Source organism: Hypomesus nipponensis, chromosome 1 (assembly GCF_054491055.1).
Source record: "Hypomesus nipponensis isolate SF chromosome 1, ASM5449105v1, whole genome shotgun sequence".
NCBI lineage: Eukaryota > Metazoa > Chordata > Actinopteri > Osmeriformes > Osmeridae > Hypomesus > Hypomesus nipponensis.
Genome location: NC_140361.1, coordinates 9,973,434 through 10,097,500, shown reverse-complemented (window position 1 = coordinate 10,097,500; position 124,067 = coordinate 9,973,434). Strand labels below are relative to the sequence as shown.

At 43.8% G+C, this 124,067-nt stretch overlaps 11 protein-coding genes, 1 long non-coding RNA gene and 1 other non-coding gene across 22 annotated transcripts; 10 read left to right on the top strand and 3 right to left on the bottom strand.

Moving 5' to 3' along the window:
• Window positions 1–2,787: 2,787 nt before the first annotated feature.
• Window positions 2,788–30,513, top strand: gpc4 (glypican 4). The gene is made up of 9 exons (XM_084687232.1): window positions 2,788–3,515; window positions 18,945–19,103; window positions 23,968–24,365; window positions 25,072–25,237; window positions 25,817–25,947; window positions 26,085–26,231; window positions 26,482–26,606; window positions 26,826–26,998; window positions 27,166–30,513. Exons 1-9 carry the CDS (start codon window positions 3,359–3,361, stop codon window positions 27,387–27,389), a joined length of 1,680 nt encoding a protein of 559 aa, XP_084543358.1. The 5' UTR covers window positions 2,788–3,358; the 3' UTR covers window positions 27,390–30,513.
• Window positions 30,514–30,747: 234 nt separating this feature from the next.
• On the bottom strand, window positions 30,748–30,820 carry trnaf-gaa (transfer RNA phenylalanine (anticodon GAA)). The gene has a single exon. It is a non-coding gene; the product is annotated as a tRNA-Phe (tRNA).
• A 207-nt stretch (window positions 30,821–31,027) lies between these two features.
• Window positions 31,028–33,614, top strand: hs6st2 (heparan sulfate 6-O-sulfotransferase 2). 2 transcript variants are annotated; one of them, XM_084687122.1, is made up of 2 exons: window positions 31,028–32,000; window positions 32,337–33,614. In XM_084687122.1, exons 1-2 carry the CDS (start codon window positions 31,420–31,422, stop codon window positions 33,178–33,180), a joined length of 1,425 nt encoding a protein of 474 aa, XP_084543248.1. In that variant the 5' UTR covers window positions 31,028–31,419; the 3' UTR covers window positions 33,181–33,614. The 2 variants fall into 2 exon arrangements, with proteins under 2 accessions (XP_084543248.1, XP_084543176.1); XM_084687050.1 differs by having other exon boundaries at window positions 32,334–33,614.
• A 4,451-nt stretch (window positions 33,615–38,065) lies between these two features.
• Window positions 38,066–41,102, bottom strand: LOC146302485 (uncharacterized). Its single transcript, XR_014740932.1, has 3 exons — window positions 41,073–41,102; window positions 38,902–39,242; window positions 38,066–38,330 (listed from the first exon to the last, which is right to left on the bottom strand). It is a non-coding gene; the product is annotated as an uncharacterized LOC146302485 (long non-coding RNA).
• Window positions 41,103–41,319: 217 nt separating this feature from the next.
• On the top strand, window positions 41,320–59,129 carry mbnl3 (muscleblind-like splicing regulator 3). Of its 4 annotated transcripts, none has more exons than XM_084686804.1 (8): window positions 41,320–42,167; window positions 46,731–46,895; window positions 47,036–47,239; window positions 47,376–47,615; window positions 49,102–49,252; window positions 50,542–50,577; window positions 51,181–51,291; window positions 53,233–59,129. In XM_084686804.1, exons 1-8 carry the CDS (start codon window positions 41,994–41,996, stop codon window positions 53,421–53,423), a joined length of 1,272 nt encoding a protein of 423 aa, XP_084542930.1. In that variant the 5' UTR covers window positions 41,320–41,993; the 3' UTR covers window positions 53,424–59,129. The 4 variants fall into 4 exon arrangements, with proteins under 4 accessions (XP_084542930.1, XP_084542778.1, XP_084543009.1 ...); XM_084686652.1 differs by lacking the exon at window positions 50,542–50,577 and adding an exon at window positions 52,567–52,661 and having other exon boundaries at window positions 53,233–53,413; XM_084686883.1 differs by lacking the exon at window positions 50,542–50,577 and having other exon boundaries at window positions 53,281–59,129.
• Window positions 59,130–59,706: 577 nt separating this feature from the next.
• rap2c (RAP2C, member of RAS oncogene family) lies at window positions 59,707–63,071 on the top strand. Its single transcript, XM_084686418.1, has 3 exons — window positions 59,707–60,883; window positions 61,182–61,510; window positions 62,195–63,071. The coding sequence occupies exons 1-2, from the start codon at window positions 60,611–60,613 to the stop codon at window positions 61,458–61,460; spliced, it is 552 nt and encodes a 183-aa protein (XP_084542544.1). The 5' UTR covers window positions 59,707–60,610; the 3' UTR covers window positions 61,461–61,510; window positions 62,195–63,071.
• A 365-nt stretch (window positions 63,072–63,436) lies between these two features.
• On the top strand, window positions 63,437–64,744 carry LOC146302482 (UDP-N-acetylglucosamine transferase subunit ALG13). The gene is made up of 4 exons (XM_084686536.1): window positions 63,437–63,629; window positions 63,757–63,919; window positions 64,099–64,237; window positions 64,349–64,744. The coding sequence occupies exons 1-4, from the start codon at window positions 63,519–63,521 to the stop codon at window positions 64,458–64,460; spliced, it is 525 nt and encodes a 174-aa protein (XP_084542662.1). The 5' UTR covers window positions 63,437–63,518; the 3' UTR covers window positions 64,461–64,744.
• Window positions 64,745–64,888: 144 nt separating this feature from the next.
• c1hxorf65 (chromosome 1 CXorf65 homolog) lies at window positions 64,889–67,054 on the top strand. 2 transcript variants are annotated; one of them, XM_084686239.1, is made up of 7 exons: window positions 64,889–65,187; window positions 65,515–65,601; window positions 65,987–66,043; window positions 66,246–66,368; window positions 66,454–66,522; window positions 66,641–66,753; window positions 66,885–67,054. In XM_084686239.1, exons 1-7 carry the CDS (start codon window positions 65,163–65,165, stop codon window positions 66,969–66,971), a joined length of 561 nt encoding a protein of 186 aa, XP_084542365.1. In that variant the 5' UTR covers window positions 64,889–65,162; the 3' UTR covers window positions 66,972–67,054. The 2 variants fall into 2 exon arrangements, with proteins under 2 accessions (XP_084542365.1, XP_084542435.1); XM_084686309.1 differs by lacking the exon at window positions 65,987–66,043 and having other exon boundaries at window positions 66,885–67,052.
• A 4,645-nt stretch (window positions 67,055–71,699) lies between these two features.
• sesn4 (sestrin 4) lies at window positions 71,700–82,592 on the top strand. Its single transcript, XM_084686014.1, has 9 exons — window positions 71,700–71,870; window positions 77,471–77,671; window positions 77,817–77,999; window positions 78,204–78,449; window positions 78,974–79,088; window positions 79,194–79,318; window positions 79,634–79,800; window positions 79,962–80,106; window positions 80,309–82,592. Exons 1-9 carry the CDS (start codon window positions 71,805–71,807, stop codon window positions 80,396–80,398), a joined length of 1,338 nt encoding a protein of 445 aa, XP_084542140.1. The 5' UTR covers window positions 71,700–71,804; the 3' UTR covers window positions 80,399–82,592.
• A 2,031-nt stretch (window positions 82,593–84,623) lies between these two features.
• foxo4 (forkhead box O4) lies at window positions 84,624–91,993 on the bottom strand. Its single transcript, XM_084685940.1, has 3 exons — window positions 89,782–91,993; window positions 88,147–89,640; window positions 84,624–87,953 (listed from the first exon to the last, which is right to left on the bottom strand). Exons 1-2 carry the CDS (start codon window positions 90,211–90,213, stop codon window positions 88,177–88,179), a joined length of 1,896 nt encoding a protein of 631 aa, XP_084542066.1. The 5' UTR covers window positions 90,214–91,993; the 3' UTR covers window positions 84,624–87,953; window positions 88,147–88,176.
• Window positions 91,994–92,406: 413 nt separating this feature from the next.
• LOC146302478 (sorting nexin-12) lies at window positions 92,407–95,842 on the top strand. 3 transcript variants are annotated; one of them, XM_084686191.1, is made up of 5 exons: window positions 92,407–92,835; window positions 93,317–93,412; window positions 93,527–93,651; window positions 93,881–94,451; window positions 95,084–95,842. In XM_084686191.1, the coding sequence occupies exons 1-4, from the start codon at window positions 92,671–92,673 to the stop codon at window positions 93,981–93,983; spliced, it is 489 nt and encodes a 162-aa protein (XP_084542317.1). In that variant the 5' UTR covers window positions 92,407–92,670; the 3' UTR covers window positions 93,984–94,451; window positions 95,084–95,842. The 3 variants fall into 3 exon arrangements, with proteins under 3 accessions (XP_084542317.1, XP_084542321.1, XP_084542249.1); XM_084686195.1 differs by having other exon boundaries at window positions 92,410–92,835; window positions 93,881–93,971; window positions 95,087–95,842; XM_084686123.1 differs by having other exon boundaries at window positions 92,425–92,835; window positions 93,881–93,971.
• A 483-nt stretch (window positions 95,843–96,325) lies between these two features.
• Window positions 96,326–105,288, top strand: slc7a3b (solute carrier family 7 member 3b). 2 transcript variants are annotated; one of them, XM_084685596.1, is made up of 13 exons: window positions 96,326–96,481; window positions 99,659–100,114; window positions 100,421–100,582; window positions 100,719–100,890; window positions 101,115–101,233; window positions 101,327–101,549; window positions 101,797–101,936; window positions 102,055–102,157; window positions 102,309–102,541; window positions 102,684–102,850; window positions 103,026–103,134; window positions 103,285–103,466; window positions 104,853–105,288. In XM_084685596.1, the coding sequence occupies exons 2-12, from the start codon at window positions 99,745–99,747 to the stop codon at window positions 103,425–103,427; spliced, it is 1,941 nt and encodes a 646-aa protein (XP_084541722.1). In that variant the 5' UTR covers window positions 96,326–96,481; window positions 99,659–99,744; the 3' UTR covers window positions 103,428–103,466; window positions 104,853–105,288. The 2 variants fall into 2 exon arrangements, with proteins under 2 accessions (XP_084541722.1, XP_084541791.1); XM_084685665.1 differs by lacking the exon at window positions 96,326–96,481 and adding an exon at window positions 98,366–98,435.
• A 231-nt stretch (window positions 105,289–105,519) lies between these two features.
• Window positions 105,520–111,592, top strand: ubl3b (ubiquitin-like 3b). Of its 2 annotated transcripts, XM_084685775.1 has the most exons (6): window positions 105,520–106,320; window positions 108,491–108,625; window positions 108,775–108,883; window positions 109,117–109,203; window positions 109,469–109,546; window positions 109,752–111,592. In XM_084685775.1, exons 2-6 carry the CDS (start codon window positions 108,578–108,580, stop codon window positions 109,802–109,804), a joined length of 375 nt encoding a protein of 124 aa, XP_084541901.1. In that variant the 5' UTR covers window positions 105,520–106,320; window positions 108,491–108,577; the 3' UTR covers window positions 109,805–111,592. The 2 variants fall into 2 exon arrangements, with proteins under 2 accessions (XP_084541901.1, XP_084541969.1); XM_084685843.1 differs by lacking the exon at window positions 108,491–108,625.
• The last annotated feature ends 12,475 nt before the right edge of the window (window positions 111,593–124,067 follow it).

Here is a 124,067-nt window from a genome sequence, read left to right as displayed (position 1 = left end):
CTGGAGTTTGGGGTCTAAAGTTGAGTTATATTAGATGTAGTTAATGTTTTGTGTTCCCAGGCAGTCTGTGGTTAATGTGTCTGTCTGTCTGTCTGCCTGTCTGTGTCTGTCTGCCTGTCTGTGTCGGTCTGCCTGTCTGTGTCTGTCTGTCTGTGTCGGTCTGCCTGTCTGTGTCGGTCTGCCTGTCTGTGTCTGTCTGTCTGCCTGTCTATGTCTGTCCGCCTGTCTGTGTCGGTCTGTGTCTGTCTGTCTGTCTGTGTCGGTCTGCCTGTCTGTGTCTGTCTGTCTGCCTGTCTATGTCTGTCTGCCTGTCTGTGTCGGTCTGCCTGTCTGTGTCGGTCTGCCTGTCTGTGGCCCTGCAGTTCTTCCTCCTACCAGAGGAGGGATCTGTCCTGAGTAGGCACCTGGCTGGGGCATCAGACTGGAAGTGGATCAACAAGTTTACTCAGCACAGCAGGAAAGTGTTTTCAATTACCCCAAAGCACATATTTAAATAAATTGTCCCTCGAGGACTAATATACACCTCCTTATATCATCACGTGACCAAGGAGACAGACAAACCATCCACGACTCACACATACGTCGATAGGTAAATGAGCTTCATTAGTGCTTTTGTTATCTCTCCTGGTGAAGCTGTTCAATCTCATCAACTCGTCTGTAGCCCCCTGCTAATGGAACCACCCAGCCACTGCACACACAAACGCCCGAGGCCAAACATCACGTCTAATAGCTCACATTCTGTGAGAGATCAACAGAGTTGTTCTGTATCTTTTCACCCCCACACCCTCATCTCCTTCTCAGAGACAGAGGAATAAAAGACACTGGATCCAGCTGTGTGCTTCTCAGTGCTGGCTTGCAAGGACAGAAGAAGCAGCTTATCAGGAGGTGAGCAAACGCAGAGGCCGAGCAGAGAGGCCGAGGAAAGAAGCGGCTGACCCTCACTGGAGGGCTGTACTGAATGCTAATGTGAGGCTAGAGAAAGGGCAAACAGGCCCATTGAAATGCAGAGCCCTCATGTTTTCTTAGGGTAATATTGGGGCAACGTAGGAAGGGCCCGCATTATCAGAGTAAAAGGTCAATTTGCTGTTAGCCAGTTGGAACAGCAGGAGCATTGGCCGACTAACAGGGAAGAGTTTGGTTTTCTGATTAAATGAGTGGCATTTGAATATGACTCTGAACATACTAAACCTCATGCACACATCCCTTCACTAGGGTTTTTTCTTTATTGTCGCAACTTTCTGTGCTCGTGGAATGATCAAACAAAGGAAAGCATATTGAAATGGCATCAAAAGTGTGAAGACAGCAGACTCTACAGTTCATGAATGATTAAGTCTGGTTCGTTCCCCATGCTGCAGAAGATGTGGACGAGGAGAGAAGCTTGAAACATGTCATGTCGCTCAAAGCTTTTTCACAGTTAATTGCCATGGCAGTGGACCATTTTCTTATCTTTTGTTGGCCTGTTGAGAGGAGCGACAGGCCCACACTCTCCCAGGCACCTCCAGCATCCTCCCTCCCTCCATCCATCCTCTTCCTTCTCAGCAAACCCTGGTTCCCCAGCAGCAGCAGCAGCAGCAGCACTCAGGCTGAATGAATGGAGCAGGCTGTGGAATGTGAACACACAAAAGGAGGAATGTCATTTTGCTGAGTGCTAGCTACCCCCAAAACGAATGTGCATACACACACCACACACACACACACACACACACACAGACAGACACACAGACAGACACACACACAGACACACACACAGACACATTCAACTCCACCACTAGTCCAGGCATGTTTAAACACAGGGGGCAAAGCTTTAAAGTCTTGATATTATGTTCATATTTAGCGTGATCATACACAGCAGGCACAGCTTGGAAACAGTAGTTTACTACTGGATTCACAGGAGTAGATTCACAGTTGTGTTCAAATATTTTTTTGGTCATAAGAAAATGTAGAGACAGAAAGTCTCTGTTTCTGGATGATGTATTATTGAACTTTTTTAGGAGAAGCAAAATACAGATGCCCACATTGATTTTAATAATCTGATTCTTAAAATGATAGTGGTGATTTTAACAACTTTGTGAAAACACATGTGATTGACATGTACATGTTGACCTTAAAGATGCATCACCCATAAGCAGACGTGTCCCATATGTGATTGTAAATACAAGTAGACACACACACACACACACACACCACTTTCATCCAGTGGTCTCACTATCCACCTTAATGTAACTCTCCTTTGATGTCCTGCAGACACACAAAGTATGCCGCACTTCAATTATTTTTGTTGACAAGCAGCCACACCAGACACATATGTTTCTCAACATATCTAGGCCTTTCCTATTTTCTATTGTAGTAGCTCCGGGCTGAAGACAAATACTACTCTACTCTTTTTTTTAGCTCCTATGGGATCCACTAGGCCTGCAGTATTAGTTGTTCGGGGCAAAATATCACTATGATTCCATAAAGTATAAATATAGGCTTACCTTGTTCCATGAATCAATTCATTTTAATTGGGTGTTTTGCCACCAGCTTATCTTCTTAAAATGGATATGGAATTGTCACTTTATACAAATTAGGATTAAAAAGTTTCACAATTAGATATGAATCACACATGAGCACGGCTACCTCTAAATCCACAAAAAAATCCTGTTTCCGACTGCTGAAAAGGTTTGACTCGTGTGAAAGACACTGGGGGCGAAGCCCTGTTCCGTGCTCCACCCCAGGTATTTGACGTCGCCAAGTCTTTGTCTACGGAACTTGCAATTCTGGCTATCCACCGGGAGTCGGGACTTTGCTAGGCGCTTTCTCTGGACTTCAGCACGCAGACAACACGGTCTATGTCTGTGTAGCACCCACAGCGCTCTGAAGATCGCAAAAAACTTTTCGGCAACTTTCTGATTGTCCCGTCAATGTTGGATTTTAAGTCAAAGTGGATGCAAGTTTTTTGAAAAGCATTTTTCATCGTATTGCTGTTGTTTTTAGTTGGTGTACTCATTTGTGAAACATTTTCTTTTAATCCAATGTTTAGTTGCTTGCTTTATGTTTTGGAAGAGTCTGGAACTCTTACACATTGAAGACTAGAAGAAAAGCTACTTTCTGAAGGCGACATTTTTTGAACTTTCCCCCTAACCATTTTTGGTACTTAAACACTTTTACCGGTGGCCAAAGAACTGTTGTGAATGAAGAAATTGTTGCGCGAACTTTTAGAACCAGCGAAGTGCAAGGAAATCAGCGCGTTTCTCCATGAGGACACTCAACGTGGGAGTTGAAACTCTGTACTAGCTTTACAACCGAGTGCCCATTTTATTTTAAATTTTAAAACTCGAGTTTAAAACAACTCTTTTTTTTTTTTTCAAACGCCGCAATGAAAACAATGTTAGTATTTTCTACGCTATGCACATTCGTCTTGCTTTTTGTTTCGGCGAAAGCAGAGTCGAAGTCGAAAAACTGCAATGAAGTGAAGGCTGCATACAGATCCAAGGGCTTCAACGCCAATGATGTTCCTAACAAAGGGGTACATGGTGAGTTCGCAAAATACTATTTCATGAATAACTGGAAGGTCGCCTTCTTATTTACAATAACCCCAAATGTGTTCAGGCACGTGTCACAGTGTAATTGTCGCTCCCCCTATTAGGCTGGTAAGTTCTTGAAGTAGACTTGATTGAAGCATCTTCTCAGTAGTTAACAGGAATCATACCTAATATAACAATGTAATAGGCTACCTTGCGCATGTGAGAAACCAGCTTGCAAGTCTCTTCTTTGTTAGTCAATGAAGTTACACTACACAATTGGAACTTGGCCAGTAGTAAAAAGATAAGGCCTAGGCCCATCTGTGGCATACCAAGTGACAGATTTAATTGGTATTAGAGACTTGTATGAATGATGAATGGTTTATTATGTATCCCATTCCTTTAACTTAATTCAGATCTACTTTGTATGTACGCTGGTGCGTAAACCTATACTTACCAATATAGGAAACAATTGTTGCTGAATTACAACAACAGGAACTAAAGCAATATACAAACTTCAACCGCTGTACAAGCAACAGGGCCTCTGTTTACCTCCAAGCTTCCGATGGCATTGCAGTCGTGACTTTAAGGAAGTATATTGATTAAATAAATGACAGCAGTTGGCTCAAACGTTGCCTGGTTTTACAGTGCCGTTTTCGACGGTCTTTTTTAAACATTGTAACATTAGTCTACTCTGAATGGGAGTCTAGCGCTAGTAACCCCCTGTCCCCCTCCCCTTCTACCCTAAAGTTTTAGGCAGGTTATTTGTGTTACCAGTGTAAGTTCAGCAACCAGTCTACCACCCCATAGTCTAGCAAAAATAGTCAATGTTTAGGAGTTCAGCGTTATGGTAACGGAAACTGTCTTTTTTTTTTGGGGGGGGGGGGGGGGGGGGGGGGGGGGGTCTTACATGGCCTTACAGTGAAGCATTGAAAGGAGTTGAGAAGGGGGGATGGGGGTTAAGAAATTCCTCCCTATGACTCGCATACTTAAATCCCTCCCTTCTCCCGTCTTCCCCCCCTTCGTTTATTTGGGGGTACATTTCATGTTTTGCAACGTGTTGTAACGTTTTGGTCACTGGTCGATAGTTCCAGGCAGCTTGCTCTTGACTTGTAGTTTTGTTTGCATAGACAAATAAGCAACCGTTCAAATTTGGCTTTAGAAAGTTTAGAAATGGATCCAATAGACAAAACTGTTGCCAGGTACTGTTATATTTACATATCAATTAATCCTCAAGATTATTTTGTTTCACCACTGTGTTTAAATCATAAAGAGTGGTATGAAAAAAAGTCTTCAGGCAAGGCCACATATGCCTCAGGTGTTTTTTTTTCCCTTCAGAACACCTTCCAATCATGGAAAATGCTCCCCATGTCTGAATTGGCTCATTAGAATCTCAGTTGTATGGCTCCCTCAGGGTAACCAAAGACTAGTTTTTCGCATTTCACACAAGCCTGTTGGCTCTTTGTCTTGTGGTTGTATGTCATTGTCATGGAAAGCACCATTGAGTGTACCCCAACATGTCTGCATTTATTGTGGTGGATCTCTGTGTTTTGTTGTGATGGTTCTGAATGAGGGCCATTATAGAGGGCAGTTGTGTTGAGCAGGTTTCAGTGTGCTGTACGCACGTGCCTCCCCACACAATGAAGACCGGGCCCACGCCTGTCTAGGCCTTGCACAGGGCCCACCTCAACGAGCAGCTCTTTGTCATCGATAGGAGAGAGACTGAGATAATTGATCCAGAGAAAGCGACCAGGCCGTCCTGTCGTCAAAGAGGATTGGGGCTCTCCAAGCGCAAAAGAGGGACACAAAGGTCCCTTGCTCCAGGATAACAATGTTTGGCGTTGCTAGGGAGAAAACGTCCTGGAGGCTGAAGCCTAATTGAGCTCCCTCCTCTGTCTCTGGCTTTCACAGTTGTAGCACTTCACCTTGCGGCGAGTCAAAACACTCTTTCTCCTCGTTCGCTGAATGAGTCTGAGTGCGTCAGCCAGGCACCAGCACCAGCCCAACAGACGCACGCAGGAAATTAGGTCTCATCCCTGCCCTCTCCTCCAACCTGTGTGCTTTTTTCCTCCGAGTTGAATCAGCAAGGGTATTATAATAATAATTATCGTCGTTTAACAACACTGACATTTGCTGTTAATCATTCCATTCCCCACAAACACTCCAACCCTGAATCACCTGATCATCAGTGTTTATTAAACTCCAAAATTATAACCATAAATCAAAGACTGGTGGAATGTGCTTCTTATTGCAGATGTATCCCTTTTCAAACCACAAGCATCTTTTGTTATGACTCGTGGCACAGCGATAACAATGTTTGTAACCATTCCAATTAGAGATTGCTCAGTGGAATCCAGGCTAAGCTTCCATAGAAATGTTTTAATGCAATAGAAACTGTAATGGACAAACTCAATGTCTGGACATGAAGTGATACTTGGAGTAACAGCAGACTTGATGGTTAAATGCAGTCTTGATCCCATGTTCTCAATCTTGTACTCGACTCACGTGGTGCTGGTTAAGGCCTCATTTCTGATCTCCACTCAGTTGTAACGGGGTTCCCGCTGTTATTGTATTTTGAGTTGCACTGAGAATAAAGGATAACTTCTACTGACTAGAGACTGCTCTTGCCGCTCTACTCTTGTTTCTAATCTCATATAGGGAAGCCTGCATGAACCCTACGGATGACAAGAAGAACAAGCGTGTTGTGTGCATGCATATGTGTGCATGTGAGTCACGGATAGCGAATATATGTGGGTCGGATAAAATCGCTGCCTCAGTGTGTGATCGCTGGCACACATGTTGAGCAAGTGTGTGTATGTGTCAAGTGCTTTAGTGCACAGTGGTGTTGGGGGACATACTCTTCAAAAGAGACAGAAAACAGAGCGCTTAACACTGACCAGATTGGTATCTACCATGTCAACAGCTCCTCATTCCAGGGCTGCCTTCTCTCCCTCTCTTTTACTTTCTCACTCTCTCTCTTTCTCTTTTTCTTTCTATATCTGTCTTTGCTCCTCAAGCAAAAATCTGCTTTGGTTTACTCTGGGAGTCTAAGCTGACGTCATGCGTCAGGTATGGGACAATGGCAAGATCAAAGTGGAGAGAGGGCTATGGGTACATTTCCCTCTCATCTGCACGAGGAACATCCAAGCTCATAATCAGTACGGCGCATTATGGCTGAAACTCAAAGCGACTATGACCTCAGCACATTGGCTTCTCAGAGAGCCAAAGACATTCTCTGGTGGTCTCTTTCCTCCCCCCAACAGGTCTCTGTAGGTGGCTGGGTTGAGCACCCCATGCATCTTTATGGCTTGGTAAATAACGGGTTGTGTTATTGCGATGACATTCAGACGATAAGATAAGATGAGGAAACTGGGACACAGTCTGTTGAGGCTTTTATTGCTGGAGGCCAGTCTTTGTGGGAGTGTGCTTTTGGGGTCAGTCTGAATGTGTCCCACTGTTCTGACGTCTTTAATGATTAACTAATAAACTACTGGGCTAGAATCTTGTTTTACCCCTCAAGGTCACCCCTGTTAAACGTTTAAAGACGCAACCAAGCAGTTCTTTCTCTTGAATTTATTTATATGAGTATATGTCTTGATGACTGTACGTATTACCGTTTTATTCGGTTATTGTATTTTATGTGTTTGTTTTCCTATCATGACTTGGAGCAGTCGTGTCATTAGGGTGTGCTCTGTTGGCAGCTTTCTCTGGCAGTTTAAACAATTTCTGTCTCCAACTGCCATCTCACCTACCACCTGCCAGCCAGAAAGTAACTGCTCATCTTTAGTTAGTAGATAGATCATGTTGTTATAGAAACAGAAGGAATCTTAATGAACAAAACACTAATTGAAACACGTGTCTCCCCTGATTATTGTTACCAGACCAGAAGTTAATAGTTGATAACGAGTCCGCCACTTTTCATTCTGTCTCAGTGTCATGCTGCTTATGTAGTCTAAGATGCTGTTCAATATCTGTGGTCTACTTCCTGATTAGCTTAAGAGCAAACGTCCAATAATCAGAGGCTTCAAAATGGCAGCTAGATAATGAGATGGTTCCTGTTGCTCTGCCTTGGTCTGTGTATGCGGTCGGTCTCCTTAGAAACAGTTGACAAGGCTCCTGTGTGTAATTGAGTTTGGGTGTCATGAGGAAGGAAGAGGTCTTGTGAACCTGGGGCTTGCTCGGCTGCTGGAGCTGTGAGAGACAGACATTTAGTCACTTAGCAGACGTTCTTATCCAGCGACTTACAGTTAGTCAGCATAAGACAGCTTGATAATGAGATGTAGGCTGCAAACAGGAAGTGAGGCACGTAGTTGAGTGTGGACATTCGTGGCGAGGTGTAAGGCCGTGAGGAACCAGTCTGGACCGGGGCATATGGGGGCTGAGTGAGTCGGTCAGGGAGTGTGGGAGTGAGGGACTGGGTGAGAGTGAGGGAGGCGGGAAGTGAGTAATGATTAACTGGGTTAGGGTGTCTGGTGAGGAGTTTGAGAGCACGGCTGGACTGTGGAGGCCCGGGGGTTATCTCAGGTAATGTACACTGACTAACCTTGAATCTCAAGGCTCAACTCCTGTTTTAACAGTTCAAGCATGAGCTCCTCCCAGGCCACATCTGATCTTAGAGGGAGCTACTCCTTCATGAAAAATGGTTTTGGTTTTCAAAGCACCGCCGCTACACACCTAAACAGTGTAACGGGGGGAGGTGGGGGGGACACGTGTCTGGCGGTGTGCTGGGGTGGCGGGCAGCTCTCTTATCGGTTTCCTGTAGCGTGGGGCTGGGGAGGCAGCTCCGCGACCTGTGTTTCTGATGGCGCCCAGCTCTGCTCTGACCTCCGTTGCGGCTTCCTTATCACTCTTCAGAGACAAACAGCCTTATCAATCCTCCACCGAGCAAGGTCTGCTGCAGGAAGGACCCAACCCAGCGTGCAGGGTTGTGCTCTCTCCTTCTCTGCAGCTTATTCCATGTTCCCAACCAATGGGATAAGCTGGATGGTCACAAAGTTTCTGCCGGCGCTGGACAGCATTTGTTCTGCTGCATCCACAACAGCAGCTGAATGGGATCTTCTGTAGAGCAAACGTCCACACTCTTTGCCATAGCTCGGGCTTGCCCTCTTGTCCTCCCCCGCCTGCCCTCCCTCCCTCCCTCACCCCCACCCCAATCCCATGGGCCCAGTGAACGACAGATCAGTGGGGGGTGGATGCAGTGTGTAGGAACAATAGGGCACCCCCCTTTTGGCCAGTCTGCCCCCCTCCCTGCAACATTCCTAACCGGACCACCAAGACCCACACACAGGGAGCCCCCAAACTGAGAACAACAACAACAGCAAAGAGAGGAAGAAAGAGAGAGAGAGATTAACAAGAGTTTTCAGTAAATTTTGACTGACTAAGAGTTGGTGATGGAGCTAGCGTGTGACACAGGCTCGGGGAATTCAAGGGAGTTGGAAGTAAAGTAACATGGCTCCAGGCTAGATGCATGGGCTGTGACTCCCCCTCACTTATACGCCCATAAGGACACGCAGGGACATATAGCCTGTTGCTCTCAATAGCCTCTGGCCTTTATTGAACACTCATGTGTCTCACTCTCTCTCTCCTAGTTTGGCACAGAGCATGTTTCCTCATTGGGGGGGGGGGGGGGGCTGTAGCTTTATGTAGGGGACTGTGTGTATCTGAGGCGAGCTGTGAGGAATCTGGATCTGGGTTTGTGGTTTTCCACACTTGGGCTTGATGGGAGCACCCCTTGAAACTCCTTGTTAACACGTCCTGTTTGCATGCTGTTAAGTCGGCAGTCTCTTTCCCTTTCTCTCTTCCTCCCCCCTTCTTTGTGACTGACATATCAGTTCCCTCTCTCTGCCTTTTCCTCTCGAAGGAGCTGCACTCTTAACAGCTCCTGAGAGGGCTCTGTCTTTCTCCTTCCTCCCTTTATTCCCCCATCCTTCCTTCCTCACGCCTTGGTGAATCCCTCTGTTTTCCAGTTCAACATAATGGTTTACAATCACTTTCCTGCTGCTTTTTTTCCCTTCTCCACACCCTGTTGCAGAGACTTATCCTCTTCAGCACTCCCTCGCTTCCCTCCCTCCCCCCACCCTCATTCCCTCCCTATCAATCTCCCTCGCCCTTGTTAGCTATCTCCCCCTCTCTCTCTCCCCCTCTTGGTCTGTGTCTATCTTCTCCTCCGGGTTTCTCTGTGTGGGAAACTGTCCAGATGATTTTCGTGCCAAAACCGACTGCTGCTGCTGTCGTTTTCACACACACACTCGTCTCCCCCAGGCTTTGCTGTCATGCCTCAGTATACCAGCGACTTGTCGTTGTCGCTATTGTCGCACACAGACATGCCGCGGCTCCCATGCCAATGCTGTTCCAGCGTGGCTCAGATACGTTTGCGTTGCTCCACGTTGCCGTTCCCCTTTGCTGGGGAAGTCCTTTGTACGGGAGGTGGTGGGTGGTGTATATCTTTTTTTTTCTTTTTTCACTGATATGTGAGCTGCTGTGTGTCTCTTTTGTGTCGATCCCCTTGGAGCTGGTGTCACTCGGCCAGCTGTGAGGAGTGTGGAGAGAGGCTGCAGGCACTGATCCCAAACTGCAGGGTGGAGGCCGGACCCCCTGACCCTCCTAGCTGGCTGGCCCACACTCAGCCCTTACAGGCCTTCACTTCCTCACTCACTCAAGTCATCCTATTAGCCTTTAGAAGAGGCACCAAGGACAGTATGGAACTCACCGTGTAATTCAGTCTCAATTTATTGAATGCAATGATGGGGAGTATGATGATGACCAGGATGATTATGGTGATGATTAAGTTGTGAGTGTTTCCAAAGGCCTCTATGGTTGGGGAGAGGCGTTAGGGCCAAAAGCCAAGGACTCGCCTGAATGTTTGGGCTGAAACCCCAGTGCTGGGTCCAGGCCAGGTGAGATGTAATCCCTGCTAATTACTCCCAAGGCCTACATCAAGACTCCCACCGATGAGGCTCCCACTAACACTTAGCTCAGTTTTCCAAAGTACAGTCGGCCTAATAGGTCACCTAATTACCTAATCCCTCTCTCTGGAGTCTGCTCTTGAAAATATATAATATAATAATTATTTGAGGCAGAGAAGCAAAGGTCTTCTGCCCTTCTTTTAAAAACGAAATGTTTAGGCCAAACTAGAAAGCTGTAGGAGGCATTCTGGCTTTTGTAGCTCTAGGAATTTGACTGACGAGGTGATGCCATGTCTTAAAACTGGTCGTCAAAACCAAATTTAAAACATGAGCCAACAGCCGGCAATAGTCCCACTGGCTAAGGTACAATTAGAAAAAATAGAAACGTTCACAAAGGATCAAATACTTTTTGAATAAAGGCTGCAAAGCTCCCAAATCACCCAGTTGGTGAGTTTGAGGTTGGTTCTCCCTGGAAGAAAACTAGGCTTTGTGAGGAAACCAGAGACAGACATTCTGGGAGAAAGAACTCATCTACATTATGGAAGCGGCACAACCAGGCTCATATCTGCCATGATTTATTGACATTCAGTCCACATCGGTGAGGAGAGGGCCGAGGAGTCCATGACTCAAGCTCAATAAACCATTCTACCTTTAGGTTTAGGTTTTCAAGCTTCCTTTGACAGTTGGCTATGAGTGGTTTTCTTCCCACCGCCTACGCTGGGTGTCCAATTTCCTGAAGCCCAACAGGTATATCAGAATCATTGTTGCCCTTTTGTAGCTTTGAGGGCCCAGAAACCTGATCTTGTACCTGACCTCATTCTGCCTGGGGGTCTTCGCCGGGCCTGTCCTGCTTGCCTTCAACATCTGGTGGATTTCAGCTGCTCTTGGATGTCTGTTATAAACATTGTCAAAGACTTCCCTGTCCTGATGAGGGGCCTTTTACTGACTGGAATGAAATGTATTGTTTGTGTGTTAGAACTTGAAAGGCACTCATATGGTGGATCTCGTAGACGTATTGTCTTTTTTTCATTTCTTTTCATCCTTTTGTGATGTCTCTTGAACTCTAGCCTATACGTGCTGACGGTTTGCTCTAAAAACGTGTATGTTTTCAACAAAAGAAAAAAAAGAAACAGTTTCAAAAATGAATCCAGAAAGGCACAAAACACTGATTTACTGTTCCTGTGAAGCATGTTTGAGTGAGGACACATTTGTAAGCTTGACAGAAGTCAGTAGTCCATTTCTCTTGACAGCCCAACATTGTTTGTGTAAGGCTCCCATGGTAAAGCACTTGGCCTTAAGTAAATAGTGTTTTTCAGGCCCTCTTTTAAAGTCTGTTTTCATTTGTGTGCTGTGAGTTAGTGGAAAAAGGGCGGGCTACTGAATGGACGACGGGAAGATCTTTTGTGCCTCGTTCCTTTTCCTCCTCTCATCCCTTGTGATAATCACGCTGTGCTGTAACTTGTCCTCTCCGTTTGTCTGCAAAACCTCAGCCTGTCTCTGCAAAGCTGGGCGATAACACGCTCACAAACACACACACACACACACTTGTGTGTGCACGCACGCACACCCAGCCCCAGACTGCCAAGCTGGAATCCACGGCAGAGGCCCTAGATCAAACGGAGAAACTCAACAACTCCTAAAAGGCACATACCTGGAAGAAGGACGCACGGAGATATGTTGGATTAACGGTCTTAGCTTAAATCACATCCTCTGTCTCGAATGGATTCACTAGATGTTTGTTGCACAGGTTGCTAGTGCTGGTGGTTTGAGTTCTTTCTTTCAGTGATGTCATGGGTGGTTTGGCCCACCCTTGTGTCTGTGAGTAGCTGTCTGTGGTGTGTAGCTGTCTGCCATAAGAGTCCCCAGAGATGTTTGATGTTCTTTCTGTTGTACTTTTCGGCAATGAGATCCACCATTGTAAATGAACACGACATTGACACTCACATTGCCCCATGCACACACACACACTCACACACACTCACATATTAATAGTGCTTTCCCTTCAAGACAGAGGGAGGGGGGAGCTACCACCGGACCCTGTTCTCTTCAGCTGTACCAACAACCTCATCTACATTCAGACGCTACATGGGAATGAAGTTCACACTGCATTGTAATTCACAAATCTGTCACCATGTTTACCTCACGCTGGCTCAAATGCAGAGACCCGACCGTCCAGAACCGTCCTCCTATAGCATTCAGATGAGACGGGAATACAGCTGCTTCTGGTGTGAGCAGCTCCGCTGGTGAGCGTAGGCCGGTTGGTGACTTTTTAAATGTATGTGGGGAAGTTAAAATCATTGACAAAGCAGTGACCTGGGAAGTGGTGTAGGCAGGGAGCTTTTGTGTGGGGAGACAAAGGTGGAGACGCAGGGCTGGGGAGGGAGACGGGAACAGACAGAGAGCGAGAGGCCAGGGCCATGTTGTGGAATCTCCCCAGGGGCTTCTGGGTAAATGTTCATGGATGACAGCATTTTGGAATGTTCACAAATGGAGAGTTTTAATTGGCCGGAGGCCCTGACTGGCTTAGCAATCAGAGATGGACTCTAGTGGCAGGGGGTTAGGATTTATGGGTCTCAGTGTGTGTGACTGTGCACCAGTTAGAATGCATTCCTTTCTCTTCTTTTTTTTTTCTTCTTTTACAACAGGGTGTTTTAGTTGGTTAGGAAAAGATTTCATGGTAAATTTCCAAATAAATGGGGAGGGGACCTGTTCTTAGTGCTACTTGGACATATTGCTGTCAGGTAGTGTTGGGCCATGAAGTGAAGGAGAGCATACAGCTCAGTGTTAGAATGCTTTTCACCCTGGCTTCTGCTCCTTCATGTTCAGTTTTATCAATGTCGTGCCATCCAAAAAAGCAAATCTTGGCAGTTTGGTGTTTTGACAGCTGTGTTTTGTGAGAGATTTTAATCCCTGATTTATTTAAGGAAACATAATTTTCTTGCACAGATGCTTTCCATGGTCTTGCGGCTGGCTGCCTAGTTATGCTAACTGTAAAATATCTCCCCCTCCAAATTGAATTCTTCTTAACCTAAGCTTCTGAACCCATAAGGGAATGTGGAGCATTCTTCTAAATTGATTAAAAGGGGCGAGTCAAAGCGCATGTTACAAGGCAGGCTACTATTTCTCTCGGCCTGTCTGCACCCACAACTATTGAAAGGACAGTGAAGGATGTCGGTGTCTTTCTCTGACCTGGTGGCTTGGTTTTAAAGTTAACTTCCTGTCTCTCTACCCCGGCAAAGAGCGGCAGTTCGGACGCTCATTACTCGCTCAGCCAGACGATACAAAACTAATCATTAACTTTGTGTGACTTCTCTAACGACCATGTATTGAGGTTAAAGTTGTTTTCAGCAGTATCTGTTGCATTCTTGATGTACCCTTCAAATAATTGGTCACGCCACACAAATGGGTACTCCCATGCAATAAACTCTGGTATTGTATTAACATTGAGTCATGCTTTTATGCAGTCATTTTATGGTTACATAGTAATCCAAGAGAACACCCGGGACTCAAAGGACGGTCCACATGTTCTGTTTCCACATGTTCTGTTTCGTCATCGAAACAGAATGGCAGATCCACATGGTTCTGATTGGCCACAACAGAGCCACAGAGGAAGTTCTCACGTCTTCGGCGATGGTGGCTGGGGCGACAGCAGCCCGGGGTTGGCTGTGGTGTCTGTGTGCTGAAAGCTGCTTCCTGCAGCCCGCCCGCGAGGGGCTGTATGTCTGCGCGGCGTGGGATATCCTGCTCGTTAGCACACTTCCTCGTTAACGCAGCACCTGCCCTCCCCCCAGGCCGGGGGGGGGGGGGGGGGGGTCTGCCCAAAAACTCGCCCGGCGTCGAGGGGGATCCATGTGACATGTGATGATAAGTAATCATTTGCTCGTAGGTTTCGAACTCACGTTACATTGACACCCTCTCATGAGGGTGTAGCTCCATCATTTGTAACACAATCCGACACTCTTCCATACTTATTCATAAGACGGACATGCATAGACGGAGCACTCTGTTGTGTCAGTGTACCAGTCATGCGGAGTAAGCGCATTCATAAAAGTGAGACGAGGTACTCCATTGTACAGCTGCGCTTTGCTGAGTTGCTGAGTCAGAAATGCCAGGCCCAGAAGAGGAATAGAACAAGCTGAAGCTACCGTATTAATGACTCGGCCACCGACTCGGCCGCCTCCATTTTGTTTCAAACTTCTTGGCTCGTTCAGACCTGCCTGTGTCAGTCCACCCAAGGATGGGAAGCGTTATGGGGTTGTCCAAACTGCTGTAAACTTGTTGTGCCAGTATTTTGAAGGGAGGTGAGGTGGATTGGGAGAGAAGGAGAAAGTAATTCCCTGCCCTGATGATCTCCATATGAGCAGTTTAGACTCTAATAATGGTTTCCGGTTACAGGAGAACGTTGTTTAACATTTTCCCCCTTGCGGTGGTAACCTCGCAATGAGGTTTGTGTGTGTGTGTGTGCTTTTTAACATTTGCTTTTACCTTAATGTTTGAAAATGTATTAATAGAGTTCCATCTGTTTTCCAGTTGAGTGGGACAGTGGTTGCGGTCTCCTGATCAAGCTTTAGAAAGGTCTCCCTGAATATCTTGAAACGCCGTCCAAAGACATAGAGGAACACTAAGACTTTTCAGCCGGGCCTCTGTTTAACCTTTGAATCACTGCAGAAACAGAGCTGCTGGTGGAGAAGGCTTGTGTTGAGATGTCGGGTGAACGTTCTAGTGTTCCACCTTCCATTTTCACACAGAGCTCAGTATGGAAAGCTTTGTGACAGTGACTTTGTCTAGTGTTGGCTGGATTTTAAAGTGTCTCCTAGGGAAATGATTATCCCTCGGCTTGACTTGAAGTAAATGTGTATAGACATTTACGGAGGCACCTCTGAGTAGTAGGAGAAGGAGGGAGGGAGGGAGGGAGGGAGGAAGAGGTGGGGGGACAGAAAGATGCAGGAATGGTGGAGAAGAGCAGTACCTGACAACATGCTCTGACATGACAAACTGGAGAAAGAACAACCCTCTGAAAAGTAATTGCTATCATTTTAGAAATGAAATATCTAGTGGTTAGCTGTCTTTTTATCTTCCCCCTCCATTCGACTTAATTTCCCTCCCCTGTAATTCGCCTCTGCAAGGCAGTCAAGAGGTATCATACTTGGAGCAATTGGGCAAAGATGGAATCACTTTGACAGTCGACGTCACAGTCCTGTTTCTGCAACCTTGTATCAGCAGCCATGGCAACCCTGAGTCCTCAACAGACCTCTATCTCAGTCAGAGCTATGTGGAGGAGGGACCGTTGGAGCAGTCAAGGAAAAAAACAAGTAGAAGAAAAAGTTACCCAACAAATGGTCCCACTCCTCCAGCCTGGGGATAATTACAGCTCTGGATGAGGTGAGGTTGGGGGTGGGCAGGGAGAGAGGGGGTGGAGAGGGTGTTATGACTGCAGGGCGTGTAGATTTACACCAGTTTCTGTGTGAGTAATGCTCCAGGCCATGTTTACCTCCTCCGCAACCACTGTAGGGAGCTATCAGAGTGACTGACTTAAGGAAGAGAGCTTCCAGAATGAAACCTTATATTTCAGAATCTCGGGGCTGGGGTACATGACACTTTGGCAGGCAAATGACAGCGATTTACTCATAATCATGCTATTTTCGTGACATCCGTATCCTCTTTGGGTGTGCTGCTTTCATGTGTTACCTCAGCACCATTTATTGCTGCTGTAATCTTAACAGGAATCTAGTTGGTGGCTTCAGTTGTGTGTGTGTGTGTGTGTGTGTGTGTGTGTGCGCCCTCAGCCAGACAGGGGTGTGGTGTGAAGAGCGGCTGGCGGACTGTTGCTGTGATACGTTAGTGACAGACGCCGGTCGTTGGTCAGGGGGCAGGCGGGACCCCAGGGCCTCCTTCGTGGCGCTCTTTTAGCGGTCTCTGTGGCGGCTGGAGTTCAGCAGGCTACGGACTGAAATAATCCCCTGGGGAATTTATGACTTCTGACTAAGAGTGTTTGTGTGTGTGTGTGTGTGTGTGCGTGTGTGAGTCATTTTGTATCTTCTAGCTGTGTGTATATCTGTGGTCTTCAGTGTGTGTTCATCTCTGGTTGTTTGTGTGGGCTGTAAGGCATGTGTGTATGTGTGTTTGTGTGTGTGGTGGGTGAACTTGCTGGTGGACAGAGGGGTCAGGGGACAGGACCTCTCTCAGAGGAGTGGCTGTTAACCTTTCACCCTGGCGGTTAAGCCTGCAGGGTGGTGAGGGTGAGGTGAGCGGGGGGGGGGGGTTCCGTCTGGGCCAGTCAGGGCCACATGATGGCAGGCAGAGGGGGCGGTGTGGTGTCTAATCTGGTTTTTGTCCACCATGCATTTTCACCTCCCCCACCATCCTTCCTGAGAACCCTGTTTAGAACGTCAAAGGGAAGTGACTTATTTTATGAGGCGTTTAAAAGAGAATGGTGGTCGCCCACAAAGGAGAAGCAGGGAGCACTGATGAATAACATGACACACAGTCACATGTTTGTTTACAAGCTTATGTTCTCTTGTTTTGACCACCATAAATACTCATTTCTCCTTTTGATTGACACTTGAACAATGCCACCCCTTGGATCCCCATGTAATGAGGGAGCGAGACAAACGAGGTCTTTGAAGAGTCTCACATCTGTGACAAAGTGTTTTACCCAGCTCCTTCCCCCCCCACACAAAGGCTCCTGGGATGTCCCTCCGTCACCCTTCACATCCACTGATAACGAGCAATAGATTCCTCATAAGGCATCATGAGAAGGATTGAGCGTTTCAAACCAAAGCCTTCTGTAGTCCCAAGTTATTGAATGGGCATTATGGGTCTTCCATTTCCCAATTGATTCGTGGGGATTTGAGTGGCAGGCTGCCTTTATGCCTGATGCACTTTACCTCATGAAAGGCATTTCAATTCAGAGACAGTCACATAAAATATATGTCGGGTTCTCATTTGTACACTGTGACTACTGCTGGTTTCCTCATGGATGAATCCCTTCAGAGTGTATATGCTGCTGTGGCAAGCAGGGGCCCTGGTGGAGTGCTGACTGAATAGCTGTGTGTGTAGATAGTGTGTGTGTGTATAGGTAGTTTGTGTAGTGTGCCCACTGCTTATTTTGGGTCGCTCTCCCCTCCAATCATGCTGGTACAAAGAGGTATGTGTTGGGCAGTGATGCGATGTGTGAATGTGTTTAGGTAGTGGTTGCCAAATCTGTGTGTGTTGACCTTGTCCCTGAAATATGGGGACTAGTTTGGTGGCGTCTTCCCTTCTATTTGGTGCAATCTGAAGAGATTCATATTTGAATATAGTCTAAGCTGCTCTCAAACTCGGCACGCTCAGTTTTTTTTCTGTCTTCCTATTTTGTATTGACAGTTGCTTCTGTGTCTTATGTATGAGGTGGTTATTTGTATTTTTGTATGTTAATTCTTGCGTAACTGATCAGGATGTTTGTGTGGCGTGTATCCACAGGAAACATGTTCATCTCACACTAGTCTAGCTGTTGGGGGGGCTGAATAGGAATTAAGAGATGTCAGTCTTTTATTAACATCCCACATTGGTTTCTTGTTCTGCGGCCAAGTGTCTGCTAGCTCCAGCCTTACGGCTCATAGACTTTCATTTAGTATGAAAAGGTGGGGACTTCAGTTGAAAATGTTCTCTGTGCAGGAAAGCAATGGGTTGCCCGTGACGACGGTGAGGAGGCTGCCTGTGCAGGCGCGTAGGCCCCGGGTCGCTTGGCGCAGGCGAGGAAAACCAAACAGGCTCATGGAGCCTGGGCAGAGTGAAAGGACCCCTGTGTTCTCCCCAAAGTCCAACAGCCGTGTTTAGAAAGAAAGAAAAACAAAACATTATTGCAGCTGCAATTTAGCATTGGGCCTCCTCTACCCATGGCCGACCTCACCCCCGTGTTAATGTGATGTTGAGCTCACGCCGACCACCCCTTTGTCAGACACTTGTTCTAATTCCAGAGGGCTGGGTTACATTTTGAACGGTCACTTTGTTCAGTTGGAGAAGGCAGAACGTCTTGTGACAGTGTCTGCCCGGAGCTTGTCAGCTTGTTCAATATCCTGGTTTCTACCTTTCTGCGTAGTTGAAGCCTAATGTCAGTCCAATCCCCAACCCCCCCCCCCCTCTCCCTCTCTCTCTGGGATACACACTGTCAGTCTCCTATGAGAAGCAGCTGTAGAGGTGCAGTGGAGAGCGTCTGAACTAACCGGGGCTCAGAGCCGCTCATGTGGGCAGAATCGAATGAATGAAACTGAAAAACACGTAAATCAGCATTTCTCCTCTGATGTGAAAACGAGATGCCACTGAAGAATTCTTGTACCATAGCCGGGATGGACAATATGTGCTTGCCGCACCTGAATGTGTGTTGGTATGCACTTGCTTGTGTAAGAAGGGTCATGATGGAGGTCTTGAAGTGTGTGTGTGTTATGTGTGTAGTGCGTGTAATGAAGCTATAGAAGTTTGTGTGTGTGTTTTACGTGCGTGTAATGGAGGTATAGAGGTCTGATGTGTGTGTAACCCTGTGCTCCGCCCCCTGCAGGAGCTCCGCTGAAGGTGTGTCCCCAGGGGGTGTCCTGCTGCACCCTGGAGATGGAGGAGAAGCTGAGTCAGCAGAGCCACTCGGACCTGAAGGCACCAGTCTCCCACCTCAGCAACAACCTCCAGACTACCTTCAAACAGAGACATAGCCACTTTGACCGTAAGGAACACACACACACACACGAGTCATGTTGTAGCTTTCACTCCTAGGCGAACTCAAACATTTCCCTGCCAACACGCATACACACACACACAGAGTATTGGGCTGTTGATCCCTTGCTTATCTCCTACTGCCAGTCAATGCTCAGTCTTCAGAGTTGCGGCCCTTGTGCAGCGAGGTTTTGACAGACACTCCCACCTGCCAGAGCAGAGACACCCAGTCTGTGTGTCTGTCGCTCGGCCCCTCCACCTGTCTCTCAACGTCTACGTCCTGGGTCCCCATCTCCCCCTCTCCAACCTCTCCACCCTCTCCACTCTCTCCCCCCTCTCCACCTTATCCCCCCTCTCCACCCTCTGCTGGCCTGCTGGGGGAGCCAGGCATGCTCCCAGATGGACCGCGCACACGCTCACAGGGCCCGTCTTGCACATACTTCCTGTTCTGTGTGTTGCGCTGGATCAGGTTTCTCCTGTAGGGAGGATACATGGGAACATGCAGCAGTGCTGAGTCACTGGGGAAGGGGACAGTCTTGTCACTGTGCTGAGTCACTGGGGAAGGGGACAGTCTTGTCACTGTGCTGAGTCACTGGGGAAGGGGACAGTCTTGTCACTGTGCTGAGTCACTGGGGAAGGGGACAGTCTGGTCACTGTGCTGAGTCACTGGGGAAGGGGACAGTCTGGTCACTGTGCTGAGTCACTGGGGAAGGGGACAGTCTGGTCACTGTGCTGAGTCACTGGGGAAGGGGACAGTCTGGTCACTGTGCTGAGTCACTGGGGAAGGGGACAGTCTGGTCACTGTGCTGAGTCACTGGGGAAGGGGACAGTCTGGTCACTGTGCTGAGTCACTGGGGAAGGGGACAGTCTTGTCACTGCTGGAGGGCTCCCAGGGCCGCCCCCCCCCCTAGGCAGTAGCTGAGGAGGAGGAGGGGGGGTAGATACTGGGGCAAGGAAGGGTGGAGAGAGTGATGGGATGATTGTGATCAGAAACACACACACTCCCGCCACACGAACACACAATGTCATGTGTTCTCAGCCCCAAGTCTTCAAATGTTTTGCTTGGGGTTTGGGACGTGTAGTGAAAGACCTTAACACGAGGGGGGTAGGGGGGTGAGAAAAGGATAGTCAGTTACATGGAGCATGTGTATTGCAGCCAGATGTGAACAGGAATTTGACGTGTTGGAATGCAGTGGCTGCTTGAGCTTTCTCTCCCTGCCTCCCTCCGTTTCTCTCTCACTGCCCTTTGTCCCATCACTCTTTTTCTTTCATTCCTCTTTCTCCACACTTTTCACTCTGTTCTCCCCCCGTCTCCCTCCAATGCTCTTTCTTTTCCATGTCACACAATTCACTTCATTTCTCTTTCCTTCTTCTTTCTGCTCATGATTTTATCTCCTGTTATTATGACTGCTAGCAACCACTTTTCTTCTTGTTATTTGACTGCCCATTTCTCTCTCTCTCTCTCTCTCTCTCTCTCTCTGTCTCTCTCTCTGTCTCTGTCTCTGTCTTTGTCTCTGTCTCTCTCTCTCTCTGTCTCTCTCTCTCTCTCTGTCTCTCTCTCTCTGTGTTAGCTGTTAGATGTGGGCTACCCTTACAAGCCCTGCTGTGCTCTCTCCTCCACCTGGAGTATGAGACCAAGATTAGGTGGCAGGCTCAGGTTTCTTTCCCAAAATTTCCTGTTCTCACGTTGAGCTGACTGGAGCAGGCACTTCCTCCTGACGGATCCACGACAGGAAGTGGGTTGCATTGTATTTACAGCGACTGGAGATGGTAATGATGATGACGCAACCTAATTGCTCATTTTCACCAGTATACATAGGAATAAACACAGCTGCATAGACATAGGAGTGCACACACACAAACAAACTCAGGAAGTGGTGTGTGTGTGGTTAAGCAGACTCCTCGTCATGCGCCTGGAGGTAGGAGTCATGGCCAATTAAGCGCTGGGCCAGAAATAGTTCCCACTCTCCATTGGTCAGGATTTGTCCCTGTCTGTCTGTCCAGTTGCACTGACCCTGTCCAGTGCTGCTATGTCTGGGAGTTAAGCACTGGGATTAAGCCTTCCCTGCCCCCCAGACACACACACACAAACACCCCCCCCCCCCCCCTTCCACCCACCCACACATCAAGACCCATCCATCCCCACCACTGCAGCCTGCTCACAGCAGGAGGGATGGAATCCCAGAAGAAAAGGGAGAAGCTCAAGGACTAATTGGCACAAATAGGATGCAATTACTGCCTGGGTTGGTACTGGGAGGAGCAGGGTTTATGGTAGCTGGAGGAGGAGTAGGGGGTGCGGGAGGGCAGGGGGAGGAGATTGGGGGGAGTGTAGGAGGAGAAGGGGGGGGGGGGGGTTGACAAGGTCCAACATGAAGGGAAGGGGGGGTGGGGCGGGAGGGGAGGGGAATGGTCAACTCTTTTCATGGAGTGATGGATTGTGACCACCATCAGGGCTCTTGAGTGTCATGTGGAAATGCAGAGAAATGTTGAGAAAGAGCGAGGGAAAAGGACAGGAGAGAATATAGAAAGTCTTGGCGGTCATCTGTCTCTTTGTCCAACATGATTCTTGGTTGTCAGGAGGACTTTACTCACGCACACTTCCACTAAGGCTCCTTCCTTCTCCCTGCAACCTTTCACCCACATTTTCTTAAACCAATGGCTGCAGCGGCACATTTTTTGATGGAAAAATCCAGAGGGAGCGAGCAGCTCTGCGGCCTGTTGGCAGATGGCTGGATGTCATAAACCGTTTTTAATGACGATGCAAGATGCTTGTGTAACGCTGGTCTCATACAGGCCCTTAACTTCAGCCAGAGAACCCCCCCCCCCCACCCAGTCTCCTAAATGAAAGTTAGTAACCTGAGGAAGGTTTGTGACACCTCATATGACACGTCTCATGATGCTACCGAGTGGGATGTGTTGGTTCATTAGGAGGGCTGAACAGACAGAAGACGGAAGTACAGTCTCTCCTCCTCCTCGTCCCATGTCTCCTTTCACTGACTTTAAACTTGTGGCTACTATGACATTCCATAGAGGTGGGGGGAGCTTTTGTTTTAATATCTGTGAATGGAGTGTGGAGCTGGCTGCCCTCTCGCCTGTCTTTGTGTGTGTGTGTGTGTGTGTGTGAGGGGTGGGGTGGGGCCTTGGGGGGAGGTAAATGGAAGGGCTGCAGTGTTTCCGGTATCCTTGGCGACACAGTGGGGATTTGGAGTTAAAAAAGCCCTCAACTTAACCCGCCCCAAACCACCCCCGCCTTGCCTTAGCCCCTCCCCAGGTTTTTTTTTTTTTTCTTTCTTTTTAGTGTGTCAGTCTGAAGTGGAAGTGACAGCACTGCTTCGGGACTGTGTGTGTGTGTGTCCTAGTCACAGATTCAGGAGCGTTTGGTGACTCCCTCAGAAAGAGCATGGGAACTTTACATTTCAAAGCGGAACAGAGGGCACCCAGAGAAACTGCAATGGGACAGAAGTTTTGTGTATACAAGGAGCAGAAGGAGGGAGAGTTCAGTCCACACAAAGACTGAAAGGGGTGTGTGTATGCGTGTGTGCATGCAAGAGTGAGGTGATTCTTTTTTTTTGGGGGGGGGGGGGTGGAATTTTCATTTTGTTCAGATTAAGAAAGTGGGGGTGGTGGGGTGGGGTAGGGGGGGTGATCGTGGGAGAGGGGGGCTGGATTATTTGGGGTGGAGGGGGGGGGGGGGTGATGGACATTCCTCAGGATGAAGTAGGTCATTGTTCCCTGTCTCTAGTGAAGAGAGCCCTCTGAAGGAACTGATGAAGAGAAAGCAGTAGAGGGAGAGAGAGATGTGGGGCTGGAGGGGGGTACAGGTCCCCCACTCGGGGAGGGGACGGGCTGCATTATTCAGTAATCCTATTGAAAGACCCTCTGAGGGACAGACCAAGAGAAGCTGGGAGAAAGGAAGGCCAATGGAATGTGACAACACAGAAATGCCATTGATGGTGCGGCTTGATGTGGAGAGACGTTTCTGTTGAATGGTGTAGTCTACAGGGACGAGGCAGCTCTGCTCCCATGCTCAGCCTTCAGCCACACTGCCTGAAAGAGACTCCCCCCCCCCCCCCAAACTCTTCTTCCATTTCCAACTGTTTCTCTTCCCAGGTTTTAGGACTTCTGCTGAAGTCAGGAATCCAGGATAGGTCAACTGGAATAAACATCAGCCTGTTTTGATTGTCTCCCGGGCAGGTTGTTCTGCCGTCCATGGCAGTGTTCCCTGCTGTCGTATATATGGTTGTTTGTGCTTCTTCAAATCTTCCTCTCCCTCTGTCATAGAAATGACAAGGTTGAAAACATCTCTAAAACAACCATCTTTAATGTTTTTCCGTTCTTTGTTTATGGAAGTGTGTACAATGTTTGTTTTGTATACAATCACAGTGTCTCTCAAAATCTTGTTATATTTACAAGCCCACAGATAGATATAATTAAATCTGTCTAATTTCAGATTTTTTACATGAAAAGTTGATTAATTTGTGTGTAGCAAGTGTAATGGAGGTATGTACATAGTTCAAACATGCCTTGTTCAAACAGGTCTAGTGAGTAGATGGTTTTGAGATAATCTGATCAAACCAGCCCTCTGTCCACATATATGGAGCAAAGTTTGTATTTATATATATATATATATATATATATATATATATATATATATTTATATATATATATATTTATATATATATAATTATTGTCAAGGGGACATTTTATAGTCCCAACATAAAATCACAGAACCCCCAAACCCCACAGTAAAAGTCTCTATTATCTAATTGGGTTTAAAAATGAAGCCAAGCCTATTCCATCTTAAATATTATTTATCTTGATAGCCAAAAGCCAATGTTAATACTTTACCACTTTTCTCTTGTTCTTCTTCTAAGAGTTTTTCCGGGAGTTGCTGGAGAATGCCGAGCGTTCTCTGAACGGCATGTTTGTCCGCACGTACGGCATGATGTACGTCCAGAACGCGGAGCTCTTCAAGAACTTCTTCCAGTCGCTGAAGCGCTACTACGTGACCGGTAGCAGCGCCGTCAACCTGGACGCAATGCTCTCGGACTTCTGGGCCGACCTCCTGGAGCGCATGTTCCGATTGGTCAACGTGCAGTACGAGTTCAGCGACTCATACATGGAGTGTGTCAGCCAGCACACCGACCAGCTGCAGCCTTTTGGAGACGTGCCACGCAAGCTCCGCCTCCAACTGACCCGGGCCTTTGTGGCGGCACGCACCTTCACGCGCGGCCTGTTGCTCATGCCCGAGGTGGTCAACAAAGTCTCCACGGTAAGAGAACGGGTGGGTGATGTGACGCGTGTGTGTGTGGGGGGGGGGGGGGGGCAGTGGTGAGTCAGCCTATAAGGACCTGAGGGAGTACACAGTACCACTAGCTGTGTATGGGCTGAGCAGGATCTGGGTGTTGGGGGATAACATGCAGCCAGTAAAGCTGCGACCACACAGACCCCCCCCCCCCCCCCCCCCCCTCATCCGCAGGGCCCTCTGTGCTGTCTCAGCAGGTGTGGTGACTGCAGGTGAAGTATGACAACATAATGCAGGGGGACAATAAATAGTGAACTCCATATCCCAGGGTTTTTCTGACCTCTGTCTCCGTTGGGGTGGAAACACTGTGTGTGTGTGTGTGTGTGTGTGTGTGTGTGCGTGTGAGAGAGAAAAGAGAGGGCTGAGCAAAACGTGTGGTCACTCAGGCATAACGGTTTTACAACAGTCCTGGCAGGATGGTGTGTGTGTGTGAGTCACTAATCATTAGCTGCTGCACATTGGACTCCTGCTATAACCCTTCAACCACCACTCTGCCATGGTCTGATTGATATTATAAGGAGCAGAGCTTGAGAACATTTGATTTATTAAGGCTCCAGTGTGTCAGTTTGTCTGTTTTTGGCAAGTAGGACCAAATAAAAGGAGCTGTGGATACATTCACTGTCTTTCTACATTCCATTGGTAACTGACCCCTCCCTCCCTCCCTCTCCTCCAGGTGAGTGCCTCCCCCAGCTGTGTGCGAGCAGCCATGAAGATGCTGTACTGTCCATACTGCTCTGGCCAGGTGGCCCTGAAGCCGTGTCAGAACTACTGTCTCAACGTGATGCGGGGGTGCCTGGCCAACCAGGCGGACCTCGACACCGAGTGGAACAACTTCCTGGGTAAGAGGAACAATGACTATACTTTATTACTAGAATGAGTCTTAAAGGTTCTTTGACTTGGCATACAGGTGGCTTACTGTTTGGGGGTTTTGCCTTTTGTCCTGTGAATTACTGTCCCAACTGCCATGGCTGGTATCTTATCATTAGTTTTATGGGAAGTGTGTGTGTGTGTGCGCGCGTGTGTGTGTGCGCGTGTGTATGTACTTGCATATGTACGCATGTTTCAGCCTGTATAGTCACAGTTTACTTTCTCCTGAACCTCTTTTCCTCACTAGGGGGGTGTCTGCTGCCTCCTTGTGTAGCAGCTTGAAGCCTTCATTTAGGTGCCTTGTTCAGCACCCCCAACCGTTTAACGACCCCCCTTTCAGCAACACACTGAGTAGCCTGCTGTGTGCTCCCCCCTGGTGGTAGAAGTGGGGATCATCAACACAGGGATCATTAGAATTTACATTTGAAAGAATTTGAAAATTTGAAGAAACAACATCCTTTACCCAAAGCAAAGTGATAACTATGTGGTTGTATATACATTTATGTTACAGAGCAGCAATTTCTAATCATGTGTTCGTGGCTGTGTTTCAGATGCCATGCTCAGCCTCGCTGACAGACTGGAGGGGCCCTTTAACTTTGAGTCTGTCATGGACCCCATCGACGTGAAGATCTCAGAGGCCATTATGAACATGCAAGAGAACAGCATGCAAGTTTCACAAAAGGTAGTTGTCTAATCTGTTTAGTAGAGACAGTGTGTGTCTTTGTGTGTGTGTGTGTGTGTGTGCGTGTGTGTGTGTGTGTTCGTACACATCTTTGCTTTGTGAGTTTGTGCATGTGACTCACTCCAACCTCTACACAGGTCTTCCAGGGGTGTGGCCAGCCCAAACCCAGCATGGCCTTCCGTAGCCGGCGCTCCGTCAAGGAAACAGGATTCACCGGGCGCTTCCGTCCCTACAGTCCCGACGCCAGACCTACCACTGCCGCAGGGACCAGCCTGGACAGACTGGTGAGGGACATAGTCCAGTTCTCTACTACTGAGCAACACCTGTCACAAACACCCATACTAATGCAGTAGAGCAGAGCTGCCCCTCCCTGTTCATGGACAGCTACGCTACTGTTGGTTTTTGCTACAGAACAGTAGCTCTCCAGGAACAATGTTGGGCAGCCATGGCGTTGGCAACATACTTCAAAGTCAAATATGGACACTGTGTAAATTGGGCACAATTGCTGATCCGTTTGCCGCCTACTCTTTCTAGGTAACGGACGTGAAGAAGAAGTTGAAGCATGCTAAGAAGTTCTGGTCCACGCTGCCAGACACAGTGTGTGTTGGGGAGAGGATCACCCTCGGAGACGACTGTTGGAACGGAACCGCTAAGAGCAGGTGAGGTGCCCCATGTTACCTTAGAGAGAGAGAGACATAGAGAGAGAGACATAGAGAGAGAGACAGAGAGAGTCAGAGATAAGGTAAGATAATCCTTTATTAGTCCCACAGTGGGGAAATTTGCTAGATCATAGAGAGAGACAAAGGGAGAGACGAGTTTTTATGCCACCCTCTGTCGACATGGAGATTATAAAATACATTTTTGCCTCTCTGTTTTAGATACGAGTCTGTCGTCATGGGTAATGGGTTGGCCAATCAGGTGTCTAACCCTGATGTGGAAGTGGACATCACAAAGCCAGACATTGTGATTCGCACCCAGATTGCTTTGTTGAAGGAAATGACCAGCTGGCTCAAGGCTGCTCACAGTGGCAATGACATCTCCATTGACAATGGTAAGGAATAAGTACCAACGGCCATTACCAGGCATGCTTTCCTGTGCTTATCCTGCAGTCTCTGCAGCATACTGACTCTGTCTCTCTCTGTCTCTCTGTCTCTCTCTCTCTGTCTCTCTGTCTCTGTCTCTCTCTCGCTCTGTCTCTCTCTGTGTGTGTGTGTTCAGATGAGGATGCGAGCGGAGGAGAGGAGAGCGGTAGTGGCTGTGACTCCCCGTCCTGCGAGGCTGACCGGGACATTTACTTCTCGACTCCTCCTAACCCAGTCAAGCCCCGCGTGGTCCCCGTAGTCCACAAGCAGCCAGAAGCCCCCGCCAGCGTCGCCACGGCACCCAGCAGCATGGCCCTTTTGGTGTTTGCCCTGGCCATGCTCGCCCCCCTCTGGAGATAAAACTGACCAGCGAGGGGGAAAAGAGAGAGTTAAAAAGAAAGAAAAGTGAGACAGACGGAGAGAAAGGGGAAAACTGTCAGAGAGACATTAAATAAGACTGCCTTCAGGACCTTGGTCTGTTTCCCATCGGGGGGGAAGACTCTTGAGTTATTAATATTATAATAACTTCACTTTAAAAATGTTTGTTTGTTTGTTTTTATAAAAATGGACATCAGTGTACAGTGATACAATATTCTTCCAAAATGTTTTTGCTCATATTATCCCGATTTTAAGTTCCACCCCCTTGTCACATCACCAACAGTGTTTGAGTTTGAGCATTATATCCCACTATTCATAGTTTAATTGTTACCCTTAAATGGGTGTTATTCTGATTTATTCGAAAAGGAAGCAGTGCGCGGTTCGTATGAATGTATTGAGTACCTGTGTTGGGGTCTGTGCGTCTCTCTGTGTAGTGTGTTCTTGCATGTGTGTGTGTGCTTTTCTGAATCTATTCACCAATGCGTTTCCCTTATGAGATCAACCAAGGAATGATGTAGCATGTACTCATGTTTTGGTGTGCATGTTTGTGTGTGTGCTTGTGCTTCCTTTTTAGTCATTGGCCATATGTTTGGGCTGGTCAGGGATGGGGAAACAAATACCTGACAGGAGCAAAACGACATGTCTTGAAGCTCTGGACCGGTTTTCAGAGCAAGACAGAACAGAAATCAGGTTGCTCTGTGAAAAATACAATGAATGAAGCACCAGTGCTAACATTGACATGGTTTGGAAGGAGGAGAGCCTGGTTGATGAGGGTTTAGTGCTCTCTGCATGCCCATGCTGTGCATACAATTCAGTATGTATGAGTAAGGAAGTGAGGAGTATCACATCCCAGGTGTCCGACCTGTATTTACACTCAACTGGTTCACTGAGTTCATACCTCATGTGTGTTTTTTAGTCCTTTTTAAACTAGCAGTGTTGAAATTGAAAGTGTCTGATGGAGTTGGAAAGGTGGGGGAGGAGTCCCAACGTAGCTTAAAACAGAGAACAGAGAGAGGAGGGACTCCCCTGTCATGACCCCTAAAGAAGGTGAAGTTAACACTTGCCAGGCCTGGAGCCCTGGGGCACAGTCAGTCTGATAGGTTGAGCTCAGAGCAGACTGTACAGTCTTGCGTGTTTGATAAAGGAGTGGCCTTGACAGGGAGGGGCTTACATGTCCAAAATGTTTGAGATGAATCAGAAAAGAGAGAAACAAAAGGCAACGCTGATTCAAATTGGAGAAGAGTGAAACGTGGATGGTATAAAATAAAATTGTAACAGGGTTTTATGTGGAGGATGTGGTCTAATTGTTAGTCATTGTTGGATATAAATATATATATTCGGTACTACAGTGAATTTTACAGCTAGTTTTAGGAACTGGTGGGAGGGGTCTGTGTACAGGACAGATGAGCTTTTGGGGCATTTCTTTGTCCTACATAGACATTTACCTCTTTACTCTGATTGATTGACATCTCTTTTTGAGATGTTTTAACTTACAAAGTTTGTCAACCAAGGTCCCTTCTTACATCCAATTGTTTCAAATTCTTTGTTTTTATGTGCATATCAATTTGATACCATCCTGTCTGATTTGTACAATGAAACATTGTTTTTGGCTACTTCTCATTGTATGAAAAGAACATAGTTAATAGTGGCAGGAAATCTCAGATCATCTCTAACGTCAGTTGAGATGTCTAGGTGTTCCAAGGTGGTGTCACTGAGTTTCTTTTATCGGATGACTTGACAAGCACAACAGTTTCTTGTGGTCCAGAAAGTCATGGATATTTTATTTTTCACATTACCCTCCAGTTGCTCTTGTACAGTAAATTATGTAATTGCATGTTTATTTTAAAGCATTTACAAACATGGTTCTAGAAATGACAAAAATATCTGAAAAACACAGTATTCAGAATGTATTGATATGCATATTTGTAGATGAAAAGATATTAATAATTTTTACAAATTAACAGAAATATTTGTATGGCTATCAGATTACCTGTTTTACATATGAATTCTGTAAAAGAAACAGATTTGCATGTCTGCAGGTTTTCGTAACCATATTGGCTGATTGTATGGTATGTATGGTGATGTCTGGACAGGGCTGATTTCTTTAGACATTTTGTGCCTCTTCTTTGGTTCATCCTTGTGCCAGAAGCATCTTTGACTTCATTTATATTGTACATTTAAAGACAGCTTTAACCCCTAATGACATATTGCCCCCTAGAGTTATGATTGGCCAGTCAAGAGGGCTCGAAAGTATCTAGGACATAAGAGAGTACGCCATGAAAGGGACCTCATACATACCTATGCCCACACAAAATATCTATGCTGTCAATTGACAACTCACATGGCTTTACTTCTTGTCCTACGTTGAGGTACTCAACCTATAACATCATCTTGTATACATGTTTTCAATCGGTTGTGCTTGTTTGTGTCATTAGGGGAACTTATGGGGTCTCTTATCAGACTCATTTTTCAAACCTAACCAATTTGTGTGTGTGTGTGGGGGGGGGGGGAGGGCAAGGATGGTAAATGTCAGTGCTTGAGGGTCTTTTCCAACCAACAGCTCTGCTGGCCAGGCAGGTTTTGCTTTTTATTTGATCTTTAACAGGACAGCCATATCGTGAGAGCTGCCATCCTGTAGGTTTTTGCTCCTTGCCCAGTACTACTAACCTGATCCATCTTATCAACCAGCTCCTTATTATAACTAGATATGTTACATTTAGGGTTGGAGCAGAAACCTAAAGCATGGTAGCTCTCCAGGAATGTGGTTGGGCAGGCCTGATCAATAATATGGAGCACCTTTAGTTCTGGGAGAGATAAATATGGATGAAGTTGGTGGGCAAGATACTCCTTCATCTGACTCTGGTCCTCAGAACGCCTCTTGCCAGAGGAAAAGAGACTGAAAAAAATAAAACAAAATGTGTAAATATTTGAGCTGCCGTTTTAGAAGTCTCTGAAAGAGGCCATAACAATCCATACAATTTTTACTCTGAGAATCTCCTAAATGTTATGATAAAAACAAGAATGACATAGAAGATCAATTGTAAAAGAAAGGTATATTAAACAACATTTCCTGGTCTTGTTCAAATAAAGACTGCCAATATTTAAATTGTTTTTGTATTTTTCACATCATAATACATTTTCCTGTCTTGAATTATTATGCGTTGTGCAGTCAGACATATCTGTATCCAATATTTTGTGTATATGTCACACAACTCATTGTGTGACATACCATTCGTATTACGAAGTACTATAAGGATATAGATGAATGTTTGATTTACATGAACTTTTCATAAATGTTTAAGAGCTTAAGTTTCTGTGAACTATTACAGCTAAGTCAAAATGCCGAAACCCGGGATCGAACCAGGGACCTTTAGATCTTCAGTCTAACGCTCTCCCAACTGAGCTATTTCGGCTTGTGGAAACATGCCGTAGGTCACAATATCATCACTTTATACAATTACTTGACATTTATACCTGCTTTGTAATATTACAGTATATAAATATTGTATGTATAAATCTTTCAAAACTCAAACCTACAACAAGTTGTTACAAATGCGTAGGCAGGCGGAGCCTCGCGCCCCCGCCTATGTATGTGACGTCATTATCTGGGAATCAAGGCAGCCAACGCAGGGACTGATGGGAGGAAAGGTTAGAGATCGGACGGGAGCAGATGAGGGAAACCTGATGCAAGCTGGAGTTAACTAGGTACACACAAAATGTTTAAAGCTGGATAGCTTACTATATGAATCCATACAAATCGCCTGCCGGAGAGAACGAGTCTCGAAAAACAAATGCGATAAGGCTGGTACCTCCATTGTTTATTTGGACTTGAGCCAGCCGACAATACGATAGCCAACGTTAGCTAGCTTACTAGCTAGCAATGTCGTGCATTGTTTTGTTAGTTAAATAGCTAGCTAACTGGTGCTAGCTAGAACAGATATAAGCAGTGTTTCCCCTAAGCCAAAGCTGGTAATACGACTGCCAGTTATGAGTATATGTTACTTTCTGGAAGATGGATGAAAAGTCCACCAACAACCACCGCCTCATAATTGCCCTATTGATGGTGTTCCTCTTTGGTGTGATAGTGCTTCAGTATGTTTGCCCTACCTCCGACTGTCAGCTGTTGCACCTAGGGTCATTGTTCTCAAAGTCCCGGGACAATACCGTTCGATCCCAGACAGAAGAACACGGAATTGGAAATGGACCCGGAGTAAAGGACCCGTACGTAGCCGAGGACGGTGCCCTGGCACGTTTTATTCCCAGGTTTAATTTCACAATTGCTGACCTTAACCGTGCAGTGGATTTTAACATTAAAGGTGACGATGTCATAGTGTTTCTTCACATCCAAAAGACTGGGGGTACAACGTTTGGACGTCACTTGGTGCGTAATATTCAACTAGAGAGGCCTTGTGAGTGTCATGCTGGCCAAAAGAAATGCACATGTTACCGTCCAGGTAAAAAGGAAACATGGCTTTTCTCACGGTTCTCCACTGGCTGGAGCTGTGGTCTTCATGCGGATTGGACAGAGTTGACCAATTGCGTTCCCTACCGTATGGACACCCGTGAGCCTTCCAAGACACCATCTGTTCCCAGGTGAGCAACATGGTAGCACTATGCCTAGAAGGTGTCCTAGAAAAAGACAAGGTAATGCTAATGAAGATTACAAATCTTTAGGATATACATGTGTGTATGAATGAAAATGGTTTGCATGATGCCTCTTGGCTTTATGGGGTTAGATACAGTACATTAATATCAAGCCCCTCTGTAGTTACACTCTTCCTTCTTGCTCCACAGAGCAGTTGAGTGGATCTCAACATCTCTTTCCTTCTTAAATTGACCACCAAGAGGAATATCACTTGGTGTCTACTGAGTGAAAAAGCTTGTGTGGTACACCTTAAAACATGTCTTTCCTTTCTTCTCCTTCAGTAGGAACTACTACTATATCACCATCCTGCGGGACCCGGTGTGGCGCTACCTGAGCGAGTGGCGTCATGTGCAGCGTGGAGCCACCTGGAAGGCTTCTCTGCACCGGTGTGACGGCCATGCGCCCACACACACCGAGCTGCCCAGCTGCTACTCTGGGGACGACTGGTCCGGCTGCTCCCTACAGGAGTTCATGGACTGTCCCTATAATCTGGCCAGCAACCGGCAGACACGCATGCTGGCCGACCTCAGCCTGGTGGGCTGCTACAATGTCTCGGCCATGAACGAGGACGAACGGTGGGCGGTGCTGCTGCGGAGCGCCAAACGAAACCTGCTGGACATGGCCTTCTTCGGGCTGACCGAGTACCAGCGCAAGACCCAGTACCTGTTTGAGCGTACGTTTCGCCTGGCGTTCATAGCGCCTTTCACCCAGCTGAACGGCACGAGGGCCGCCAGCGTGGAGGTCCCCACTGAGACGCAGCGTCGCATCCGCCAGCTGAACCAGTGGGACGTGGAGCTGTACGAGTACGCCCGTGACCTCTTCCTCCAGCGCTTCCAGGTAGCCAGGCAGCAGGAGCGCAGGCAGGCCAGGGAGAGGAGACAGCAGGAAAGGAGGCGGCTCAGAGGGAAGCTGGCAACCAGGCGGGGGAGGCCGGAAACGCCCAGTGAGAGACCCGGGTGGCCTGAGACCCGGCTCGGCCAGAGCCCCTTTTTAACCACCCCTGACGTTAGACACAAGGCAGGGGCTGATGGAGGGGAGGTGGACACCGAGGTGCAGCTGCCAGACTGGTGGGACTTGGAGGAGAACAGCACCATGGAAGACTACTTGGACAATGTAGAACAGTGGTAGTGATGGGACCAAGGCTGGAGAGACTGGGGTTTAACTTTGCTGAGTTTGCCAGGTTTGCCTTCATCCAACCGGATTCGAATGGTAACCGTGCATGCATCTTTTAATAAACAACCAGATCTTTAGTTCATTTGTGGCCAATGAAATACTACTGTATGTTTATACTGTACTAGTTCTCGATTGTATTTGTGTATTTTAACACATTTTTGTGTTCAGTACATTTCTTACGAAGTAAACCAAGGAGTAGTCCTTGCCAATCCAATACAGACCATAATCACCCAGGCCTTCTCGAATGTTTGTTTAATTACACCCCTTGCACTGAGAAGTATTTCAAATGTCGTGGGGGGAGGGGGCGAGATACATGCCAATCTTGTGTATATCTGTACATGTGAAAGAGGATGTTAATTAGAATTGCAATAAAGCTTTCAGATATGTCACTATACATGTATGTTTCAAGAAAAAGGCTTGAAGCAATGGTTCAGAGAGAAATTATCTAATTTTAAAAACCTCAATTAACCTTTTTACCTCAACATGTTGCAAATGTTGTTACTGTTATCCATTTCTTACATACTCATTGTGTCCTTTTCATGAAAATAAACATAAACTTGTGTCTTGTTACTTTTAATGGTCAAAGATTATCAATGGTGATTAACATCAGTGTCTAAGTTCATGTAGCACTACAACAACAAACAAGCCTCTGTTGAGTGTGCACAAATGGCTTATAATCGGTTCATTAACTATAGTGATATATTGCATTGAAGTATCGTAATTCTGGGCACTTCCAGACCTGATGGAAGAACTGTTTAACTTTAAACCTGCCCTCTTGACATAGCAGCACTTTACTTGCCATGTGCTCCAGCAGGTGGTGCCACAGTCATGTCACGACCTACGATGCTGGATTGAGCTATTACTGTACATCTTTTCTACTTTTGTCTACTATAAGGATTTACTAGGTACAATATATAGTTTTGAGTATAAATGTAATAAAAATAATTTCACCAGTCCAGTAGCTGCACAGCAGGACGACATTCTGGTAAGGTGTCAGTTTTGTCCAACAAATGTGTAGGCCTGTCATTGTAATCGATCATGAATCTCAGCTAATTTAGAATAATTATAATGAAGATGTTTTATGCATTAGATAAGTTATTGGGACACTGATATATTTAGTCTTCGAAGATGTTACCTGAAGACGCTGTCATGGTGAAACTCAGGTATGTCTAGCACAGATAGCATCCTCCTGCCCGGGACAAAGCCCGTAGCCAGTATTTAAATCTCTGAAATGGTAGTTAGTCTGTTGGGTGCTCTCCCTTGGTTGATACAGAGGGCATGGGATTCCCATAAAATGGAGGCAATAGTCGGCAATGCGTAATACCACCCAAGAGACGCAGACGAACAACACTTTTCAACTCCTCCCTTTCGCCTTCCCTCCCTCGATTTTACCTCGCCTTCTTGACTGTGCTTTTTATTTAGGCATGTAGCAAGTTGGGACATTTCACTTCGCGCGCTTCATAAATGTGGGTTCGTTTCCTCATTTTTCAACCCATGCACATATTTTGACACTGGCTGGCCTCTGTTCTACTGTCGTCTTTCAGCGAAAAACGACGTCTTTGCCAATTATTAGGCGACATTTGTAGGCTACCTTGGCTGTCACATGTATAATTTAGTACGCAGACTCTGATAAGAAGATTTTGGACCGAGGAACGGTGTGGATTTGGCTTTAGCTGTTCACAGCACAGGTAAGCACACGTCTGTCGCATTTGACTTTCACTTAGCCTCGTGCTTTATTTCATATTGCACACAGTATATCCAGCACATTGCATGCCCAAAAAGTGTTCATTTGGACATGTAATTACAGTAAACGTCTAAAGTAATGGGAAACGTAGGGTAGACAATCGTTCTCATCTCTGAGCTGTATTTGCCTGTTGCTGGGTAGCTTAGCCACACCACACCAATAGCCGCATGAAAATGAAACGAGCGTCATTTCACACCTGCTGTCATAACGTTCATTTTAGTAAAACCCAATAGCAGTTATACTGACGACTAGAGCTACTTTAATGCCAGCCAGTCCTTGATCATCCGATTTCCAGTTGGTGTAATCAAAGATGAATACGGAAGACATTATATTTTTGTCATTGTCTTTTACAAAAGGCGCACTTTTATGGCACATGTGCAGCAGCGCTGGATTATTTTAATCCTCCTGTGTTCCTTTTTATTAAAGTTTTAATTTTAGTTGCCTAAACCTCTGTAGTTGACCGACTGTGGACTGTAATACCAGTGCCTTCGTTAGCAAGGATACCATCTCTTTAGTATACTAGATTTTTTTTTTATATGCACAAAAACGGCTAGGCCTAATCGCCTTTCGGTGTAGACCTTCCTGTCTAGGCTTTTACTTGTCGTATTCTCAGGATATTAAATTAAAGGCATTTAATTACACTATGGGACTAATAATGTGTTTTCTTTCTTAGTGTGATTGGCTGATTAGCCAACATAAAAGCAAAGGATTTGTATATTAAAGTGAGTTTCCTTTTTTTCAGTGGGCCAGGGTTAAATAAGGTCACTTGTATCAGCAAAGTTACATTCCACTCAGTCCAGTGTTATTCCCTCATTTGTTTGGTCAGATTCACACATTGATATAACAGGACATTGGAGATCTACGCCAAAGTCACATAGGCTTATTCTCCTATGCACCATATCCTTGCATTTAAACACATAGTGCTCAGTCTTTGTATTGGTGAGTCTTTTTGAGTCCATGCCATTGTCTTGCCTCATTTAACAGCATGGCGAGTCTAGACTAGTTTATGTGCTCTCTTTCTCACTCACTCTCTCTCTCTCACTCACCCCCCCCCCCACACACACACACACACACACACACACACTTTCTCTCCCTTGCTTTCACCCTCACCATGGATCTGTGGACTCTGCACCCGTCTAGCTAGCTTTGTTTTACTCCGTATAAACACTGATAACTGACACACACACACAACCTCTTGTCCTCATTTCCCCCCACACAAGAAGGCCTGGGCTGCCCTAGATGATGTGGTTTTTTTTATGATGCAAATAAAACATTACACTGATAAAGCAGCTGCATTAACAAATCGCCAAATGTTATGCTTGCTATATGATATTGATTTAGCCATAATATCTGCTTATGCTCACTCAGTTCACCGGCACTAAATATCCATTATCTGACAATGGGTCTTAAGAAAGGGGTTTAGGTAAGAGGTAAGACCACTTGTATTTTTTTATAAGAAAAAATATATTGATCCCTAATATTCCATGTAGAGTTTAAGCTTGTTGAGGCATTGGAGTTTTGATTTGTTGTGTTGTTGATTGATTTCATTCCAATGTGGCATATAGGCTACACGCCTCAATCTATGAGGCACAGTGTATTGTTCTTATCCCCTGTTAATCAGTTATGGATTTATATATTAAATGGTTATGTCAGAGGAGTATATGTATAATGGTGTATTTGTCTGTTTTTGTGAATGGGTGCTGTGGTGCTTTAACAAGCTGTGGAGATAATAGATACTTAACCTAATTAGTTTGCTCTCTCCCTCTAGCAGTGGGCTTTAAATCTCATAGTGCCTCATAGCTCCCCTTGTCTTCTCTTACATCTTTTTCTCTCTACGCAACCACCTGATCTTTCCTCATGGACCAAAGCCCAAATTTGTCATTTCCAGATCTATCATCCTTTCAGTAAAATGTTTATAAAAAAAATAAAAAATAAACATAATACTTTTCATGATTCCACCCCTTTCTAGTTGGGTGACCAAGTTTTTCACTTTGCTGTGTGTTACTTGGAGTCAGCTGTGCCTCCCTCCACTCGAGGAAAGAGCAATGCAAGGGAGACTAACTGACAAACATTTAAAAAAACAGGGAGAATTCCACAGCTTCGATTGGCTGCTGATATCGTTTTTTCACTCCTTGTGTTTTTTGAGCAAGGTTATTCTTTCTGTCCTTCTGTTTTTTTTGTTTTGTTTTTTACTTCACAATGGCAACATTTACCTTTTATCTTTCATGCAGACAGTTAAATATGCTCTGTAATGGTGGCATTCCTGCTGGCCATACCTGCCTACCTCAGCTCTCTGGTGTGAAGGTTACACTGTCATGGAGTGCCGCTCTATCTTTGATGAGGGACGCAATGCGCTGAAGGCTGGAGCCCAAGGCAGAAGCCGGCATGCAAGCAGCCTCTCTTCTCCCAACCCCAGCTCCCACCTCCACCTTGACCTCTACCTGCTCCGATCCTGGAGCCCCCCACCCCCTCACTGCAGACATGGGGAGGGAATGCAGCAGCAGCAGCATGCTGCCCTATTTACTCTACTATGCTCTCCTCACCACTGGGCCAGTCAGTGCTCATGTGTCATAGAGAATCTGTCTATAGGCTAGGCTAGGAGGTGGTGTCATCAATCGTTTTCCGCTTCTCCAACTATTGATGTTCTTATTTATTGACCTATTGATTTGTTTCATGGAACTTTTGCAGGTTCAAAGGTCACCTATCTTACAGCAGCTACTTGTGTACGTGTGTGTTGGTTTTGCTCTGGAGTTGAGACTGATGCAAAGTGTTTGTCAGGTTAATGTTTATACAAAAAATTAACGCTGCGGCCAAAAACTTGAGATATCAGGTATCAGGAATAGCCTTTTTATAGCTCTTTTCTTTTTTACCCTGAAAGATTACTGTTCCATGTGTAACCTTACAGAACCAGGCTCACTTTCATGTTTATTTCATTAAATCCCAAAATTATGTTTCATAAAAAATATACAATTATATTTTTCTTAAGAACACTGTCACAGCAACTGTAAGTGTGTGTGTGTGTGTGTGTGGGTGTGTGGAGATTGTATGCGGAACAGCCTTGCTGACCTTCACTCCCCCATTTTCTCCTTCTCGCTCTCTCTCTCTCTCTCTCTCTGCTATCTAGATATTTACAAACATACAGCATTAGTTACAGACCCTTCTCTCACTTCTCTCTCATCTCATCTTCTGTTTGATCTGTTTGTCTCTTCTCCTTTCCTTCTTCTCTTGACCCCTCCTTCCTCTGACCTCTCCTACGCTCCATTCCTCACCTTAGTGTCCTTCCTCTGCAGCATCGTGAACACAGAGCCACTCCTATGCTCATGTACAGTCTTTACAGCACTTCCATACCATAGTGTTGCGCCTGAAAATATATGCAGATGGTTATTGCTTGGATATATTGCTTATGAACGTCTGTTCAATTATTCAAACACTAGCCCCATGGTGTGCTAAGAGAATGATCAGACGTGCTAGCCTAGCAGGCATGTGCCGTTTATTTGAGGTCAGTCTACTTTCCGTAGATCTGCCAGTACTTCTATTTGCACATCTTCACCTTATCTGAGAGTGTCATATTATTACAGATAAACCTATCACACGTAACAAAGAGTTGACATGTATGCATTTGGGACATGAATGGGCCAGTGTGGCTTTTAAATGTTTTGACTGTCTAACATCTGTTACTGCCTGCACTGGCTAGTTGAATCAATGTTTGATATTGGTTACAACGTCTAATGTTGGTTACTGCTGTTCTACTAATGTTGGTTTCCGAGAGAATGGGATGAATACTTATAGGTGTGATGACAGGGTTTCTCTATTTTTAATCGTCATGGCTGTCATACACCAGCTAAAGTGCTTCAGAAACAAAATTGAAGTATATCATATAAAGAAGTTCCATAGGTGCTCAATACGTATGCCAAAAACGGGAGGGTAATTACAATGAAGAGGAGGCTTCGTTAATGAATGTGTCGGCTCCTGAAAGGTCACATGGTTCTCTCTGTTAAGAAGACGGGACTGGGGCGTCATGCAGGAAGCAGTATGGATCCTGAGCGCCGTCATGGATCAGGGGGAAAGCCTGTGTCGGCCGCGTTAACTCCCCACCAGTGTTCGTGGGACTGGGTTGGAGGGGGAGACCCGGGGCAGCGGGGGTGCAGTGGGGGTGCTCCTGTGAGGTGGAGAGGGGTTTGATGATGATGGTGGCAGCAGCAGCTCTGAAGAGTGCTGAGCGGGGCTCGGAGGTGTGGGTTAGCGGGGGCTAGTGGCGCTGACCTGGGTCTGCCTGCAGGAACACAGTGTGGCCCCCTGAGGAAACTCTTCATCGATCTGTAGGTAGGATGAGGGGAAGAATAGGGAGAGGAGGAGGAGGAAGAGGAGGGAGGGACCTGTCTTGCTTAAGCAAGCAATCCTACACTCTCATCTCTCATCCCTTTTTTTATGCAAGTGTGTGCCTTTGTTCTTGAGTCTGAAGGTGGGTGTATTAATTCAATTCCCCACCTCTCCCCACCCCCACATCTCTCTCTCTCTGTCTCCCTTACTCCACCGCAGTACTCTCCTTCTGGCTGGCTGTCTGCGGACTCTCTCTCACGCACATCATCACACTCACACCCCCCACAGCTCCTCCCGTCTGTGTCTGTCGCTATGAGACACAGGGATAGATAGAATCTTCTCCCATCCCGTCTATACCTCATTTCTTTTCTTCTCCCTCTTTCCCTCTCTGTCTTTCTCTCTCAGTCCCTCTCTCGCTCTCCTCTCTCTCGCTTCACTTTTGCCTATTCACTCAATGAATGAATATACATTGAGGACCTCATGTTTTCTCTCCCTCGGGCTCTCTTTCAGACCTGTACCCCTTTTTCATGTGATATGTGATATGGCTATACTAAAACGTATCATCAGTTGCTGTCTTTCACGTCATCATTGACTGTTAACGGCCACTACCGTATTCTAGTCCTGTACGCACCCGACCACACCACACCTAGCTGTGGACAGTACAGTAAAACTCTTATCTTGCTCATCTATCTACCCGCACTGCAGAGGCTTGCTGTTTGAACAAGACACAGGTGTGTACACACTTCCGAGATAGAGAGAGAGAGAGTTAGAAGTCAGACCATTTTATTCTCTTGTTTGAATCTGGGCATGAGGCTCAGCCATGACAGACTGTGCGGGAGGAAAGAGATGGGAGGGAGGGAACAAGGACGGGTGGTGGAGGGAGGGAGGAAAGGAAGGAAGGGCTCTGTGTGGAAGCCGCTCCCTCATTGGTTTGAAAACGCACCCTGCCTCGCTGCAAAGCGCTTCCTGATTGGCTGTGGGCCTGCACTGTGCACAGCAGCTGCAGCTGTGGAGAAATGCCCCCTCTCTATCCTTTTTCCTTGTCACTCCTTTTTTTTCTTTGCCTCGTATTCAAAACTGTCTGCAAGAGACTGCTGGTGATCGCCAGTGCCAGCTTGTGCCAGTTCAAGGACACTGTATTTCAGCATACATACACAGCATGATTCATGTCAAGTTTGTCAATTGGCTTTGCCAGGTGACGTCTCTTTCCCCTTCCCCCTTTTTCTCTCCCTCCCTCTTTCTCTCTGTCCCTCCCTCTCTTTCTCTCCGTACCTCCCTTACTCTCTCTCTCTCTCTTAATCAAGACATAGCTTGCCCTTTCCTGTGCATTGCTGCCTCCCTTCTGTCCGCTGCGCTACTCTACCTCTGTTTTTCTCTCCCTTTCCATTCTCTCTCTGTCTGACTTCTGTCTCACTTTTTTGCTTCATGCTCCACCAACCTCTCCCCTCCTTTTTTTACTGAGTTTACTTGTTGACAAAGTAGGATTGATACTAACGATTCTACTTCCAGAATTTTCCTGACGTTGCTTTTTTAACATTGGATGTTTATCTTCCGGTTTTTCTTCAGCCAGCTACTTGCCAACGGCTTTTTGATAATCTGTCTTTTTTTATGTTCGCCCCACAGACAGGTTATTACGGCAAGGGCAGACACACCACGAGGACAGGGAAGAGGAGGATGACGGAAGGATAAACGACAAGAGGAGAGGACCAGGAAGGAACGCGGAGAGGGAGGGATGAGAAAGAGACTGAAATAAGAGGAGGAAGCGGAACTCCAAAGTGCCTACTGTGAGTGGCTGGCTGCAGGTCCAGTGCTTGGCTGCGTAAGTGTTCGGCTGCTGCTGCTGCTGCTGCTGTGTTGCTGTCGCTGTCCGCCTGGCGCTGCGTGGGAGCCCTCCTCCGAGCCGTCCAGGGTAGGTGAGAGAGGAGCGCTGTGTGTGTTTGGCCTTGAACGAGGATATATTTCACCCTGACAGCCAGAGAGTCATCCGTCCTCCTGCTGATCTGCAACCCCCTCCTCCCCCCTCCCCCCCACCCGCCACCTCGGCTCATCAATACAAGGACACTGGCCGATAAGGCTGTGTGCTCTTTCTATCTTTCCGTTTCCCTAACGACCTGAATCGGCCGTACTTATCGCTCCAGTCCCGAGTGCATCGCGAAACTCACCGTGCGGACGTGAGTATGACTGTGAGAGACTGTGGATATCTGAGGTGATTTGGGTGTGTAAAGACAAAGTCGAATATAGGGAGTGGCCTGAGGGGAGAAAGATATCGAAACTGACGGTGACAGACTCATCAGGACACTGAGGGTACAAGAAGACGTCATCTGAATGCCTCCTTGTAGGACAACGCCTGTCCAAACTACATTTCCCAGAATGCCACACTGAGGAACCCTCTCTTGTGATGAGACAGAGCTGGCCTCTGCTCACTGCCTAGGCCTGTTATCTCAACCTGAAACCCATAGATCTCTCACCTGGACTGGCCCTGGAAGAATCAAGACGAGTCCTACTCATCTAAAAACCCAAAAGGACCTGCTTTTGATTTGTGCCCGAGATAACTTTTGATTTTTACTCTCTTGCCAAGGAGTTTTTGTGTGTACATTTGAGTGTTCCATCACTTGCCCTTGTGTACACAGTCTTGTTTTTTCTTCACTTTGCTCCTCGCACCACACGTCTGCCCTCTGTGTGTGCCTGTGTGTGAGAGGCCGTGATGGCGGTCAGTATGGCCATGGGGCGGGACACTAAATGGTTGACCCTGGAAGTGTGTCGGGAGTTCCAGAGAGGCACCTGCTCGCGGTCGGATGCCGAGTGCAAGTTTGCCCACCCTTCCCGCAGCTGCCACGTGGAGAATGGCCGAGTCATCGCCTGCTTCGACTCACTCAAGGTAACGACCTCGCAGGCAACACACGCACACACACACACTCATTGATTGAACGGGTCAAACAAATACAATCACACACACACACAAATACGCATGCAACCTGCCTGAGTGGGCAGAGGCTTTCAAGGTTTTGGAAGTATTCCGGACCTAGCGACATCTCGACATACTGCCCCTCCCGGGCCTGCGTTTCATCCTCCTGTCCTCTAAAGCCATTTTGCTGACTAGCTGTCCCTGTGCTGCTGATGTGGCCCCGTCACTCAGACCCAGACAGTGCAGCTGCTTCCTGTCCCGTCCCCCCCCCATACATCTCACCTCCACATCAAGTCAGACTGTCACTGTGCAGAGGGTGACTCAGATACACCATCCAATGCAGTAGTGATGATGTTGCTGTATGTCAGAGTAGCTGGAACTGTGTTGACATTTGAGTCGTGTTCGAGCTGTATGTGTATGGGCCTGTGTGTGTCTACGTGTGTGTGTGTGTGTGTGTGTGTGTATAAATGTGTGTGACTGTGTTTGTTTCTGACCAGTGTCCCTGCAGTGAAAAAGAGAAGCCCAGACAAGGCACTCTCTGTCTGAGTGCAGCTGCTGTCTCCCCGTTTATTGAGTTAGAATTTATTATTCAGCCATTTTTCTGTGTTATGTCCTCCAGAGCAAAGCAGAGGGGGAGATGTCGAAAGAGAGAACAAGAGAGGAAGAGAGAGAGAGGGGCCTAGCAACAGCGCAGGAGTGCCCACCCATTGGATAGTTTGGTTTGATCTTTGTGAGTGGCACTGCTGTTTTTAGCACAGAGCAACAGCCTGGCTGTGTGTGGGTTATATTGACGTGTGGTAGATGGGAGCTGCTCTGTGTTGGAGGTACTCTTGTGTTGAAGGCCCTGTTGGGCTGTCAGGGGACTCAGGGTCACACAGTGCTGGCGCTTTGAAAAAATTACAAACAACTGAAGGTCATCACGGCTCGCTTTTTATCAGGAGCCAGCCGTGCTTTCTCACACACACACACACACACACACACACACACACACACACACACACACACACACACACACACACTCTGTCCATCTCCTTCTATGTTTATCCTCTATGTCACATTGATGAATAGTTCATCACAACTGTCACGTATACAGGTTGACTAAGAAGAAGGAAGCAAGTTTGGTTCCTGTAGCAGCTCATTCCACCTTTCCTATGCTCCCATACTCCCATACTCTCATCCTCCCCTTCTTGCTAATTTATGGATTTATCTCCTAATGGCCACTTCACTGTCCCCACATATCTGGCACATCTTGTGCAATGCTGTTCCTTCTGCTGCTCTTCCAGCCATCCTGTCCCTCTGTCTGTCTCTATGTCTGTCTCTCTGCCTCCCTGTCTAACTCACCTAATCAGTCTGTCTGCCCTTCTGTCTCTCTCTCTGTCTGCCCTGGTCGATCTGTCTGTCTTCCTGTCTTCCTGTCTGTCTGTCTGGTGACCTGCTGGGGGAAGGGCGGCAGGAAAGCATGGAGGTCCTTTACCTTATTAACCGGAGTGCTGGCGTTGTTTAAAAGGATGATAGGTGCAGCCACATTTGCCCCCAGACCCACTTTGTTCATAAACTCTGGACGACGTTCAACAGAATACTGCTCTTGCAGAGAGAGAGAGAGGGCTCTTTTGGATGATGTAATTGTCTAGCATGCAGAGGATCTTGTACAGCAGGGCAGGGTGAGATTCTGCACCGAACACAAAGAAACCATGCAGGGAATGCTTGTCTGTCTAGAGGAGGTAGTTATTATTAGTCAGATGACCGTGTGCAGTATTTGTCATAAATGCAAAGCATGCTGCTTTTATAATGCAAATCAGTTTGCTATTCCACCTTGTATTGGTGAATCCAAATCTGTCTCTCCCTCTCCATCTTTGTCTTTCTCTCTCTTGTACTCTCTCAACCTCTCTCCTGTCTTGTAGTTTAAACCTCTCTCTCTTCTCTCTGCATGGACAGCATAGAGACTACTGTACTAGAAGGGACTTCCTCTCTGTTGCTTAGCGTGTTGCCATGGTTACAAGGAGGAGATTCCTGACCCAATAGATTCTACTTGACATGACTTTTCATTTGCCTCTCCCTCTCTCTTTTGTTTTTCACTCCCCCCCCCCCACGGTTTTCTGTTCATGTCCTGTTCTCAATGCGGAGAATAGTAATGTGTAGCACACCCCGTTGGAGTATGATCGTCTGCCAAGCTATGTACAGCAGACTATGTACCAGAGACATCATTAGGTGTGTTATTCTTAGTGTCCTTAGAGTGTTCCACTGCTCTCCAGTATTGAGGTTGGTTTACCAAGCTGGCTCACGAGACCTGTCTTCTAATTACTCACACATCCCTTAACACACAGGCTGCTGATGCAAACCCCACTCCTCCCCTCCTCCATCTCTCTGGTGTCTGGCACCCTCTGTTTGTGTGAGGCTCCCGCATGCTTGCCTGCCTACACGCTGGACTGCGCCCTGGCTGTTCAATAATAATGCTAATCATGAATGTTATTAACAACACGCTTTTGACTGTGGTATGTGTGAGGCAGTGTGGGGGTTCTGCTGTGGGAGACACTGCAGCTGTCCACCTCTCTGCCTCCACCTTGGCTGCCATCCTGCTGCTGCTGACTGGCTGCTCAGCACTTCTGCAGCGAGGCGTCCTCCCTGTGTCCTCATCACAGCGCGACGCAATCCATCACCATTACCCTCGCCGTCTCCGTTCAGTGACATCACTGGCGCTAGAGTGTCTCCTCTGGCAGCGGGACCAGGATAGAACCTTCTGGCTCAGCCTTTCAGATCCTTTCACTCTATGTGACTAGTTTCAGACGCACATAAAGCCACACACGTGCATACTGTACATATACGCATGCAAACGCACAGAGGCCTGGTTCAGGGGGGTTGTGGGGCTTGGTGGGGCTCTTTAAGGGGGTTAACAGCTCCTCTGCAGAGGGACAGCTGCTAGGAGCCCAGGGGTTTAATGGGGACTGCAGTTCTCTTCCTCTGTGAGAGTCTCTGCTTTCACCTGCAGTGTTCCTGCACCACGTCTTCTACCTCACACCCACACACACACCCACACACACACACTACCAAATAGAACCTGACAGCCAGGCAGGGCAGAGGACACTGCCTTAGAGGGCATTTTGAAGAATGCAATTAGTCGAATGAAAAAAGTTTGATTTAAGTTGGTTTAAAACTGCCAACAATTTGAATGAAAATATTTAAGAGGGACTTGGGGAATTATGTCCCTGGCAGAGCTCTGGGGCAGAGGCTTCTGGTGACGAGCCAAACCCTGCTAGCTGAAGTACACCACATACCAGAGCAAAGGGGAGCTTTTATGGACAATAGACCCTAATGCATTTTGTGAATAAAAAAATATATATTTGAATGCCATTTCCATGAAAAGTGAGAGCTCATAAGGACATTATGTCAGGACATGTCAGGTGTGTGCTAAGGTTATGCATATGTTTTTGCATATAAATTATATATACAGTGGATTTTGTTTAGGGAAGTGTGACACAGCCAGTCTCTGTCTGTCTGTCTGTCTGTCTCTCTCTCTCTCTCTCTCTCTCTCTCTCTCTCTCTCTCTCTCTCTCTCTCTCTCTCTCTCTCTCTCTCTCTCTCTTTCCAGGTCTAATAAGGTCACTCAGTAGGTTAGCAAGCAGGTCTCACTGGTCTCTCTCCCCCCTCCGAATTCCGACTGTTACACATTATGTCACCAGCCATGTGCCTCAATCTGTCACATGCCCAGATATGTTTGTTTTCTCTGCTCTGTGGAAAGCTGCTTACTTGCTAGACTGATAACTGACTGGAGAGGTTGATACAGGCTGTGGTCTGAGAGAGATTGGAGCATGTGTTTTCTGAACCCTGGGTTTATCCTGTGTCAGCAGGGTCTCTGAGCCGGTACTGTGCTCGTGTGCTAAACCTGGCACAAGCCATATCTCTGTGTCTGCGCAATTTTTCGTAGACTCATTGTGCTTAACTAGGGTTATCTTTCAGTCAAAGGTTTTTTTCCATCCTTGAACTATCTAGGAACATTTTTATAATGATTGTAACAAGAATGGGGTAATTCAATCTGTGTCACTATGGCAATGAACAAGAACTTTAAATTATGCACCAATTAAAAGTATTCTCAGAGCTGCTAGACATTCCCAATGTGTCATATTTAGATAAATAATTATCTGATATTAGATTCTGAGTTTTCATAAAACACCATATATGCCTCCCATTAGAGTATTTAATTGTATTTTTGTAGCAGTTTTTATTTTGTTCTCCATTTCTGATGGTACTATCCTGTATTTGTCTCTGTTCGTTCATCGTCGATTCCTCATTTTGGAGATGGGGGTGATGGGGCCGCTTGTCCTATAGTCTTTCTGGCTGCCTGTCAAGGAAACCCCTGCTTGATTTATCTCTCTAATCCCATTACTCATCTCCCTGTCGCACTGGTTCATCTCTCCTGGATCTAATAACTAAGAGCCACTGCAATTTATCACTCTGCCTGCCCTACAGTAAAACTGAACCCCACCCTTCTCTCTCTTTTTTCTCTACAACCTTCTTTTCTCTCCTCCCTCCGTTCTGCAGGGCCGCTGCACGCGTGACAACTGTAAATATCTGCACCCCCCTCCACACCTCAAGACGCAGCTGGAGATCAACGGCAGGAACAACCTGATCCAGCAGAAGACAGCAGCCGCCATGTTGGCCCAACAGATGCAGTTCATGCTGCCAGGGGCCCAGCTGCAGCCAATAGTGAGGAGCTTCCACTAACACTAACTTAGCCACGGTGGTTTCTGCCAGTATATTGTGAACAGTGGGTTTTGAACAAGAACATTGGCTCCCAAAGTGATCTCTCTCGCTCTTTCTCTCCGTCTCCCTCCCTTCCTCCTCAGACCACGTTCCCGGTGAGTCCGTCCCTGGCTACCAGTCCCAGCATGGCATTCAGCCCCTATCTGAGCCACATGGGTCCAGGCATGGGCCTGATGCCTGAGCTGCTGCCCAGCGGGCCCCTGCTGGTCCCAGGGAGCCCCACCGGCCTGGCCAACATGGGCAACGGCAGCTCTGCACACAAACACATGCGTACAGACAAGCTGGAGGTGTGTGATGTTATGTCGACCCATTATACCACTGTGTGTGTGGTGTGTCTGGATGTCTGTGTGGTGTGTCTGGATTACATTAAAACAACCCCCCCCCCCTCCTCCTCCTCCTCCTCCTCCTCTCTGGGGCCTCCAGGTGTGTCGTGAGTTCCAGCGGGGTAACTGCACGCGGGGCGAGAGTGACTGCCGCTACGCCCATCCCCAGGAGGCGGCCATGGTAGACGGCAGTGAGAACTCGGTCATCGTCTGCATGGACTACATCAAGGGCCGCTGCAGCCGCGACAAGTGCAAGTACTTCCACCCCCCTGCTCACCTGCAGGCCAGGATCAAGGCTGCCCAGCACCAAGCCAGCCAGAACGCCGCCACTGGCACCATGGTGAGACCAGCACACCCACCACCTCAGCATTATCATCCTGGCTTCCACACCATAGCCTCAGCCACCACAGCCTCAGAACCATAGCCTCAGACCTCAGCCTCTCCAGAGCAGCCTCACAACACAGTAGTGTGGGATGGCACGTATTGCGTTATCGAAGCGTGTTCAAAAGGCTGTTCAAATGAAAGCTTAATAAAGTAAATGAACTTGAAATACTGTACGACGTTTTGGTGTTTGGCACGTGTAGCATTTACCACCACCAATCTCATAACAGCACATCTGACTTTATGCTGTTTTGTCGTATTGGAAATTTTTGTAAAGGTTAATAAGGAAATCAATTCTCACATAATCCTTCTGTTAACGCTAATAAATCCTATGATTTCTGTATTCTGTCGTTTTAACGATTTAATAATTGGAATTGATTCGTCATAAAAAGCCTGTCAAACTGAATTGACCCAATTGAGATTTCATAGAAGGTTCTGTGGTTTATCTTCCTTTTAAGTTTAGTACTGGAGTCTAGTGTTCTTTTGTGTGCTCTTGATATGAAATGGGCAATGTGTGTTCCTGGGTGGTTGCATGAGCCACTGTAAATAGACTGTCTGCATTGCAGATGCAAAGTAAGAGAGTATGAAGACAGGTTCAGAGATTCATTAAATGGATGGTTATAGCCAATATAAGTGTTCTAGTGCAGTACTTCCAGTTCTAGTGTAAGTTTTTATTTTGTCTGCTCCTGACATATTTTTACAAGCTTGCTTTTCATTGCATGGTTTCATCATGTTGGCTGTGCCAAACACCCTCTCATGAAGCTACTTTTTGTTATTTACTTTCTTACACTCTGCTGCTTAACATTTTCACCATCATGCGTTGTTCCTGACTATGACCTCACCCCTATCTCCACTGCCTTGCTGTCTGTCGTTTGCTTAATCCTCATTGGTTGGCTGTTGTCATGTGCTCACTGCCCGCCTTACCCCACCCCAGCCTGTTAGTGTTCCTCTGAAGCGAAACCTGCAGCCGCTCTATGACGTGGTATTTTGACATTTCACCTTTTTTTCCTATCTTTTTATCCTCCTTTCGTAAATGCAAATGCCCTTCAGATTTTCCTTCATTCAATAGATGGTGCAACATGGTTTTCGGTAGAAAATGGAACCTTGGCAGATCCATTTTGCTATTGGTTGGGCCAGTGGGATTGGCCTGCCTCTCGGTAGCTGGTTTAAGATGCTGCAGCAACCTCTACTGGCGGAGAAAAGAACCAGACAAAGCTGTTCAAAGTTGTTGTCCCTGAGTGTCTCAGTCCACTGGCACTGCATCAACTAGACTAGACGATGATGGAGTTATGTGTTGTGGGGTGGTTCTGTATTGTAATGTTATTATATGAAGCTGCTTCATCGAACCAGTAATTCTACCACTATTGTAATAATTGTAACACTAACTTTGTTTCTTTTTGTTTCTGTTCTCTTTCTCTGTATGTTTCTCTCCCTCCCATCTCCAGGCCCTGCCCCCTGGGGCCATGCAACCGCTACCAAAGAGGCCCTCTCTGGAGAAGAGCAACGGAGCGGCGGCTGTCTTCAACCCCAGCATGTTCCACTACCAGCAGGCCCTGGCTAACATGCAGCTGCAGCAGCAAGCCTTCATCCCCACTGGTGAGTCCACATGAAGAATTCAAGAACAACATTTTTGACATTGTAGTTGATTTTAGCATCTCACTGGGGAAATTTACATTTGGCATTGGTTTATGTCCAACCATGCACGACAGGGTCGGCCCAAACCTTTATGGGGAATTGATTTGGGGGCCCCTCTGAATTGCTTTTTATGTCAAATAAAAATAAATTACATTAAACTGTAATTTCATGTGCTCTAGGGGGCCCTAAGCAGCCGCTTAGTTGGCTTATGCCTTGGGCCGGCCATGATGCACTATCCCATAGTGTAGGCCTCGGAATCAGGCACACAGACTCCTAATGTTACTTACTATCATGTCAACACTGGTGTCTATGGGGTTAAGTTATGGGCAGTTTACATAGGTAACCAGCTCCAACATGAGACATGAATGTACATTAAAACTGGTTTATTAAATGGCCGATGTTAAATGGCTAGCATTATTTTGTTTCTCTAGAACTTGCACATGCTGTTTGATGATTGTCTGTTAGTAGGAGGTTGATAGAGTAGGTCGATGGAACAGATGTTGTATTAGAAGGTGGGTAGCAACCGGGGGGAGAGAAAGGGCAGTCTTTGATGAGGATGTTCAACGTTACCCCTGTGACCTGTCAGCAGTGTGAATGTGCTGTGTGGAATGTGGGGCAGATGACTATTCTCATCTCCCTCCTGCTCTTACTCTCTTTTTCTTTCTCTCTCTCTCTCTTTCTTCTTTTCTTTCTTCTTTCTATCTGTGCTCTGTGCATTTGCTCCCCTCTCGACTGACCCCTTCCTGTTGCACACAAACACTCACATGCCACCTCTCCAGGTGCTACCAAGTTGCGAGCACCTTCACGCTTGTGCTGCTGTAGTATAGAGAGAATGTACACATCCCAGTGTGACCCACGCTTCCATCTCCCCCAGCTCCTCCTCCACCAGGTGCACACACTCCTCGAGTGACTAGTAATACTGCACACACACGACAGCAACTAGCTTATCAGAGGCAGACCATCAGCGCTCTCAGTGTGTATCTGCATCCCGTGTGCTCCACCGCTCTTCCTCCCTTGTTGTGTGTGTGCGCGTGCGCGCGCGTGTGTGTATGTGCACCCCCTCAGGCCTCCATAGTGTCTCTGCTGTGTGTTGTACCTGTGACAGCCTCGACATGGGTCACCTTGTTCCTGTCGCTTGCACTAACCTGAATGTTGTTTTTGTCTTGTCGATCCCACAATCCCACCTCCTTCCTCCCCTCACCCTCCTTCTTTCCCCCTTACCGCCCCCTCACTTCTGCATGCTGTGGCAGGCTCAGTCCTGTGCATGGCACCCTCGGGAGGCATGGGTAGGTCTGCTCCTTCACTCACTGCTGCTGGGGGGCATGGGGTAGCTGGCAGTGCTAGGGCCGCTCTGAGGAGCGGACTGCAGGGAAGGGGAAGGGATGAAGGCAACAACAGGACAGACATATATGTTATCACCGTTTGAGGATTGCGATGCTGTAGGTCTGTCATGTGTGGGCTAGGAACTGTAGAAGATGTGAATGGTAGCTGACTGTAGAACTGAGTCCATCATAATGGTCAGCCTTGAGATGCTTTGGAGTTTTTTTGTCTGCCTGTCACCCTGTCTCTGTCTGTCCGTACGCCTCAGAACACCTGCTTGTCATCTTCACTGCTCTTACTGACATTCTTTTTAAACTCATTACCAATTCTGTGGCTATTTGTTTGTGTTCATATTTGCAAGTCCATGTGTATGTGTGTGTGTGTGTGTGTGTGTGTGTGTGTGTGAGGATGCTTGTTCATGTGGGCACAGCAGATAAGAGTAGGTGCGCCTATGTGCGAGTGTAAGAGAGACGTTTCAGCATAGCTTTGAGCGTGGGGCCAGTGCTGGGTCATGTTGGTCTTGCTGTAAGCCACCCCCCCCACCCCCCTCCCTCTCCTGTCTCCTATAGGGCTAATGAAACCCCCGGCCCCGCTGGCAGCGGAGGGCCGCTGGGAGAGGCGGGACTGGAGTAGCTGCAGGCACCCCCACAGCCGCCTCATGTCAGTGCCTGGATATGCTGGTGAGGGGAACGCTCAGCCCCCTCTCTGGCCCCCTGGCCATGTACTATTATCCTCCCCCTTTCCGGCCCCCATAACACACCTTTCTAGCCTCTGCTAGTTTCTAACAGTGTGTAGATGGTCGGATTCACAAATCCTCTTTTCTGCCAGTCTACAGCACAACAAAGACTAATCTGGACCTCACATTGAATTTAGGCCATTTTTATCTGATATAACCCCTCTGGATGTACTGTATATATTTGCACACATCCACATATTAATTTCCATTGATATTCATATTCCCAGCCAGAAAGGGATATCAAAGTAGAAAAGTCTAAAGAATGTACAGTATGTGCCTTGTTGTTTTGGAGAAAAGGTGTGGCTGTGTGTGAGTGCTTTAGCCATCAGCTGTTTATGCATTTCCTACCCTGTGTTTGTGTTTTGTCATCCATAGCTCAAACCCATATGATGATAATATGATGCTAATTCAAGATTTGTTAAGGGCAGCAATTCTTCAATCAGTCTCGAGATAGAAAACCGTAAACACGACCACTGTTTTTTATAACCCATGATGCAGGGTAGTTTGGAAGTGAGCTCTTGAATGCTGACCTTTCTCTGTCATTTAAACAATTCATAAAATCATATATTTTGTCTACTTGGGGAGTGGGTGAGACTTGAAAGAGATTTATATCAAATATCTCACCAAAGATAATGAGCTACTGTAGTATCGCATCAGGATTTCCAAACTGTTATATCCAATATTTAATCAAAATTAAGTATTATATTTTTGGAATTGTGTGATTAAAAATGACAAATGAGTGTCATATTATAGTCAGTTTCCCTATGTGAGTGTGTGAGTCTGCATTTTACAGAACTAGCTTTTGCTTCCTTTTTCTCTTACTCATTTGCTCCCCCCTCCCCACACATGCCTCCTTCCATTGGAATACAACTATCAGATGCCTTAGTCTGATTTGATTGTATGACTATAGAATAATGCCATATTTTGTCAACACTCAGTTGTGTATACACATTTCTTCATATTTCTTAGAACATGGTGTTTCTCTCAATAGAAATAGTAACTTGGTTTTCTTTTTCTCTTATTTCATTTGCATGTGTCTTGATTCTTGTTGAAACCCCTCACCCCGGCGGCAATGTCACATGACTTGTTGCCTCGATATTTACTCCTCCACATTTCGCCATGGTAACCATAACATCCCCTCCTCCTCCTATTCCTCCTCCTTCCCCTCCCCACCCATCCCCTCGTTCTCTGTCTCTCGTCTGACTCGCCTGAATAAAAGTTCCCATGATGCACGGTGCCACCACCTCCACTGTTTCGTCGGCCTCGACCCCAGTCACCAATGTTCCTTTCGCAGAATCCGCCGCCTCCAATCAGGTTTGCCCCTTCATTTTGGGTTTTCTCTTTTGTTTTAACCTTAGGTTTTTAGACCTCTGTCCACACAGAGACATACCCATAGTCCTTTTACTGTAAAGTCCACCCAGCTGTATCTCCATACATACTGTATGTGTTCACACATTTCACTCCTTTGTGTCACTTTTTAATGTAACAAAAGTGAGCAAGTGAAAAACAGCATCCAAGAACAGCTTTAACTTTATAAACAGGTGACAGATAAGTTCTGGATCATATCAAACGTTCCTGATGCACTTAGGATCTAGTGTCATCTTGTCTGTCTGTCTCTGTCTTCACTGTTGGGATCTGTGTAGACTCTATATTTGCAGTGTGGCACTAGAGAGCACCTCACAATACTCTATTAGTGAATTTCAATTTCTCACTCAATGCCCAAGATCCAACCACTGCCCTCACTCTCTTCTCTTATGTATACTGTGTATAACTTGTAATGAGAAATACTGTATTACTTTTATTCAAAATCTTGATGCTTTTGAACTGTCTGTCTTATACCAAAGTGATTAACTTTTCCTCATCACTTGTTTTCTATCCTTCTCAGTGGAAGGGTTTCATGTTTCCTCTTCCTGCTCCGCCCTCTCTCTTCCAGTAGACCCTTCGGAGGTTCTGAGTGCCGACCCAATGGATCTTCAGTGCATCCCCATGGAAACCCACTTCTGTCCTCTCCCCAAACTGCTGGTTGCAGCTCCTGTGGCGCTGAACCCAGTAAGCCTCTCTCGAAACCCCAGTTAAATGACCCCTAAACATAGTCACCGCCCCCACCCCCCCTCCCCCTATCAGTCAGTTCCTCTTTGCCAACTGACCCTATCCAAGAACACCACAGCCAATTATCTGAATGCATCTAACATGTGCCTAACCTACAGTGCACCCCAAGTGAGAGGTAGTGGTAACCTCATTTAGGAGGTATTCACGAAATCAATTTGTCAACAATGTTGATAAATACACAGGCAATACTTAAGCTTGGACCCATTACTGTTGATAGAAACCAGCCATCCTGATGCACACTAACTTTGAAGGAGCAGGCTGACTGAGGATATACAGCTCCTAATTCCTTACAGCCATACACGCTCACACCTTTAACACACACACACAACAGTAGAATCAGCAACCCCTCACAGAGACCATGCTGTGGATGTGAATGAGGCTTGAGGTCTAATGATCCTAAATATTTGACTTTTTTGGAAAGCAATTTTCCTGATTTTGGATGCACCTGCAGTGGGGTTTTAGAATTCTATGACATTTTAACTTTTTCCTTTTTTTTTTATTAATTTAAATAATTGTAGTGGGTCATATCATGTTTACGTTTTAAATGTAATGACAGTTGAAATGTGTTGTGTTATATATATGAACTCATTTGCATTTTGATTGTTTATTTGTCTGTGCCTTTAATTTATCCCTAAACTGAAGGGGAGTTGTTTTAAAAGCATTAACAATTTAAAGTGATTAAAACTAATTAAAAGACTCAGTTAGCCTAAGATAAAATGATAAAATATAAAAATTCTGAATAATATACTCTCCAGATGGGGTTTCTCTGAACACATAAAAAAGGCTATATCCCAAATACCAATGAATTTAGTTAAAATGTTTTACCCTTAAAACATTCATGTATGTTACAGATGACCATTGGATATTTTTAAACCTCACTAAGATATATTGTTTATCATGTAACCTCTAAAAGATTCCCGTCCCCTGAAAGACACCAGTGTTGCTTTGATTATTACAGAAAATGAGGCAGTGTTTTGGGGGTTATAGCTCTCAGTTGGTGTTGTTACACCCAAGACAGTAATGTTTGAGAGGTAACATTGAAAATATATTGTCAAATCAAATCAGTAGCCTGACACAAGGGATTGTGATATTTTTATTGTGATCGTGAGTGTGGGACTAAATTAAGAGAGACTCTTTCAAGAATGTGGTTCTTGACTCCTTGGTTCTAGAACAAGCTGCCTTATACAGCAGAGGTGAGGTACCTTATGTATTGTTTGTATTAATCTAACAAAGGATTAACTAGATTAGAGGGCTCAGATGGTTGGAGCTACAGCTGCATTAGTGGGTTAGTGCTATGACTTGATTTGCAATCCAGACTCTGTTAGCTCCCATTGTGCAATGTAAAGGAAAGACAATCTAAAGGAGCTCACTGTCCACCAGGTATGATTGACTGCTTATCTTGGTCTACGTGCCACACATGCTCTCTGCGCACTGCTGGACTGTCACCGGAAATCTCCTCATGACATGATATTCAAACCAAAAATTTATTGTGAAGATTAAGAATATTAGGCTTCTCATTTGTTCTTTCTGGAACTTTTCTTTACTGAGTGGCAGATGGTGGAACTACAGTGTTGTTTGCTGGTTTGAGTTTAACATCCTGCCTTTGTGCCAAGGTTTCTTTCACAAAGGTCTGTCTGTGCCAATCAGGTGGAGTGGGGTGTGTACACAGAGAGCAACCCTCCTTAACTAAATGCTGTCAGATTGATACCTGAAGGAATTGTCCCCACTCATTTAAGATGTTACTTCTCCAACTGATGTCAATGAGTTTGTGCTAAAGAATTAATGTCTGATGTAATCCCTTGCATTCTTCAGTCAAGAAGAAAGTGGTACATTCATTTGTATCTGTTTTACGGCTTTGCAGGGAGTACGTTTAGAGAGCTCAAAAAATGTCTGTGTTTAAAGATGTATTTGATTCTTGTCACTGATTGTGTCCTTACTTTCAAGTCGGCAGACTCTAAATGCCAGAACTACAGTGGTCAGGTGGTCTTGTACAGAGTTTAGTCAAGGAAAGACTTCATTGTAAAAGCGCGAGACACAATAACAACGTTTTGATGGACTAGATGATGGTTTGCTGTTTGAAATCATCTGTTTGCAGTAAAGAGAAAATATGGTCAATAATGTAATTGACATTACATCAAGATGAGTTTGAATGTTCCCTCTCACTTGTCTCAAGTCTCCTTTACCCAACCACAGTCCATACACTGTAATGACAGACAAATCCTTAAGAACAGGTGCGTTAATTAGCACTTTTATCTTCTATGTTGTGTCTCTGTAGTTTCTTCTTTGAAACAGCTGTGCTGTCTCATCTTTGATGATGTAAAAATTGTCACACTGAGTAGTCTATATAGATGTTTTGATGACTAGACACAGAGTCGCCTATTGAGGTAGTTTTGACATATTAAAATGTAAAAACATTTTCCTCGTTGGAAACATTATCAGACAGCCGTTCATGTTTTAGTCATGTCATTGTGTGGTGAATGTATCTAATAATGCAAAAATTCCGAACATGTCCATTTAAAAGACCGGCATGTTTAAATGTGTTGATTTACTACATAGGCTATTTCGAAAAGGTCAAATGAAAACCACATTAAGACAATATACTGTGTTAAAAAATGTTAAGTATGTGTATTGTTATATAGATTTATATTTAATGTTTGTGGGTGTGAAGACTACTTTCAGAAACAACTTTGGGCAAATGTGGTCCTTGCATTTTATAGCCATTCTTTGAAGCATTTAAATGCTTTTTTCAAGGCAGAAATGATCCTTTCTGAATCAATGAAATTGATTATTAGAATGTCCAGGCAAATTAATTTGTCTAAATCTTATAGCTTTGAAGTACTTGATTTGCCCAGCCAAGATGAAAATATCTCTCTCTCTCTTCTATCTCTCTCCCTTCTGTCTTTCTGTCACATCATTATGCCTTCTCCAACTGCTACCCAGCTGGAAATAACAAAATACTTGATGAAAAAGTTGTGCCTCTCTTGGGGGCTTTAGCAAAAGTGTTTCAGTACACTGACATTTTTAAGAAAGTGTGTATTCCTTGTACAAGAAAATAGTTAGCTAGAGTAATTGTAGTGTAAATGGTACAAATATATTGTTATTTTTCCTTGTACTGTTATGTTCCAAAGTTTCTCTCTCTCAATGGTAATTCATAGAATCTTCATCACAAACAATTTCTCAATTGTTGTAACAAAGGTGTGACTACTATCCACAGACAGAACTATTAGTGATAATTTAACAAATTTTGTTTCATAAAAAAAAACATAGCATGACTATAAAATAATCTTCATTTATACATAATTCATAGTTTCTGTAGATTGCCATTTAAGGAAAACAATAAAATACCATATATGAAAATATATACATTTGTATCTATACAATGATAGATTCATTGTTACTTAATAGTACGTTGTTGTTGCAATGGCAACAAAATGACAACATGGCTACCTTTGTATATCTTAATTGTGAATTTTTTCACATATGAATTGAAATAATGTACTACACTAACTTATTCAGAAAGGGAATGTCTAGTTAGATTGTCTTGGATTGCGAAATTATTATTTTAAGAAAAAAAGTTAAATCCTTAATGTCCAAAGGTCCTCTGGGGAGATCAGGTGTTTGTTTTGTTTATCTTTTGGGGTCTTAAAAGTTTTTGTTTTATTTTGGGTTTTTTTAAGTAAGAATGCATCTAAGATCTTTAAAGCGACCACCAACAGTATGTCTATCTAGGTGGAAAAGAGACTTCTGGACTTGATACAAGATTTAAATGACTCGGCTTAAAGACGTCATTGTATACTTCGTGTTTGGTCTTATCACCATGTTATATTCAATTTAAAAAGGCACTCAAAATGACATTTGCCTATGCAGAGATATCTGTTTTCAGTATTGAAAAATTAATCTCATATTCCTGGGATAGACTCTTTCACCAGAAAGAGCTGATCTAACAGATGTCTTGGATTGGTCCTTAAGTATAGTCTCTTTGCCCCCTCTGGCCTGTCCAGCTGTGCTGGGAAATGTCGATGCTCGCTTGAGCTTAGTTTGTTCAACCAGTGTACGAATGTGTGATATTCACCTTGTTTGCACTTATGTACATAACGAAGTCAAAATATTCCAAATTTATTTTGAATAAATATAGAGAAAAGAACTGATAAAAATAAAATACCTGTATTGTTAAAAATAACAACAATTATAATTTTAATACAGTGTAAAAAGATAGTTGTTTTTGAGGGATTTGTCTTTTTTGTTTTCTTTGCTAGTGCCCTACTCTTCTCAAAGCATGACATTGCCCGCTGTAAAAGACAAACAGTAAACAATATGCGTCAAAAGAAGCTTCATGTTTTGCTATACCTTATAGAGGCACAGTTTGGAAGTCCAACTATATTTGAACCTGACAGTCAGATGTGTAATGGGTATATTCATGGGTTGAATTGATATGAAGATCAAATAATAAGATCATCTTTTCTACATTGATGTTGTGGTGTCAAAATTTACGTTTTATCCCAGAAATAATCTATGGTCAGCCTACACATCATAAATACTGACATACATATATTTAGTATTACATCAAAATTCACCCTTATGGAGAGCAAATATATTGTGTCAGTGTTCCCCCTGCAGGCTGTCCGGGAAATGGTATGTGTCCAAAACACAATCAGATGTCAGGATCAGATTATAGTGGGGAATGGGTGTGTGAGTAGTACAAAAAAAATGTTTGTAAGTTCATTCGTATTACGTTTGTAAAAGGGTTATTCTTTGCTTAGCCATCAGAAACCAAAACAACAATAAATCTGAATTCTCCACAGGATTTTAGTCCAAATTAAAAAAATAACTTTTCTTTAAAATCACACAGTTGCTATACAAACATCCCCAACTAAAGCCTCTCTGTTTGTGCAAACTTTTGATGTACATTTGATGCTCTTCAATTGCTTTGGAAGCCAATGATTTTGTTGCCATGGCACTTGTCATTAGGGTGGTGGAGGGACTTGAGTCTCAGCAGGCCATTGGATAAGATCAGTCCAAGGCCTTATGATTGTAACGAGAACAGAGCTGCAATAGACTTAAAGTCAGGACTCCCAGCTAGTACTAACTGAACATGGTTATAATTTTTTCTACTACCCTTCTCATAAATTGCCACTGTGCTTCAGTCATATGAAAGCTAATTATTTTGTGTCAAGGAACTGTTATGAAAGGTTTTGTTTTGTATATTTCCAGTTGCAGAACTTGATAAGTATATGACGGATGTTACAACAACCTGTACCCATACCAATTCCAGTGTCAATATAATATATCCCTTTAACGTGGAGGGTGATGTTTGCTGCCTGGGTGTCAGGCATTGTTTCTGCTTGACAAAATAACAACACCATGGTGAAAATAAAGCACCTAAGGTAAGAAGCTGGGGTCTGTGCATGCAAATGAATGTTCAGGATATTTAAAAGCCATATGACAAGAGCTCCTCTCTCCTCCACTCTAAGACAAACTTGAAATTGACAGCTTTGATTCTTGGTATTAAATGCTTCTCTAATTCACTTTCTATTTAGCTGTTTGTGCTTGTATGTGCTAGCGAACTGTGCTAAATGCCAATTTATTTCGCTATGTATAAATATATAGATGCACACTGTAATGTATGACTTCTGTTATTTTTGTTTTATCTTTAATAAAGCACTTAATGGTGAACATCTCTTCCTTGATTTTCAATTGTTCAATACTGTTATCAAATAATTGTCCATTAAGAATTGTGTCTGTAGATCAGTGACTTGTTCCGCTGGGCAGGAATTAATGTTAAGTTGGCACCTGTTTGTTTACATAATCTTTTTGTAATCATTGAGGTTTTCGGAAACATGGCTGGTCTAGTTGTAGGCTATCTGTGTCCAGTCTGCAGGGTCAAAACAAAATTTTTGACCGGGGCAGTACCTGATTTCTAGCAGGAATGGTTGGTACAATGTTTGTTCAGATATTCTATAGTAAGAAGTCTTTCTCCTTTGGGCTGAGACTTTTTTAGTTGAGGACAGCCTCGGATATGATACACGTCACTGCTCCTTTTTTTTCGGAAAACAAAGTCATGTTTAGAGTTATTAGTATGTTGCCCTGCATGACTTATTTAAACGTATCTAAAATGTCCAAACTACAGTGCATTGCCAAATTCACTGTGTTGTTTGGGCCCTTTAACGGACGCACTGAAGGTCCCGCCTAAAATTATATTTTCACCAATGAAAACACCGGTTGTTTTTGCGGTCTTCTCTGGTTGTCCAATCGCCGCTAAATTCCTTCTAGTTGGCCCTCCACTGCATACCTTTTCTCAGTGTTTTTACATTAAGTGTTGTATTTGCATCAATTAAGCGCGATGTGTTGGCAATTGGTGCCATAGCTTAAGATAACTGTTTAAGGGAAAATATGCGGCACTTTTTTTTGCAGTGTGTGTTTACCAGTACAGGACTTGGGGAGAGGGCCGGGAGGCCGGTCTAAGAGAAAACTAGCCAGGTTGAAGGAAGGTCCATGTTGGGAAGCTGGACCCAACTACAGTGGTTTGCGAATTTGAAATCTCACACCTCAAGAGTTCAAAAACGCTAGCTGGACATAACCAAGTGTGAGCGCAGTACTGTGGCATACAGGTCAGGACGTCGCTGCAGTTTATGTGGCAGGCAGTAGCCTCGCGCTTTTGCGACACCGCCGGTATAGTTTGCTGAGGCACTCATCCCTACTGGCACTGCCATGCTCTCTAAACATTACGTTAGCTAGCTCAGCATTTGCTCATTGTGCGTCTGTGCTATCTAGCTTGCTAATTATAGAAGAAATAGCAAACGAATGCACGCCTAATTTTTACGATATCCCAATACTGTCCCTCGAGGTGCATTTAAACCCTGCGGGATTTATCATTAGAAGACTCCTTATCGAAAGCGAGTATGGGGCGTTGTGGATTTAACCAACTTTGCTAGCTAGCTAAGTTGCTAGCTGCCTGAGAAGCTTGCTCTGGACTGCGGACGTCTGTTGTAAGTTTCATTGAAGCTGGTTCGATTTTTCCTTGTTACAGCTCACGTATTATTATCAACAGAGGGGGTTCGTGTGTTGGGCTTGTTTACTTGATTTATGTTGGTCTAAATGTTGTCAACGGATATAGCTAGCTAGTTAAGTAGCCCGGGTCAAGCTCGTGCACCCTAATGAAGGAGTACAAAGTGGTTGTGTTAGGAAGCGGCGGTGTCGGTAAGTCCGCGCTGACCGTCCAGTTTGTCACGGGCACATTCATTGAAAAATATGACCCAACAATTGAAGACTTCTATCGGAAAGAGATCGAAGTGGACTCGTCGCCGTCCGTGCTTGAGATCCTTGACACGGCAGGGACAGAACAGTTTGCCTCCATGAGAGATCTCTACATCAAGAATGGCCAGGGATTCATCCTTGTCTACAGTCTCGTGAACCAACAGTCTTTTCAGGTAGATACTGTTCGTACTATTGTACCGGCTCACTCAAATATACATTAGTCTCTTGAGTTACGAATACGAGGATATGAATGGGCCTACAGATTGTGTGATGGTTCAAATGTGTGGTGGTATTTAAGTTAATAGCCTTAACAGAGAATCTTGGTCATAACTGTGAACCTTCGATATTGACATGCTGTTTGGCTCTTTTATATAGTGTGCAGCACATTAAAATAAGCGAGTACAAATGTCCAGCTTCCCTCAGCAAATTTAGACAGTACTCATCTGCTTACAACCCTCCCATGTGCCACAGGACATCAGACCAATGAGAGACCAGATAGTGCGTGTGAAGCGCTTTGAAAAGGTGCCTCTGATCCTGGTTGGGAACAAAGTGGACCTGGAGTCAGAACGGGAGGTGGCTGGTTCAGACGGCCGGGCCCTGGCCCAAGAATGGGGCTGCCCCTTCATCGAGACTTCTGCCAAGAGCAAGACCATGGTGGATGAGCTGTTCGCTGAGATTGTCCGACAGATGAACTATGCCACGCTGCCAGAGAAGCAGGAGCAGTGCTGCACTGCCTGTGTGGTGCAGTGAGGGACTGAGGCGAGGGGAAGGGTACCATCCTCCCCACACCTCGTTCGCAGGTAAAGGAAGGAGGCTAGATATTCCTATTTGCCACTTCAATAATACAGATACAACCCACATTATTAACAAGAATGAGTACTAGGGCGCGGCCCTCAAAGGTGAAGAGCTTTCTTATAAAGACTGGAAATGGATGCATGGGAGTTGTGCGTGCACTGCAGAGAAAGGCATGAAAGAGGGTTGGTACAAGGAGAACAAAATTACTGCTATTGGAGAAGAGCTAGTGGAGGGGGTGGAGATACTTTGTGAAAATGTTGGTTTAACCGGTTATCATAAGATCACAGAAGGAATGTGGCGTGAAAAACCAAACTGCCTGAGCACAGGGGTGGAAATGAGGAGCTAAAGAAGAGAAAAGAAGATAGTATTTTAAAGAGCAGAGTAGGGGTAGAATAAACTAGAGAACTGTGATCTAGAAGGGAAATCTGAGAGAAAGGAAAAGGAAAATGCTACATCCTGAAAATAAAACAATGTCCAAAAACAGGAAGCAGATTTTGGTTCCATACTAAAACTAACACATAAACAGTCACACACTGCGTTGAAGTAGGTTTTTCTCCAGTGTCTGTATGGATGTATGGATCAAATGGTTAAATGCAGTTGTAAGAATTTAGCACAACCCAGTATACTTCAGTCACTTTTGTAATATCTTAAGCTTTGTATTCTTGCTTTTCCCCATGTCATTGTCATAGATGCATTTGGCAGGATTTCTACCACCAGTTCCTGCTTTGATACCCTTTGACCCCCAGTGATCACTCCAGTTCCACCACACTGACCGACTCAGCTGGCAGTGTCACCTGAAGGCCTGTTTGAAATCTGTTCACAACGAGCCATCTGATGGGTTTGGAGTCTTCTGATCATGTCCTGAGCAGAGTTTTGATACGTGGATTGTGGAGCACATGCATCAGCAGACTGACTGGCCTTCATCCAGGGGCGGATAGTCATTGCCTAAAGACAGACTTATGGAAATGGGGTAGACGGGCTGTTAATGGATTTATATTTTCATCTAGGGGTTGAGAATGCTGGAGTCTGCTTGCAGTGCAGCATCCCCTTGAAGCTGCTCAATCATTATATCCCTGAGTCTACTTTTTACTTGTATCATTTAATTGAACACATCTGATATCTAATTTTAAGTGATAACAGCTGTTATGCAGGTTGGAGGCTAGAGGCCAGAATTATATCAAACCATTCAAAACACATGACTGTTGTGGTTCACTAGCTGATACAGGTCAGACATAATATATGTTGAGATGACAGTAGCACACATGTATGTTGTTAGACTACTGCAGTGTGGTTTTTAACTACAGGGCAAACAAGTTATATCATGCAAATACTGTTTTTAGATGGCAATGTGGTTTGATCAAATTCTGGCCCAGGGTGATTTTAACTGACTTTAACATTGTGATATTTTTATTGCATTTGCTTTTCTCATATTTATTAAAATCTCTAATTACAATGTTAGCCAATTATCGCTTTATTTTATACTGGCTTTTGGTTTTGCTTTTGTGACATTTCAGTATGTTGTTTCTGAAGTTATGAATTAACAGAGCCTTAATAATTTCAGTCTTACCCTTTGGTGTCTTTGTGGTTATTATCCATTTTCTTCACTTTAAACTACCGTCACCATGTTCTCATTATGACAATGACTTGACTTGACATGCACATACGTAAAAATGAACGCTAAAACATTCCTTGAACTCTGGAAGTTGCATGTCAACAACTGCTACAACACGGGTAGCTCATACACTGCATTTTACATGTATAGTCACTGAAGAGATGAAGGTTTCTCCTTTTGGAAGGATAGCTGACATTTGAAATTGTAAAAGAAAACAACTTTTTTTTTTAACCATAGACTGTAAGTCTATGTTTGAAACATCTACAAACTGTAGGCTCAGCTCCCAACCTATAGGTGGCAGTGTCATATTTTACGGAAACTCAAAATGAGGAGGCAACGACAGATCTCTACGCTATCTACGCTATTGACTCATGTTATGCAGCTAGAGAATATTATTTTAAATGGTCTCTAGACAGTTAAATTTTGAAAGAATGAAGATAGTATTTGTAACTGTAGGGACAACGAGCTTTGATAACCTTATTGAAAGTGTGACATCTCCGGAAGCTGTTCAAGTGAGTGCCAAAGTTTGTCACCGAAATCTAGTAATGGTGTAGTTGATGTGACTTGCGCAACATCCCACAATTGACAAGCTGGCGAGTTTGACAATATCATAAAGATCCTTTCTTCATTTCTCACTAGGCTTTGAAAGCTCGTGGGTACCAGCACTTGATTCTTCAGGTTGGACGAGGCTCCGTCCTTCCAAGTCCAGAAGCTTGTCCAGGCCTGACGTTAGAAGCCTTTCGATTCAAGGATTCAATTGCTGAAGACATCAGACAAGCCGATCTTGTTATCAGTCATGCTGGTATGAACAACATTTGATGCCTGATGTGGGACATATCATGTAAATACATCGGTTATTTCGGGAAAATCCCCAGTGTTGACATATTAATGCACCATACTGATTAATGTAATACTACTAGCATTATTATGCATCAGAAGAATTTGTTGAGATACTATAAGTCCATTGTTATGAATTTCTAGGGGCAGGAAGCTGTCTTGAGACCCTTGGCTTTGGCAAGCCTCTGCTGGTAGTTGTCAATGACAAGCTGATGGATAACCATCAGCTAGAGCTAGCCAGACGGCTACACCAGGACTTAAACCTCCTCTACTGTACATGCAAGTCAGTGCTTTTACTGTTTATATTGTTTCATATTTGCCAATATTAAATTGCCAAACTGTCTTCATTGGCCTGATTAGACATGATTATAACAGTCCTCCTCTAAATTCCCAGCAACCTCACAGAGACCCTGAGGACCATGGATTTGTCTAATCTCTCTCCCTTCTTGCCTGGTCGGTCTGAGAACTTTGCCAATTTTCTGGACAAGGCTCTGGGTGTACAGTGAGACACCTACATTTGGTTTACTGCTCTGTGTCACTGTTATGGACTTGACACCCTGTATTCTCTGAACACCTTGCCAGCTCCCCATGGTGTGTGTGGTTGGACTACTTTCTTCACTGAATCCTGATTCTGACTGATGGATGATGCCTTCTACTTAGTTTTTGGGAGCTGTATAGGTTTTATTTTAAAATAGAGAAATGAGGAGAGCATGTACTGTTACAAAGGACTAGCAAAGCAGCCTATCCTGAAGATATTGTTGTAGGTTAATAAAAGTTTTGGTGAACTGTATTTTTTTTATATTAATTATAATTATCCTCTTTATGGTCACAGTCGAGCCAGTAATACAATTAGCTTTCATCTTTTTAATTCTTATAGTACTAGTTATCTGCATCAACAGTGACAGTTTACAGTAAAGTTACACAGTAAGATGAAAACAAACACCACATCCTGCTCAGATGAAGATGAAGGCGGGGATAGAGAACAGACAGCAAACCCAACGCACGTTGTCATGAAAACAAACCGCAGATAAAGGCCAGCTGCCATGTACATCACAAGAGAAATGATGACATCATGAAGATTTGAAAGTCTATAGAATCATCAAAACTGATAGAACAGTTTGAAAATCAATATGACATGGAATTTTTTTAAAGAGTAGCAACGTCCGGCATGCTGGTAAAAAAACACAAAAAAAACAAGGAATTCTATTATGTTCCTCTATATTAAACATGGGGGTAAGTTATATTGTGTCTTGAGATACATATTTGCTTGTTTAAATGTCTTGTTGATAAGGTTGAGACTTTATTGGTCTAAAAACAATAATGTTCAGACCAATGTCCGCTATTGGATAATATTATTGTGGCTTGTACAATATTTGCTATCTTGTCATTCTTTAATAACTTCTACAGAATGAATATTCCTTGTATGTAACAGAGACATTACAGTGTAAATAAAAATATGAATACTTTGTTCTATATTACATATCTTGTATACACATTGTTTGAGGGATGAGTAAATGAAATATTATTTAAACCTTGCCAAAACAAAACCTTCCTGTGCAGACAATGAGACATTTCTTGCGAGCACCAACTGCCGTGTGGTTGTCCTTCTCCAGTACATGAGATCCAAGCTTGGCCTTCCAGAGTCAGGTGGGAGTTTAGATTCACGAGGAGTTATGGGCATTGGGAATCATTGGAACGTCCAGGACTATTTCATACCATGCAGAAGGGAGGGGCTAAGAGGATGCTTAAACTGTGTTTTTCCTGCATCCAATGTGTGTGCACAGGGAAAGCATGGCTCTGTAAATGTTGCTGGTGTGATATAAAAGGCTGTAGATGAAGATTGAGCTAGGACTATTTCTAAGGGGGGGGGGGGGGGGTCATTGGATTCTACTGTTAAATATTTCACAAGGTTTCACTCTAAGGGTTTCTGCTTACACCTGCTGGGATATGCTCAGCTCACCACAAATTAAGACAGACTTAGAGGGAGATTCCTGTACTAATGAAGCTATCATTACTGCTCTCATTACCACAGAGATTAATGGACCTCATTGGGTGTGGCCACAGCAGAGCTATCAGCGGTGTATGAATGGTTATGCTCTCCCTCGTCTTCATCTTTAATTGAAACTAGAAATTGATTTAACTACAGCCTTAGCTTAATCCATTTCAGAAACAAAGCTTAGTCTCTCTGGGTGTTAAATATATGAGGAAGCACAGCTGATTGTTGACATGAAGTTTTGTTGATCCTCCTTGGTCCTCACATTGACAGTGTTTCTGCATTGTGTGTATTTCAGAACTAGTGGATCTGTGTGATGACAAGGGCTCTCTGAAGCTGATGTTTCAGTCCCACCTGTCACAAGAGTATTGCAGTCAACTACTTGCCTCCCGATGCACCTTTACTGTCTGCATTATCAACAGTGAGCCACGCTTCTACATTTATGTTTAGCAGAATGTGAATAGATGTAATCTTTCCCTTTTTATGTGTGTTTTTAACCTTGACAGGAAATCCAACAGATGGTGCCTATGTTTCCATCACTCCCTCAGTGACCAATCCAGATCCTGCCCTTCTCGGTAGCAGCTGAGCCTGGATGAAATCACTGGCATATAAACTTTTGTTTGTGTTCAATGTGTGCTTATCTTTGCTGTTTATTTTCTTCAGTGTGAGTTTATTTGCGTGTGTGTTTGTTAGAGACACTGCAGACTCAGACTGAAAGTCTGGAGAGGGCTCGTCTTCGACACCTCCGTTCTCAAGAGGACCGCAGATCAACAGAGATGCCTACTCAGGCCCAGCCCACACAGCCAGTGAGTGTTTTTTTGTGTGTGTACTATTACTGGCACACACATATGTGCCCGCGTCGTGCCCACATATGTGCCTTTTCTTTGCTAATGACATGGTTAGTATGACAAGCTGCTCATACCACGGTGTGCTGCAGGCTAAAGGTCGAGGCCGAGCCGTACATGTAGAAGCTCCTGATGAGGAACCCCAACGTCGTCCCGCAGGGAAGAGGGGCAGGAACTGAAAAAGGAAAACATCCCATTCAATTATATGCACATAAAGGAGACATTGTCTCAACTGAAGCTTGAGTAGACATTGGGTTTTTCTAGGAATATATCTTGTGATTTCTTCACATGAAATTATGGTATTTGTGTGGGGTCATTGGTGTAATTTCATCAAAAACATTTGCATAGGCTTCCAACAAACTAGTTTTACACCCACAACAGCAATACCTGCTATATATAAATAAATAAAAAGATTTTATGACAGGCAAGACAGATAATAAGTAGGCTAAATTAAGTTGCAGTACCAAAACTTGCCACAAGGAGAAACATGTCATTCTCTTTTCTTGAGCCATCTTAATTTGCCAGATATTTGTACATGCATATCAGAAGATACTGACACTGCATGACCCATCCTACCCTGCCCACAAAAAAGGACCCTGATACTACAAAATATTACCAGAAATATGTCAAATCGTCTTTAAAATTGAAGATATATACTTGCCTGATTGGGTTATAACAACTAAGCCTTATGCATAAATAGGTACAACAACGTAATTACAATTCCAACAACACAGAAAGCATCGTTTGATTCAAATAACCTAACACAACTAAATAAACAAAAATAGCTAAATATTTTCGATAATGTAAAAAGATTTGAAATCTTTTGAGATGAGAAAATAAGAAATAGTGATCTGTTAAAGTTACTGTGCCCAAGTCTCAGCCTGTTTATTAATACTGGCTAATTCCGTTGTTTCCCTATACATACCTACTCTGTTTTTGATTTAGAGTAGCCATGTCTCCCTTTGAATAAAAGTTATATTGCATTATTCCAATGCTGCTGCCACTGACACTGATCTCCACAAACTCTCGACACTCCTAGCTTTTTGTTATTCTAAAAACGAATACACATTTAAGTGTAGTAGGCCTACATTACGTTTAACTACATTATGTACGTTAATTTGCGTTAACGCAAAGGGGTCCTTTACTTCCGGGTAAGAAGATGTGCAGGGTATGATGGATCGTGCAGCCACAGATATGTTTGTTGATACGCTTGATTTAAAGGCAATAAATAAACTTTTTTGGGGTCCCTTCTCTATTTTTTACTTTTAGTGGAGAATTGTTTTGAGATGGTCCCTTGACGTAAGTGACGGATTATGTCATTTACGGCTTCAGTGATTGGTGGGTATGAATACCTGTTTGTTACCAAGCTTCAACCTGTTGGAAAATTGTATGAAATTAGTTTGGATGGATTATTATTTTAAAGAGGGGTGTGTGAACCCCAAGGTTGTATCCCTGCTAACTGTCAGGAGTTGATGAGCTGTAATTGTAATTGTCTGCCTTTGCTTCTTTAGTGAAATAATATTGAAAAGGCCCAAAACATTGTTAGAATATGAAACAAGACTGTACATACAGAAGCAACGGTTACAGCAAATTACACCATACGCGGTGGGTGGAATACTGTTAAACAGGAAATAGTGGGCGAACAGGTGGTTTGCTTCAAATGTCATTTTAATTTGGCATATTTTATGTTAAATTAAATTGATAATGGCAGCTTGATGTCATATGCCACACAGTATTAATTATGTATTCTTCAGAGTTGAAGTCTTAAACTGAAATAATCTGATAGACAATGTCTGGCTCTGCAAAGGGATTTGAAATAGGCAACTGGTGGTTGTGGTTTCCCTGCTATTCAGTAAATAGCTACGAAGGGCTTGATCAGTAAAGCGTAGCTAACTTCCCTCTTGAGAATCGCCGATTTGTTTCTTCAGCGTATTTCTGTGGAATGCCCAGTGTTTAATGAGGAATGAGTCTCGACTTAACCACAGTTGCTTTTGTTTCGTATGCCTTTTCTTTTTATATGCCCTTATGTAAACCAACATTCTCAGAAGTGGCTCCAAGTGTTTTTTCCCTTAAACACCAGAGAGGGAATTTCAGTTGGATAACAGGCTAAGTGTCCTTAGAGGTTCATCAAATGACCACGCTTTTTATATTTTTCATCAGATGTATTACAACAATAAAATTCCTGTCTTTCAAGACAAGTTGCTTGAAATGACTGTGTGAATTCTTCTTGACACACTTTCTGACGTCATTGAACAGCCTACTTCCTAATGTGAAAACAATTTGTATACAATGAAGGAAGTCTGTAAAACAGCTGTCTGAATCACTGAGACATGATCTTGAAATAAGGACATTTCTTATTTTAGGACACTCAGATTGACTCTTGATCAACCCAGTTTCAAGACATCTGTAGTTATTGTGTTGTTGTTTGTACTTCTGTGAATATCAGTCAGAATAACTAATCAGTTATTTTTGTTTCCTCAACAATTATTTTGTTATCAGTCTGTTTTCATAACTAGAGACTTGTGGTAGTATGAAAACGACATGTCTCTGCCAATTTCATATCTTGTCTTTTGGTGATGGGTAATGATGTAATTTCAGTAAGTATTGTACAAAGTTCCCTAATTCTCTTTATAGCAAAATATTGGGTCCATTCAGTTAGTCTATTTAGAGCACATGATGGTTTTATGCAAAACTACTTTTACTTCACAATTAGAAGCTAACATTCAGTGTTTCAACTTGACCTATAAAAGAATGCTCCAAGTGTTGAGACAGTTATCTTTCCTTACTCACCCACTCAAGTAGGAAGAGGTTTCTCTCAACTCTTATCATTTCAGTTTGCCAGTTTAGACTAGCCTGTGATTGTTATCATATTATATTTTTGTGCATATCTGTTTGTTACTCGAATGGATGGCATTTGGGAAGGCTTCTTATAGTTTTGCCGCAAGCTAAAACAGAATGCAAATATGTTTGTATGCCAATTAAGTAATAGTTTGCATTGCAATGTGTATATTGTCCACTGCAATAACACAAAATGAGTATGCACAAAAAATATATGCACTGGGTGATCTATTACTTGTAGTTACAATCATGGTGTTTCTTTGTATGTGTCCCTTGTGTTTGTATGTGTTAAACAGTTTTAGAGCTGATCAACTAGTCCCTTCTCCCCTTGGAACCAAAGTTACAGTGACTGAAGGCTGGTTTCAGTATAGTGTACAACTGCATCTCCCTCCCCATTCACTGGAGAGTAGTTGACTCCCAGCACAGATGACTCAGTCACTGGCAGTAACTCATGGATTATAAACCCAGATACACTTCCCAACTCTGAATGAACTACTTGTTCTGCCAGATGAGAGTATAAAGACCAAAACAATTCCAATGAGTGGCATTTCTTATGTTTTTGTAAACATATATGAATGCCACAGCCCTCCAGAACACAAAGACACCATGCAGGAGTAACTCTTAATATTTCATGTTGCATCTACATACTTATTTATTTGTTGCCTTCATTTATTTGAATTCAGTAATACAAAGGACACTATTTTTAACTGGGGGTCCAGTGACATACCTACAACATACTGTCTACTATCAAAACATATAGCCGGCAACAGGTTTTACCCAGCATGGTTTTCCGACTATTTTACCAGTAGGAGGAATTCAATGGGAGTGTGTCTGCGTATGTTTCTGAAGACAAAGCAAAAAAGTGGATGTTTGTCTTCAGATAGAACGAAAACATTCTGATTTAGCAAGACGTAATAGGATGATGCCCAGATTTCAGTTTTTGGACAAAGGACCTTTTCATTCAAAAAAGTTGGAATTGAATTAGTCCAAATAGAAAATAACAAGGGACAGAAGGTCAATTAAATCTCAGTCCAAATGGAAAAGCTATTTGTGTGGGTATCACATGGTGAGACTGCAGTGATACTTGTTTATTTGTAGACCCCAGAAAGAGGAGGGGCCATTAGCAGAGCCTTGACTAAACCACATCTCAGAAACAGAGTTTGGCCTTATAAATATGTCAAGTCTTTATAAAAATGAAATTCTGACATGGAAGCCAAAATGTATTATTATACTTAAAACAAAATGTTCATTGACCAGCTATAAAATGTTTATCATTGCTGTGGTATAATATATATTTGGCTTTTGAAAGAGGTAATCTAATTATGTATACAACAAAAGATACTGTGGTTTCCTTGAAGAAGTACACCAGTCATCAGTGTCAAGCTCTCAGACCAGCTTAGTGAAAATACAGACAGGCAGCAGAAGTGAGCAGGTTGTAGTTTCCTCAGGTTCCTGCTGACAGCGCCACAAAAGGAGATTTCATGTTGTGATTTATTATCAAGCAATAAATGGATTAACCTGTCTTTTGTTTTTGCCTGTTCATACTTTTCTGTACCTTCCCCAAGGCTTTGTACAATCACAGCTACTTCTTAGCGCAGAGGCCACTAAGTTTATTGATTCAAGTTTGATTGTTTTGACAGAATTCATATTATGATTATATTGAAGGTTCTTCTGCAGCACTGGACTTCCTTCTAAAGTATGTAATGACCTCAAATAAATTATACGTTTATTAATATATCAACTGTATACTTTACTGTATAGGCTAGTTATCACCCCAAGTCTGGCTCTTTGCAGAACTAAACTGATCTAAAAGAAGAGCATCGTTTTCAGCATTTAAGAACGAAATTGTTCTGTAATAATTCAAGGGATTGCTTGAATTTGCCACCTTATCCACATGAAATAAATAAATACAAGTGTGTGGTTTACAGAATCACGTACACGTTAATTAAACTAGCCATACAATGGATAGCCTACAAAATGTGATTTTCATACAACCCCCAGTTTCTTGCTCCGCCCCTCAAGGATTTGATTGGGTACGCTGCAACTGGATCTGTCAGTGCGCTCAGTCTCATCCGTTTCTCCTGGCTTGTAGAAAGCGGCTCTGCTTTGTTAGCTGGTTGGGCAGACTTGAAGAGAGACAGAACCGCATTCATGCACTAGATAATAATAGAAAAATGATCATCTGCACGAAAAAAATGGATTATCCCCTCGGACATCAATGTCAGCGCGTTCAAAAACAGGTAACTCGTTTTCTTGTTCACTTATCTGTACTGTCAGGTGTCTTAAAACCAACTTCAGAAAAATCGGCTAAGCTAGTGATCTAGTGTATGTCTGACTTTCATTCATTTGTTCTGCTGTGTAAAACTTGAGGCGGATTTGTTTCCTCAAAATAATTTGATGTGATTGTAAATAATTACTATAAGCCGACCGTAATATAATATTTGATCTTGTTGACTTATCAAAAGTATCCAGCTAGCTCTAGCGTTTAGAGAAAGGAAGCAAGCTCGAGACTAACTCAGCCACTTGGTTAACTAACTTGCTAATCAGCAAGCTAACTAGCTAACGTGTATATTTTTTCTTGCTAGCTAGTTAATGGACGTTATGTTAGCTAGCTAAATGACAGTTGCTGAAATTAAAGTTTAATGTGGCAGCTCGCTTGAGAGAGAACAAGCATGTTGCCACCTACCAACGACTTATAGTGCTATTTGAAATTTACATTAGTCCCCCATATCCTAGTTTTAGCAAGCTAGCTCGATAGTTTCAAACAGTTCTGAGCTCCAACTTTAGACTGTGACAAAGAGCTTGTTAGGTAGCTTCATGCATTGCTGGCTAGTTTACTAGCTAATTTGAATCAGACTAATCAAAGAAGGGAACCTGTGTGTACGTATTTAGAGGTCGCCTGACAAGTAATGTCGAGTCTCATGCAAAAAAATGAAAATATTTGCAAGCTATTAATGTGTGGGGAATCTGCAATAACTGGAACTACCTAGCTAATATCGTTTTGTGCATGCTTATCCTTAACATCGTTCAGTATTTTAGGCAAATGATTACCAGCGTACGCATTGTCTTATTGCAGTAATGACATCATTTCAGGAAATTATGTAGTAATGTAGTGTCAGTAAATTTAATACTCTCACAGTCTCTCATATCTGACGGTGTTAACAAAGAATGCAACGAATGATCTGAGATCATAGACAATATGAGTCCGTGGTGGCAGTAATTTGTTTGCATCAAGGAGACTCTTCAATTCGCTCATGTCCCCTGCAGCATAAATGTTTATGACTTGTTTTGTATTTCCTTTTTACGTCAAGATTCAGTCCTCTTTGTGTGCAGTGATGCTGGGTGCACTGCCAATCAAAGTTGTTTTTCTCTTCCCTGTGCTGTACTTCTTTTTGCAACCGAAAGGGGGCATTGCATTTAGCGCAACTTGTTTACTGCAATTCAACATAGAAGTGGAACAATGGAGGAATGTGATCAGTGATAATGTCACCGATATACCATGTATTAACTCCTGATCACCAGCTTGTCTTTAAGTTAGCAATGACATGCCATTGCCTGGCTATAGTTATTTTCAAATCATATATCCCATTTATTAATTAATGTCAGATGTGCCTTTGGGCTTGTGAACAGCCTATTATAAGATACTGCTATGAATAGCTCTTGAATTGAGATTAAAGTATAAGCCTATACCCTTAACTATAAAATGTTAAAGAACGAACAATATCTTCTCATGTTTACCAGAACATTCTTCTGTCTCGAGAATTCCAGTTGTAATACTCAGTCTGACGTACCATGAGAAGGGAACTGTTAATAATGCACCATCTCATTGTTGAGTCTTCTATGAATGTGCAGAGTCAAATGGACAAATAAACTCATACAAGTATATGAACTTCTCACACTTGCCCAAATTAAATGCCCCCTCCTTCTGACTGTTGCTCCCCTTGGCCCCTTCTGTCAATAACAGTACCATAGATAAATGGCAGACGTTCAAGTGCATTCTTATCACTAGGCATGCACAAATGAACCATTTCTATCACATGCCTTACTTTAGTTCAGAGAAACCCTTACATCAGATTGAATGCTTTTCTCTTACACATAAAGATACCAGCAAACCATAAGGGAACTGACAAGCAAAGCAAATAAAGTAACCACGATCTCTTGTGTGACTTGTCAGTCCTGCTTTTATTCTTTGGGTGTGTGTGTACAATTGTCAGTCTGTCACTCAAGGGAAATTCATTGCTCACATGTCACTAAGCTTTACCTACCGACCTATAGAAAAGAGAAAAAAAAGACAATATTTTAGGCAATTTTTGCTTTATTTGGATAGACAGTGAAGAATGACAGGAAATGCAGGGTGGAGAGAGAGAGGGGGGCAGGAAATGCAGGAAATGGTCCAGACTACTCGAACCTAGGCCCCTGCGGTAAGGCCTTAGCCTATGTGGCCCCAGCTTACTTACCTATTTGCTCTACAAAGCTGGGTTGTGTGTTTACCCATTTGTTACCATCTACAGCTTGGGATAGTGTGTTGTAGTTGTGTGTATGCTGTCCAATCCAGTTCACTCTCCCCTTCCCCTTTGGACTGCAGCTGGTTGTTTTGCACTCCTCCCTGGGTTCAGGTTGCAGAGCCAAAAAAGGGGTCTGGCTGTCCGGACTCTTGTTTTTCCGGTGAAGAGGGACGGGTGTGTTGGTTATGGCCATCAGGAGGAGGACACTAGCGCGTGACAAGGACGGACCCCTTCAGGCCTACTCGGAATGCAGATTGAATATCCCTTGCCTCCTCCTCTCCGCCCGTCTGCAGCCCAGCCCCCCTGCAGCCCACCTCCTCTCCCCCTCATCCCCTCCCTCACTCTGACACATTTACCCTTGGACACAAACGACTGGCATCATTTCTCTACTTCTCTTTGTTCTCCTCTGATGTCTCTGGTCTCTGCAAAGTGCACCTTTCATTTCCTGTCTTTCACACTTCACCATTTGGGGACTGCTGTTTGTTTGTCCTGTTACCAAAGCCTTTCAACGTGTCATCTCCTATTTCCTTTTCTACCCCCTGCCACTCTCGTTTTCTCTTTTGCATAGACAGCCTGCGTTGTGTTTAGCTTACAAAAAACAAATGGCTGCCCCTGTGCAGTGGAGACAAGCAGGGAGGGTGTGTTAGATTGCCAAGGCTTTTGCATCTCAAATGATTGTACCCTCGACATGGGCTGACGAGATGGTTCTTTTCTTCAAAGACCAGAGCTAACCGAACAGAGGAGGTTATTTCAAGAAAGGAAGTCATGCTAAATAATTTGATCTTTGTCGACAACATGTTTGTCCGTCAGCTGATTTGGCATGGCACACAGATGGTGTCATTTCTGATGGTTTTGAACAACGTTGGTTCCTGTTTTCACTTTGACTAGTCCTACTTGTTTCTCCTTCTAAAGGGACATGTCCAAACATGTTTTTTTTTGTTTTTTTTAAGAATGACTCTTGATTACAACACACCACAAGGTAAAGATTTGATGCTGAGATGGAGGTTAATCTGAATGAGTGGCACAGAGGCACTAAAGTCCTGGTCATCAGACCACGCCAGTTTCTAACCTCTTCCTAGTCTTCCTAGTCCACAGTTGCTCCTACAGCCTTATGAGTATTGGGGAGTTGCTGTGGCAGAAATGGACCCAATCTGTTAACTGGTGACTGATCTGGGGTGAGGTACTGTACTCCTCTGTGTGTCTCTGATGTTTGTCTTTACTGTGGTGGTGGTGGTGTTGCTGCTGCTGCCAGGCTGTTTTTCTGGGTCAGAACCAAGGTGGGGTGTGAGGCCTGGTTATCAAGTCCTGCTGAAATGTGATCTATTTACAGGGGAGTGGGGACGGGAGTGTGAACGTTCTGCCGAGGAATGGTGAGGGGTTTAAGGACGGTCAGAGCAGTGTCGTTTCTGCTTCGTGTTCTGGAACCTCCCTCTGCGGGCTTGTTGGACCTGACGATGAGACACAAGACTTTGTTTTAGGTTATTCCTACACTAGGTCTGTTTGTTTCTTAAAGAAACAAAAATACCTAGTCGTTTCAAGTGTGTCAATGGTTCCACAGTGGTTGTGAAATACCCTTGGCCTTTTGTTTGAAAGTTAGAAAAACCACCAGGGTTCTTTGGGACCAAGAAGGCCCCAGAGACCACAAACCCAAGATGTAAATGTGCCAACGCATGTAAATAGGAATTGAGTGACAGGCACCTCTGCCATACGTCCCTGAGAGTAGAATTCCCATGTTCCTTGATAGAGAAATGTAGGTCAGGGTCTCTGCCTGTAACTCTACATCAGAGTCTACTATATCTCTCTACACGTAGGTATGTGGGTGACAAGGAAGAGTTAAGCCACCTACTGGGGGAAAAGGGACACTGTGCTACATACAAACAACAGATCCTGTTAGGTAAGAGATTGAGATGAGTAGCCATCCTTGTCAGTCACCACATGTGACCCTCTGACATAAGGTTGTACAGTACCGTTGTTATGAGAAGCCCATTTAACACAGCCATCAGAAAAAAAGCACCAGCCCCCACCAGCCCCTGTCTGTCTGCCTGCCAGCAGCTCTGTGACCCCCCTGGCAGGGAGGTGAGGAGAGCAGCCAGGGCCCCTCTCATATTACAAATGCAGCCGAGTGGTGTCCAAACTCAGGCTTGTGGTGCCAACACCTTTTCCTAGAAGCCATTGAATGAGATGCAATGAGAGAGGGTTGTAATAAATGACTGCTTCTCAGAGCAGAACAGGGAGCCCTTCCTCTCTCTCTCTCTCTCTCTCTCTCTCTCTCTCTCTCTCTCTCTCTCTCTCTCTCTCTCTCTCTCTCTCTCTCTCTCTCTCTCTCTCTCTCTCTCTCTCTCTCTCTCTCTCTCTCTCTCTCTCTCTCTCTCTCTCTCTCTCTCTCTCTCTCTCTCTCTCTCTCTCTCTCTCTCTCTCTCTCTCTCTCTCTCTCTCTCTCTCTCTCTCTCTCTCTCTCTCTCTCTCTCTCTCCTCTCTCTCTCTCTCTCTCTCTCTCTCTCTCTCTCTCTCTCTCTCTCTCTCTCTCTCTCTCTCTTCTTTTTCTCTCTCTCTCTCTCTCTGTCTCTGTCTCTCTCTCTCTCTCCCCCCCCCCCCTCCATCTTCCTCTCAACCCCCATATCCCCCCACCTTTCCCCCTTCCCTCCCTCCCATCCCCTCCCTCTCTCTCCCTGGGTCTGTTGCTTTTGGCTATTGGCTTCCCGGTCCACTAAGCCTAGTGTCTGCTTCTTTGGCTGCTGTGTTTGGTCTCCTCCTTCAGGCCAGTGGGCGGTTGGACAGCTTCCCTCAGAGGGGCCTCCAAGTTCTGTAGATCCGACATTTCTTCTTCTCTCAGTTCTTTGTACTCTTGTTTGTCAGCTCACTTCAATTGTATGTGTGCATATGTTGGTAGGACCTCTGGCCTAGTTGTTTCATACTAGTTAGTCACTGTATTATCATGTAGATTAGTGCTTCATCAACCATTGCATTTTATTCAAATGTAACTCACCTCTGACCTGCAGTGTGACAGGGTGAATGCATTTAGCTGTCCTGTAGAGCCTGGATCCCATAGAGAGCCTGTGTTTGTCATAGAGAGAGAGAGTAATGTGAGGAGTGCAGGGCAGCCCAGCCTATGGCTGTCGCAGAGAAGTGACAGTATATCTTCTCTGAAGCTCATGCGGCTCCAGTTAGGAGATGAAACATTTGAAGCGACTCAAACAAGTCTTGTGATGCACACGACTGTGCCGCCGGTACCTCACGCCGCTCCAACCTCGCTCAGTTTGCCTTTGGGAAAAGCTCCCCCAGAGTTCTGCGTTCCATACCCGTCTGACTGCCCCCCCCTCCCCTCCTGTCTGCAGGTGTTGAAGGTGAACGTTGAAAAGGAGCGGGCGTCGTTGCTGTACATGAAGGCTCTGGCCAACAGGGGGAGTGTGGATGCTGTGTGGCAGCAGATGGCCTCTCACCCACAGTACCTGGAGAGCTTCCTCAGAACACAGCACTACATCCTGCACATGGACGGACCCCTGCCCCTGCAGTACCGCCACTACATTGCCATCATGGTAGGAGGACTGGACAACACACACACACAGTCAATCACTCAACTCGGTCCGGCACAGTCCACTAACTCACATCCTTACTTGCATGCCATGTAAAATAAGCACGTAACTTAATATGCACGTTTTCCCCACACCTCCTGTCCTCTAGGCTGCAGCGCGACATCATTGCAGCTACCTGGTGTCCCTGCACTCAGCCCAGTTCCTGAGGGTGGGGGGGGACCCCCAGTGGCTGCAGGGTCTAGAGGCGGCCCCCCCACGCCTGCGACACCTCGACCACATCAACAAAGTGCTGGCCCACCAGCCCTGGCTCACATCCTGCTCCCACATCCAGGTAGAATCCCAACACCCCTCCCTAACGCCCTGGAGCCCACCGCCACGTGGGCACTCAGCCTTGCTGCAGAACAACATCCGCTTGTTGTATGAAATGTTGTTTCTGATGATGTGTACCAGCTCAGGTGTTGGGGGATGCTTCTCCCCCAGTTGACTGTGTGCGGAGAACAGAGGCTCACTGTGCCATGTGCTGTTGCCCCTGCAGGCCCTGCTGAAGCCGGGGGAGCAGTGCTGGTCTCTGGCTGAGCTGGTGCAGGCCGTGGTGCTCCTGGCCCACTGCCACGCCCTCTGCAGCTTCGTGTTCGGCTCCGGCTCTGACGTGGACCCCGCCCCTCTCCCCCGAGGCTCCAACGGCACGCCGCCGGGCTACTGTCTCTCGGACGCCGCCAACGGAAACGCCAGCGTGCCTGCTTCTCTCACGCCGCCTTCAGGGCAGGTCACTCGGCGACGGGTACGTGGTTGTCGCTGACCCAACGTTTCCCCCCTTATTGTGAAGGATTCTTCTTCACGTTTTCCCCCCTTATTGTGAAGGATTCTTCTTCACGTTTTCCCCCCTTACTGTGAAGGATTCTTCTTCACGTTTTCCCCCCTTATTGTGAAGGATTCTTCTTCACGTTTTCCCCCCTTATTGTGAAGGATTCTTCTTCACGTTTTCCCCCCTAATTGTGAAGGGTTCTTCTTCACGTTTTCCCCCCTTATTGTGAAGGATTCTTCTTCACGTTTTTCCCCCTTATTGTGAAGGATTCTTCTTCACGTTTTCCCCCCTTATTGTGAAGGGTTCTTCTTCACGTTTTCCCCCCTAATTGTGAAGGGTTCTTCTTAACGTTTTCCCCCCTTATTGTGAAGGGTTCTCCTTCACAGTTTTGCATCTTATTGTGAAGGATTCTTCTTCTCGTTTTCCTCCCCTTGAAAATTGCTGTGTTTTTATTCATTTCCCCATATCCAATCCTCACTGCTCTGTGTGTGTATTGGCAGTCCCTAGACTCCAGCAGTGAGATGTTGGGTTTGAAGGAGAAGATCCAGAAATCCCAGGAGGAGAAGGAGAGGAGAGAGGAGCGACTCATGCAACCCCAGACACCCCAACAAGCAGGCACGCACACACACACACACACCCCTACACACACACAAACATATAAAAGGGTGTCATGTGTGAAGCTAGACTAACATGCCTCCTCTACCTTGCTCCTGCCCTCAGATATGGAGGAAGAGGAGGAGTTGTCCTGCTCTGCAGACCCCTCACGCTTCATCACAGACCCAGACTTTGGCTACCAGGAGTTTGCCCGGCGAGAGGAGGACCACTTCCAGGTGTTCAGGGTGCAGGTGAGAGCGGCACACCTGGGACATCCTACTGGGGGGTGGCAGGTGTCCTTGTCAACACAGACTTGTAAATCATCTTGATTTGAAGTGAAGATCCCGTCCTGCATGTAATGTCAGTGGCTCTGTAGATAGTCACAGCATTGAGTTCATTACTATGAGCCAGGTCCCAGCCTGCGCTAACTATTGTCTGAAATCACAAACGACTTTTGTTGACCGAGACTGTTCTATTGCAGACTTAAAGTGAACTAGAAGAAAGTCAAGACGCTGTAGACCAGTGATGGAATAACGGTGTTTCTATGGTGTGTGTGGCGTATGCAGGACTATTCGTGGGAGGATCACGGCTTCTCATTGGTCAACCGGCTGTATTCCGACATCGGTCACCTGCTGGATGATCGCTTCCGCAGCGTCACAACGCTTCCCTCGTCCCACGGCCCGGACCTGAAAAGAGCCATCTGGAACTACATCCACTGCATGCTGGGGATTAGGTGAGAGGATGCCAACTCCTGCAGTAACACTGTAACAGCACATCAAACCATTGCTTGCTACTGCATTTCAGGACCATGATTGGTATTGACATTTATTGTCAGGACTATCCATTTGTTTCCATTGTCGCTTTACTTTTAACGTGTACTTTGAACGCACGCAGGTATGATGACTATGACTACGGGGAAGTGAATCACCTGCTGGCCAGGGAGCTGAAGCTGTACATCAAAGCTGTGGCCTGCTGCCCTGATGCCACCAAGTCCCCTCTGTGCCCCCTGCCCTGGGCCATGCTCAAGCCTTCAGAAAGGGTACGTATGACATGACCACACCTGAACAGCCTCCATACCCCCACCACACACACACTGTGGCTCTGTCAAAACGACTGTGTACAGCCTACACTTATTGTTTCCTTTCAGATCAGAGACATAGGGGCCGTTGTGTTTTTCTCGTTTCAACCCAATCTTCCATTCATTTCTACTGTCTCTAAACGGTCTGGCCTTCTTCCTCCAGATCCATGTGAACCTGCTGATCATGGAGGCCCGGCTGCAGGCGGAGCTGCTCTATGCCCTCAGAGCCATCACACAGTACATGATAGCCTAGGAGCTGGGCTCACACAAGGCCAACATGGCCAGTGGTACAGGAAGACCAAGCTAGGAGGCTAAAGGAGGAGTCCATAGATAGCAGAGAGACACTGTTACCGGAGGGAAGAGGAGCATGCAATACTCTTGTCTAGCAAATGTGCCATTATTTTTGGCTTATTCTCTGTAAAAGGAAACTGAAAAAACAAAAAAAGAGAGAATGTATCCGTAAGATGTATTTGTGTGGTGAGTTTCTCACACTGCAGTGAAAGCTCCTTGCCAAAGTCAAAAACACTCCAAACCATCCTACCCTGCTCCTCTCTCTCCTCGGATGACTGGTACGCTTTCATTCTATATTGTCCTCCAAATCCAACATCTCGGCTCAATATTTAATGTGCAATTGTATTACTATCATTATAGATATTATTTTCACTTTTATTCATGTATTGTTTGTCTTCAAACTTTGTTGACTGTGATGAAAGCAGCATTTCTGAAATGTAGCAAGAAGTTAGTTACCTGTGGCCAACACAATACTCCCTTTTGGTTGGTCCATCATTCTTTCCTTCTTTCTCTTGTTTTTGTTGTTTAAAACAAACTGTTCATCCTTTTTTTTATTGGGTGGAATGAATGTGTTGGGAGAGATGGCCATAAGATGTTTTGTCCAAGTCAGTGTTGGTTAAAGGTAGGTAGGTAGGTGTGTTCAGACTGTTTCATGTCAGTGCTGAAAGTTCAAGAACAAACACTGCTGTTAGATATCACACAACTATAGTTCCTTTTTAATAAGCACTTTTTAACTTTATATATTTATACAATAGCGCAAGGTAAGCTCAGTGGTAGAGATGCAGACCGACAAAACATTGGTCGAAGCCTTTCTTGTCCACTGTATGGTGTTTGACACAAATGGCCAGAGATGGACTGGCCTCAATTTAGTAAACTTAGTCTCTTATAGTCTCCCCCAGATGTCTAGACAATATGGGTAGTTCTATTGAATATAATATATCATACAACTTGACTTTGCCAGGAGATGGACATGTTTTCAGAGAACAAACCCAGACTGGTTGAACTGAAGTCTTGTCTTGGATGTGTGTTACAGGTCTGTCATTGTCAGGACTATTTCCAAAAATTGATTGAAACTTAAGTATAACATAAACTGGCACAGTTAAGAGTGAGGAATAAGCTCAGACCATTTTCAATCATCTGTTTGTACATGAATGTGCTTTAGTGTAGATCAAATGAAAGAATTTCAATTTCAAGATGACCACTAATTTCAACAATTTATAATACAGCAGTGATACATTATGGGATATCATTTGATGGTTGAGTGGTATAATGCCACACACACAAAAAAAGCTACAAGATCTGCACTTTTCCCAAACATCTGAAGTGTAAAATCCCATTCACATGTATGATACTATGGTGGATATTTAGAGGGTTGAATGTGATTGGTGGTACATTTAAGATCTGATGCATGCTGAAAGCAGGTCTATGTCAATTTCTTTACTTGGTGAGTTTATATGATCTGATTTATGGAAGGTGATAACCAAGTATATATTCATGGTACAATTTGCAGATCAGAACAACGTTGGTACTGCAACCTAGATTGTTTTTGTTGTTTTGCCTTTGTTGTTTTTGTCTCTTCTTTTTTTTAAATGTTTTTGTCAACTTTGCCTATAGTACTATGATTGTTCAGTCCCTTTGTTATGTTGCTTTTTGGTTCGCTGCTAAATCCTGCTTGTTGCACTGCATCCTGAACATTTTTGAGAGTCGAGAGAGATTGAAATTACAGGATGGGTAGAAGAAAGAAAGTGCATATCAACAACTGCAAAGGTGATTTTGCGCAGGTGCCTTTAAGTCAAACCAGAGTAATGCTGGAGTGGGCGCCTCTGAGTATTCTGGGTTTGGTGGATAGTCACTTTTTGGACCTGTTCTGTGGACACTCCAGACTTGGTCGGAACAATCCCACATGGACAGATGTGAGACAGGCTCTGGCGCCAGATGGATCTGAGCACTTGTCTGAAGCTTTCTGCTCACCAGCCCACGGAACTTACTGAGAGCCACTGACACACGAGATTGATGTTACAGTTGTTCAATATTTACCACGTAAATGAATGGACAGTAAAATAAACACAAAAAAAAATTAAATTGTGAAAACAGCAAAAAAAAAAATGTTTTTGAAAATGTGAAAACTTATTTTTTCTATAAAGATGTTCTATCTATCTTTGTCGTTGTCATTTGTATTATGGTGTATTTACATTGGTGACACAGAGATGGTCAATACAAATGTGTTTAGTACATTTGATTGGCTACAAAAACTATAGTTTTTTACCTGTAAATAATAAACATTTCTTGTTGAGTATAGCAAAGACACGTTTTCAAGGAAACCAATGATAGTCATTTTACCCATAGTCTTAACTAATCAATAGACTGATTAATTGATACCAGTGCTGGACTAGCTAGCCTATGCAAGATGAGAATTAACAGATGGTGGGGTGATTTGAGCAGGTTTGCCATCATCTATTAATTACATCTTGTTGCTCAGCCAAGTCCCCTGATTCAAAGCCCCACACACATGATATCATTACTAAGACATGTACATTTGACATGATGCTGTTGCACTATATAAGACTTTTTAATTCTGCAATGGATAGTTTAATAGCACAATATATGTATATTGTATGTCATCATTAAGTAAGAACTTGACAGGCTGTCTGGACTTTTTCCTTAGATTTTTGTTGCACAAAAATAATCAAAACAGATACATTGCATTATTTGCATACACATCTATATGAGGCAAAAATGTATTCCACAATTTTCTTTGTCATGCCTGAGTTCACTGAACCATAATCCAACCACATAACATAAAACCCCACCACGCAACCGTGTAACGTGTGCAAACACCATGATCATTTAAGCATAGTTAGATATTCATTTTGATATACTAGGTCAATTGAACAACGACCTTTCGAGACTTTAATTCAACAAGTGTGCCCTCCAGTGGCAAACAGTTAATATTGTGTTTCCTAAAAAATAAATAATAGCCCGCAAAGCAGTGCACAAGATCAAAGAAAGCACAACCTTCTTGTAATAGTGCATGAAAATATTAAGAAGATTCCCTATTCAAGAGGAATACTTGCACGTGACCTTTATTAGGCTTTGAATCTCACCTGTAGGTGTCTAAATGAAATGCTTTAAGTGTCTGTATAGCGTCTTTATAATAATGGCTTGTTAATACTGCTAATTTCACTGCTAATTGGCATGGTCAATGGGTAAAGTCACTAAAATGGCACCACAGTCGTTTTTGCAGGAGGGAGGGGGGATGCCCTGACTAAACCATCCATACAACCCTCCACCCGCCCTTCCTCCCCATCACCATTCAATAAGTTGCTCAGACAACTAAATGTAAACTTAATATCAACTTAATATCAACTCAATATTCAATATTGGGGTTTGTGAACTAACCCTGAAGATGATGTTTAAACAGGCCTTTTATGAACGGTCTTCATACGTATCAGCCAGGCTAGCAGTGTGACGGTAATGTGCTCTTACCCCAAACAACAAGAAGCTGGGCTCCTTAAGCTCTCCACATAGATACTACCACACTACCTAGTAGGGGTGGGGGAAAAATCAATTCACATATGAATCTTGATTCAGTCTTCTAGCGATTCACACATTTAAAAGGGATTTTCTAGTTTTTTTTTTCTATAAAAAAAATTATGTAAGCATATATTGAATCGAAATTTTATAAAAAATTGTGAATCGACTTGTAACCGAATCGTGACCATAAGAATCGAATTGTGAGGTACCAAAAGATTCCCACTCCTAGTAACCAGCTAAACCATGAAGGTAACAGTCAACTGAACAGGACAATTTTCGCTTTTTGATCTCTAGAGCCGTGCATACTAAGTAATCTAGATAGATAACTTTAGTGATGTCCAGAGGAAAATTCCAATTAGGGTTATGTAAATAGGCCTATTGTGTTCTGAAAGCTTATACAACTAAGAAACATTAGAAAGTCATAAAATAATGACTGGACAAAGTTAGTTTAACAGATTAGGTTTATTTTGACTGTCCTGAGCTGCGTTCACTGTAATCTCTGGCTGACTTTACAATATGTAAAGTAAGATTAGGGAATCAATTTAATAAGATAATTTTTCAAAAATGTATCAACACATATTGGCTATGAAACCTTAATCCCAACCCCCCCCCCCCCCCCCCAACAAGAAAAAAAAACTGTCCACATACTAAAATACTGTATTAAGTGGGCCATTTTTATTTTAAAATAAGAAACATAACTAACTGCTACTTGTAATTATAAGAAAATGAGTAGTACAGAAAAAGAAGAAAGAAATATAAAGACAGTTATGATTACATAGATTGGGGGAAACAATGTTAACAATTCCATACCATTTTTAGTGGGGTGTGGTGATTCCTGTAGAGAGTTCAAGGCATGGCCCTACAAATACTGTTTCTGGGTGGTGGAAGGGTGGGGGGGGGGGGGTCCTCCATAACCTGTACTCTTCAAATCACGCACCACTCTGATTTAATCAGACAAGTCACACAGCCACTTCAATCCAACTGATTATAAGAGTCAGAGAACGAAAAAGAATGGAGAACATCTACAAAAGAGCTGTAGCAAAATAGAAAATCAAAATCTCTGCAAAAGCACAGAAAACTGTGGATCTGGTTTACAAAAGTGGGAAGAATGAAGAAAAAAGATTTCATACCTTATGAGAATACCTGAAAACGACTTGGTATTCCACAATTGGTAATACAAACCTATTCTTTAAGTGACAATGTTTGGGGATAATAACATATAAAAGAAAATGAGAAGTGTTTATCATACACAACTACCATTGTAACCATTCAAGATATCCTTATACTGCTGTACACAAATTATTCAAGGCCCTGAAAGCTGTTCATACATCAGTTGCATTATGGCCCTCTTAAGGTATGTTGGTTATGACATTAAGCACCATTTTTTTTTGAGAACAGAGTGCTTTATACAAATTCAACTCATGTTTTTCATTTAAAGTAAAAATATGAGTTAAGATGTCAGACTGTGGGGATGCAATTCTAAATAAAAGTCTGGTAAACACAAACAACACTTTCAATGATAAAAAAAACCCTCTGTAATAAACAAATAATTAAATATAACCTTCAGCCTAACACAAACACATTATGATCAAAAAACTACATGAAAATGACATCTGCATCTTGCTACCAAGTTACATGCTATAGTGTTCAATATTGGCAGTTTAACAACCTTAGACAATACTACTGTTATGATATACATGACTACTGAGCTCTTGTTTACTGTTGTGTGAAACAAAATTTGAATACCTGTTAATTATAACTCACTCATGTGACTCCAATCCAAGCTAAGTCTATGTCACATCATCAGCAAATCAACAGAAAACTAGGGGCTGTTGGTTTCCAGTCTTGTGTTTCACCAGAGAAATGAACTAAAATAAATATTGCTTTTCTCATGATTATCTGATTACTCCAATAAGGAGGTTGCTATTATCTTTCCATTGATATTCTTTTTAATGACCCTGAGAATGAATCAATTTCACATCTTGACTGAGATGAGAATTTGTCTTTACTGCTTGGCAGACAGAGGGATAAATGTTCTCTGTCGTGTAAGTTCCAAGCACAGGTTATTTTCACTTGGGTGTTTCACTTGGGTTTGACTTGACCATTGTACAACAGTCAAGTCAAAAGAACCAAATGGCAAATCAATTTGGATTACATTTTTGTTATGCTGGTCAAGTATACATGTACTTTGCCTCACCTGCATTTGTTTCATCTCCAATGTGTTAAGACAGGCTCTTACGCTTATCTACACTGAAATAATTTTGTCCCAAGCACTCCCCATCTGCCATGCAATTCTTAGTGTTCCTTTGGTTATGTATAAAATCTACATGCATCTCGTCTTTTACAAAAATAAAAGAATATATAGAAAATGACCGTTAAAGATTATCTAAAATTGTTCTTTCCAATGTAAAAAAAAAAAAAAGATTTCTGATTAGTAATATATTTATATCTGTTAACATTTCACTTATAGCCTCCCTCTAAATTGTATATTAAAACTATAGTCAAATATATTCATTTCTTAACGTCTCACACATTGTATTAATTTCATAAAACGACTGTTAGTATTGTATAACAAAGTGTAATCTATGAGACAATCTTCTCACATGAAGCCCCTATATCCCTATATTATGGGGATACAAGATACAAAAAAAAAACATTAAAAAGCAAAACCCTTCAAGAAGTGATCTTTACAATGTCCTTCAAGATTTTGTCTAGTTCTCCTGATTGATTTTGCATAGCATGTTATGTGTGTTGACACAGCCATGTATACAGCCGATTCTGATGAAATGATTTAACCTTAATTGGACTCCCTCTCCTTTCACGGCTCTGAGTGAGGGAGCTGCATCTGTAGGAATATTATTTCCAACCTGTCTGCTTTCAGAGACATACAAAAGCTCTGCAAAGACATCAGATGGCCCATCTGGCAGCGGAGGTATCCTGCTTACTTTCTCATAACACCTTGCCAAAAATGATTTGTTGGCAAATACAATTCCATTTGAATGCCCATCTGGAAATATTCCAAAATCACATTTCTTCATTATGTTAGTGTAAATGCACATCGGGAGATAAACAATCAACCAAAGTGACCTCTACTCTGCTCACGAGCACACACTGAGCATAAGTACTGAATGCCAAACTGTAAATGCATATCATACAATCACCCCGTACTGTTGAATCCATAAATTCTCCTCTAAGTAATAACTCGCAGTATGCATATCTTAAATGAGAAGAAAAAACATGCATTTCGTACCAACAAACTAACCATACGCACAGATGGATCAACTTGCGTAAACAAAATTTGAATCACCATGCATTCTTAAATCAAGCCGTTGATGAACTTGAGAAACACCATCTGCCTACGTCCATGTCACGGTGGGATGCTTAAGGGGGGTAGCCCAGCTGCATTGTACAGTCTCTTGGAACTGCACAGTGGAGTGTAAGTACAAAAATGTTCTACATAAACACCCACACAGCAGTCTTTAAAAAAAGTATGTTATGTTCAAATCTACAATTGTTTACCAACTACATTTAAACAGAAAACTGGCCTTTTCTCCAGATCCATCTTCCAGACATCCTTGATGAGAGGGGTACCATATATCAATTCTAAAGCTATTTTGGTGTTATAATAGTTGTAATATTAACTCCAGATATATTGGAGTTGTTAATTGTGCTTTTTCACTCCAACACATCTATCTGTCATACATTTCTGACAAAAAATAATAATTCAGTCAAAAAGAGAAAAATGTGCTAAAGTGTTACTGAGATCAAGTTTGGGTGCATAGAGTGTTCCCTCCCTGGCCCTCCACACATATTGGCACATGACATGGATGAGGTCTGGTTTTGTCTTTAAATCCAAAGGAGATTCAAAAGTACAACTTAAATTTAAAAATAGCTTTGGATCATTAGCCAATCAGGATGAGAGGAGGAAAAATTTACTGGGGTTTGTTTTTTGCTGTGGACGAAGCCGAGTTTGGAATCCTCTCCTGCAATGGAAATGGTCAGAAACTGTTATTTTAAGGTATTCTCATTGACTAATACACACAAATGAGAACATGCACAATATTTCACAAAAAAGCACATTATTGGGACAGATTATAGGGTCTATAACAAATGTAAAGGTGTTTGTAAAGGACAAGGGAACTATGTAGAGTGTTGAATACAAATGAATCATTTTACCTGGCTAACACAACGTGGTTCACTGGGGAGTTAGCTAGGCACCCAGTTATGGGCAGAGCTCTGTGTGGTTGCCGGGCCATTGTAGCCCTGTCCGCCTGGCACTATGGGGTCAAAGTTGAAGTCGATGCTTTCTCCATCCATGAGGTCGCTGTTGATGATGTAGTCCACGTCACAGTCCAGGTTTTCTGTGAACATATCAATGTCCAAGTCTGTGGGCAGGCGATCCTGGCTGGACAGGAAGTAAGGAGTCCCAAACTGACTCAATCCCTGCAGACCCCCACCAGAGTTGGCTGAGATGCCCCCTCCGTGGTGAGGCCCCACTCCTGGCACCTGTGTGTGCTGGGCTTTGAGGGCAGAGAGCTGTGAAGATTCATGGGTCATGCCAGACAGGATCATGCCCAGGCCCAGCTGAGAGTGATGGTGATGCTGCTGGTGATGGTGCTGGGACTGCAGCTGAGACTGCAGACCCATGGATGCCACCGTGTTTGGCTCAAGTCCCTTATTCAACAACAACTGGTTCTGCTTGGGCCGACCTCCTACCATGCCTCCCCCCAAACCCATCAGTCCCACCCCACCAGGATTAGGCATCAGCGGGTCTACCTGAGTCATCATGACATCACTAGGAGGTGGAGAATCAGACGTGAGCAGCGCCTCAAGGCTGGAGGGTACATGAGTGCCATAGTGACCAGTCCCACGGGAGCCAGGACTGGGTATTGGATTGAAAAGAGAGTTACCAAAATTTGAGGGCTTAGAGTTATTGCTCCCACACTGTGAGATGGAGGATTGCACCCCAGGCTGGGTGGGGGCCTGGGGGAGGTTGGCTGGCTGCATCTGGCGGAAGGAGGGGAAATTGGAGCCCCGAGGCAGCAGAGTAGCAGCAGAGGGAAGTGGGGTGGGGGGGGCTGGTGGGGCTGTGCTGGGACTAGCACCTCCTTGCTGTGCGGTCATCAGTGTAAGTCCATCTATCAAGTCCAGCTCCTCCATGAGGGTTTCTGTGAGGGTGGGGGGCAGACTGCCTGTGGTGTAGCTCCCTAGAAGGCCCTCCTCTGGCAGGTCATCTTCATCCTCTTGTCCGGGGGCGATTGGCGACAAACGGCCACTCAGAGTGCTGGCATTAGAGCTGGTTCTCGGACGGAAGCTGGTCCACATGTCAGAGTCGTCAAGGCTGCCACGGGATGATGGGCTGCCCCATTTAGGGAACTGCTGGGAGGAGCTGGGACTATCGGCGCCCCCAGACCCTGTGCCTCCATCCCCCTGCAAGGCCCCACTGTGCCCCCCAAGCCCTGCTGCCACTGCCTGCTTCTTGGTCTGCTTGGCCCTCATTCGACTCTTTAGCAGTTTGCTGCTGTTGTCCATGGAGGCAGCTCGGCGGCGGGGAGCTTTTCCAGTCTTACCCCCCTCTGGGTTGAGCATCCACCAAGAGCTTTTGCCTGTGGACTCATTATGCACCCTCAAAAACTTGTTGTGGAGTGATAAATTGTGCCGAATTGAATTCTAAATTGATAGACGGGATCAATAGGAAAGAGAGAAAAATGTACAAATGTATTTAGTTTAAATAGCAAGGTGGTAACATTGAATAACGTGTGCAAACGGTGCAAATATGTAAAGATTTTAAGAATTATTTGGTTATTTTACCTTCCATCCTGCAGAGCTGTTACTGTCTCCTTTATCTTTGAAGTAAGGCACAGTTTTCACCATCCAATCATAGATCTGCGCCAAGGTAAGGCGCTTTTCAGGGGAGTTCTCAATTGCCTGACTGATCAGATCAGCATAAGACTGATTCCCCCATGCATTCCGACGTGATGATCCCTTTCTAGGTGTCGCCCCACCCGCTCCAGCTAAGACTCCTCCCTCAGACACTGTGACTTTCTCAGGCTCGGATGTGATTTGCTGAGGCTCCTGCTTATCTTCGTCAGCAGGCGGGGTTCCAGCAGCCGATTCAGTACCGTCTGCCCCCTCCGATTTGACAGCTGAGATGTCGGGTCTCGGAAGCGGCCATGTGCACGACCTAGGTCTGCTCTGCGGCTCAAAATCTGGGTCAATCGGGGGTACTGATGATTCTTCCATTGTGATGTTTAGGTCAATGATTTTCTCCTTGAAAAGCAGTTGTATTTCCGAAGTGGCAATAATAAATAAAGTACCACAAAGGTACGACTGGAAAATCTGGTTATGCGGTAGATAGTAAAATTAAATTAAAATTAAGACCAAAAAGTGTCTAAAGTGAGGTGACCAGGGCACGTGCTTCAGCACAGGCCTGGTTGAGCAAGTGGGCCAATTTCATAACAAATTAAGACTTGGATTGCAACTTCACTTTGGTCTAATTTTGTTTCTAAATATAGATTTTTTCAATACATACTGATTTTTTTGTGTGCTAAATAACACAGTCTGAAGTCTACTATTGGGGGAGAAGATGGACTCAATAATCTGGATACACCAATAGCTTCAGTTAATCCTGAGATTGGAGATTAGGGGACCCAAATAATCTCCTTAATAGTAACTATCATAAACCTTCCGATTTACATAGAGCAAGTACATAGAGAGCCAGAATGTGGGTTCCTTTGTTTAAAAAAGAACAAAGGGAGCAGAACATGCATGCACATCTAAACATCAGGATTGAAAATTGCTATGAATGACTAACCAATCTGATGCTCCACTGACGACTATAATAATGGCAAAGCGTTTCTGAGGAGCGCTATTATAAGTTAATAACATAACACGTTATTGTTTAACTTTGTCACGTTTCAAATGAAAGAGAAATATCTGGTAATTGGGATCATAAAAAGCCATTAAATGCTAGATATAAATGGTGGTTATTCAGCAATGATTATCAAATAAATGGCTGGATAAACGTTTCAGACCATTGTTCAAAAGTTCTCTCAAACCAACTAGACATCTCAACAAAGTTTAGATAAAAACCAAAGAAATTTGGATAACTACAGTGGGTCGCTTTTACAAAAGAGCGATTTACATGGCTTCAGTCTACACTTGTAAACAACGTGCAGTCTCGCTTCTGCGCAAGAAGACCTCCCGCTTCTTAAAATAATCGAGTAAACACTAACGTTACCTAATTCATTCGAATTAAAACATCTACGTTAAAACACCTGAGCAATAGAATAACGAATTAAGATTTCACATGTACAATTATTAAATGATTATCGACGCGATGGTTTAGGAACTGCTCAAATGTGTCGAAACAGTAGCCTAACAACAGGCTTTTAGACCCCTGTGTTTGACTTTACTATTTAGTCAACAAACATGGCAAGAGTTAACACTTCTGTAACGGTTTGATCATGCGGATATATTATAAAAGCAGAAGAGAAATAATAGATGAGAAAGTCTGTTTTACTGATTCAGGTTTGTACGCTCCTCCACATTGTGGGCAAGCGCGTGTCACCATCTGCCATGTTTCTCGACACGCCGCAGCGGCAGCACACGATGCTCGCACTTTCCAAATGTAGCTGATTTGTACCAGTTCTCCTTGTTCAGTAAAAACTATATATAAAGCAAAAGGCGTAGTCCACAAAATCTTTAAATCCACTCGCAAACACCTCAGGAACTCCCCGACGTAGTTGTGAAATAGCGTGATAGCCGAGCTGGCTAACTCCAGTTATTTCGGAGTTTAAAATCCTTTAAAAAGTCGTAAAAACGGTTACAATCCCCTCTTTCCAACATCCGATAGATTAAATAATATGTTTTATCTGAGTTATAGATAATGTAAATGTCCAAATATTAATTAACAGTAGATCTTTTTGTTTTGTTTTGCTTTGTTTTGACTCAAGGCGAAGACTCCCTTCTGACGTCTGTTTACCACTGCCAGACGACACACTCTGCGCTTGCGTATGGAGGAATGCTGGGAATTGAAGTCAGACATGATGTGATAAGTGCAACACAAGGTTTTAATACTGTACAGCTCAAACAAACAATTTACGTACTCAGGCAAGATTTACAGTGCTTAGGTGATAATCTGCATTATGATTATGTAATAGTGTCCTAAGTGTACAAAGCTACACATTTCCGTTCCCTTGCTGGTGGAAGTCCAATGCAATTAATGAGTCTTTTTGCCTGTCGGAGAAAAAGAAAGTGGATGTCACAAATGACAGACTGGACATTCTGTGGTAGATAAGACTCGTCTAATAAACTAGATTAATGACACCTGTAATTCTATTTGTATAAAGCATATAACTTTTTCATCATCCACCATAGGACATTTTCCACATGTCAGTTTAACCCTAAATCTAAAAGATATTGTACTGCGATACTAACACTCAAATATTAAATACTTTGTTCATTTTAAGTATCAATAAGATCAAGTAATCATAACTACACACACAACTTTATTCTAATGTTTTGTTTCAAGTAGGCCAATCTAACTGGACAATGCACACTTGTTTTGCCACAATGAAAGAAGTACGCTCTGTTTCTTCGAGTGGGTGGGATCTTAATATACTCTGCTTCGATTGGCTGAAGAAGGAGGACGCTTCCCGAGTGCAATCGTTTAGAGATTAGCGTCAACTGAAACCGAAAATGTCCGACCCTACGGTAGCAGATACTCGCCGATTAAACTCCAAACCTCAGGATCTTACAGATGCTTATGGTCCCCCGAGCAATTTTCTCGAAATTGATGTTTATGACCCACAAACTGTCGGGGTTGGCCGGAACCGATTCACAACATACCAAGTGCGAATGAGGGTGAGTGTTAGCGTGATGGAATAGCACTACGAGTGTGACAAGGCCTTGCAACTGGAACTGGGGTTGGGAGGTCCGTGGTTGGGAGGGGTTTTTAGGTAAAGTCTAGACAGTCCTCACTCGTTTCCGCATAGCTTTTCTCACTTTTGTCTACTGAATAAATGGTACCGTATGCTATGTTATTGTCATAGAGGTGCTTTGGTAGGCAACGAAATCTATAGGTCTGCTAATGTGAGATAGCAGGCAACCCACTACAATTCTAGAAGGTTGGGTGTATGTCTTCCAATATGATGTATTCGAATTCATCCCTTTTTCAGCAATGTGTCTTATTTGCATTATTGCTTGAAAATACAAAAATATTTATCACAACTACTAGAGATGATGTGGTCACCACATGAATCACAAAGCTAAATTGTGTCCTACGCCCATGTCTGCATCATCATTTTATTGAGTTTATGCTAACTCGATTTTTTTTACCCCACAGACAAACCTACCGATCTTTAAATTGAAGGATTCATGTGTACGGAGAAGATACAGCGATTTTGAGTGGCTGAAAAATGAGCTGGAACGAGATAGTAAGGTAGGTGATCATGCAAAATCATGATGATAAAAAAAGTCTAGCAGTGTTGGCCTCAATTATGACATGCAATGAAGGCATATTGTTACAGAGCCTCGAGTTTTGTGCTATCTATAGATTGTTGTACCCCCTCTGCCTGGGAAAGCTCTGAAGAGACAGTTGCCCTTCCGAGGAGACGAGGGTATCTTTGAAGAGGGTTTCATTGAGGAGCGGAGAATAGGCCTGGAGCAGTTTATCAACAGGTTTGTACAGTTACCGTGTGTTCTGTGGTTCGCAAATGAGCATAAACTAAGTGAGGAGCTGGGAAATGTCTTAGGATTTCTTTCCCAAACTTCTCACCATCTAAAAGCACTTCACCTCAAGTCTTGCTTCAACACCATTGGGTTGATGATACTCTGCTTACATCATACTCAGATGACACATGCTTGCTAATGATACATGCTATTCCTGCATCTCATAATTTCTCACCAGAATCGCAGGCCATCCCCTGGCCCAGAATGAACGCTGTCTCCACATGTTCCTGCAGGATGAGTCCATTGACCGGAACTACATTCCTGGAAAAGTACGCCAGTAGGAGGGTTGGGTGGGACGCTGGTTTGGTGGGAGATTCTAAAGTGTCAGAAAGGCAGTGGCTTCTATAAACCTATTTTAATACATTCTCTGCAAACAGAAAGCATTTATTTTTACACTAAATAATTTAAATATTCATAATGTATACAAACATGGTTAACATCAGTTTCAAAATGTTATACATTTTACTCAGAACCATGTGGAAAAAATTATTATGCATAACATCAAATGCACATAATGCTCTTTTCTCAACAAATGTGTGTGTGTGTTGTGTGTTTGGTGTCTCGTGTATTGGAATGTTATATGCAAGATATACAAGTACAACATGTAGCAGGGGGCAGGGCAGACCATCCGCTTAAATTATTTAATATGATTTAGCAGTGGAAAGGAGATGTGTAGAATCTGTTCTTTATCACAGGTTTTTTTTTGTCTTACAATGTCACCCCCCCCCTTTTTTTTAGGTGTGAATAAAGTAAGTTTTGTTATGCTTATTATTCAATTTAATACCATAGTTATATATTTTGACATGCAAATGCATGGTTCATTGTATAGTGAACAAATATTGTATACAGGCGGGACAGGGGTTAACAATGTTGTGTTCAATTATATTGTCTCCAGAGATGTATCAGCTTTACTTCATTGCTGTTCAGCTAGGATGTCAATGAACACCTTGTAGTGATACTTAACAGCATTTCACTTCACTTCATTGTTCTTCTGGTATGTGTGGCATGCATGGGTGATCATCACTGCGTATTAGTTAAAGTTATCCTTGTGCTATTTTTTTAATCTCTTGTCCACAACTGGTCACAAAGGCAAACTAGAGGACTGGGACCCATGAGTCATTATGATATTCAGACGGCATGCATTATGCTGATGCGGTTATACTATACCAGTATAGTTAAAATACCTCTGTGCATCAACACTGTGATGGTTTGTTACTCATCAGCCCATCTGAAATTGTGTAAGAAATGTAAATGTTGGTTTATTGCAGTGTAGGTACCTCAGTTTAAATATATTGAGTAAATTTGAAGCAAAAATTGAAGTATGCACATGTCAATGTTGGGCTGTGAATTACATGTGTTACATTTGTTTTTGTTTTTAAAGCAGTGCCAGTGATGAAAGTGATGAGGTGCATGCAGCCCAGCCTCCAACCCAGCCCTGGCTGTTTGACTAAATTACAAAAACCTGTGGTGCAGGTGACCATCTTCTCCTTCAATGCCTGCATATGTCTGAACTCTGTAAATACTGTGTAAATATATACATATCTTGTTCTTATCTATCAACCAAGAAATTGCCGCAATATATTCATCGAGTGTAGAGCTTAGGTCAGTAGCCTGGAATGTGAATACATTGTCAATCAAGGGGGATTTTTGCATGCAGACTTTAACTGAAACCTGTGCTCACTGTACATGTCATAGTGTCTTTTTTTACACTGACATACAAACCTCGTGTTGCTACTCTTCAACTCTTTCTAAAATGTGTTGAAACTGCTCTCTATCGACACTTGCTACAATAGACAAAGTTTGCTTCTACACAAACGAGTTGTCTTAAGTTTCTCAGAAGGTATGTGGTGGTCCTCAGGTGCATCCATTGACTCTTCTTCAGCCATGCATTTCACCAGAAAGCACCAAAGACAGTCGTTTCTCTGCTGCCCCGTGATTGTGACGTCTTCCTGACCCCCTGCCTAGTCTATGACTGATTAAGCGACACTATTTTGGTTGGGGGGTGGGGGGGGTTCTACAATATTTTCACGTGTATTTGATCACTTTTCAAATACATATCTGCTGCTGAAAATTCACCATTTTTATACATTGATTGATAAAGTAATGTTCAGTTTATTAAATCATTGTGGATCCAAGGGAACTGGTTGTCTCCTCATCATTGCTCTACACTAATTATTCACAAGGACACAGGTTTTATTTTATGAAGCAGTTCGGCAGATTTGAAAATTTAAAAGCCTATGAAAAATAAATTGTCACTACACAATAAAAGAAAAACAAGTAATACATGTGGACACCCTTTTCCTCAGGGTAGTACCCAACATTCCAATGACGTCGGTGCCCACCTCCCACGCCCTTGAGGTTTGCCAAAAATGGTTGTTCCGGTCCCAACGCAACTGCTCATAAAATATCCCAGATTTGATGTTTTACCTATTCCAGTATAATTATCGCTAGCATTGGCAAGACATCGCATTATTTTGTGGCATTTCTAAATAAAGTATCGAACATTTTATTCAGAATAAGTGAATTATGTTTCTTGTCAATCGTCATTGGAATGTAGCAACGACATTTGAGAGGGGCGGGATGGAACACAGTAAGCCAATCAAACCACGCTGGTTGTAAGCTTTACATTCTGCATGTGTTCATTGTCGTGAGTTGTAGCTTTCCCCCGTTGTGTATGTCTGAGGGATAGCTGTTTACTGAATACGCTGAAACACGTTTTAGTCTAGACTGCACACCATCGTAGGCGTCCATCACCGAAAATCCTATTAATCGACATCGGGTATGTTGTACATCGTTCTTTCATCGGTCTTTCATCTCAAGATCGCTTTTTAGATGTAGCTGGTGTTAGGCGTTTGTTGTTTCACCACTATTGCTAGCACGCTAACCTTTTCAGAGTCACATTTATGAAGTTAACTACAGTAGCTAGACACAATACTTTCATTTGATTGTGTCTTCATTTTTTGTCATATTTGCCACAGTGGTACTGCTGGGATAGTTGTATCACATCAACGCGTCTTGTTTTCATTACCTATGGATGCCCCATTGATCATTTTGAAGCCAACTAATTAGCTAGCTACGGACGCGCGCAACAGCAAATATTGCTAGCTACTTCCTCTTTCTTTGCTACTAATACTTGAGACCCACAACCTGTTTGGTTTTTGCCCTTGTTAGGAACTTCCGTGGATATGTGGCAGAAGATAGAGTTACAGTTAGCTACTAGTTAAAACTACTGCTAAGGTTGGCCGCTAGTGGGGTTGTACTGAAGTGTAATGCTGCTTTCAAGCTAGCGAAATAAATGCCTATATGGAGCTAGAATTAAGTTAGATTTTTGTTCTTAATACTTCCTAGTAGACTGTAACCAGTGTCAGTTCATCGAATTCTAAGTGGCTACTCCTGATTCTTGGCATCTAAAATATTTATACAAACGTATAATTTAGCGTCATAATTAAACTAATATGACCAGTTCTACCTCTGAAGGGCACGCCAAGAAGACGTTGCTTGACTGAGCAGATGTAGCTACATTACTGCGTGTGGGGTCAAGGTAAAGATGTAACAGCCGCTCAGTGTGATGATTATAAAGATGCAGTAAGAGAGTCTTCACCTATGGCCAGTCTTTTTACAGTAATAATTTCAGTGAATCGGAAGAAGCTGCTGAATTATGTGATTGTTTGTGGTCTGTGATTGTCCAGACGGCCCATAATTAGGTTGCCCTTTGGTGGCAGGACACCGATGAATAGCATATGCAGTGTTCATCATCTTGGTAATTCAGAACTGAAGATGGTTTGTCATGGAGATGCACATTCTAGAATACATTCCAGGGCCCTGAAATTGAACATTCTACACCGTCTTATTTATTTTTCTGAAAGCGGTACTCTGTTTCAAAAGGGATATAATGGTTTTCATGACAGGGGCAAGGTTTTCTGAATTGAGTCTGGTACCTGTCTATTTGCTATGCCAGCTCTTATCTGTGCCAAAACGGTGTAGTGTAAGTCCATTGTCTGTATATCAGACTGTGCCTCCCATATAAAATCAGGGTCTTTGGAGTTGTACAACAACAAAAATAGTTGATAAACAACAAATGTAGGCTGTTAAGTTATCCAGAAATGTAACTGGATACTGTGGGATCTGTCTAGTGTGGAAAGGTTGCAGTAGTGTGTAAGACATTTAACAGGGTAATCTTCCAAAACATTGATTGTGTAATATTACATGTAAATATTGTTGATTTTGTGTTGAAGGCCACCCCACTTCCAAGCAACACACATTGTGGATCGTTATTCAATTTTAAGGTTGTGCTTGATGCAGGCCAGTCTTGATACTCCAGTTATCTTTTCCTGGTTAGTATGCTGTCCTAGTTAAAACATGTATATGTAGAAGTCATGACTACATCATACTTTGTTTTTCTTTTCTTTTATCAAATAACAAGTAAGGAACTACAAGGAAGTGGATTAGGGGGCTAGCAGTTTGAAGCTTATTCCCTGTGGTTATGCAAGGATTTATTGTGTGTGCAGTGCAGCATAACAAGCCAATGTGTGTATCTGCTCTAGCTAAGTACATACCAAAGTAGGGATTGTGAAAGAGCACACACCTGAAAGCATTTGGAGTTGGACTGCGTCAAATATATTTTGTGCTATTGGCTATGTTGAGTGGGTGTTGTCTTCTGTCAGTTAAAAAGCATTGACTCCTGATGAGGTGTGCCCCAGACTGAGCCTCATTAAACTTGCATTGCTTCTCAAGTAAGTACGTGTGTTAACTAGCTTAACTGTGAGGAAAAAAAACCTTCAACCTCTTGTTAGTAGACATTTGATGTCCCTTTTCATTATTCTATGGTTATAGTCTACGTTCAGTTGGATAGTAGCAGAATTGTTTTTGTATATTTAGATTGGTCATTTATATTCTTCTAGCACAGCTTTGTATGGGGATCATCTGTCTACTTGCTAAAAATTTAATCAGTCTGCTGTGTCAAGTCAGTCCTTTCATCAGAGTTTTCCATTCCTTTTCACCAACTATGCATTCATTCCCTTTCTCCCTCTTCTAATTTATTTCTCCTATTTCTGCCCCAAACCCTTTTTGTCTAGCTTTTTTTGGCTACTTGTGAAAGGCCTGCCTCTAAGTTTGCCAGTTTTTCAGACGAAGGGTCTGTACTGGTCAGTCCTTCCACATGCTTTCATTCTATTAGGGCTACCAGCCAGTGGTTGGGTTTGAGCCGACTCCGTCTATAAATCACCTGGAGTCCGGCCAAACTTCTTTAAGCAGCTTGAGATACACAGAAAGCTGTGCTTGACGTTGGCATATGACTGTGACGTTGTGCCTGTCCTTGGCACGGTCTACAGAGCACACTCCTCTGACTAACATGATTTAGGACTTTTGATTGTTTGTGTCAGAGACCTTGTATGGATTGCCACACCTTGCTTTGATGTTGCGTCATTAAGTGCTACAGGCGTTTGGGGTTGTGTGTTGGTGTGGAGCAGAAAAGTGAATATTTTAAGTGTGATATTATTGAGTTCAAGGGTGTTAAGTAGGCTTCCTACCTTTTATTGACAAGTTTTAAATTTTGTATCTTTACAGTTTTGCAATAAATTTAACCTTACCTGGTGAAATCAACTTTCTGATGCAACATGTTCTGTTGCTCAGAGTACAATAGGTTGTGACATTTCTGTCTTTTCTTGCCAAATCATCAGGATTGTTTCATATGTGATTTGAGTAAACCCTATTTTTGCCTTTTTTATTTAGTACCTCATGCAAACTTATTCAGACTGTGGGCATGGTGTTATATAACCCACTTTTATCATCACTTAATATCTTCAGAAGGTGTCAGGAAACATATTTTCTTACAATCCCAGGAAGTATACAATGAATGAAGATCAAATGTGTCACACCATGATTTGCCATCCATTTATGATCCCCATTCCCACACCCCGTTAACCTAAATAATGTTCTTTGTCATTCTTATTTACAGCTGTAGTTCAGAGCAGTCTACACCCACCCTCCTCCCAGTCTGTATTCCCATTCCTGGATCAGTGCTGGTTCCTGTCCTGTGACAACATGCTTCAGAAGAAACTGGTTTCCTTTGGGAAGATGCTGCTCCGCCGCCGGGAGCTGGACTGCAGCCAGGAGGAGACCCGCTTCGCCCGCTGCCTGACAACACTAGACCTGATAGCCCTGGGGGTTGGTGCCACGCTGGGCGCTGGCGTCTACGTCCTGGCGGGGGAGGTGGCCCGGGAAAAGGCCGGACCCGCCATTGTGCTCTGTTTTCTCATCGCTGCGCTCTCCTCAGTCCTGGCTGGCTTGTGCTATGCTGAGTTTGGGGCCAGAGTCCCCAAAACGGGTTCTGCCTACATGTACAGCTATGTGACAGTCGGTGAGGTCTGGGCCTTCATCACTGGCTGGAACCTCATCCTGTCCTATGTCATAGGTGGGTTATAGATGGATGATAAGACGAAAGTGGAAAACATGTATTCATGATAAATACATCCGTATGCAACTACACTGAATCTTATTCTGTGGACAAGTGAAAACTTGACATTCTGTGATTTAGCAATTAACTGGATGGCTGAGTCTGCATGCACTGAAGATGAACGAATATGCAGATGAATATCCCTTCAGATGGATAGCCTCTAAGAGTCCTTCAGGACAGAGTGAACAAGAGTGGTTCACATTTTCTCTCTCAAATGTTTAATTCCTCTTCTGCTTTTCCTAACGTTCTTCTTCACTTCCCCAGGCACAGCAAGTGTGGCGCGAGCTTGGAGCTCGACCTTTGATAACCTGGTGGGGCAGGCCATCTCAAAGTTCTTTAAAGAGTTTATGTCCATGAATGTTCCTGGGAAGGTCCTTGCAGACTACCCAGACCTCTTTGCTCTCCTGCTGGTGTTGTCGCTCACTGGTGAGTGTCTCATGACCCCATTGTAAGAGTGGGCTACGTAATATGTCCCTTCAACTAGGAGAATGGTTCACCAAGTGTTTGGAGCAATGTAGATGGATTGTGTCCTGACTGCTTTTTAACGCTGACACCCACACAGGCCTGCTGGCGTTTGGCGTGAGTGAGTCTGCTCTTGTGAACAAGATCTTCACAGGGATCAACCTGGTGGTGCTCGGCTTCGTCATCATCTCGGGCCTGGTGAAGGGAGACCGGGCCAACTGGAACCTTACACAAGAGGACTTCATCAACTCCACCAATATCAGTGATCCTGAGTAAGTCAATGCCAGATGGCTTGCTGAGATGTTCATTGTTTTGACACGGATATTATTTTTGTCTGAAAATAACCCAAGACAATAGTTGATTGGGTAGGGTGGAGGGGGACTTGATTGTTTACCGAAAATAGATCAGAGGGTTTTAAGAGGTTTGACTTCAAGGGAAACATACCTCAGTTGTTGACTTTGGCATTAACCAAGTCCTTGTTACTCTCCTTGTCTAGGCGCATCCAGCGGCAGTTTGGCACCGGGGGGTTTGCACCGTTCGGCTTCAGCGGAATCCTCTCTGGTGCTGCCACCTGTTTCTACGCCTTTGTGGGTTTCGACTGCATAGCCACAACAAGTAGGTTGTTTCCTCTCTACCTCGACACTGTTGTGTACTAGTCTGTGGTTTTGCTGTAGGAATCAAAACCTGACAACCTTTTTTTCCCCACAGGTGAGGAGGCAAAGAACCCCATGCGTTCCATCCCCATCGGTATAGTGGCCTCTCTGCTCATTTGCTTCTTTGCGTACTTTGGCGTGTCTGCGGCCCTCACCCTGATGATGCCATACTACCTGCTGAACACCCAGAGCCCCCTGCCGGAGGCATTCAGCTACATACACTGGGACCCTGCCCGCTACATTGTGGCTGTGGGCTCCCTCTGTGCACTGTCCACGAGGTGAGCTTGATGCCTTCCAAAAGCAGCTTGTGTCCATATGCAAATGTTTTTAATTTTCCATCCTTGTGTCAAAGACTGAACTTTTCAGCGTAAACATTTTGAATTTTGAACTCTCTCCCGAGAGCCCTCTCGCAATTCTGAATTTAGTATCTCCTCGTGCCAAAGTGATGTTTTTCCAATAAGCATACAATTCATTACTTTTCTAAATAAGATTGTAAGAGCGTATTTGTCGTGGTTCTGTCTCCAGTCTGCTGGGCTCCATGTTCCCCATGCCCCGTGTGATCTACGCCATGGCTGAGGACGGCCTGCTCTTCCGCTTCCTGTCACGCATGAATGTGAGGACCAAGACTCCTCTGCTGGCCACCATTGTGTCAGGAATTGTAGCGGGTGTGTTTATTCCGTCTGACATTCTGTCTCCAGTTTGCTCGATGATCTCATTGCAAGATTAAAGCAGAGGTTTTTCAAAGTACTGTTCCTGAAGTCATGAAATGTGTTTCCTGTTTAGCCCTTATGGCGTTCCTGTTTGACCTAGCTGCCCTGGTGGACCTGATGTCCATAGGAACTCTTCTGGCATACACACTTGTGGCTGTATGTGTGCTTATTCTCAGGTTGGTACAGTTCTGATGTTACTTTCAGTTTTATAATCTACAATTAAACCAATAATCTTATTTGCTAATACACAATGAGATCTGAGTGCATGTTTGGCCACTGTGCCAGTATATCTGTTTATGGTTTTCATGCATGTATTGAAATCCCCAGGTACCAGCCAGGCAGCCTGAGTATCAGCGGCCCCAGCCAGAAGCTGGTGGACCTGGCAGGGCCTGAAAAGGCAGCCATGGTTGAGGGAGACAGTGGGGACGAATTCAGCAACGAGGGCCTTGAGACCCGGCCCCTGAGAGAGAGGTTCACCTACAAGATGCTGCTGCTGCCCAGCTGTGACATCCCAACCAAGACCTCTGGCCTCATCGTATATCTCACGACTGCTGTCGTCTGTGAGTCCCCTCCCTCTGCTTTCAGGGCAGGAGTATAGCAAGTACATTTTTATGTAAATACTGCGATTTCCAATTTGGGGATAAAGTACATTATTAGTATTTGCTAATATTGGTTTCCTCCCATCCCATTCTCTCTGTGTAGCTGTGCTGTTCACCGTTCTGTGTGTGGTCCTGGCCGTGTGGGGGGAGCGGGTTGTGGAGGGCCGACCCGTTTGGGTCACAATTGCAGCAGTGCTCTCTTTCTCCTCCCTCGTTTGTGTGGTTATCATCTGGAGACAGCCTCAGAGCAGAGAGGCTCTTACTTTCAAGGTACTGTGTCATATACAAATACCCAGCCTGCGTTTTCCATGTTTACTCAAGTTCAACAGAAACTTCCACACAGTATCTGACAGTTTTCCCTTTTGCCTGCTGGACTAGTTTTTTGTTTTATTTTAGCTTTTAACTCCACCCCCCACCCCCCCCCACCCTTTCCTCTATTGTACAGGTACCACTACTCCCAGTATTGCCATTAGTCAGTATCTTTGTCAATATCTACCTCATGATGCAACTGGATGGAACTACATGGATTCGCTTTGCAGTGTGGATGGCAATAGGTTTGTGAAATCAAGCATTTATTCCTTAACTTTTAAACCTATTAAACTTGTTTTCTTGACATTTGTGTGACTAGAAACTGAAAGGGTTGTCCACATATTTCACAAACTTACCGTCTCTTTCTCCTTCCTGATTCCATCCGTTTTTTTTAGGTTTCGTCATATATTTTGGTTATGGCATCAGGAACAGTTCAGAAGCAAGTCAGAACTCTGGAAAGTTTGAGCCGGTTCACCGATCCAAGAGTCCCATCTATCTTGCAGATGATGACAGTGAGGTGGAGGGCATGACGCCCTAGAAGAGGAAGGGACTAGCAGTACTCCAGTACTCCATCATGGTATTTTAGGTTTACATATATGAAGTTATCCTCAATTTCATCAGTTAGGGATAAAAGTATTGCGCTAAGACAGTGTTTTAACCTGTCCCTTTCATTGGGTAATTCATGTTATGTGTCAAGAGTGGTTGAATGGAAAGGGCATCACAATGTTAAGCACATCAAAAGGACCAGTAGTACAGTAATAGATTTTAAGGTTAATTATTATACGTATTGTTAATATTATTAACCAACACAAATTAACAAACATGCCAAATTGTTACATATCTAACCATTGACAGTCATTTCTCTCCATAATGATGTCATTCAAGTTGTGCAGACCTCCACCCAAGTCCTTTTCTTATTGTAGTGCCTTTAACTTGAACTAAATTTAGCCATTTTCACAAATGAAAGTTGTCCTCTGACTTTGCTGTGCATGATACCACTTAAACAGGTCAATTTTTCTGTCTTCTAGTCAATGAAATGGGTCAATCATTTTCCTTACACATTCAGATTTTGCTTAAAACGTAGGACAACACAAAGTGCATATGATAATCTGGTCAGACCACACAGAATTGAGTCTGCACTAAATTGATTTTTGACAATGAAACATAAATTATAGACTTTTTTCCCCGCAAGGGGAGCACAATTAAAATTGAGGAATTAACCGTTTTGAAAAGATAATATTTTTCTTATCATTAGATGATTAAATATTTATAAAGATACATGCATGTTTATTTTGTTGGATACATACAATTTTATGTATGCTGCATTTCAAAGTTACTGAAAGGGCTGCTGCCGGCCATAAAAGTCTCAATGAGATTGTTAAATTAACTTATTTTTGCACCATAATATAAACCTCTACCAAATACAAACATTTCTATATAAAGGTACAATGACGCTGTAATGAAGGCTGCTTATGTTTGTCCAACACTGACACTACAGAGAGCATGAGATGGGATCAAATAAACTTAAATTGATCCTGGTTATCATCCCAATATTATGCCTTTGAAAGTATACTTTCTTCATTTGGTCAAGGCTATCTAATATAATGGATGAATTATATGTATATTTTTGTACATAACTATTCATATTTCAAATTGTCTTATAAATGACAGTTTTGCCTTTCTGTGGTCATCTCTCTTTATACTTTAGTCTTTATAGATCTGATGACAGGAATGTATATTATTGTTTAGATGTAAAGTAGATGGGGTCAGATTTATCAGATTTCTTCTGTATACCTTCTCTTGTGGTATCCATCCTGTGCCTTTCTGTTGTTTGAGTTATATAATTCCTATTGTACAATTGATTATTAATTGTTAAGGTTAATCTTCGTCTGACATTTTGTATTTTTGCTTGGTATTCTGAGTGTGCTTTCAATGGCATTTTTAGTTGTATTTAATTGTTCAGGTCTGGGAGCTTCTTGATACTGAACGGTTTTGCAGAGGCCTCGAATAGCTGGCAGGTCTAAACAAGGAACTGTGCGACCACGGGTCAACCTCTGAGAACAGGTTGTTGCTTTTTTTACTTGCAGCATATGAGATATACTAATTTTGTTATGCAAATATTGTATATTCTAGAACATGAAGTGATTTGAGAGGTGATATGTTGTGGTGTTGTCTTTTTGTTTCCAATTTAAAGCAACGTCTTAATAGCGTATTTTGTAACTTATTACTAAATGTTTACAGGCATCCTGGTCTTAAGATGTTTTTGCAGTATGGTTACATATGGTTCCATTTATTGTATACTAACTGATGAAAATCTATTACTGTTTCAATAGAGAGACCGATACGCTGCTGTATAAAATGCAAATGTTTTAACTGTCAATAAATTTCCATGGAAAATGGTTCATTGGTAATTGTTTAAGCGCAATACCTCAATCAAACAAACGAAAGAATGAAACGTTTTAACAGATTTATAATGTCTTAAAACGCAACTAAAACAGACTAGCTGAGAAACTATCCTGGAAAAAATATTGAATTATTTTATAACACACAAGTTGCAATTTCTCCATCATAATGGAATTTAAGAGCAAAACTTCCGTTTCTTATGTTTACAACCAGCTGATTTCCGGCGTCATTAAATGCCCTGCCATTATTATTTGCTCGACAAGCAGCATAGTCGATGTTTTCTTACTAATAGAACCCTTCTATAGATTAATGGTTTAAAAAAATTTAATGCTGAAGTTCATAGTATTGCTGAGATACTGGACGGATAAATGGAATTTAAAGATTTTTATGGAAATTAGCCGAGGATAGCGGGTGTTCTTTTCGTAGCTCCCATCAGTTAGCTAGCTAGTAGTAGCGTAGCTTCTCGTTCTGCCGCAGTCCGATTTTTTTCTTCAGCTAGCTCTACTGGCTTGGTACTGGCTAGCTAGTGTGTTTTAGTGGATTGTCATCTTCCCAGTGTTTTTTACTGGTTGTTCTGTGATTTTATTCTGCTGTTGTTGTCGTTTGTCGTGGTTGCTTTAATCATCTGACAAGAGGTCGTATTGGCTAGTTAGCCAACTAATGTTAGCTCGTTAAGCTAATTTGTACAAAAAAACATTAAGTACCTATCCAGCTAACGTTAGCTGATTTGGTATCTGTTTTGACAGACAGCTGTCATTCATCTCTTCACCGCAAAATTCTGTGTTCTGTAACGTTAGCTAGATTTTTTCAGTGACTAATTTACATGTGGGCCCTAGCACAAACGACTTCAGTCGGTGCCAGGCTGTGGAAAGCAGAGAAAGCAAGGGGGAGAGAGTAGTGGAACGTTTCAGACACAGCGCTCTTTGTGCCAGGGCTTTGGCCCCGTCTCTACCAGCGGAGCACATCACTTCCTACTGCAAGTCAAGACCCTGCTTGAAACCATGAGCACTCAAAGGGACCTAGATATGGTGAGTGATCGCAGAGAAACTAGTCAAAGATCCCTGATCGGTGACTGTAAGTACAAAAGTGTGATGTTATTCTTCTGAGAGTTCATTGGGGTGGGGGCTTGCAAAGGGATTAACGTAAACACCCTCGCAAACAGAATCATAGCTGCTGTTTCTGTGAGCTACACCATCTGTCAATTCTCAATTTAAAGATTGCCCTACTTTTCTCCCAAGGTTAGGCCCCTAGCCAACTGATCTGTTTCACATCATCAAATGGCAGTCTTACTTCTTAGTTGCTACGAATATTTGTTTCCCAGTTCCTTTAACATTAATAGGCTTTCAGTTTTTTACTGTACACTACATTAATAACCAATAGCCTGTGTAGCTGTTCGCAATTATTGGAATAGAAAAAGGTTTAAAGAACAATTTGTTATACAGTTTTAGTTGTCATACAAATGCCCAGATGACATCCTCTCATCTTCATGTTTGTGGTTATGAGCCTATTTCTGTTATGTTTTATAGATGGTAGACTACCACTGTATATTCCCAGCTGAATGAATGTGGAGCTTGTTGTTCTCTGAATTTGTGACTGTAAGGATATTCCCGATGTTACCAAGGGCAGCTGGGCAGATTTACATTGTTTGGTTGAGGATGAAAGGGATGAGGGTTGGTGGATGATGGAGACAGGCGGGGGGTAAAGCTTGTTAATGATGACATGGGTATGTAACCCTGCATGGAGGTTAACCAGTTCAACAGTGGGGGTGGGCTTGCTGGGGAAGGGGAGGCCATTTGTTTGTCAACAGATCAGTTTGTGAGGCCCTGTCCTGAAGTCACAGCTCATGGCTCAATCTCTTTGTTCTCTATGCCCCGTTTGGCATCATAGAAGGCTTCTGCTCAAATGAGCATATAGGCCGCTTGTGGATTTAGACGGACTGTATTCCATGTATTTCCTCTCTGTTCTCCTATAAAAAGCTATCAAGTATTGGCAGTGGTGAAAAGTTAATATTTCCAATCAGTTTTTCAGATTACTGGATGGGAGACTGATATCCAACTTGATACATTATTCAAGGGAAGCCAGTGGCAGTGCCAGAGACACAGTCCGTGAACTGATTGTGAGATGTGGAACAGGAGTGAGGAGGAGGGTTCAGCCTCTGCTGGTGATGCTTCAGAGCACGTGGAGGTCCTGACCTGAGCTGCGCTGTGTTAGCCAAATGTGTCTTTACTGTAATTGTGGAGTGTGTTTAGGAATTGCACAATTATGCAGCCCCCTCCCCTTAATAACATCTGACAGGAAATCACAATTCTCACTACCTCTTTCTGAGCTTGAGTTCCTCATTTTCTAAGACAGACACTGACTTGTGTTTGCGGACCTTGTAAGGCTGGGTGTCACCCTTTCCCTCTGACTTTAAACCCGGGGGAATACTTTTGATTGTTTGGCCAATATGAAACCTCCTACAATCTCATCCGTGTGTTTGGAGTCCATTCTGTGGGGCTGTGTGAGGAGTAGCCAGCCTTAATGGACGTGGCTCTGCAGTGCCTGGACCAACTGCCTTTCCTTGTTTAGTTTTTCTCCTTTTTCTCCATTTAATTTTCAACGAGTGCATTTATTCTAAGCCAAACTGCACTCAGAAAATAGATGATGTAATCTAAACCAGTGTGCCACTGAAATCCAAGAAAGGCAAAAGTGCATTTACATTCCCAATATAAGCAAACAAGTGAGTTTTACTTGGCATTTTTGTGAAAGACTAACAAAGAAGAAATTGTCTTAAGCCACAAGGAGACACCCTTCAGGTGCTATTACTATGGCTACTGGTTCAAATGTTCACTTAGTCAAAAAAGGGCTTCACACTCACTTAGCTGTCGAGGAGGGGGGATGACGATGGAACGAGGGAAAACCCTTGTCTGGAAGACCCCCTCCCTCTCTCTCTCTCTCTCTCTCTCTCTCTCTCTCTCTCTCTCTCTCTCCCTCTCTCTCTCACCACACACCACTGCTACCCCCCAGGGTTACGCATTGGCCATGTAAATTTAATAACGTGGCCCAGGGCTGTCTGGGACACCTGGGGTTATCGCATTAGGCCGACAGCCCGGAGTGGAGCCCCTAGCCCTGGGGAACTGAGGGGTTAGTGTTCTCCCCCCCACACACATACACACAGCACCACCCTTATCTCTGCTGTCTCTGACCATCTGACTATAGGGCTCACTTCCCTGCAAGCCCTGTCTGAATGAAGCGGCTTCAGTCAAAGGGTTGAGATCCGCTCTGGAGAAATCTAATTAGGAAGGAATGCCCATTTCTGCTGCTGTTTCTGAAGGTCATCTCATGTCATTTGGGGTGAGATAAAACGGAAGGATGCCATGTGATTAGGCGGAACGCTCCTTTACATCGTTATGCTAGTCTGAAATGTGGGCTGAAACGTTGTGGATTATTTATGCCGCATTTCTGTGGTCTACAGATTATGATTTTGGTTTCTGTTCTCCTAGGTGAATCTTCGTCTGATCTTGGTGAGTGGTAAGACACAAGATTTCACTTTCTCTCCCAACGACTCGGCCACTGACATCGCCAAGCACGTCTTTGATAACTGGCCCTTGGGTAAGCTTCTGTACAGTTGGTATAAGGCAGCACTGACTTGTTGTAATGCAGAATTGAGTGATTCATTTTTTGGAGCGTTATTTGTTGTTTTCATGCTGTTTCTGATGTCACTACCAACTTTCACACATCGAAGTTCAGAGATCTGTCTGTCCCTGCTCTGAAATGTTTTTATTCTTTTCTTCCGCCTCTCTGTCCTCTCTCCTTTCCCTCTCTATCATTGTTCTTCCTGACAGGATGGGAGGAGGAGCAGGTGAGCAGCCCCAGTATCCTGCGCCTCATCTTCCAGGGGCGCTTCCTGCATGGCAATGTCACCCTGGGAGGTACAACTGCACACACACATAATCACATGCCCTGTACAGGTGTGCCAAGCTAACAGTAAACTACAGAGATGTGATATATCCTCTGGAAGAATAAATGAAATAGAGCAATTAAGAACAGTCGTATGAATTAATAAAAAATATGAGGATTGGAATGATTGACACATATAATCCTCTTTAATTAAGGAATTAAAACATGAATATGTATTGTGAAGGATAATGATTTATAATCCATTTGTGTGCTTAAAATTTTTTTTTTAATGCAAAGCTTTAAAGCTGCCCCCTGGCCGAACAACTGTCATGCACTTGGTTGCCAGGGAGACGCTGCCAGAGCCCAACTCCCATGGTGAGATTCCCTCTTTCCCTCTCTTCTTCAGTTTCAGCCAACCCATTTACACCTGTGTGTCTGTCCATTTACTCCTCTTTCAGAGCCATTGGCAAAGAGAGAGTAGTGTTCTGACTCTGTGGAGCTTGACATGTGATGTGATATTTGCTCTTCACTGTTGTGGCCTCACTGCTGTTGTCTCACCAAGTTTCTGTCGCTCGTGCAGGTCAGAGGAACAGAGAGAAGACCACCGAGAGCAATTGCTGTCTGCTCTTGTAAAATATTGAAAACAACCAACCAGTCCTTTCCTCCTTTCACGTCCCCCACATGCCTCCACCCTCTCTGCCTATCTTTGGCCTTTCAACCATGGATTTGGGATGATCACAGGAGAACTGTTTTGAGGACTGTTGGGAACTGTCACCCATGTTTGTTGCACTCTTGCCCAACCAGAGGCTTAGGATTTTTTTTTTTTTCTTGTGCCAATTTATCAAAATTATAGTTTTTTGACCTTTTTTTCTCTATTTGCCAAACTTTGCCTTTCTATTTGTGTCCTAAGACCGTGTTTTGAAATGTGTACATAACATGCTCCCATGTGAAGCTGGGTTGCAGACTAACAGCCTCTGGGACTCTATACTTCTGATTATGGGCATAGGATGGGTGTTGATCCAACCTGGGGCTTATGCTTTTGCTACTACTCCCATAGCAAATCATATTTCTCATAATAAATAATGAAATGGATGCTCCCATTGGGTCTCTTAACTCTGTAGTTTATTTGAAAGTGTGTCTTGTACTTTTTTTGTATGGTCTTAATCTTGCCATCTCCTTAACCATCTTTCAGATGACTCAAGTGTATCCTATTACTGGTAGAAGTGCCACCCTCTTCATCTGAGCTAGACCGTACATGCTTCACACTCATGGGGGAGAGGAGGGGGGGCTGCTTTATCTGTCACAGCACAGGTGGTGTGGTGTGTTTGTGCACTCATGTTTGTTCCTGGACTTGGACCAATGCTTCAAAGTTGTAGAGGGGCAGCTGTGTCAACATTTACGTGTGTGTGCGTGTAAGATCGAAAGAGAGTGTTTGTGAGTAGGATGCTGATCACCTTGAGGATTAAGAAGATCTAGCAAAATCTAACGGACTCCTGCAAGGCCATACTATGTTGTTTTACTTGGCAAGAAAACAAGGAAAATACCAGAGGATTCGGTCTTGAGTGACCTTTTTAAGTGTGTTTTGGTTTGCAATTCTGATTCTGTGGAATTTTACTCGACTGTGTACACTCCTCGCTTCTTTGGGGACCCCACTCCTTGTCTAATATAAGGAGTAAGGGAACCAACACAAAGAGCCAGTTAAAGGTGGGGTGAGAGGGGAAGGACCCAAGGGACATCAGTTGTGCAAGTACAGAGCCTCCTTGTGGACATCAGGGCTCGAGACCTGGAAGGAATTGATCTGAAAGGCCATCATAGGAGGATAAGAGAAACTGTGGTGGTAGTTCACCTTTTTGTTTGGATGCTGTCAACTTTTTTTTTGCCTTTGATCGTGGAATTCAGTAATATCATTAATATTGAAATTTGTAGAGTTTGATCTTGTATTGGTATTGTTTCTTCAGTTTTATTGACTGACTCCTGTCAACTGAATAATTTTGTTTAAAAATGGGGTTAGTTCATGTGTACATTATGTATGGGAATGCATATTATTTTTAGATTAATCTTTTATGTTTGAGAGAGAAGAATGAGTAATACATGTGTGTGTGTTTTAGAAGACCACTGAAGTTTCAGTGTTCTAGGACATCTGTTGCGCGTGTGAAAGCTGAGTGTGTGTGATGGTGTACGTGTGAAAACTGAGTGTGATACAGGTTGTGGGAGGGCTGTTCAGCGGTGGTTTCTATGGAAACAGTCTGGATTCTTTGATTCCTTCCTTTTGAGTGTCCTTTGGTTAGTGTTTATGTAAACCAACGTCACTGCTATGAAATTTAGCTGAATATGAATAAATGTAAAAAAAAAAAACTAAAATGCGATGTGGTCTACTTAAAGCTTGTATTATAAATTAATAAAACATCTTTAAATACAATATTCCAGTTTGTGTGCTCTGAATGTTTTTTTTTTTTACATATTAAAGTTTGAACTCTAGATGGCAGTGTTCTTCATGTTCTAATTTGGGTCCTTGCCTGAGGTTCCATTGCACTGGGCTGCTTCTGATTCTAGCCTGGAAGGGGTAGGTCATCTTCTGATCCTAGCCTGGTAGGGGTAGGTCATCTTCTGCTTTGGTCTAAATGCCTCTATCTGGACATGTCTCAAAGAAAATCAGAGCACTTTGATCATCAATACATATTGAATAACAACAAATAACAAACATTTATTTATTTTAGATTTGTAATTCTGGCTCAAATCAAAGTTATAAAGACAGTTAAGCCTTTGGTTGAGCACATATTTTTCAGTATATTTTCTCCCATTTGTCTCCTGTCATGACGCTTAGCTGCTAGAGCTCCAGGTTTCCAGTTGACATTGGCAGTAAATATTAGGAAAAATACCGTCAACCGGACGCTAGCTGAACTGAAAAATTCAGCTGCTGTGTTTCCAAATTGTTTTCAATTAAACCACGGGTTCTCTTATACATGGACTCTTGTCCTTCTGTTGTTCTGTCATCTCTTTTGTTGTCATCTCTTTTGCTCTTTTGTTTTTTCCTTTTTTCATGGTAGATGGCACTCTGAAGAGAGAGATCATGATGGAGGAGAGGTGACTGACCTTGGCGGAGCATCACCACCACAGCAAAGCTCCAAACTCTACCCTGGAGAAACATCTGTTGAAATCATTGCTACCCTAAACATAAATACCTCTGTCTGATCCTCGATGAATGACTTCTTGTGGTCTTTCATGAGTCGGGGCACACGTGCGGTCAGTTTTGCGAGTGTGCTTCAGCGGGCCTGGGTCCAGGCTGAACTAACAAGAGACAGTCACACATGGGGAATCCTAGGGGGCAGTCTCTGCTATGGTGCGGTAGAGTTAGAGGAGAGCAGCTGCTGCTAGGCATCTGTACCCAGCTTCCTCTGTCCTTGGCTGGGGACTCTTTGCAGGGAAGCCTGGAGCAGGGGAGGAAAGGGGAGGGGTTGCAGCATGTGACGTGGCGTGGTGGAAGTCGGTCTTAAGGTGGTGATTTCTCTCAGACTGGGAGTTGTTCCCCACTCGTCTCATCCTAGGAGCTGACTCACATGTGGACACACACACACACACACATACACCACTCAGAGCCTCTATTCAACACTCTGTATAAAAGGAACATCATAGAAGTTGTAGATGTGTGAGGCTGTGTACTGTTAGAGGTGTATGACTTGTTCTGAAAGCCTACTGCACCCCTTTTGGTTCTACTGCCTTTGGCAAGCTGGATACATCTTGCTCTTTCAGCCCCGTTCATATCAAAACCAGCTGTGTGTTCTCACACACACACTCACACACTGCACATAGTCTAGCACATAAACTGAGGACAGGCTTCTGATACCATTGACTCTGGCCTTGTCATTTTAAATCATGGAGACTTTGTATTGATGTACAGCCGAGAGCTGAGAGAGAGGCACTGTGGGATTCAACCATTCATTCCCTGTGAGAATGTTTTCCCAGTGTTTAAAACGGTCTAAGTGAAAGTATGGTTTTTCCTTTGCCTGTGTTATTATCATAGCGTGTGCATTTTTTTTTGTCTCTGTTGTGCACTCAGGAGATCCCCGCGGAGGCCTTGAAACAGCTCAATAGGCCAGTGTAAAAACACACATACATAACAAGCCAGGCCTAAATTCACACTGCGGGGTGCGACTGAGTGAGTGACCTTCACACTGACTTCAAGAAGCCTTCCCCTTCATTCCTTCCTTCCTCCCCCTCCCTGCCCCCTCTCTTCCGCCCTCTGGTCATGGTCTCTCCCACTAATTGGAAAGGTGACACCAGTTCATCTGACTCCTGCGTTCCACATGAGGCCATCCGTCCCACACCAGTCAGTGACATGGCCCTCAGCCGTAGAGTGTGGATGGGGAGAAACCAACATAGTCCTATGGTTTTCACAGCAGCAACAGCAACTATTCCAGAACTGGGGGTGGAGCCGGCCCGACCAACACCAGCGTTTTGCTACATCCATTTTATATTTGGCCGTTTAATTTACCAGATGCTCCCTCGTGTCCTATAACATGCCACTGTAAAAAGGGAGTGAGGTGGAGGGCTTGACAACACTATAAGCTCTATCCCTCCCATGGCAGGAGTGTAGGAGCAAAAGGAGGAATAAAACATACTTAAACAGAGGATGGGGTTTGGCAGAGCTAGGTCTTAAATAAAGGATGTTGACACAGAGATTAGCTGACATGAATGTTGTCAACCTGATGTCAACTTGATAGCTTCTTTTCCATCAATGACGTCTCCCCTTGGCTCTGCTATTTATTTTCACTAACGGAAATAATATGTTCAGCAAAACATGAGAATAGGAAAATAAAGGGAATAATTAGTGTGTTTTGGGTCCCTTCTTCCTGTCAGTTAATCTCTGCTGATCTTGCAGTTTTTCTCTTTATTATCTTATTATATTTATCTCCAATCCCATCCCTCCACCCCACAACACACTCTTAGACACAACAACAGATAGAATATTCGATAAAATAATCCTAGGACATAGTATTGGCCTCCTGCTTATGAGCTGCGATGAAAAACATGTTTTTCAATAAAATTCCTTTCCACAGCTCACAGTGGATTTACATTTATACCATCCATCAGTACAAAACCCACTAAATACAGAAAGTGGGATGAAAACAGAAGGGTTGTTGAAGAAGAAAAGTGCTGAAAACGATGTGTTCTAAAAGCCTAATATGACTTGAATGGCTGAATAGGATGAGTTACTGCTAGTATATGTGTTAATAGGACCATTAGTGGTGGTATTAGCCACAGAAGAGTAGAGTAAGCATATTAATCTTTGCCAAGACCAAGTCTTCTGCAGGCTCTCTGGGGATTACTTAGCTTGCAGAGGATGCATGAACATAGAGGCCATAGATGTAGCTGTTTTGAGTAGCTGATGTAGCTGAGTAGCATTTTGCCAGAGATTGTGGTTGAGATTATTTGGCTTGGCAGCATGCACTCTCATTGTCACAGAAGGACGAGTGAGGGGTCATTTGAGGGGACTCGTTGATTTCTGTCCAAGCTTTTCCTCAGGCTTCTTTTTAAATGAAAGGCAATGAAAAATAAATCTCGAAGAAGAAATAACATATAAAAAAGACAAAGGGAAGCAGAGAATTAAAGAGTGACTTCCAGAGTCTATTTAAATCAAGAGTACACACTCCATTCACTCCTGTTCCTGTCATGGAAACGTTTATTTTATGTGATTAAAAGTTGATTATGATAATTATAACATTGTATGAATGTAACATGATGATCTTAAGCAATCAAAGATGGTAAAATAATAGAATCATGGTATTTAATGTTTTATTAACAACAGATTCAGCTGTAGTGTTTTCACACCATTTACCCCAGTGACAGAGTGATTTGTTCCCATCTTTCCACCAGCCTTCACATATTTCTTGCCATTGGTTTACATACATTTATGAAGAAACTGATCATGTTTACAGCTTACTTTGAATGATGGTAAATAATGGTACATCTGTGATTTGCAGTCAAGAGAATCTTTAATAGTTTCCATATTGATGATCATCTGAGTATCTTCTTTGATCTCCCTGTTGGGCATGTATAACTCTGATGATAATTGTGATTTATCAATGGCCTCTCTCTCTCTCTCTCTCTCTCTCTCTCTCTCTCTCTCTCTCTCTCTCTCTCTCTCTCTCTCTCTCTCTCTCTCTCTCTCTCTCTCTCTCTCTCTCTCTCTCTCTCTCTCTCTCTGTCTGTCTCTCCTCAGTCATCATTCCAGAATGGACAGTGCTGACTCCCCAAGCACCATGAGGATATGTATAACTTGGGATTGTTTTCTTTAATGTTTATAATGGTTTAGCACAGCAGATTAGCTCATAGGGATTCAGTCTTGTGGTCTGAGAGAAGGAATCAGTGACTTAAACTACATATGTGTTTCCAAAGCCACATACTTTTTGTGACAGTGCACACACAGTAAGTCTCTCTCCCTCTATTTTTCTCTCACACAAGAGAGAAACCTATCATACCAAATTACTTTGTGATACTGCGTGCAATGTGTTTTTAATTTGCATTAACATGAAAGTGTTTCCAGATTCTTTAAATAGGGGTGCTTCTCTCCTTTGGGTTGTTAAACGTTTGTTCTTTTATGTTTGAACATGTTTCCAAAGTGCTTGCAAAAACTGGATTGATTCATCTTTATTAATAGCATTCTTTGTGTATGTTGCTCATTAGGGTATCTTACACATTGTGGTTCATTACAGTTGACCTCCCTGGAGTCAGAGCTGGGATTCTTGTGAGAGATCATAGGGTGTCTGGAGGTAAGATCCAGAGGTCTGCCATGCCCCTCCAGACGACACTGCAGCTCCCTGACTAATGGGCTCTCTTGGTGGGATTCTCAAGAGGCGATGAAGATTTAATACCTGGCTACACTCCCAGTCACCCTTCACCATCTGGGCTTTATTTGAGTAGCCTGCATTGGGCATTTCTAAAGCCAGCTCCTAGGGTGCAGAATCCTATATGTTTTTAAATGACTGTACTGTAAATTAAATCATATTGACCTGAAAACCTGGAGACACACTCCTGTTTATGCTATTGCACCTGCTTGTGTTGCATGAGTATGTGGTGGATTGTAACTAAGGGGAATATATAAGTCTTGGTGGATCTGAGAGAGACAAGGCTCAGTGTGGCGTGTGGAGGAATACTAATGCATAGTTTTAACTTTACAGGTCACTTTACCTTGACCCAGGTTAATATGACACTGTGGCATGTCTGTAGGAGGGTATCAGTGATCAGAGAGCAGTGAGTTATGGAGTTAAAGGTCTGCATTGAATGTCAATGACATTCCTGTCTTCGCGTGTTGCCTTGTTGACTGCGCTTGTGAAGTTTCCTGGCATTACAGCCAAAGAAAAAGAGGGAAAAACCCCTGCTTGGAAGAAGAAAAAAGAGCGAGGTGAGAAAAGAGAGGGTGGGAGAGGAATAAATCAGGGGTGAGTAGGAGTGAAAGAGAGAACATTGAGACGACTAGAAAAGTGAGAAGACAAGAACAGTGAGAACTGAGAACTATGCAGGATTTCTGTGCTGAGAATGACAGCACATTCAGGTCACAGAGTTCAGTCTCTGCTGTCTCTGGGCAGCACTGGTGACTCAGGCCTCCAGGCTCCATGGCTCAGCACCAGAGCCATTCCTCTGTCACATGGCAACTGGGCGACTCATGAATAGAAAGAGAGAGAACCAGAAACAAAGATCCAGTTGAAGTAAATTCAACTTCCACCCCAACCACCCTGAAAGCCCCTCTCCTTGCTTCCTTGCTTAGGAATGATGGGCTGGACCTGATGTTCGTTTCCTCCAGGATCACAATGACTTTTATTGAGAGACTTGTTGCTCTTGTTGGTTAGTTGTAACTGTCTTAAATTATTGTACTCGCTGTGAAACATTATTGTTGCTTGCTTTTTCAACAGGTACACTCTTGCACTTTTTGAGGTTCTTGCCATTTAATTGCAACTTGTCTAACTACATGCTCTTATTGTTCTCCCATTTGGGACTTATTTGGTTTCACAATGTATGCTACATGTTTGGCAACCCGCAATGTTTGAGGCTATCTCGTTGTTATGATCAGTGACCTATGCACTTTTGTAAAACTCTCTCTTGGAAGTCGCTTTGGATAAAAGCGTGCTAAATGCATAAATGTAAAGGTAAATATTTCATGTCTTCGTTACTTCCAAGCTATTTGTCATGCTGTGTGATGTTGCATTAATTGTATATTTACTCCTCTATAAGTTCACAGATAGGTGTAGGGGTTACGAAGCAGAGATTGAGAAATTACAAAATCTTTTCATCCTGAGTTGTACCAGCAGTGTTCATACCTTCTGTCTTTCTCAAGGTCATTGTCCTGCTACGAATCAGTCTCCCAGATTCACACCACCCAGCTGAGAGCACAAACACATAAAGGTCAGGTAGTGTATGTTATTGTGAAACTCTTTATGCTTGATATATCTGAGCTGGATTTGTGCGGTTTCTTTACCGGTTAAAGTTTGCTGATGGGGGGTGAAAGAGGGAGGGACAAACAAAGAGAGGCAGAAAGACAGCGAAAGAGGGAGAGTGAAAGGGAGGGGAAGCAAGAGGGGCGAACAGAGAGTTATCACCATCACAGAGGCTGTGTTGTCAGCGTGTGTGTTGTGCGATGACAAGGCATCTGACACACTAGGTGAATACTGCTGCTTCTTGGCTGTGTTGGAGCTGGTTAACAGTCTTTAAGCAAACACTCACTCACCACCCTGCCAAGACACAAGCATAACATAACGCAACGACACCTCCATGCTCAGAGGGCCCAGCGCAGGAGGGGTGTAGGCATGTGGCATGCCCAGGAGCTGGGCTTAGAGATACACAACATTATACAGACATCTAGGAAAGCAGACATTTACCACCATTTGAGAAAGGCTGCTCTTTATCTGAGACAGATGCACCTAAAGTGAAAAGTAACCCAAAATACTTTATTTTCTGCACAAAAAGGTCTAAATGAAAATACATTGTCAGTCTGTTTAACTGAAAATTAATATAAATGGGAAACCATGGCTGCTGATGGACACTGAATCAAATGTTTGGGCTTTGTGGAGGATGAGTTGCATAATGTCAGCTGGATGTGATTTGGCTCTTATGCAGGTTGAGGAGACTGGAGAAGCTGGGCCAGCAGACCTCCGCCATGCTGCATGGGACCCGGCCGGACAGCCTGATTAACAGCCTGCTTCTATGGATGATTTATCTTCCACATCTGTACTCAGGCTGCAGCACATACACAGTTGGACTCCCTCATGTAATTAAAACTCCCAAAAATGCTTTGTATTGTGGGCCTGTATGTGTGTCTGCATGTGTCAGAGAAAGAGAATGTACAAAGAGAGACGGAGAGAAAAAGAAATTAAGAAGTAAACTACGTTTTATTTAAGTGATAATGGCATATGGACTCGGCTTTGACTGAGTGTGTACGATCCAAGCATGTTCCAGTCCAAGTGTCAGTGAGCCCAGACAGATCTCTGTTGGGTAAGATCATTTGTGATGTACACAAGTGAAATGGTTGGAAGGAGGTTGAACGAGGGGACAAACAGCTGCATTCCAGTCTGTCTGTGCTGGGCTCAGCCAACTGGTTCTTCTCATGAGAGTCTACATAGATGAGTGTGTCACCAGAGGCTGTCTGAGGCTCTGGGACTCACACATCAGAAGACAACAGGAAGACAGGGTGTCAGACTTGAAATCCTCTGCATCCATCCATTTTATAGCCTGAAGAAGCAACAACCAAAACCAGACTGAAGTCAAGTGTTGCCAGCTTCTATTCAAAGGTATCTCTGTAACTATTTTGCCCATTCATAGTGAGTAGATAGTTTGGTTTAATGTTGATTTCTTTACTGACCTGATTGAGCTTTCTGGTGAGTCAGATAGATAGAGAAGAGGGGAACACTGCAATGGTAAAGGAAGATAACTGAGGAAGAGAACTGGGTGTGATTGGCTACAGAACCAATGTTGACAGATGTAACAATGACTAGTTGCAACAAGTTGGTAGAGATTCACACTCACACGCATGCTGTTTAACTCATATGTCTCTCTCTCTCTCTCTCTCTCTCTCTCTCTCTCGCTTTTCACTCTGGTGGGTGTGAATGGAACGATTTGGATGTCAAGGTTATTAAATGCACTTCTTCTAAGATGAGCCAAAGGATTACACTCACACACACACATAAACACATCACTTGTTGCATCCTGACTACTTAGTGATGTACTATGAGCAGCTTCAGACATGTATTGGGTGTGTCTCTTGTGTTTCTGGTACACTATCACCATGTACCCCTGAAAGCCTTCTATCCAAAGTTGCCTTTGTTTTTTTAAGCTTCTCCCAAATAGATTCCTGCTGTCAGGGACAGAGCTGATATTTTTCTCAGTGTTTTCTTTGGCGATGCATGGGGTGTTTCGGATTCTCCAGCGATCTTATTATAAACAGACACGCATTAGCAATGCTTTTGTGATCAGCCCAGTCTCCCTGGTCCTGATGCCCTTTGGGGCTTAGTCTGTTGGCCATGGATACCCTCAGATAAGTTTGCAATTAAACAGTTGTCATTGGTGGGCATTGTCAGGATGATGTGTGCCGATGTGTTTGGAGCTGTAAAAAATCACTGAGCCATCTCTTGTCTGCGGAATTCATAGGCCTCAATCAGCCATGGATTAACCTCTGCAGAAAACAATAGATCCAACCCAGTAATAGAGGCGGGACGAGGTGGCTGGAATCCCTTTAGGACTTCTGTTGCCTATTCTCCCTGTCACCCACTCAAAGAGGCGACTCTGGCGAACAAAACCCCTGTCTCGGGCCCGTGGACAGGCAGCCTTGAGACTATTATGCTCACTCAAATGAGCTCCATGGCTTTCAGCACCCATAGAAAGTGGCTTAGAGCCTGTTTTCTGACACAGGGAGTGAGGAGGTGCTTTGTTTCTGTCTGTTGCGCGGCATTTAAAGGATTAAACAGGGTTTGGTGGGGCTCGAGTTTCTTTGAGGTCTGTGATTTCTCTAAAGCTCAGTCTGGGCTGCAGTGCAGTTCCAGGCAGCAAATAGAAGGACAAGAACAGGCCGCCTTGTCCTTCCCAAGTGGAGAGGAAAGAAACCCAATAAAAGAAAGCCGCCTGCCCAAACCTCAGTGAATTCCTGATGAAGGAAAGAATGCAGAAGGAAAAGAAGCCACATTCCCTCTCTTTTTTCTTTCCTTGTCCTTCATTTTTTTGATAAACAACACTTCCCTGTGCAGTGTGCTCTCCTCCCCTCAGCGCAGTTCTGGCAGAAAAGGAGAGAGCCGTGAAATCCCAGAAGCGAAGCTCTGGCAAAGAGACAGATGCTGGAAATGAAATGGTTCCACTTAGTGATAGTTCAACTCAGGTTCATCTATGGATAATTCCTCCATTGTTGAAATACATCATACTGTTGATCAGCAAGAGAGGTTAGAAGACTGGGCGTGTCGAAGGACAGCGAGTGTTATTGTCGGCCTGGGGTCTATCTGTTCTCTCAATCTCAGCTTAGTGAGATGCTGAGGAAATGTCTTGTTAACGAGCATCAGAGAGACATTATACAAACTGATGTTTGTTTTCTGTTAGTGATTAAAGGTGTCAGTGATGAATGTCACTTGGTAAACTCGGCTTATGTGATGGCAGAGACAGAGCAGCAGCTGCAGCTAGAAGAGACAGAGCGATCTGGCGGCCAGTGTCATCGCTCTGTTTGTCAGATATGGACTTGGAAAGCATCCAGTGAGCAAAGAAGGCAGTCAGGGGGAAGATCTCTTGACTGTCCTCATGTGAAGCTGTCTGTTCATTTACTCATACTTTCATAGCCCAGTAGTCTATGCATCCTTTGTTCTGAACAACTAATTGGCAGTGAGAGGTGATTTAATTTACAAAGACATATTGCCCCTCAGCACAGCATGAGCAGCTCCAGTGTGTGGTCACTGGTCACTAGACCACAGTGTTCCTGTCATCGAGAATGTCTAGTTACCTGGCAACCACTATTGTTCCTGTGGGAGTGCCTCCAGAGGAGGGGCCTGAATACATTCCAGAACATTCCATTCAGGACTCAGGTGCCCCCACGGCCATGTGTGTGTGTATGTGTGTGTGTATATATGTGTGTGTATGTGTGTTTTTGTCTGTGTGTGTGCGTACATACGTCTGTGCATGCGTGCACGTGTGCTTGTGTGTGCGCGTGTGTGTTCAGGTGAGCATGGGTAGTGAGGGACAGGTGTGCTTGCAGTGCTTTCTGGGAAACATAAACTGCACCTATTTACTGAACCCTGTCATGCCTGAAGTTCTGACTAAAGGTGAGTGTGAGGTTTGCATACTTATCATGCGTCAAATGGGGGATATGTCTATGTGTGCAGGTTTCAGGATAGATAGCATCTCAATAACACCTCCTATAAAAATCACCTGTCTGCTAGGAATCTCTGGTCTGAGGAGTGGGAGACATGCACGAGTGCCTCACAGCTGAGTTCACCCTGAGGTCTGCTGTAAATATTCGGTCTTGTTTACCAAGTCTTTTGTGGCACATTTGTTCCTTTTCTGCTCAAATATTTGTCAGTTTCCTTTTCTGTCTCTCATTCTCTCTCTCTCTCTCTCTCTCTCTCTCTCTCTCTCTCTCTCTCTCTCTCTCTCTCTCTCTCTCTCTCTCCCCCCCCCTCTCTCTCTCTCTCTCTCTTCCTCTCTCTAATGGAAGTTCTGAAGTTCTGAAGTTTAATCCCTCCCATGGGTTAGGATTGTTCAGGCCATGACATATTGGGTTTAGATCATAACATTCTTAGATTATTTTTCAATGTGCAATTGAAGGACTCAAATATGGTTAGGAAGGTCTGATCAACAAACTTATGATGATACCAGTCAAATGAAAGCATCATTTTATGGCAGGTATCAACATTATCTCTACCTGAACTTCAGCCTGCTCATCAGATTATTCTTTATTTTCTTTAAACTAAGAGAGAGAAGTAACAGTTGCACAAGTATCTTTATTAAATTGTTCCTTTTAATTCTATAAATCATTTTAAGGTTTTCATGCTTTTTTCCGCTTATAACCGTGGTTCTTTGTGGGGCCTGTTTTTCTGGGAGGACTGTTCTTGCCTCACAAGTAATTGCAATGTTTTATAGCTACTGTAGGTTTGTTGCCATGATGCTATGACAGTGACAAGAATACAAAAAATGACATGGTCTCAAAAATACATGGTTTTGCTGTGCTCAGCACAGCAAAATGATGACTGAGGAGCTCTCTAATCTGTGGTAATGGTTGAAAATGTTTTAATTGAAGGGCCTTGATCCTGTCAGCCTCACTAACCCAGTCAGTTGCATTAAAAAGTAATGTTTCAAGTCAGTAAGAGGAATTGTAATCATATCCACATGTTTGTGAGTGATGGATGATCAAGAAATATGAATCTGCCTTCAAAGAAATATTCTGGAACTCATGATTACAGTTTGATGATAAGCTTCCATCAGGCTCTATAAAAAAGTAGATGTGTTTTGTTTGTTCAAACTTCCTGGCACCTGGTAGCCAGACTAAGTCTAGTTCATCTCATTTGCTTTGACCAACAGATCACCCTTAGTTTCCATGCCATCAGTCCAAGTGGCAACAAGAGACAGTTGCCAGTATAGGCCAAGAAGTGACAGGGTACATTTCAGGACAGTCCAAACTTAACATAATCCCTCTCACACCCCTCATCATTCCTGAGCTGGCTAAACACATCTGACAGACACTTTGCCTCCTCCCTCTCTCTACATCTCAGATTAGGTTATGATTACTTTGTTTGCATTCCTCGCCGCTGGTCTTACCAGCATTTATTTAACATTTTTTTCCCTCTGCATTTTGAGTTTGCTGCCAAACTGCCATGACCTCATGCAGGCAGGGCTGGACACGTACCCTCCAGGACCTGCAGGAGTACCAGGGACCAGCGGGAGGAAGAGATAGCAAGAGGGGGGGGGGGGGGGAGGAGAGATCAGACATGGGAGGAGAGAGAGGTGGGAGGACGGTATACCAGAGATATAAGAGAAAGGGAGTAGGAAAGTGAGAGGAGATAAGAGGAGAGAGAAAGGGAGGAAGAGGAGGGATGAGACTGAGATAGGAGAGAAAATGGGAGGAGAGAGAGATAGAGGGGTGGAGGAGAGACCAGAGATAGTAGGAGGGGGGAGACAGATCAAGCAAGAGGAAAGGAAAAGGGGGAAGGCATGGTTGAGACAGAGACCTTGTCAGGAAAATGTGTACACGCGAGATGGAATAGAGGGAAGGAATGATGGGGATGTCTTTTGATGAAAGAATGAGTGGGATACGGAAGTGAAAAAGATATCTGGATGATAAAGGGGGACATGAAATACTGGCGTTCTGGAGAGGTAGAACAGAAAGGGGACATTGTGTTCAGATCGCCACACTTAAAGAGCTCCACTCTGGAGGCTCCAGATTCCCAGACGTACCATAAAGGATCTGAGTGACCGAGGGGCTTGGCTGCAAGAGGGGTCAGCAGCTCTCGCTATTGTTATAAAAGGGTCATTCTACATTTGCGAGGCCCAGATCAGTGGCATGAATCTGAAGCCAATTACAGGATTAAAGAGTACAGCAAAAGCCCTGTGATCTTGTTAATAATCCCTGTTTGCTTGGAGAACTGTTGCAAGGGCTGCCTGTATGTCAGCTGATTGATTACACAAGGCCCTGGATGAGGCCCTCCATGGGCCAGTGTATGGGAATGTGGGTGTCGTGTGTGTGTTGTGTTGCGCGTGTGTGTGTGTGTGTGTGTCGTGTGTGTAAGAGGTGTTGAGGGTACTCCACAGGGGGGATGCTGACCACTATAGAGGTTGTTTCTTCACTATTGTTCGAAATAAAATGTTCTCATTACAACCGGCTACACGCTTAGTGAGATTTACTGGTCTTTACTTTCACAGTACTACAGTCTCTGTT

Bases quoted from the DNA above. Each gene is read 5' to 3' on its own strand.
- sesn4 (XM_084686014.1), top strand. From the start codon at position 71,805: ATGATCATCTGCACGAAAAAAATGGATTATCCCCTCGGACATCAATGT. The intron at 79,089-79,193 runs GCACGCACACAC...TCCTGCCCTCAG, and splicing joins CCAGACACCCCAACAAGCAG to ATATGGAGGAAGAGGAGGAG. The intron at 80,107-80,308 runs GTACGTATGACA...TTCTTCCTCCAG, and splicing joins TGCTCAAGCCTTCAGAAAGG to ATCCATGTGAACCTGCTGAT.
- rap2c (XM_084686418.1), top strand. From the start codon at position 60,611: ATGAAGGAGTACAAAGTGGTTGTGTTAGGAAGCGGCGGTGTCGGTAAG. The intron at 60,884-61,181 runs GTAGATACTGTT...CATGTGCCACAG, and splicing joins TGAACCAACAGTCTTTTCAG to GACATCAGACCAATGAGAGA.
- foxo4 (XM_084685940.1), bottom strand. From the start codon at position 90,213: ATGGAAGAATCATCAGTACCCCCGATTGACCCAGATTTTGAGCCGCAG. The intron at 89,641-89,781 runs GTAAAATAACCA...CTATCAATTTAG, and splicing joins ACAGCTCTGCAGGATGGAAG to AATTCAATTCGGCACAATTT.
- c1hxorf65 (XM_084686239.1), top strand. From the start codon at position 65,163: ATGTTCCTCTATATTAAACATGGGG. The intron at 65,188-65,514 runs GTAAGTTATATT...CTTCCTGTGCAG, and splicing joins CCTCTATATTAAACATGGGG to ACAATGAGACATTTCTTGCG. The intron at 65,602-65,986 runs GTGGGAGTTTAG...TCATTACCACAG, and splicing joins GCTTGGCCTTCCAGAGTCAG to AGATTAATGGACCTCATTGG.
- hs6st2 (XM_084687050.1), top strand. From the start codon at position 31,420: ATGGATGAAAAGTCCACCAACAACCACCGCCTCATAATTGCCCTATTG. The intron at 32,001-32,333 runs GTGAGCAACATG...CTTCTCCTTCAG, and splicing joins AAGACACCATCTGTTCCCAG to TAGGAACTACTACTATATCA.
- ubl3b (XM_084685775.1), top strand. From the start codon at position 108,578: ATGCCCATTTCTGCTGCTGTTTCTGAAGGTCATCTCATGTCATTTGGG. The intron at 109,204-109,468 runs GTACAACTGCAC...TTTAATGCAAAG, and splicing joins TGGCAATGTCACCCTGGGAG to CTTTAAAGCTGCCCCCTGGC. The intron at 109,547-109,751 runs GTGAGATTCCCT...TCGCTCGTGCAG, and splicing joins GCCAGAGCCCAACTCCCATG to GTCAGAGGAACAGAGAGAAG.
- gpc4 (XM_084687232.1), top strand. From the start codon at position 3,359: ATGAAAACAATGTTAGTATTTTCTACGCTATGCACATTCGTCTTGCTT. The intron at 3,516-18,944 runs GTGAGTTCGCAA...CGCCCCCTGCAG, and splicing joins TCCTAACAAAGGGGTACATG to GAGCTCCGCTGAAGGTGTGT. The intron at 25,238-25,816 runs GTAAGAGGAACA...GCTGTGTTTCAG, and splicing joins CGAGTGGAACAACTTCCTGG to ATGCCATGCTCAGCCTCGCT.
- LOC146302478 (XM_084686191.1), top strand. From the start codon at position 92,671: ATGTCCGACCCTACGGTAGCAGATACTCGCCGATTAAACTCCAAACCT. The intron at 92,836-93,316 runs GTGAGTGTTAGC...TTTACCCCACAG, and splicing joins CATACCAAGTGCGAATGAGG to ACAAACCTACCGATCTTTAA. The intron at 93,413-93,526 runs GTAGGTGATCAT...TGCTATCTATAG, and splicing joins AGCTGGAACGAGATAGTAAG to ATTGTTGTACCCCCTCTGCC.
- mbnl3 (XM_084686804.1), top strand. From the start codon at position 41,994: ATGGCGGTCAGTATGGCCATGGGGCGGGACACTAAATGGTTGACCCTG. The intron at 47,616-49,101 runs GTGAGACCAGCA...TCCCATCTCCAG, and splicing joins ACGCCGCCACTGGCACCATG to GCCCTGCCCCCTGGGGCCAT. The intron at 50,578-51,180 runs GTAGGTCTGCTC...TGTCTCCTATAG, and splicing joins GGCACCCTCGGGAGGCATGG to GGCTAATGAAACCCCCGGCC.
- slc7a3b (XM_084685596.1), top strand. From the start codon at position 99,745: ATGCTTCAGAAGAAACTGGTTTCCTTTGGGAAGATGCTGCTCCGCCGC. The intron at 101,234-101,326 runs GTAGGTTGTTTC...TTTTCCCCACAG, and splicing joins CGACTGCATAGCCACAACAA to GTGAGGAGGCAAAGAACCCC. The intron at 102,158-102,308 runs GTTGGTACAGTT...TGAAATCCCCAG, and splicing joins GTATGTGTGCTTATTCTCAG to GTACCAGCCAGGCAGCCTGA.
- LOC146302482 (XM_084686536.1), top strand. From the start codon at position 63,519: ATGGTCTCTAGACAGTTAAATTTTGAAAGAATGAAGATAGTATTTGTA. The intron at 63,920-64,098 runs GTATGAACAACA...ATGAATTTCTAG, and splicing joins TCTTGTTATCAGTCATGCTG to GGGCAGGAAGCTGTCTTGAG. The intron at 64,238-64,348 runs GTCAGTGCTTTT...CTAAATTCCCAG, and splicing joins CTCCTCTACTGTACATGCAA to CAACCTCACAGAGACCCTGA.